General features: G+C 33.6%; 14 protein-coding genes and 1 pseudogene across 35 annotated transcripts; 10 read left to right on the top strand and 5 right to left on the bottom strand.

Moving 5' to 3' along the window:
* Positions 1-5,594: 5,594 nt before the first annotated feature.
* On the top strand, positions 5,595-7,257 carry LOC105762734 (RING-H2 finger protein ATL54). The gene is made up of 2 exons (XM_012580598.2): positions 5,595-7,069; positions 7,183-7,257. Exon 1 carries the CDS (start codon positions 5,865-5,867, stop codon positions 7,035-7,037), a length of 1,173 nt encoding a protein of 390 aa, XP_012436052.1. The 5' UTR covers positions 5,595-5,864; the 3' UTR covers positions 7,038-7,069; positions 7,183-7,257.
* Positions 7,258-11,834: 4,577 nt separating this feature from the next.
* LOC105762735 (serine/threonine-protein kinase PEPKR2) lies at positions 11,835-15,811 on the top strand. 3 transcript variants are annotated; one of them, XM_012580601.2, is made up of 4 exons: positions 11,835-11,918; positions 12,656-13,805; positions 14,363-14,659; positions 15,145-15,811. In XM_012580601.2, exons 2-4 carry the CDS (start codon positions 13,061-13,063, stop codon positions 15,522-15,524), a joined length of 1,422 nt encoding a protein of 473 aa, XP_012436055.1. In that variant the 5' UTR covers positions 11,835-11,918; positions 12,656-13,060; the 3' UTR covers positions 15,525-15,811. The 3 variants fall into 3 exon arrangements, with proteins under 3 accessions (XP_012436055.1, XP_012436053.1, XP_012436054.1); XM_012580599.2 differs by having other exon boundaries at positions 11,875-12,120; XM_012580600.2 differs by having other exon boundaries at positions 11,875-12,120; positions 12,669-13,805.
* Positions 15,812-37,222: 21,411 nt separating this feature from the next.
* On the top strand, positions 37,223-37,576 carry LOC105761891 (uncharacterized). Its single transcript, XM_012579834.1, has one exon. It carries the CDS (start codon positions 37,223-37,225, stop codon positions 37,574-37,576), a length of 354 nt encoding a protein of 117 aa, XP_012435288.1.
* Positions 37,577-38,238: 662 nt separating this feature from the next.
* LOC105761892 (uncharacterized) lies at positions 38,239-38,541 on the bottom strand. The gene has a single exon (XM_012579835.1). The coding sequence runs from the start codon at positions 38,539-38,541 to the stop codon at positions 38,239-38,241; it is 303 nt and encodes a 100-aa protein (XP_012435289.1).
* A 2,474-nt stretch (positions 38,542-41,015) lies between these two features.
* LOC105761894 (protein PELPK1) lies at positions 41,016-41,357 on the bottom strand. The gene has a single exon (XM_012579836.1). It carries the CDS (start codon positions 41,355-41,357, stop codon positions 41,016-41,018), a length of 342 nt encoding a protein of 113 aa, XP_012435290.1.
* An 11,970-nt stretch (positions 41,358-53,327) lies between these two features.
* Positions 53,328-55,541, bottom strand: LOC105762736 (uncharacterized). 4 transcript variants are annotated; one of them, XR_008191817.1, is made up of 3 exons: positions 54,443-55,541; positions 54,181-54,285; positions 53,328-54,021 (listed from the first exon to the last, which is right to left on the bottom strand). XR_008191817.1 is itself a non-coding variant. In XM_012580602.2 (2 exons), the coding sequence occupies exon 1, from the start codon at positions 55,258-55,260 to the stop codon at positions 54,463-54,465; it is 798 nt and encodes a 265-aa protein (XP_012436056.1). In that variant the 5' UTR covers positions 55,261-55,541; the 3' UTR covers positions 54,044-54,285; positions 54,443-54,462. The 4 variants fall into 4 exon arrangements, 3 of the variants coding, with proteins under 3 accessions (XP_012436056.1, XP_012436058.1, XP_012436057.1); XM_012580602.2 differs by lacking the exon at positions 53,328-54,021 and having other exon boundaries at positions 54,044-54,285; XM_012580604.2 differs by lacking the exons at positions 53,328-54,021; positions 54,181-54,285 and having other exon boundaries at positions 54,475-54,678; positions 54,798-55,541.
* A 4,010-nt stretch (positions 55,542-59,551) lies between these two features.
* LOC105762742 (MADS-box protein JOINTLESS) lies at positions 59,552-66,344 on the top strand. 7 transcript variants are annotated; one of them, XM_012580618.2, is made up of 9 exons: positions 59,552-59,978; positions 60,213-60,397; positions 64,281-64,362; positions 64,639-64,700; positions 64,779-64,878; positions 64,969-65,010; positions 65,127-65,168; positions 65,244-65,368; positions 65,545-66,344. In XM_012580618.2, exons 2-9 carry the CDS (start codon positions 60,216-60,218, stop codon positions 65,561-65,563), a joined length of 654 nt encoding a protein of 217 aa, XP_012436072.1. In that variant the 5' UTR covers positions 59,552-59,978; positions 60,213-60,215; the 3' UTR covers positions 65,564-66,344. The 7 variants fall into 7 exon arrangements, with proteins under 7 accessions (XP_012436072.1, XP_012436070.1, XP_012436071.1 ...); XM_012580616.2 differs by having other exon boundaries at positions 59,554-60,021; XM_012580617.2 differs by having other exon boundaries at positions 59,554-59,978; positions 60,206-60,397.
* Positions 66,345-71,822: 5,478 nt separating this feature from the next.
* LOC105762743 (uncharacterized) lies at positions 71,823-73,551 on the top strand. The gene is made up of 4 exons (XM_012580620.2): positions 71,823-72,076; positions 72,501-72,672; positions 72,900-73,016; positions 73,252-73,551. The coding sequence occupies exons 1-4, from the start codon at positions 71,967-71,969 to the stop codon at positions 73,372-73,374; spliced, it is 522 nt and encodes a 173-aa protein (XP_012436074.1). The 5' UTR covers positions 71,823-71,966; the 3' UTR covers positions 73,375-73,551.
* A 2,369-nt stretch (positions 73,552-75,920) lies between these two features.
* LOC105762737 (beta-ureidopropionase) lies at positions 75,921-78,889 on the top strand. The gene is given in 7 exon segments (XM_012580606.2): positions 75,921-76,252; positions 76,660-76,767; positions 77,347-77,535; positions 77,609-77,681; positions 77,684-77,835; positions 77,919-78,143; positions 78,345-78,889. Coding segments are annotated over 7 exon segments (1,248 nt in total). The 5' UTR covers positions 75,921-76,117; the 3' UTR covers positions 78,711-78,889.
* A 250-nt stretch (positions 78,890-79,139) lies between these two features.
* LOC105762741 (nicotinamidase 1) lies at positions 79,140-80,851 on the bottom strand. The gene is made up of 5 exons (XM_012580612.2): positions 80,528-80,851; positions 80,110-80,293; positions 79,876-80,009; positions 79,517-79,702; positions 79,140-79,412 (listed from the first exon to the last, which is right to left on the bottom strand). The coding sequence occupies exons 1-5, from the start codon at positions 80,666-80,668 to the stop codon at positions 79,326-79,328; spliced, it is 732 nt and encodes a 243-aa protein (XP_012436066.1). The 5' UTR covers positions 80,669-80,851; the 3' UTR covers positions 79,140-79,325.
* Positions 80,852-86,594: 5,743 nt separating this feature from the next.
* On the top strand, positions 86,595-88,897 carry LOC105762738 (uncharacterized). The gene is made up of 3 exons (XM_012580607.2): positions 86,595-87,246; positions 87,613-88,009; positions 88,237-88,897. The coding sequence occupies exons 1-3, from the start codon at positions 86,821-86,823 to the stop codon at positions 88,635-88,637; spliced, it is 1,224 nt and encodes a 407-aa protein (XP_012436061.1). The 5' UTR covers positions 86,595-86,820; the 3' UTR covers positions 88,638-88,897.
* A 7,597-nt stretch (positions 88,898-96,494) lies between these two features.
* LOC128035591 (uncharacterized) lies at positions 96,495-98,809 on the top strand. Its single transcript, XM_052625786.1, has 3 exons — positions 96,495-97,759; positions 98,182-98,295; positions 98,487-98,809. Exons 1-2 carry the CDS (start codon positions 96,737-96,739, stop codon positions 98,203-98,205), a joined length of 1,047 nt encoding a protein of 348 aa, XP_052481746.1. The 5' UTR covers positions 96,495-96,736; the 3' UTR covers positions 98,206-98,295; positions 98,487-98,809.
* Positions 98,810-103,431: 4,622 nt separating this feature from the next.
* LOC105762740 (GATA transcription factor 24) lies at positions 103,432-106,553 on the top strand. 3 transcript variants are annotated; one of them, XM_012580609.2, is made up of 8 exons: positions 103,434-104,154; positions 104,548-104,631; positions 104,739-104,872; positions 104,975-105,097; positions 105,257-105,362; positions 105,790-105,861; positions 105,981-106,101; positions 106,215-106,553. In XM_012580609.2, exons 1-7 carry the CDS (start codon positions 103,828-103,830, stop codon positions 106,077-106,079), a joined length of 945 nt encoding a protein of 314 aa, XP_012436063.1. In that variant the 5' UTR covers positions 103,434-103,827; the 3' UTR covers positions 106,080-106,101; positions 106,215-106,553. The 3 variants fall into 3 exon arrangements, with proteins under 3 accessions (XP_012436064.1, XP_012436063.1, XP_012436062.1); XM_012580610.2 differs by having other exon boundaries at positions 103,432-104,154; positions 105,790-105,883; positions 105,981-106,553; XM_012580608.2 differs by having other exon boundaries at positions 103,435-104,154; positions 105,981-106,553.
* Positions 106,554-107,685: 1,132 nt separating this feature from the next.
* Positions 107,686-115,419, bottom strand: LOC105762745 (dynamin-related protein 3A). Of its 9 annotated transcripts, none has more exons than XM_052624991.1 (23): positions 114,798-115,419; positions 113,981-114,263; positions 113,865-113,893; positions 113,687-113,788; positions 113,002-113,070; positions 112,860-112,919; positions 112,313-112,426; positions 112,174-112,222; positions 111,961-112,070; positions 111,334-111,426; positions 111,091-111,183; positions 110,870-111,007; positions 110,598-110,708; positions 110,388-110,483; positions 110,199-110,241; positions 109,825-109,976; positions 109,581-109,727; positions 108,937-108,989; positions 108,732-108,831; positions 108,409-108,515; positions 108,212-108,295; positions 108,099-108,134; positions 107,686-107,889 (listed from the first exon to the last, which is right to left on the bottom strand). In XM_052624991.1, exons 1-23 carry the CDS (start codon positions 115,161-115,163, stop codon positions 107,883-107,885), a joined length of 2,442 nt encoding a protein of 813 aa, XP_052480951.1. In that variant the 5' UTR covers positions 115,164-115,419; the 3' UTR covers positions 107,686-107,882. The 9 variants fall into 9 exon arrangements, 4 of the variants coding, with proteins under 4 accessions (XP_052480951.1, XP_052480950.1, XP_052480949.1 ...); XM_052624990.1 differs by having other exon boundaries at positions 107,686-107,961; XR_001124019.2 differs by having other exon boundaries at positions 108,099-108,295; positions 114,798-115,418.
* Positions 115,420-115,626: 207 nt separating this feature from the next.
* Positions 115,627-116,885, top strand: LOC105761895 (anthocyanidin 3-O-glucosyltransferase 7-like; annotated as a pseudogene).
* The last annotated feature ends 26,727 nt before the right edge of the window (positions 116,886-143,612 follow it).

Raw genomic sequence — 143,612 nt, forward strand, 5'->3', positions numbered from 1 at the left:
AACATTTGTTTTGAAATTTCGTGTTTACTTTCCGTTTAGCTCTCATGAGCTTCAGTTAACTCATATGAGTTTCCGTTTAGCTCTTTTGAGCTTCACTTTAACCATTATGGGTTTCCGTTCAACCCTTATGAGTTTTTGTTTAGTATTTATGTGCTTCTGTGCAGCCTTTGGGCTTTTGTATACGATGTACTCATATCCGTAAGACGTTCTCCGATTTGACAATGTCAGTAAATGACATATGGAATTAATGTCTGGAGATTTAAAGTTATTATTGATATCGATCTGAAATAACTGAATTCATCGATTGAAGTTGTGACTGGCAGGAATAGTATATTGAATGATTTACTTAAATTAATTGTTATAATATGTTCGGTAAGATTTATGTTTAAAAGTCAATGAACTTACTAAACTTCATTAAGCTTACTTGTTGTTTAATGGCTTTGTAGATTAACGTGAGATCAGGGGATTGGATCAACACATCGGTCACACTATCCAATTTGCTCCGATAGATTTTGCTATACATACTATGGTTTATATGGCATGTATAGGGATTGAAATGGTTGTGTAAATGTCAAGAATTACATTTTCTTTATGTTTCAAGTCAACTTATATATGTATGGTTTTATCATGTTTAGTATAAGTGTTGGTGTGATTAATAATGGATAGTTCCTAGGCATAGTAATAAATGAATTGGTAAAACATGTTGATATAGGTGATTACATGTGTAAATTGATTTATGTTCTAGCTTGGAATGTTAGAATATACATGTGATAATATGACCATATTAAGGTTAGAAATTGGTTGTTTTGAAGATCTAGTTATGACCTATAAGTATGAAATTTGAGGTGTTTAGGTTGAAGTCAAGAAAGGGTGAGAGAATAGGCCATAAAATAGCCTATTTTCGTCCACATGGGCAAAGACACGGGCGTGTGCCTTAGCCGTGTGTGACACACTGCCTAGCACATGGGCGTGTGGATTGGCCGTGTGTCCCTTGCATCTTAAAATTGAGAAACAGAATGCCCAGGTTTTTACACACGGCCTAGCACACGGGCGTGTGGCTTGGCTGTGTGACCCCTGCACCTTTCACACGGCCTAGTACACTAGCGTGTGGCTTGGCCGTGTGACCTAAGTCAAAGAGTTACACGGGTATGGACACGGGCTGGGACACAACCGTGTGCCTCACATCGAATGCCCACAAGGCCTAAGAGATGGGTGTGTCTCCTCACACGGCCGGCCACACGGGCGTGTGTCTCCTACACCTAGGAAAAAAATTAAAATTTTGGGAAAAATTCTTTGAGTTTTCGATTTGGTCCTGATTTATTTCTAATACGTGTTTTGGGCCTCGAGAGCCCATATAAGGGATAATATGAGTGTTTTATGATTGGTTCTTGATATGTATATTAAATATTGTAAAATGTTCATATTTAATCCGTAAAGTCTGGTAATGCTTCGTAACCTTATTTTGACGACGGATAAGGGTTAAGGGTGTTACAAAAGGCATCCCCAAATATCTACCCAAACCATTAACTCTAGTAAACCCAAGCGTAGCACCAATTTTTATATGATCTTACTCAGCCACATTATTCGGGAAAAACCCTTGAGTCTTCTGCTCATTAACTCAAAGACTAGAGAAATGGCAGAAAGTATCAAGTATTTTTTTAAGGCAACTAGCCCCTTTATCATTCGCTCTACTAAATAAGACTCAGTCGTATGCGAAAAAAAGTAAGACACACTGGGACCTCTGCGAGACATCATAATCGGCTCCCAAAGTTCAACTGCATACTCAATTAAATGTCTCAATCGTTTCATACATAGAACAAACAAATAGGGCTAAATAACATTATTTTAATAGAAAACACAAAGATCTATTAGGACTAATAGGGGTGGATGGCAGTACACAGAACCTTGTCCAATAATTTTATCATATATGTATTACTCAATATGATCCTATTTTATCTAATAATAATCATTAAAACTTTCTTTATGAAAAAAATTAATTCTTAAGAAATAGTAATTAATTCATTTGTCGTAGACACGAGGGTAAATACAGTCCAACAACCGTTTTTAGGTTTTCAAGAAATAAAGCATTTCTCAGGTAGACAACATGAACGTTGATTCATTCTCGAAGCTTGCCACATCTATTGACATCCAACGATGGGGGGTAAAATTCTGTTGCAATATCGCTAGAATCTAAGTTATAACAAGGAACATCGAGTACCATCTAACTGGATGACTAATTGTAGCAAAACTACCTCATAATGTCATGAACACATTAAGATAAGACACAAAATCACTAGATAAATTTAAAATTAAAACATTTAAAATAAATTTTATATTTATTTCTAAGTTATTTTATGAAAATGTTATTAAAAAAAATCGTTAAATATTTTCAAAGCTTTAAAATACTATGTGTTTCAAAGTGTTTAAAATAAGAGGATACCTTGATTATATAAAGAAGAATCCAATATCTCTTTCTCTATTAACAAATCAGGAGGTACCATAGATGGCATAAGATTGTGGTTGAACTCGTTTTGTCGACCAAATTTGTTCCTTTCTTATGCAGTGTTACATAAGCTACTTTAGTTTTAATATATTTATGTGAAGAAAGAAAAGAAATTTCATGGCAGCGTCACGCTAATGCCGACATAAAATAAGTTGACTTTTTTTTTAAATTTAATTTTTTAATAAAACATTTGTTATTCGAGTTTAACATTTTTTAATATAATATTTGTTCATTTAATTTGGTTTTATATTTTACAAAGTTATATATATTTAGTGTTTAATCCGGATTTTGAGATTGATTTGATGAAAATTAATTGTTAATATTATTATGTTTGAATTTTTCATGATTTGGTTAATAGAATAAATTTACTATTAATTGTGAATTTGTTTAATTTGTCAAATACAATATGATGTATGTGATTTAATTCGGTTTTAAAGTTGATTTGATGACCGTTAAGTGTTAATATTATGAATTTTCATCAAGTCCACTCTAAAAACTGAATTAAATATTATTACCTTTAAGTACTAAAATGTATAACTTTTCTCAACTACAAGTACCGCATTGAACCAAAAAATAACACAAATAGCATGTTAGAAAAAAAGAATGTCAAACTCATGTATCAAGCGTTAAAAGTAAAGGTTAAAATATGCTTTTAAATATTCGTAGGGGTGTTCATTCGGTTAACCGACCCGAAATAACATTAACCGAATTAACCGACCTTTCAAAATCTTTAACCGTTAACCGAACCGAATTTTTTTTCAAAAAAATTAACCGAACCAAAATTTTTTCGGTTAATTCAGTCGGTTAACAGAATTAACCGAAAATTATATGTTTTTTTTATTTTTGGTTAAAAATTAACCGAATTACCCGAATTAACCGAATTACCCGAATTAACCAAATTGAATCACTACATAATTAAATTATTTTTAGACTTTTAGACTTTAGTTTTAGTCTTAGTTTTAAAATTTTATTTTTATTTATTAAATTATTTGTAATTTAATTTTATGATTGGGTTGGGTTGGGTAATTGGGTTGGGTTGAACACTTGGGTTTAGATTGGGTTTAGGTGAATAGTGGGCCTATTTATATATTATAATTTTATTTATTAATTTTTTCAGTTTTACCCGAATTTTGCACACCCCTAAATATTCGTATTTTCTCCATTTCAAATTTTTAGAACCTTTAGTATAGTTTCTTTATTTTTATTCTTTTACTAGAGCACATATGTTAAATAAAAATCATATTTCTTGTGGAGATTTAAGTTAAAATAATTTTAAAAAACTCCTTAATTTTATTTTATTTTATATAATTCCTATTACTACCCTAAACCTCTAAATACTTAAATCAAAGGAGATCCTGTACTTAACTATGTTCACATTGACGCCCATAATTTGTAATAACAACAATATCAACCGAGTTAAATTTCCATCGACCTTTAATTTTACCTATTAATATAAAAATACATAAAAATATTTTACAAATAAATCATTCATAGTTAATTGTATCTAAATAAATTGTGCTAAGAAATTAAAATGTAAAATCAGTTTTACAAGGGATATGTAAAATCAATTTTATGTTGAATACTATTTTAATTTAGATAAGCTGGAAAATTTAAATATAATGTTTAAAAATTATTTTAGTAATTGAATTTAGGTGTAATTGTTTGTAATTATACAATTGTGACATGTTTTGGTAATTAAATTTAATTAGTGGGTATCGCAAATATGGTTGAAAATATGAGCAATGTCCTCTTTATTTATATATTTAATTTTCCTGTTATATCTTTTCAAACACTTGTCACACTCTTAGCCCGCTTGTAAAGTGTAAAAAATTTTCACAAGCTGTATATGCCATAATCTCAACTTCGCTTCTAGAATTAAAATTTCACCAAATAATTACCTATTATTAATATAATACTAGAATGTTTTGTCCGCTTTCGCTAGGCTTCAATTTTTAATTATTTATATCTATTAAATGTTTGTTAAAAGTTTAATATATCTTTATTTTAATTAAAAATATTTTTATAAAAGTCAATTTTTTGTATTAAATCAAATGACAAATGATTGCCTTAAGTTAAAATATGATTATGGTCCGTTTATTATGTATAAATTTAAGATTTAATATCTATACTTTAATTTGACACAATTTGGTTCTACTTTTAGTTAGTCCAAATAATTGATTATTTCGATTAAAATGTTGAGGCCGGAGTTTCTCCTAGAAATACTCATTCCAGACTTATTATACCAAAGTGTTAGGAAGATGTACTTATTATACGAAATAGATTTATTTTTGTATGTGTTAGAAATGTGCTTTTAAGAAAAATCACGACAATATTTTAACTGGAATAATTAAGGATATTAATTATCTAGACCAACTTATGCCATTGATAAAGTAGATGAAAAATTATATCAAATTAAAATATAGATTAAATCCTAAACTTTAGCAAAATAGAGAGATCAATACTAAAATTTTCCTGCCATCTTATAGAGAAAACATAAATAAATAAATAAAAGGAGAAAAGGACAAATGTGCTGACAGGATTGTTTAAGACTTTTTAATATAATAATAAATGAAATTATAAACATTGAAATATCGAATTAAGTAAAAAATAACGTATGAAGATTAAATCTTAAATTTAAGCGTAGTACAAAGACCAAAATTAAAATTATACCATTTTATGTAATTTAAATAAAATAAAAATCATAATTATAAATTTTTCATTTGGATGATTCTAAATAAAAGTGAAATATCATAATTTTAATGTAATTTTTAAAATAAAAATAAACTAATATTTTCTAATATTAAGTAATAAATAATTACTTATTTATTTTATTCAAAACTTTTATTTTAATTTTATCAAATACACCCTTACTTACAATGATTTTATTCCAAGTTACCAAAAAATACATAAAATATAATGCAAAAAAAAGTTAAAATTATAAATATGAATAATTTTAAAATTGGACATAAATAACTATGAATCATTTTGTTTTTCAAAAGTATAAAATGGTCCTAATTTGGGTTGTAACTGGACTCAGTATGTACTAAGCTCAATCATGCCGCATATGGTCCAAATTCAACCGCCATAACATTGACAACCCAACCGCAAAAAGGTCAGAAACACGCACAGAGAGAAAACATCAAACAAATAAAAAAAATTCATATTTCGTTCTCCATCATTATTTTCAATTTGTGTCTTTCCTCCTTTTTCTTTTTCTTTTGATGATAAAATACGGTAGTTGTTTGAACCCACCAACCCTCCCCTAGTTTTCTCCTACTTCTGCTTCTTCCACCTTTTGATTTCTTTCTTCTTGTTTGCTGACATCTTCTTGTTTTGATGTTTGATTCTTGGTCCCTGTAAAATGGGTTTCCAACATAGAAAGTTGATGTCTGATCCTATAAATGAAAGCTCAACAAATGATTGTTCCATTTGTTACCAGTTCTGTCTTACATCATGTTCTGAAACATGTCCTGCTCTTTGTCCCCCTTATGTACCTCCTTATGTTGGTATATACCCTCCTCCGAGCCCTTTTTCCGATTCCGGTTCTCATTCAAATAAACCCAACAAGTTTTTGATCATAACTTCAACTATCCTCGCCGCCGCTTTTCTGGTTCTCTGTTGTTTTGCTTACTATGTCTGGTGTTATAGACGACGGTCTAATGGTCGGAGCAGATCATCGGAGGTCGAAACGGATGAAACCCGAGATGAATTCCTAGATGAAAATCATGGTCCTATCGTTGACCATCCCATCTGGTATATCAACACCGTTGGTTTGCAACCGTCCATCATCCGTTCAATCGCGGTTTGTAAGTATAAGAGAGGCGAGGGTCTTGTGGAAGGAACCGACTGCGCTGTTTGCTTGACCGAGTTCGAAGAAGACGAGACTCTCAGGCTGTTACCCAAGTGCAACCATGCTTTTCACGTTCCTTGTATCGACACTTGGCTTAGGTCGCACACCACTTGTCCTATGTGCCGAGCACCTATTGTTTCCAACCCCGGTAATAGAGGACCGTCGTCGTCCGGGGTAAATAATGAAAATCCGGGAAGAACTGAAGAAACCCAAGTTGTGATTGTGGAAGAGGATAATAATGAAGGACCTGATGATGGTGGAACAAGTGAAATAAGGGAGGAGGAAGAGAGAGATGAATTGGCAGTTGAAAGTGAGAGAAACAACGGTGATAGTTCGGGGACAGAGGATGGGATTCAAGCTATGAGAAGATCAGTTTCATTGCATTCCATGGCAGCTTCTCAGATCAGCAAGGATCTTATTAATGGTAGTAATCCAGAGGGGTCGTCTAATGGCAATTCAGATAATGAAAGGGGAAAAGAGAAAGAACCGAGCGTCAGGATTGTTCCAAGGAGAGTTGCAGGGAATCAAAGTTTGCTCAGATTTATGTGTCAATCTTCCATAGGTAGATCCTTGCAAAATAAGCCAGGTTTCATGAGAAGATCATTTTCTTACAGTGGGAAATTCTCGTTGCCTATAATCAACAACAAGACCCACAATACAAATCCTCCATTGAGAAGCTTTTGATCCTTCGCTGCTGTTTTGTAATCTACTTTCAGGTCAGACTTGGGAACCCGATAAGCTGTGGGTTTTTTTTTTTTTTAAATATTTGCTGTAATATGAAGAAACTTTGACAAATAGATGATGTGAAACTTGTCTAAATAATACACAGAAACGAGGCTCATGAAAACAGGATCCATGTTGAAGCATCAGTTTTATATAGAAAAAAACATTACGGTTGTAAGTAGAGGTTTTGAGACAAAATGATTTTATCTTGTGGTATGATGATTGCTGCCCCCTTTTACATGCAAAGGGGCGAACTTGTTGTGGTTGTTCAACAGCAAATGTCTCAACTTTAAGCATCCATCTTATCAATCTCCATGCAAAAGGGGGCTTTGACATTCATGCCTGCCCTGCAGCTTTGATTTTAGTTAAAGACTGTGAATGGATATCAGTCTCTGGTCTTGAGGGATATTAGTGGAAATTTGTTGGATTCTAGAATATGTTTATCCACTAAGAAAGGGTTTGTATGGCTATAGAATGCAACATGCAAATATGTTGATGTTGTATACAATCTCATTCTTATCCAATTGATGTAAGGGGAAAACTTTGTTTTGTAATGTCATTGATGCGGAACTCCGGATCTAGACATAAGAGAAATACAAATTAGAAATAAAAACGAGAATAAATAAAATTAGTTAAATAATAATAATAATAATAATAAAAGGATAGATTTGTCTTATGGAACCCTTGGTTAACTTGCAACCAAAAACGCCAATGATTGAGCGGCTCCCTACGAAACCCCTAGAAGAAGAACCTCTAGAAACACCGATGAACGGGAAAGAAATTTGAATATTTGTAACTCCGAAATACCCTCGAAAGTAACAAACTCCAAACTAAATAGTAAGAGAAGAATCACTCTACTCTCAAAAATTTGCCTCACACAAATTTGGAAGAAAACAAATACTCTCTTTTTTATATATCCTCTCCAATGTGTAGAAAACAAGCCTATTTATAGGCAAATTATAAGAGTAATTGAATCCTAATAAAAACTCTTTAAAGAGTAATTGAATCCTAATAAAACTCTTTAAAATTATCTAAGAAAATAAATAAATAATAACCTAACCAATAAAATTACTTAACTCATAAATGATGTGTCCCAACCAATGAGAATTAAGTAAATAATAATAATAATAATAATAATAAGATACATAAAAGATTAATCCACCAATTTATGGGCTTTCATTATTCCAAGATTGGTCCAGTGAATTGCATTCCCGTATTTGTCAATGTCACGAACATGATGAATTAAATTTGTAGCAACAAAGTCTTGGACAAAAGCATTCATCTTTGATTTTAATTGTCGTGCCTTGCTTCGAGTGATTGGACCACTAGGAAAAACAACCCCTTGAGTGTCACCTCCTTGGCTCGTATCAGTCATCCCTGAAGTTGAATATCGTTACTCAACCAATCCATATGAATCAACAGAAAAGGATACAAGAAATATGTTGATATCTGTAGGAGTGAGACCTGAAGTTGGGGCTCTATATACCCTTGCTTAATTGCACAGCTTCTACTAATTATACTATTGATTTATCTCACCACTCTAAATTAACCGCAAAGGGAAAATTTAACCAAGTAAGTTGAGTAAGGCTTCTTCTCAATGCCCGTTTGATCTTATTTCATTGTGTTTGGAGTATTTTTTTGTTTAATCGCACCGTACCAATCCATTTGGGTTGTAAAGAGCAGAACGATTGGAGCATCACTCAATACACTTTGAACACCGGTTTCTGCACTAGAACTTTATGCTCTAGTCAAATGTTCCAACATCCCATTGATGGTCATTTTTCCTTTTACACCCTTACTCTTATTTTTCTCCATTTTACTTTTTTTTTCTTTTGTCTCTTTCTTCATTTTACCTTCTACTTCAATAAATTTGTATTTTCAATTGTAAAATAATTTTATTAATTTAAAATAATAAACATTTTCCCCATTATTTTATATCAAACTAATATAGTTTTTAGATTATTTTAAAATAACTTTTAGATTATTTATTTTAATTTTAGATTTTATTATTTTGATTTAAAATGTTAAAATTCCCATTTATGTAATAAAATACGGAAGATACATTTTAATATTTTATTAAATGAATTTATAAATTCACATATTTTTGATAATTTCAGTAAAATTAAAATAATTTAAAAAACTTCTATTATATATTATTTCTAATCTAATGTCCTTAATAGTCATTTTCTATTCTCACCTCACTGTTATAGCTGCGTTTAAATCCAAACACACACCCCACCGTTAGTTTTAATCTCACCACTACATTAACTAATTTTACCGCCACCGCTATTTTTAACCTCACCTGAAGGTAAACACACCGCCCATCCAAACTAAGCCTTAGGTTTCATTCTAAATTTTAAAATAATTCCCAAGCCCTACTTCACTTCAACTTGCCTAGGTAGATCTAAATGGTTTGATGCACTATTTAAAGAAAAAGTTTTTTTTATTATTTAAATTAAATTATAAAAAATATAAAATATAAAATATTTTTTATATTTTTAACAGTAAAATGGGTTAAATCGAGTCAACTCAAGAATAAAAAATTCTAGGCTAAAGTTTAATCCAAAAGGGCCGGGCATAAACACCTCTAAGGTTAAACACTAATAACAACTGTAATAACATGAAGAGAAAACTTATTTAATACATATGTGCTAAAATAGTTAGACATAAAATAGAGAATAATTATTACAAATTTAAACTTGAGATTTGAAGGGTGGGTAACACTCTTGAAAAAAAAACCTCTTCAAGGTAAACAAAAAAAAAATCATTTTCTTTACCACATACAAATCATGTAAAAATTACCAATTGAAATTAGTAAATTGTTAACTCAGGTGCTAAAACATGTAAAAAAGAATACCCCAATCAAATGTAGCATAAATAAAAAACATAAACCCTAAACTGTAAAGTGTGCTTGATCCAGTGAAAAAGATAAAAAGAAGGCAGAAAATAAGAAAGAAAAGTGAGAGAAAACAAATAGACAAATTGTTCATTTTCATCCCAAATCATAAAAACAAATAATTTAAAATAAAATAATAATAAGAGAGAAAATAAAAGAGATGTAAGCTAATTATTCAAAAGTGTGCATTTTTAATATTTTCATTTTTTATCTCCTTTTTCAATGTTACCAATTAATGAATGAAGTGAAAATAATATTTTATATAAATTTTTCATCGCAAGATTATATATTGAGATCAAAGAAGGGAATACGCAAAAGATGACACTTTATATAATAAAAAAGCGACGAAACTTACTAAGAAAAGAAAGGATGCAAAAGATATAAAGGGGAGAGTTCAAGGGAAAGAAAAAAATCCCACTTAATGTTAAAGATGGATATTTATAGGCGAGGGTGACCTTTTTGATATGATTGGCATGGACTTAGTAGGGCTTTACGTGTAATCCATGTAAAAAAATAATTCAACACTTGTAATTGGTGACAAATTAAGAAAATTCCATGTGTTATGCGTATACTTGCCTATGAGGTTCATCGTTGACGAGATCTTGTCTACTAGTGAAGTCCTGACTGGTGATTGAGTAAGGTGTCAAGAACTAAGGTGAATAGAAGGCTATCCTCGCCTATAAATACATGTCCGTAGGATTAGGAAGGTTCTTCTTCTCCCTTTTTTTTCTTTCAAATTCTACCCTATACATCATTCCTCTTCTTTAATGGCGCTCGATACTTTACCACATAAATAGTCATCATTTACCCTTTTCTTCTTTAACTTTAATAACATGTTTATTTTTACCTTATAAAATTTTCCTCTTTCTATTTTTGTTTCCAATTTACTAAATAAACTCTAAATATTAAACCATACACTTTAATTCTATTATTTGATGAAATTAAAAAGCAAAAACAAACAAAATTGAAAACCAAAGATAACTCTACTATAATTATTGATTAAATTTTATTTAATTAATATAAAATTAAAGTAAATAGAATAAAAATATTATTAAAAATAATTTACTTAATAGATGCTTAAAGAAAGCTTTTAGTTTCATAGCTTTATTAATATTTAAATCATATAATATTTTATAAAGGAAATTTGCTGCATTGTTAATGCAATGAATTTTATATACTATAAGTGAATAATAACATAGTACATCATTGAATAAAGCGAAAAAAAAAAGAAGATTTATAAATAAATACAAATAATTTTTAAATATAATTAAATAATAAATACTAAAACCCTAAACTTTAAATACTAAATTCTAAACCTTAAATCTAAGATTTAAACCCTAAAGCTGAGATTTATTAATATTTATTTATAAAATTCTAATTAACTAATATTTAATTAAAATTATTAATGTTTTATTATAAATATTCTACAAATATTTTATTTGATCTAATAATAAAATATCATATTATTATTTGTCGATATCGTATGAGATTCAAATTAATAACATGACACCATAAAAATAATATTCAATTTGATATCTGAGTTATTTTGTTGCAATTTAGCACTTGAGTTTAGCTTTAATGTTCACTTTAGTACTGAATTTTTTAAATTGATACTTAAGTTTTCCTTTGTCCCAGTGAAATACTTGATTTTGGTTTTATTGTTTAATTTAGTATTTTAACTTTTTTTTATTTCAATTAAGTACCTATAATTTTTTTTTACTAAAGCACATAGGTCGAATATTTATTAGGCAATGTAAGTGTTAAATTAAATATTAAAATTGGGAAAAAAATTAATTACCAAGTTGAGCATTTGGGTAACATAAGGGTATTAGAAAAAAAACAAATGGTACGTAAATGGGGAGAAGCCAGTTGGATTGGCAGTTAATAAAAAGGCGGGGAAGGACATAAGAGCAGCAGGCACCGTGGAAGCAACGCACTCTCTCTCGGTCACGCTTCTTTTCATCTTCTTTTCTTTTCTTTTCTTTTCTTTTCTTTTCTCTGACACTAAGAACGAAAGAAAATAATTTAGTATAGTATATTAGTTTTCAATCAAAGCATGAAGAAACTTTCCCTTTCCATCAAACCCCTCTTCTTTTAATACTTCATGATCCCCGTATTCCCTTTCATTTGTTTTCCCTCTCCATCAAGGTAACCTTCTTTTCTTTTTTTGGTTGTATATAATTATCAGAACTAAGAAACAACCCTATTTAGACAAGCACTTGGATTTCATAGAAATCTGTTTTTATTCCTCAGAAAACCCTCTTTCCCTCTTCGGTGAGTAATGGGGTTTAATGTTCTTCTAACTAAAACCCTTGTGATTGATCTGATTTTATCACTTAAAACTTTTTTATTTTTATTTTTTTCTTGTTTTGATTCTGTCTGATCTCTGGTTTATGACTACGCAAATGGGAAGAAACTTTCTACAGATTCTGGGTTTATTTTTTAAAATAATATTTTTAAAACGAATTCAGGGATATGTTCTTATTTCTTCTTAACTAGTCCAAAAAAAAAAAAAAACTACTGGTTCTTGTTCCTCTGATTATTATTCAGAACCAAAAAGAAAAAAGAAAAAGATGACGAAGCTTGTTTATTTTATCCTCTCTTTCTTTTGAGAGTTGCATGCCTTTGCTTTTCCTTTACTCATTTTGGGGTTCATTGGTTCTTTGATTTCTTATCTTATCAGGTTGTATTTGCAGAAAAAAGCAGATCGATACTGAGAATGTTTTATATGTCTGTTGATATGGCTTGAAAGAAGAAGAACAAGCGGCTTCCAGTGTCTAAGTTTTAACCTTCTCTGAATGGCTTCTTCACCTTTGTGTTTAAAGTTTAATTGATATATAAATGAATAGAATAATGGTGTCATCTGAATACCTTTTTCCGGAAATGCAGGAAGTGCTCAAATATTTAACTTTATGGTAGTGTAGTTTATACATAATTTTTGCTTTTAAGGAACTTAGTTGTTGAGTTTATGTTTGAGAAATTTTGGAGTTTTGTTATTAACTCAGTGAATCCATTACCTTGCTGGGTTGCTAGTGCCTAGTAGTTAACCTTTAGAAATGTTGGCAAGTAGTCTTCCTTGAAATGTTCAATGGAAACCCTTGGGAAGAAGAGGAAGGGCTTGGAAATGTTGCCATCATGTCGTAGCTCCTTTTCTCCTATAACGGTTGTTTGGCCTCACTTGTCACTGGAAGATTACTCGAGGCAGAAAAGGAAGTGTAAGGAACATGAAGTGCTTAAAGTAGCTGTTGCCTCTGTTACGAGAGTAGTCAAAGGGATTGCCATTGCCCCACCTTGTGGGAGTGCATCTTTGGAACCACCCAATAGGGGCCTTAAGAGGAAAATTGGGTGTATTGAGGCAGCAACTCAATTTGGTCGGAAAAAGAAGATTGAGCAAGATTATGATTTGGGTGCAACAATTGGGAGTGGAAAATTTGGATCGGTTGTATTGTGTCGAAGTAAGGTGAATGGCGAAGAGTTTGCATGCAAAACGTTACGCAAAGGTGAAGATCTTGTGCATCAGGAAGTGGAGATAATGCAACACCTCTCTGGTCATCCTGGTATTGTGACATTGAAGGCAGTGTATGAGGATCTGAAATCTTTCTTTCTTGTGATGGAGCTTTGCTCCGGGGGACGGCTGCTCGATCAGATGGCTAAAGAGAGGCGTTATTCAGAGTACCATGCCGCTAATATACTCAAGGAACTGGTTCTAGTTATCAAATATTGCCATGATATGCGTGTCGTTCATCGGGATATAAAGCCTGAGAATATCCTTCTCACAGCTACTGGACAGATGAAGCTCGCAGATTTTGGATTAGCTGTGAGGATGTCAAATGGTAATTTTTTTCTTTACCAAATTTATTTTGGTCTTACAATATTCATGGATATGTTCTGAAGTCTTGATCATTTAAGCTTGTAAATTTGTAGTGGATTCGTGATATTTATTTTCCCACTAGTTTCAGCATCTGCTAACATCTTCTCCTTTGGTTGAACTGCTTTGAGTACATCAGTAGATTAGTGTGTTAAACCATGACTGGCGCAAAAATTTTTTTTTGGATAAACTCATATATTAACTGCATTGTTTCTACATTGATTCTTATAGGGCTGTGAGGGTATGTTGACAAGCAAGATGTCCAAAGTTCTCTTTTGGAAATGAAGTATATAAGTTGATGCTGTTAGCTGTGTAGCATGACCCTCTTTTTAGTGAAATGACAACATGTAATGGAATTTTTTTTGAAATAAAATGCGTTGTTCCATCTATGTCTATAATGGTTCATTATTTTTGTGTTCTCCTCGATGTTGCCTTTCCTTTTTTAGTTTTATACTGTTTCTTTTACATCAGTCACTTATGGGAAGTTTAGACAAAATGAACAATTTGCTTTCATTCTTCTAGGTCAGAGCTTGACAGGTGTGGTAGGCAGTCCTGCTTATGTTGCCCCAGAAGTTCTAACAGGCCATTATTCGGAAAAAGTTGACATCTGGAGTGCTGGTGTCCTCCTTCATGCCCTCTTGGTTAGTGTGCTTCCATTCCATGGTGACTCTTTGGATTCAGTATTCGAGGCTATTAAGAATGCTGACCTTGATTTTGAGAATGGTGCGTGGAGGTCCATATCTCAACCTGCACGAGATCTGGTTGCACGTATGCTGACAAGAGATGTTTCAGTGAGGTTAACTGCTGATGAAGTATTAGGTAAGCATACTGTGTTCTCCCCCCTAGATTATATAAGGCTGTATATCACAGGATAAGATATCTAGTTAAGGCAACACCTGTAAAGAACGGTTTCATTGATCTGCCAAACATTGTAAATCATTCAATAAATATTTCATTGGTGGCTTTTTTATGGGAAACTAGTAGCATGCCATTTTCACGTTTTACACTCGTGAATCCTGATTCCATGAATGGTGAATGCTACTGAAGCATCCACGGGTTATTGCAATCTTAAGTCAGTTTCTTGACCTCTTATGGGCCAAGTAGTTTTAGTTCCGGCACTAGATATGACTGTAGTTTGTGCATATATCCGTATGGGAAATGGAGTAGAGTTCATATACTTATATGGTTCATTTGTAGTTTTATGAAGAGTATTAAATGCCGTAGTTTTATGAAGAGCATTAAATGCCGGAGTACCCAAGTTCTTGATTGTGCCTCTTGATGCATTTATGACTAAAATGTTCCAGGGCATCCATGGATATTGTTCCATACTGAAGCAACATTGGGAATGGCTGCTCTTGAGACAAAAATGGGAAACCATGAAAAACCGGCTTCCCCACAACTGACCGTCTCACCTGGGGTTGTGTCGGAGAGAAGCAAGATGATACCCAATGGCTTTCTCAATGATGATTCTTTCCTGTTTTTATCATCTAATAGTTCATCTACAAGGTCAGAAGTGCAAGACAGCGCATTGGTTGATGCTCTCACTGTTGCGATTTCTCGCGTGGCGATATCTGAACCAAAAAGAACCAGGCTATGCGGCCCTACTGGTTCTATTCAACAAGAGTGTTCTTCTAACATTAAGGTCAACAACAACAACAACAACAACCTCTGTACAGCATTTTGAGTCCACTGCATTAAAAGTGGTTATAACCGTGGAGGATAGCTCACCATGACTGAAGCTTTCAACTGGATGGCAAATACTATATGATAGTTATAAATAAGCTGACTCTTCTAATTGTTATGATCCATGACCTAGTTCCTGCTACTGTTTTTTAAGAGAAGCGTATTTGTTTTGAGACTTTATGCGATTGACTTGTATGTAATCTGGGTTGTATGTATTATTACTTAACTTACTGGGAAGTGTTGGATCTGCAGATTTGATATGTAAATAGAAACTGCATTTTATGGACATCACTTTGTTTTGCGCATGCAGGTTAGTTGATAAACACGGATGCTATCCTTCAAGAATACTTTATATACATACAAATGTTTTTATATGGTTAAGGAATAACTTATAATTCTAAAAAACTTAGTTTTTAGGCACCAATAAAATGAAGCCATGTCATTCAGATATACACATCCATAGATAATCTCATCTCTAACTCATTTAACATTGTTCAATTATTTAAAAGATAAACAGTCCAAATTAGCAGAGATGATTCATTTCCTCTTACAACTTAATTAAGTTTTTAAATAATTTAATTAACGTTAAATTGAGTTAGGGAAGGGATTGTCTATGGATGTGTATTTTAATAGTCATGATTTTATTTTAGGATCATCCTAATTATACCGAGTAAATACATATATGATCCAATGATTATAATCTGGAAAGAAAACAGGGAATATTTCAAGATTCAGATTTTGGCATCATTCTGGGTCAATATTTTTTGAAGTTTGTAAAGAGGTGGGAGACAAAAACTATCTAAACCCACAATGTAGGCATTAATTAAAGCTAAGCTCGAATCAAATTAAATCGTTCAAAGTCTAATATACAGAGAAAAAAAGGGGTGCCAATGTTAGTTGCAAAGTTACATCAAAGCGAGTAATTTTCCATTACTATAAGCATTGCATGCTTCATGCAACTCCCACTCCTTGATTTGAAAGTTAATGTGAATCCGGAATCATCTTTCATACATATATTAGAAAGATGAGTGTTGGATTATATGTTAAAAAATAAATATCAAATATGAATATTTTAAAAAGAATCCCAATACGAATACATATATGTATGTTTAAGTGGGACTATTTTTTTTTGATTATTTATAAAAATATCCACTTTTTTTTATTAAATACATAAATGATTTGAAATAAATAGTAAACATGAGTGGTGTCAATCTTATTGGTGTCACTACCTTGCCACGTTAGACAATGATTGACCTGATTGCTTAAAAAAAAAATTTGGGGTGGTTCCAACGTATTTGGCAGCACCACTAGTATAAATACCCCCTCCAATACCTTAATTACTTGTATTTCGTGGGAGTGAAAATTTTGTTTAGGGTGGTGCCAATCTGTTTGGCGTCACCAATGTCAGAATTTTGGTGGTGCCAAATAGATTGACATCACCAATGTCAGAATTTTGATGGTGTAAAATAGATTGACGTCACCAATCCTCAATCCCTTTTTTTAAGTGTTTTTTTTTTATTTTTTAAAATGATTTTTTATTTGGTGGTGCCAACGTCTTTGGCATCACCACTATGAATTTTTTGGTGGTGCCACTGACATTGGCATCATCACTGTGTTTTTTTCTGTTAATTTTTTTTGTGGTGTCAATATCATTGGCGTCATCAAATGACTATATATACTATAACCAAATGAAAGATCAATGTAAGGTGAAGAGTTTTTTTTTAGAATTTTATTATGTTAAAGGACGAAGGGGAGGGAGATCAGGACTGATTTTTTATTTTTTTGTTTCTATTTGTTTAGAAAATTTTATAATTTGAAGGTATGTTTTATTTAACGATGATGCAGTGGAGCTCTGACACCGGAAAATTTAATGGTCCTTTTAAGGAGTGTAGATTTGATTCCTTAATTTCATATGTGGTAACGATTTCAAGTAAAAATAAGGGTCTCAGTTGCCAGTGATTTATGCGGTAACGGGTTCAAATTGGTTATGTAAGTCTTTTCATTGGCTGTGGTAGGACAATAACGGTTTCAAATTGGTTATGCAGCCAACGTGTGGATTTTCTGGGATTCTCTAGGCCAACAGGATGTTTGAAGGTCCATTGGAATCCCAATTGAATAGCATGGGTGATATTATCAATATCAACAGCGTCCGAGCTGCAAAATATTAGTACCGAGAAACTTGCTCGGTTGACTTGCTCATGTTACAGTTAAACATGGTCTTTTTCAATTTGTAAGACACAATGATGTTAGTCTTGAACAAAATTGAAATCACCGTTTAATTATGTTTTATTAGTATTGAGAAACTTGTTAGTGTTGTCGCTAAAAATGGTCGTTTATGTTCTGTTGTAATTTTTATGTTTCAATTTTCAACAATTTTTTTTAAATGTAGGAAAATGTAAATCACGTACTAAAGTAAGTTATTTGAAATTATTTTGGAATGTTGCCAATGTAAAATTATATTTTGTAAAATATAATTTCGAATTATGTAAATTAATAGTTATTTGAAATGTTGCCAAAGTAAAATAATTTCCATTTAAATTATTTCCGCAATGTGAATTAATCGTTTGATAAGGGGCATAACTAAAAAAACATAAATATAATGGGCGAAATGGTGAAAAAAATAAAGATTGGGGGAATTTTAAATAGAAGAAAAAAGGAAGGATAAGGAAAAAAGAAAGTGTGGGAAAAAATGAATAAGAAAGAAAAAAAAAAGTGGAGAAAAACTGACGAATGAGAAAGAAAAAAAAAAGAAAGTGGGAGAGGGAGTGGGGTGGGAAAAAACAAGAAAAAAGGGGAATTTACGTATAAAGTAAAACATATTGAGTCATATAAAAAAAAAGAGGATCAATAAATAAATAGGGAAAACCGTGACTGACTGGTCACATCACATCAATCGCGTCAGTAATATGACAAGTCAAAACTTTTTTTTACTCAATTAACATTAGAAAAAAAATTCAATTTTTGGAGATTTTCTCCGGCCTCCCATGGTTCTTAAGTATAAATGAGGGTGGGTTTTTGATTTGGTTATTGGGAAACGAGCCCATATTGTAGTAAACATATAATTGTTTTCTATTTATTTGAACGATGAATAAATAAATAAATAAATTTAATTTCACATTTTACTATTATGTCTTTTGTATTTCTGTCTTTCATATTTTGCATAAATAGTGAAATTGTGACAAGCAAATATTAGTTCATTAATTGTCTAAGTTCAAACTAATGATAAGCGGCACTATAAGAACACTTACATTGTGAGAAAGAAAATTTACTCCAGTAGATAATCTAAATGAGTTCATAATCCCATAAAAGAATCAAATTGGGCATTTGACTCAAATATTGAGAAGGATTATTGTAACACCCCTAACCCATATTCGCCGCCGGAATAGGGTTACAGAGCATTACCGGAGTTTACAGATCAAATACAGTAAATTTGTAACATTTACTATGCATATCCGAAACCAATCATATTCAATCATAATGTCTCTTATATGGGCTTTCCAGACCCAAAATATGTACTTAAAACAAGTCGAGACTAAACCGAGAACTCAAAAAACATTTCGCGAAATTTCAAAATTTTTCTTAGGTGCAGGGGACACACACCCGTGTGGCCAGACCGTGTGAAGTGACACGCCCCTGTCCCAGGCCGTGCTCAAAATTTGGGTAGCTATTGACTTGGGTCACACGGCCAGGCACACGCACGTGTGCTAGGCCGTGTGAGCATACTGACTTGCATTAATTAGGTGCAGGGTTTACACGACCAAGTCACACGCCCGTGTGCTAGGCTGTGTGTCACACACGGTTGAGACACACGCCCGTGTCTTTGCCCGTGTGAAAATACCTGGGCATTCTGTTTCTCAATTTTAAGGATGCAGGGGACACATGGCCAAACCACACGCCCATGCGCATGGCCGTGTGTCACACACAGTTGAGACACACGCCCGTGTGTCTACCCGTGTGGACGAAAATAGACCATTTTTAAGGTCACTTTTCTCACCCAAATTTGCCTTCAACCTCCAACAACACTTGAATACATTCACCAACCAATTCAAGACATTAAAACCAAGCCAAAACCAATCTTATGCATGATATATCATCACATGTATTTAAGTATTCAAACTTACCTATTTGTATAATCATATAAGTTTATCAAAATTCAATCTATCATACCAAGCATATATCGGGACGCCCTAAAGAGCTATAACGGAAAGCTCGCAAGAACCATTTAACATGAAGCTTATGAGAGCTAATAATGGGATGCTCTTTCGAGCTATGGTGTGTCTACAACATATGCAAGACCCCAACCAATACAAGAGCCCAGTATCCAATCAAATTTCACGTATTCAAACGGGATTTATTATTTACCGGGCATTATCGGATTTATGAATTTATTTCCTAAACATACCAAATTCATAATATAACATTCACATATACAACATTTCACTTAAACATGTAAATACACACAATTTAGTTACATGAACTTACCTCGACACTTGTTTATATACGAGAATCTACTAATCCGATACTCTTTGTTTTCCTCAATCCAACTCCGTACTAGGTCTATCCGGATCTATACGAGTAAATTTAACTCAATTTAATACAATTCATATTTAATTCAACTCAATTCACATTTTAGGCAAAATTGCCACTTTGCCCATATACTTTTAATTAATTCTGATTTCATCCCTAGTCTCAGAAAATGAAATTCATGCAATTTAATCTTTATTCCAAGCCTAGCCAAATTTTTCATATAACATTTACAGCCCATGTATTTCACAAAAAATTAGAAATTTTCCATGAATTTTTCATCTTTTCAATTTAGTCCCTAAATCACAATTTCATGAAAATTTCCTTTACAAAAGTTATTTATCTAGCAACAACCTTTCATTTTCTACCATAAATTTCAAAATTTCAGCATACTCATCCATGAAAAAAATTTGATACTTTGATAACTTTGCAAATTAATCCCTAAAATAGCTAGATTAGGTTATTACGATCTCGAAAATATAGAAATTACTAAAAGCGGGACAAGATTACTTACCCAATTAAGCTTGCTTGAATTTCTTTCTCTTAGCTAGGGTTTCCATAGAAAATTTGGGGAAAATGATAATAAAATGATATTTTCTTTTATTTAATTAACTTATCATCTTTTAATTTTTCAACTTTCCAATTTCATCATTTTCTTTAATTAATTTTCCATGGATGACTAAGCATGCTTATCTACTAACTATATTTAATGGTCTAATTGCCATATAAGGACTTCAAATTTTGAATCATATAGCTATTTAATCCTTTTAGCTACTAGAATTCAACTTTTGCATTTCATGCAATTTGGTCCTTTCTAGCAATTAAACATGTAACCGATAAAATTTTCTTAACGAAATTTTCATATGTCATTCCTATCATAATGCAGACCATGCAATAATATTAAAATAAAATTTTCTTTCTGACTCAAATTTGTGATCCCGAAACCACTATTTCGATTCTGTTGAAAACGGGCTGTTACAATTATTATGTCGTCTATAATTCCAATTGAGGAGATGACTAGTCTTGGCTATCGGAGTAGTTGACTCTACGGGTAGAGACATAGATGTATTCATTGAAAGAATGATACATTGGACTGGACCCAAGATGAATTAATTCTGAATCTGTTTGTAAATTAATTCACTTGTGACATTCATTGTGTGATTTACCTAAATCCTGAGTTAGTCACTGACCATGCGTATGTAACTTATGTGCTTTGATATAAGTGGAGGCTAATGCTCTAAAGACTAGCTAGTGACGGCCTGACTGATCCGGTCAAGCCATCGATTGGACCGTCAGCTTGGTTTCACATACCAAGCCCGGTTAGACCAGTTTTCAGGTCTTGGTCTTGATTTTGGGATCCCAAGCCCAATTTACGATTTCAGGTTTAATTTTCAAATTCAATTACCCATTGAGCCAATTTTGCAACTTGAAAATTACTTTCCAAAAATATCATATTAATTTTAATTCATTTAATTAATTTAATTTTACTTGACCAAAATTAATTTTTCCAAAAATTACTTAAATTTTCTAAATTAAATTTTCAAGAAAACTTTTTGATCAAATTCTCTAGTTAAAAAATTCTTACGACAACCCAATTTAATTCCATGTTGAATAAATAGACTCAATTAAATTATTTCCAAAGTCGTAAAATTTCTTTCTGATTCAAATGTAGTTCTATCGAGCTTTTATTGAACTAGCGGAGGGACCAATCAGACATATACAATTAGGTTCTAGGAATTGTAATTATGTGCAGAAGCATCACTTCGATAATTTGCAATTACTTAATCATGGAGTCAGTCCACAAGAAGTACCATGATTGAAAACTCCTTATTGTATACTCTTTACGAAAGCAATTGATCCAACTACTTTATCCAATGACCTCGTCATGTGTGTGTTACCCTCATATGATATCCTTGATTCTTTTGAATTAAATTTGTTTACTCAATACAATCTTATTTTATCTCATTGTCACCATTGTGTCTTCTTAATTATTAATATGATCACTGTTAACAAATGATTGTGATAAATTGCTTGTTCAAGAACTAGCAATCCGTGGCCACGTTTCATATTCATCAACCATATAATGCCAATGAGAGGATATCGTTAACTCTTTAATTGAGCTATGAATTCCACTGTTGCTAGTAAAGTCATGCCATACACAAGTCATGTACCCAACATACCGACTATCAACTAAATCATCTTTAGAGTATAAGCCTCCACTTATATTAAGGCACATGAGTTTCATACGCATGGTCAGTGACTAGCTCATGATTTAGGTAAATCACACAATGAATGTCACAAGTGAATTAATTTACAAACCGATTCAAAATTAATTCATCTTGGGTCCAGCCCAATGTATCATTCTGCCAATGAATACATCCATGTCTCTACCGGTGGATTCAAGTGCTTTGATAGCCAATACTAGCCACCTCCACAATTGGAATTGTAGACGACATAATAATCCTTCTTAGTATTTGAATCAAATGCTCACTTTGATTCTTTTAGGGGATGACGGACTCGTTTATATTATCTATTGAAGTAAGTTGTCTTTCTCACAATGTAAACGTTCTTACAATACCACTTATCATCAGTTTGAACTTAGACAATCAATGAGTTAATATTTGCTTGTCACAATTTCGCCATGCATGCAAAATATGAAAGACAGAAATACAAAGACATAACAGTGAAATGTGAAATTTATTTATTTATCGTTCAAATATATAGAAAACAATTACATGTTTACTACAATATAGACACATTTCCCAATAGTTGCTACCTGAATTGGAGTGCATATATAATATTTTTCATGTATCAATGCTCCAAATATATAGAATCGACCTTGTGCACGTTATTTTTATTGAGACGATAGAAATGCAACCATATTTGACTTATAAAAAAGAACCTGTTAAGATTTTAGCTCGAGAAATCAAAGAGCTAAGAAACAAAAGAATTTCACTTGTTAAGGTTCTTTAGAGGAATCATAATACCAAGAAGGCTACATGGGAATCTATGTCATGGGAAAACAACATCCACAACTTTTTAATTCAGGTAAATTTTGAGAACAAAATTTCTTTTCAATGAGTGGAGAATTGTAACACCCAAAAATTCCAATATTGATTTTTGTACCTATCTAAGATAAGTTCCGTGAAGTTTTCAAATAATTTATATCGTATTATTCATGTAGTATTAGTAAAATAAATTGCCTTGGAAACTTTGGATGAAATGATAAAAAATTAAATTTTTAGTAATTTTGGGTCATGGACCAATTAGTAAAATGAGTAAAATCTATGTGGGTAAATGTCTAAGGCTTAGAAAGTAGCAAAGAAGAGAAAAGAGGGTTTTATGCTAAAATTTACCCAAGAACTTAATAGCTAATTTCCCATAAGGGAAATTTATGTAAAATGTTTGGCATTCTTTTCCCCATTGTGTTATCAAACAGAAGATGACGAAGAGAGGAAAATTCCTTCAATTTCTTACATCAAAATCATCATATCAAGATCGATAAGTGTGATTTCCTTGTTCTCTTCTTCCCCATTGCCACCAAATTCTTGTTGGAGAAGAAAAGTTTAGTTTTTGGTGTTTTATCGATAAGATATGGGAATGATAAGAGTATTTAAGGGGTGGAAATCAGTAATGATTCCATGGGAGAATAGTTTTTGTGGTCTTTGGGTAAAAACCAAATGGGTTTTTTTTATATGGTAACGAAGAGCAAAGTTTATTGCATCGTTTGCATTCTTTGCATTTGATTAGATTGTATGGCGTACTATTATGATTGATTTTGTTAGTTAATTGCATATTGAATTCTGATTTGAAGCAAAAAAAAGTGGGCGAATCATCGGAAAGCCAATGGAAAAGTGATTGTACGAGAGGATTGATCAAGAGATAGTTGGGTTATCATTTTTAGTTTATCTAAATTCTGATTTTTTGTATAGATTGTGTTAATTTGTTTCCTTAGGATTATGAAGCATTATGACGTGATATATGGTTGTTTAGTAGTTACTTTGGTTGAGTTTTTGGTGTAAAGTATGTTTTAATGACTTTGGTTTGCTGCCAATATAAAATATTATGCTCCTAAATTTATTTCTAATGAATTGATTATATAGATAGGGATGTTCAATAACTACTATTAACCAAATTAATCGAACCTTTTAAACCCTTAACCGTTAACCAAATCGAAATTTTTAAAAAAATAATTAACCGAATCGAAAATTTTCAGTTAATTGGGTCAGTTAGCCGAGTTGACCGAAATTTATATGTTTTATTTATTTATTTTTGGTTAAAAAAACTATAAAACTTATAAAAAATTAATCGAATTAACTGACCATTTAATTTATATTTCCAAAAAATTAGCCGAACTGACCGAATACTTATATATTATAATATTATTTATTAAGTTCGGTTAACCGACAGATTTCAAACTGAATTAACCGTTAACCGAACTTTTAAAAAATTATTAACTGACCCCTGACCGATTAATCGTATTCGGCCGGTTAACTGAATTAATTCGATTTTACCCGAAATTTGCACACCCTTATATATAGATGTGCATCGAGTATAATTTGTCTATTGACAACCCTTGTAACGACAAAAGAAAGCTTATCAAGTATAGTTGGTATGCCATAGATTATATATTGCTATTTAAATATGCGTTTATACAAGTTGCTTATGCATATAGGAGTATTGTATTTTGTGCTTTGAGAACTCATAGAGATAGGTTAGCTAAGAGTACTTTGCACACATTAGAGTAATGTAAATGGTTTATCATATTGTTGTACTTTGTGAATTCACAAGGTTTGGCTGGATACTTGTGTATCCAATGTGATTTTTGTATATGTTTACATGCGCTAAATAAATACAACATTATTGAATAATAAAAAGCATGATACGATTTTAGTTAGACTTATCGCTTATGCATGAATGTCTAATTTATAGATTTATAGAGCAGTTACAATGTGCTTGTGTCACAGACCATAGATCAAATTCCATGACCATTGCGCACAAAATTGCCTATGGAGGTCAATTGATCAAATGGGGCTCGCTTTGCCCATATGAACTTACCCAATTTGTGGAACTTATGGAAAAGCCCATCTATTGAAGCCTTAATGGCTCAGTGAAATACTCTAGTAAAATTAGAGTTATCATAGTGAATGTTTGTAATCCTAAGGGATAATATTGTATAGAATTTAAATCTTTTAGGAATCTCATCTTGTAGATACGTTTCAATTTCATTTGTCAATGTAATTTAAACTATACCGTTGGATCTGTGGGAGCTTAACTATAAATAGAGGTCTTCCCCCTAATTTGTAATCATCCCATTTTACATTTAGTTGCATTTCTTCAAAGTTATAAAATACTTTGAGAGCATTTACTCAAACATTTGGTTTGTATTTTTTTTGTGGCTTTTTTTGTCCGTTCGTTGCTTCTTTCCATTGGAGTTAGGTTCTGCTTAGTTTTGGTGCCTCAGAGAATTTCCTCTGTGAATTCTCACTTTCCTAGAGTAAGATTGACTTAGGCAAATTTGAAGCTAAGTTCTCACCTAAGGCCACACAATTTGTCAAAATAAAGTTCTAGTCCCGTGACACTTGCATGTTAACCTTTCTATATGACATCTTAAATTTTGGATGAATACACTTGAGCGTTTTACTCAACATATCAGATTGTTTCATGTGTAGGTTTAGATAACACAAGAGGTTCATAATCATGCATCATCCCCTCAAAGTCTTCGTGTTACATTTTCGTAAACACTTTCTTAATTTAGCTTAGTTAAGGCATGTACTTACTTAGGACATTTGATATTTTGAGTCATTTGATTTTGTTTATATTGATCTTGCCTATTGGACTTAATGGTACACATTATCTTTGATACTTTAGTTTGTTGGTATAATATTTCTTTGAATTTTTTATTAAGAATTTTGAATTGTTTTAAGACGAGCTAGAAATTTTACTTATGATACTAAATTGTGAATTTGTTGATTTGTATTGTTTAATTAGCATGTTTTGAACTTATTTTTATATGTCAAATGTGATGGAATGGTTTTGGTCGAATGTTTTGTATGTTTAGGCATATATTGATCAATGTTTGGTTGCTTTGAATTGGCTTGTTTTTTGCATTTCTTAGCTTGGGTGTTGATATCTCTCGCCCAAGTATTACTACCTCTTGGCTTGAGTATCAGTACTCAAACCTCTGGTACTGATATTTGTGCAAACAATAGCCAAAATTTTGAAATAAGGGAGGCAAGTATCTATACTTGACCCTAGTTATCTGTACTCGTGCTCAAGTATCAGTACAAACCCTTGGAGTATTGGTACTCCAAAACATTAAAGCTTATTGTTTCAAAAATTCATTCAAAGTATCGGTACCCACGACCCATGTATTAGTACTTGGGTTGCAGGTTTCCTAATTTGGCCTTGAATGATAATTTAAAGCCCGTTTGAATCAATATATGTTTGAAATGACTAATGAGAATATGGTTTGCATGCTTAATATTTTATGTTTTAATGTGTATTAAATGAATGATAAAATGAGCGTATCACTCCGGCAATGAAAATAATGCTTCGGATCCAACAGGACTTCTAGGCCGAATTTAAGGTGTTACACATAAGATCTTGTAATTCCTTGGTTTTCAAAAATTCAATTTTGATCAGATTTATGAAACCAAGCTATTTCAAAAAGCTAAATTGAATGATTTTTGGGAATTAGCTTAAGAATAAGTAGTGGGTTATTAATTGGTAGTTAATTAATGTAATTATTAGGCTTTTGTTAAAGTTAGTTTAATAGGGAGAGAGTCTAGGATTAAATTGTAAAATTTACAAAATTTTAAGAATATTTTTGTAAAAGTTAAACTTTTCAATTTGGAGGTTTTAAAAGATAATTTGACCAAATACATAAGACTCCACCAAAATCTATACCTTATGTATCTCTAAAGGGTTTAGGGATTTTGGGTTTGGTTTAAATAGGTTATGAGATCAATCCAGTATATGTGTTGGATAAAACAACTTGGCACAATCATAAAAGTCTGAATAAAATTTAAAATATACTAGATAGCTCAGGTAACCCATTTAAACAAAAAATAATAGAAAGGTATCAGTCCTTGAACCCTCCTAACTTATGTAAACAAAAACCATAAAACCTGAGATTAGGGGTGAGCATTCGATCGAATCGAATCGAATAAAAAATTTTCGAGTTAACCGAGTTTTCGAATCTCATTTTATCATCCTAACTTTATTTGAAGTTTTCTCGAATCGAGTCGAGTGAGATGAAATTCGAATCGAATCGAATCAAATATATTTGTTCGAGTTAAATTTTAAAAAATAATTTTGGGTCCTTGTAACCACTGTCACCCATCGTAATAAAATTTGTCCACCTTAATCAAATTTTTTATTAACTTTCATCACCTCATAATTTATTTATTAATTTTTATATCTTGGTTAGCTTCTTTGCTTGCTTAGTTGTTTCAATTATCTTGATTCTTGTCACTATGTATTTTGAAATTAAAAATATATTAAATGTAAAAATATAATTTTTAATAAAAGTTATTTTAAAAATAAAATGTGAAATTGATACCAATATAAAATTTTAACACGAATATTTTATGGCATAATTAATAATTCAATTTTAATATAAATATTCAATATGACTAAACAATTCAATAATATAAATAATATAAAATGTGAAATTTAATTTAATAATATAAATAGTAGATATAAATAAAATTATTACTATTTATGTTTAGTGATTTTTTGGATAATTTTGATTTTTATTTGAGAGTAAAGGGTGAGAAGTAAAAGTTTAGGGGAAAATAAAAGTTTTGGGAATAAAAATTTGAGGGAAAGTAAATAGGGGGAGTAAAATTTTGGAGGGAAAATATTAAAAAAAATTTGGAGGGGGGAGGGTCTGGGGTAGATGAAAGGTGGGATGGGAAGGGAATAAAAGTTTTAGGGGAAAAGTGGGAGAGAGTAAAAATTTTGGGGGAAAATAAAAGGTTTTGAGGGTTTTTGGGAGTAAAATTTTGAGAAAAAGTAAATGGGAGAGTAAAATTTTGGTGGAAAATGGATTTTGGATAGATTGGGAGGGTTGGGAGGGGAGGGGAGTAAAAGTTTTTGGGGGAAAGTGGGAAAGAGTAAAAGTTTTGAGGGAAAAGTAAAAAGGTTTAGGAGTTTGGGGTAAAAATGTAAAATATTATAGTTTGATATTCGAATTATTCGAATTATTCAAATTCGAAAATTCAACTCGATTCGAACTCAAAATTTGAAAAAAAAAATTCGAGTTGATTCGAATAACTCGATTCGTTTAACTCGAAATTCGAATTTTTTTTTCCATTTTTCGAGTCGAATCGAGTTTTGCTCACTCCTACCTGAGATATCATACACATGTGTCGGTCCCAAATACTTTTAAGGGAAACTATAGATTTAGGGTGGGTTTGGATGGGCGATTGAGTGCGGTGCGGTGCGTTTAGTTTACTTTTTGTCTCACGCTACAATGTCGCTACAGTATCTAATCTCATCGCCACCGTTGTTTTTACACTAACCGCAGGTAAACGCACCGCCCATCCAAACTCACCCTTAGTGACTAAATTATGAAATTTTTTTATAAAAATTTTTGAAAAGTTAAATTTTTTAAATATAAAAGAAATTATAAATTATAAAAATATATGTATCAAAAAATTAAAAAGAAAAACCCTAAAATTCAAGTTAGAAAATTTTAAAACTCATGAAATTTATATCTTTTTCTAAATAAATTACAAACAAATTAGATGAAGATAAATTTTACAATAAATTTTATGTTTAGAGATGGGTGCAAATTATTGCACTATTCTTCAAGTTGACAAGAATGCAAAAGATGATGATTTATAAAAGGCTTAGAGGAAGATTTTTCATTTTCATTCTATTTGTTACTTATTTGTTATGTTTCATAAGGAAAATTGGGTTCCTTTGTTGAGAATTCTATTTGCACAATTATGAATAAAGTTTATAAAAATCACAAATTTACATATAAGTTTATCAAGATTTAATTATGTGTTTAAATATAATTATAATTATATTTAATTATATGTGTTTGAGCATAAAATTAATAGAATTTGTAAATGCGGATGGTTAAATTTATTGAATTATTTAGAATTAAGATCAAATTGATAAAATGTGTAAGTATTGAGGACTAAATGTGTTATCACAATGGTTAGAAAAAGTTACATCATCACCTTTGTTAACCATTTAACAGAGAGTAACCAAAATAGAAACGATCTAAAACGTGAGTGACCAAAATAGAAATTATATAAATAATATTTATCTTTATGATTATTAAATATTAAATATTTATTTTATGATAATATTAAGATAAATATTATTTATCTTTAAACTTTATGATAAATATTATATTATGTTTATTTTTGAATTTTGAATTTAAAATATATTTGTTTTTGTTGTGATAATTTTATAAAATTATTTAAATTCAAAATTCAAAATTAAATTAATATTTATTTGGTATATATTTTAATTAGTATACCATTATTTAAATTTAATAGAATTATATTATATTTTAAAATTCTTCTCTGTTTTTTATTTATTTTTAAGAATTGTATATATCACTTAAATTAAATTTAAAATCTTAAATTATAATATATTAAAACAAATTTAAAACAAAAACATTTAGATTTTTTTTAGAATAAAACGTTTAAAGTTTTAATTTTTTAGATTTTATTATTAATTTAAAAATATTATAATTTTAAATTATTATTTTGTAATAATTTAAAAACAAAACAATAGATATTATATATAAAAAGATTTTGCTGCTACATCTCAACAGGATAGGAATGATACGTGAAAAAATTTAGGTTGTTCATGTCAACTGGGAGTCTAAGACCTTATAATATCTAATATATATTAGTTTTTTATCCGTGCAATACATGAATTTAATTGCATATATCAATTAAAATGTATTACATTTATTTATTAAAAATTATTGCAAATTGTGTAACCTTTCAAGCATATTATGATTGAAATAGTAAAATATATATACAAATTTTTAATTTGTAATTAATTCAAAAATTCGAAGAAATTTAATTTAGTTCCACAGCTAAGGAAAAAACAATTAATTTAATACATTTAATAATTATTTTATTATTTTTCACTAATTTTAATATAGAAAATTAGGAAATGATATTCAAAAGAATTGTTTAGGAATACGGTAAGAAATATATATTTAGCTAAAATATATTTTTTAATACTATAAATATTTTATTATGTGATAATTATGTCACATGATAAAAAGAAATTAAGCTGTTAACTTTAGCCAGGTGCCTAAGACTTTGTAATATATATTTATATATATTTAATTGGGTAAATCAAACATTTTTTTGTAAGGGGTAAATTATTCTGTTGGTCACTAAATTTTTAGGGTGCTTTCATTTTGGTCACTTAAAATGAAACCCTTGCAATTTCGTCACTTAACTTTTAAGGCACTTTCATTTTAGTTACCTAAGCCTTAAATCTCTAATGGCAAACTGTACACATCACATCATAATTACACTTTTATTTTGGTCACCCAACTTATAGGTTGTTTTCATTTTGGTCACAAAAAAAATCTTCTTCTTTTTTTAAATATTCATCGAGGTAAAAAAATTAAAGATTAAAGTGAAAAAGTAGTAGAAACTAAAATAATGCATTAACGATTGACAATATTTGTTTATCCGTTGCTGAAAATTATTATTATTTTTCAACATTGCTATTTTAAATTTCAAAACAATAAAATCAATTAAATAAATAATTGATTTTTTATCCTTGATAATTTCAACGATTTGTTACAATAATATTGAAATTAATTAATTTAATCTCCTTTTAAATTTTTAAATTTTATTTTATATTTCTAGATTATCCTTAACAAAATCAACTCAAATAAATCATATTTAATGATTCAAGTTTCAGAGACAATTATTAAATATGATATCGAATATTGCATGCTAACTAAAAGCAAAGAAAAAAATCCTTGCAGCTAAGTAAATTAATTACTTGTTCTTTGTTTGGGTAAAGAACTAATAAAAAATTTGGGGCTTTGTTTGGTATGAAATATAAAATTAATTGATTTAATTATTTGCAAAGATTTTTCTTTGCCTTTTAGCTTAGTATAAAAGATTTAAGATCATACAATCAAAAGAAATTTTAATTTCATAAACAATTATTAAATATGAGTCATTTGAGCTGATTATAATTTGAAAACATAAAATAAATTTTAAATTTTAGAAGGAGATTAAATTAAATAATTTTAATATTATTATATTATAGCAACAAATCAGTTGACACTATCAAAGGATAACAATTTTCAATAATTTATTTAATTAATTTTGATGTTTTGAAATTTAAAATTTCAATATTGAAAAACAAGGATTTTAGAATTTTCGACAAAGGGGTAGACAAGTACAATTTGACTATTGTTTTAATGGATTATTTTAGTTTCTACTGCTTTTTACTTTAATCTATAATTTTACCTCAATCAATTTTTTAAAAATTGCTTTATGGGTGACCAAAATGAAAGCTACCAAGAAGTCAGGTGACCAAAATAAAAATAAAAATATGATGTGGTATGGTGTGTACAATCAACCACCGTTAGAGATTTAATGCCTAGGTGAATAAAATGAAAGCGACCTAAAAATTGGGTGACGAAATTGTAAGGATTTTATTTTGAGTAACCACAATGAAAGCACCCTAAAAGTTGAGTGACCAACACTACTCTTTGATAAATGTTAAATAAACACAAGGACAATTGAGTAAAATGTGCTTTTGGATAATCTTACTTTCCGTTAACCAATTGTTTTTGTTATAGATTTTTTTTTGAATAAGTTTAGTTCCTTTAACATTTTTTAGTCTCAATTTCTATAAAATTATGATAAACTATTGCAAAATATTTTTATTATAATTTATATATTAATAAGTAAATATATGATGTTGAAGTAAATTTATAAATCGAGTTATAGTAATTCATGAAAAGTGATTGCAACACTAACCATAATTAGTATATAAATAAAATATAATAATTATAATTGTATTGTATTGTATTGTATTGTATGACATCTACTGGTTCACTACTAAGATTTTTTGTTTTAATTAGTTTTAAACTTTATTTAAGAAAAACCTAAATTAATAAAAGTAACAAATAACAAAGGGCAATTTGGTCCAAAATTTAATATTGTAAGGAATTGATCGTGATAAGATTACACCATATATTATGATGTCTTGACCCTATTTTATAATGTGAGATTACACGACGACCGGAATTGTAACACCCCAAAACCCAGCCTAAAAGTTTAGATCGAATCTCGGAGGTTACATTGATCACTGAAGTGATAATAGAAAGTTTTTAAAAAATGAATTGTTTTAGAATTCGTCGGAAAATCATTGCTTTAATTGAGCTCAATCATTTAATAAAATATGCCAAAATCAAAATGATAATCAGGATACGAAGAACATGTTCGATAATAAAATCCCCAATTTCCAACTAACAGATACAAATAACACTTACGTGTATATAACACAAAATTTGCACCACAGTTTTCAAAAAAGTACTTACAGTCCAAAACCATTTATTTAAACTCAGAATTAAAGAAATACTTTATAAGCCTATTTAAAAACATATCACTCCAAGACCTCCGGTATGCCGAGTCCAACTTCAAATTACGAGAGTACCTGAAAGGGAGAAAATTAAGGGGTGAGCTACCCGAGCTTAGTGTGAGTTCAAAACATAACCAACGACAAAGTTTCAAAACAAAATTTCAGATATCAGTTCAATAACGAAACGTACTTACAAAGCTATTGTAAAACCAGAATGTAAACACGAAACCAAGGTCCCAACCATACGTAACAATCAAAGCACATCATGTCATTTTAAACATATCTTTCAACAAACGGATGTTTGCACAGCCAGATGTATGTACGAATGCATAACAGATTAAAAACAAACTCACCCCACCAATCGAACACCACTTCGATCCCTGTACACACCACGAAAGAGCTATAGGAAGCTCAACCAACCGTGCACACCACATAGGACCTCGAAAGGCCCATCCAACCCTACACACCACATATGTGGAACTAAGCCACTGAAGTAACCATATGCAACTGAGCTAGCATATGTATAGTACATTACGGTAAACTGCTGTACAAATATGTTGCAGTTAAAATTGTCAAATCAGATCAAACTTCCTTCTCTTCGCAACCAAACCCAAAATTTTATACAAATGCATGTATGCGAACAGATCAATAACAAACTTACAGAAATAATGTGCATATATTCAATTGACAGATTCAAAATCAGTTATAACGATACTTAATTACTAGGTAACATCACTTAACAGTTAAACAAGTCATTAAATTAGTGCAATAATTACAAATAACTCATAAGTCCGAGCCAAAACAGAGTCCCAACCCCCTTACTAAAGCCTAGCTGAGGGTCGGAACACACAGGAACATGAACAAGACAAAATCTGACACAGAACAAAGTTTTGCGAAATAGGGTCACATGGCCGTGTGCCTCGACCATGTGGGGGTCTACACGCCCATATGAAGGCTACACACGCCTGTGTAGAGGGGACACACGCCCGTGTGAGCAGCTTGTGTAACTCACTGTCCAAAAGTGCTAAAATTAAGTGCAGAGTAGAAACCGCCGTGTGAAAATCTGACACGCTTGTGTGGCTAGGGGACACGACCGTGTGGCCAAGGCACACACCCATGTGAAAATTGAAAAAATCCCCAAATCGTAGGCACATGACGATGTGGCACCAAAAATTGCCCAAAAACCATAATTCCCAATTTCATACGACCGTGTGAATCACTTGTGTGCGACACACACCAGTGTGGCCACCAGTGTGGTCACGAAACCACACCGAAATAGGCTGCAAAACGTGCCTTTGATGTCGAAACGATCCCCAACCCTCAATAACTTAGAAATACACCAAAAACACTCAGAATTTCAAGCAATTCCAAAACAATCAACACTTCGATTGGTCAATTTCAAAAACACACGAAATATGTCGAATTTCACAGAAACAAATCAGAAATTAGATAACGAAAAGGGGGAGTTTCCGAACACACACCTTAGACGTGATAGCAAACACCAAAATCGTTCGATTCACTCCTCCAAACAGATTCAAAAACCTCAATTAACAAACAAATTAACAAAAAATTCAATTCAATAACGAAATAGAAAATGAAAGAGACATTATCAAAAACCCCAAAAGCAAAACCTATCTTCTTCTCTTCTGATTTACCAAACACCCGAGAACGAAACTCCCTTGACAACCAACAACAACGATAAAACGGATGAATCAAAGAATCAAAAGAAGCCGAATATTTTCTTTTGAGGAAGAAAGAAAAGCAAAAAAGTCACAGAGAGCAAAATGGAGAAGAGGGGAAGAATGTGCAACTCTTTTTTTTTTCTTTTTGGAATTTTTTTCTATTCTCAAAATAAAAATAAATTAAAATAGCTAAAACTACTAAATATTTTAGCAAATAAAAAATAACAAATCTAAAATAAAATTACTCCCTTAAACACACATAAAGATTCAAATCCAAAACCCAGAGGCAAACTAACACACATCCAACCACCAAACCAACAAGCTCATTCTAACATTAAAATTCAAAGATAAACAGAATAGGTCAACCTACTCATTGCCCTTAACCACAACGCTCAAAACTTCTAACCCCAAAATCCAGGTGTTACAAGAATATTGACAATCCAAACACCATTCTCATTTCGGAATGTAACATAATGGCATGTAACATTGAGGGTTCTAATGTTACATTCAGTGAATCAAATGCCTCCTTAAAGTCATTACACCCTATATTACAACATCTTGATCCTATTCTATAATGTGAGCTTACATGACAGTTGAAATATTGACAATCCAAACACTATAATCTGATTTTGAGATGTACTATTATGGGTCGTAATGTTACATCTTGTGAATCAAATACCCCTTAAAAGCATTGGTTAAAAACATAAGCTAATAATTTTTTCTCTCTTAATAAATCAAGTTGGGGCATTAAATTGAAATGCAAATAAATTTGTGAATAATTTTTTAATTATCATTTAAACTTAAAAATAAAATAACCAATAAAATAACTTTTTTAATTTATTAATTTATAAATAAACATGACAGATGTGCTGACTTAGAAAAAAACAATTAAAATACAATATAAAAATAGAATGAATGAGATAGGCACATGTTTAAAAATACATAAAAAATATTAAAATAAATATTAACCCACAAAAATCTACTTCCTATCAATACATTAAAACATTGTTATTGGTCAATACATGAATATTTTGTATAAAAATTATTTAATATTATTAATTTTATATTTATATACATAAATTAAATATCTTTTTATAATATCGATAAATTTAAAATAATATATCAAAACAAATCAATATTAATACCCGGTACAATATACTAACTACTTGCTATAGTTAGTTATAGATCGGGAGTGACGAGATGGTGACAAATTTGATATATCAGCTAATTTCACATTACTTTAGTGTTTCAATCCATAGAACCCTAATAAAGATGTCAAAAAAGGCAAAATGCCCCAAATGAAGAAGGAAAAATGAAAACCAGAAAGTTAAAGAGTGGTTAGAACCAATCTTGACCGACTGTGTATTAATGTGTTGAGCCCACGTAAACCACCATCCATTACAGATCATCATCTACCATTAATACACCCGCTCGGGTCTTCTAGCTTTTCTCTTACTAATTTATTTAATTAATTATAAAATCTAAATTTAGCTATATTTATATAGTAAGCATCTAGTAAAATTTTATTTAAATTAAAACATTTTAAAAGTATTTAAATATCTCAAGTAAATAAATTTAGATTTGAAAATGTAATTATCATGCAAAATATAGGATGAATGAAACATGATCTAAAGGCATGGTCTCTAGTTAGCTTGAGAGTGCTAATCATAGCATACGTCCTGTTGGAGTACGCATCAAAAAAGCTTATGCTAGAGTAAAGTGAGAATTTTCGAAAATTTTTGTAAGACTCTGAAAATAAAGTGAAAGTAACTCGAAAAATGAAAGTAATTTGAATTGAACAGAAAAATTACAAAAAAAAATGCATACCAGGTGTTTACATAAATGCTCTCGATATATATTTTAAACTTAATAATAAAGCACAATGGGATGATTATAAATAAAAGAGAAAACCTCTGTTTATAACTGAAGCTCCCTTAGATCCAATGATATAGATTGAGTTACATCTACAATTGAAAGTTTTAGGATTTAAAGTCTATACATCTTTATTCCTTAGGATTTACATTAATTACATTGGTAACTCTAATTTTATTGGAATGTTTCATTGGGCCACCAAGGCTTCAAATAGATAGATTTATTTATATGTTCCACAAATCTGGGCAGTTCAAGTGAATTAAACGAGCCTCGTTTAATTAGTTGACCCCTATGAGACATTCCGTGCGCAATAGTCACGGGATTTGATCCATATGGCTCTTGACACTAAGCACAACTTGCTCATACAAAGCCATTCAAGTCTCGATCAACAACTCTATATTAAAATAAGAAAACAAGAATAAATTTAAACCCGTGTCATTTAAGTACCAAACAAAAAATTGAACACTACTTCAAACAAATTTTGATCTCTACCTAAATAAAATTAATGAAAGAATGATTAAGTATTTATACATTTATCAAATGAAAATGAATTAAAGTAATTGCGAATATTATATTTATATTATAATTTACTTTTTGCTTGAGTGAGTTGATAAATTACCGAAAAATAGCATAGAGTGAGGGGAGATTTGGACAAGACACAACCAGAATTTGCAACATATTAATGCAAAAGCAAAGGTAACAGTTGCCCTCCACAATGAATAATTCAAAGTAATTGTGACGCGGATGAATCTAAACAACTAGCTAGATTAACCTAAGGGACAAGCAGTAAATACAACAATATTTCAAGCCATTAAAAAACTGTACTACTACACCTTCATTCCAACCCTTTTTGTTGAAGAATTACAGGCCATTAATGGAATCAAACTCACCAAAATCGGAGGCCAACTTCCTTTCATTTAAACATTTTCTCCTACACTATAAAACAGAAACCCAGTCCGGGTCCTCATCAACACAACTCAAAACTCAATCTTTGTTTTTTATAAGTTTTTGAGGTCCAGTGATGGCTAATTCTGCTCGTCTTCTCGTTTTACCTTTCTTCATTGCACTGTCACTTTCATGCATGAATGTAGCTCAAGGGGCGGGGACGGCTCGCCGTCTCTTGCAGGCAACAACGACGACCCCACCAATATTTCCAAATTTGCCTCCCTTTCGTGGCTTCCAGTTTCCTCCTTACAGCGGACCTTTCCCGGAATATAGGTTGCCGCCATTTCCAGGTATTTCAAACGTCCCTCCTTCAGCACCTGGCTTTCCTGGCTCTTCAGCACCTGGCTTTCCTGGCTCTTCAGCATCTGGCTTTCCTGGTTCCTTCCCTTCGTTCCCTGCTCCACCAACATTGCCCAACACTACCCCTTGAATCCACTGAATTAAAACTATCACCATGAACGATTACGCGTTCATTTTCTAAATAATTAGTGCTAAATAAAGGTTAATGTTTGTAGGATTTAATCTTCTTTTTTTTTTGGGGGGGTGGAAACTTTGGCACACTTGGTTTGCTTTTGGATCAAATAATCAGAGCATAGATTGTAGTATTGATTAATGTTGTTGTTGGATGCATTAAATGTGGGCTTGTTTGTAATCTCCCTCTCTCTTGCATTGTAGTTCTGTGTTCATATAAGGGAATGAGAATCTATATCTATCCTATTATGTTTAATCTTATTATAGTACTGTTTTATGTTTGCTATTTGCATATTTTGTTTCTATTAATTTAATTGGATAGTCGGATGAAGCAATTAATTATGATATTGTTATAAACGGTTTGCATTTTATGGATAGATTCTAATCATATTTATAAAAAGAATTACATTTAATACATTAACATAAACTGATTGCTGGTCGTACAATAAACCCAATATGGGAAACTCTATAAAAAAGGAAAATGCAGCAAACAAGTGTGGTGGAAAAATTGAAAAAAAGAAAAGAAAAGCGGAGCACAATATATGCCCAATATGCAAAAAGCGAAGAGGCACGGTAGAGCAAAGGTGCACAGTCCAAACACTTTGGTGGAAGTGGAAAACTTCAAGGGGTAGTTCTAGCAGGTGGTGGGGAGAAGGATGGAATGGTAGTTGGCAAAGTGGGGATTGAAGGCAAGCTGGGCAAGGGTGGCAGGGTAGGAATGGTAGGCAGTGGAGGAAGAGCGACGGGGTTGGGTATAGATGGTTGCGGCAGGGTGGGCATCGTTGGCTGTGGGAGATTTGGAATCGATGGCAACGGTGGCAATGTTGGCAGCTGAAGAAGATGACGCGCAGCTAGGCCAACGTTGACGCTTGAAAACGATAAAGCCATGAACAATGCTAAAACAAAGCAATTGAAAGAGGCCATATTCGAGAGGTTTGAAACTGAAAAAAGGAGTTGTCTTGATAATATATATAGTTTGAGTGAGTGAGGAAGGCGACAGAGAGGCCCTGGTGTTTGGGGCTTAAATAGGCCTTGGAACACTGGGAATTGGGCACTCTGGTTGGAGATAGGAAAAAGAGAGGTTAGCTCATCTTCTCATCTGCATTGGACTGAAAATTGGTGAACTACTGGTGCATGTGGTTGGCACAGAAGCTACCTGAATGAAGCACTGAAGTCAGCCACTTGACCAAATCATGGAGGTTACCAATAAAGTCGGGTTATCTAACATCAGCTCAGCTCATTGGTTCTTCTAACTTATGTTTATGATTGGTACCGTAGAGAATCATTTAATTATAATATACATACTATTGAAGTTTCTACGTATCACCGAATGATTAAACAGCTTTTCACCTGAATCCTAAAGTGTATCAAAAAACATTGGGTTCTTCCTTTCAAGAAAAATAAAATAAAATCGGACAGCAATATTTTAATGAACGAAAAACTGGAAAATAGGGAAAAAAACATTTCATTAATTTCCAATATTATTCTAATTAATTTATTATTGTTAACTACTAAAATAAAATAACAAAAATATTATTTTTATTAACGCTTAATAAAATATTTGGTACCTGAACTTGACATTTTTTTTTTCTAATTTGGTATTTAAACTTGACATTTTTTTTTCTTACATTGGTACTTGATCTTTTTTTGGGTTCAATTTGGTACTTAAACTTGACTCTTTTTCCTAATTTGGTACCCAATTTTTGTTTGTTCGATTTGGTACTTGAACTTGTCAAACGTTTTACAAATTACTCCAATATGCTAACAATATTGTTATTTTTTTATGAGGTAGCAAATATAATCAACGATAATCGATATGTGACAAATGATATAATATATATATTCAATTACTTTTAGTTTTATTTATTTAATTATTTATTTATTAATTGAAAATAATGAATTTCTTCTAATTTAAGTTTTAAAACTCTTTTTTCTTATTTAATAGTAATTTATTAATCATAGCTCAATACCTATTTTTGTAACATGAATTTCCTCCGATGATACTGACAATACTTTTGTAGCATAACAAAAGAAAAACATCGTTGGTGTTTTATGTAATTTGTATAACATTTAATAAATTTAGGTACCAAATTAAACCTAAAAACAAGCTTAGCTACCAAATTAGGAAAAAATGTCAAGTTCAAGTATCAATTTGGACCCAAAAAATTTAGATACCAAATTAAAAAAAGTGTTAGGTTCAAAATTCAAATATCAAATTGAAAAAAAAGTACCAAATTAAAAAAAAGGAAGAAGCTATTCAGATACTAAATGTTATATTAAGTTTTATTTATTAATTATTATCTTCAAAATTTTCAAAAATAAAATTGAATGGAAAATTTTAGTGGTAAAGCTTAATTAACATAATGAAAAAAAGTGAATTAAATATTAATTTATTTTTGCACATTTGAAATTTAACCCCTAGGAAATTAGTTTCTCTATATTTTATATTTAAAATGAAAATTTAATTGTTGACAGAATTAAAATTCTTCTATTAAATTTAGGTTTATTGTAACCATTTTTTGTTATATGATTACGAAATATTTCTTTCATTTAAAAATGTCACACTAACAAATTTAACAAATCTGAATTTAAAAATCTGAAAAATAGAAAAACTAAATTCCTAAAAATAAAATGTAAAATTTAATTCTAAATATACGAAAAGTAGGAGAACTTGAAAAATATTTTAAACTATTTTTATTGAATAAGCATATTTTAAACCAGGTTAACACCATATCTTAAGGGTAAGGTCTCATCCACCATTGGTGAAAAACACTCAGTACTACTGAGTTAGTAATTATAATAAAGTTTTAGATTCGAACTCAATCTAATTCGATTTATGAATAAATTTACTCGCTATCTTTCTAAGTTAGATATAATATACATAGATTTTAAATTATTATTTTTTCATTGGCTTTCCAAATCCCCCTTTAATCCTGTTTTGAGATCTGGTTCAGCTTTGGAAGATGAAGATATAGCTACTCATTTGTCTCCATTATCTTGTCTATCTTTAGTTTTTTTTTTTTATTCTTTTTCTCTCAGCAGCTAAACTTGTTTATCACTGCTTTTAGTAATGGTTAATCACAGTTTCTAATTTCTCATTTTTACAAAAAGTTAGTGAGAAGAATGAATATCAAAAGGGATTAACAGAAGTACCAATAAAAGTGGAATAAAACATAAATAAATAATCCCATAATAAGCAACAACAATGAATAAACTAAAAGTACAACTCCCAATTTTACAGACAAACATATAATGGTAGATGAAAAGTAAAAAAAAAGAAAAGAAAAATCAGACTTAATCTATAACATCAAACACAAACAGCTAATAAGTGGGTATAAATGATAGGACCATAAAACATAAAATCCAATCCGTAGGCATCCAGAGTTAAGGCAGAAGATTCATGGAGTAGACGGTGCAGGTGGCGGGGAGAGGAATGGGATAGAAGGGATCGTACTTGGGATTGTGGGAAAGCTTGGTAATGGTGGCAAAGTGGCCCTTGGTACATTCGGCAAAGTGGGCATGTTAGGCATGGCGGGGAGTGGAGGCATCGCGCCTGGCCTCGGCAAAGATGGTTGAGTCGTTGGCAATGTTGGTATCGTTGGCATTGGCAGATTTGGGATCGCTGGCAATGGAGGTAACTGAGGCAGTTGCAGAAGATGACGGGCTCCAAACCCAACATCAAAGCTTGCAAATGACAAAGCCAGGACAAAGGTCAAGAACATGTAATTGAAAGAAGCCATTTTTTGTGTATGTGAGAGGATTCACTGAAGAGATTTGTGATGGTTGGAGTGAAGAAAAGAAGGCCTGGTGGGGGGGATTATATAAGTTTAATGCAGGAGGGTTGGGATGTCTGGTTGGTAAGATTTGGTTCAGGTTGTGATTTATGGTTGGGAAAATGTGGAAAACTTAATTATTTTGCATGTCTTTGTTAGATTAACTCCAAATCCATCTTCTTCTGAGAATTGTCAAATTTAGTTGCAATGAGTCACCAAAGTGTAATATATTATTATATCAATTATGGACGGAGTCAAATTGTTCTTTGATTTGTTTAATAAGAAACTAGTTTTGGATCCCTTCTGGGTTTAAACAAAGGCTAATTTCTCTGTTGTTTGCCTCGTAGATTATGTTCTAGCTTGATTTTTTGGATCGATATTTATAAAAAATATTATTGGTAAAAGTATCATAGATGGCTTTGTATTAGGAGTTTGATTGCATTTTATCCCATTTATTAAAAAAATAAACAAATTAGTCCTTATACGTTAAATTAAAGAGTAAACTAGTCCTCTCGGTTAGAATTTTCATCTATTTATACAATTAAAAGCTAACGTGGTTGACGGAATAACCAGATAGTTATACTTGGCTTGCCACAAGTACCTCATGTCGACGTACAAGAACTAGTTATTAACAGTAAAAATGAATGAAGTTTTTAACAGAATGACCATTTTGTTTTTTAATCTAATATAAATGGATTAATTTGCTCATTTTTTTGTAATCCAACTCTTAATGTAAGGGCCTCCATACTACTTTTACCAAATATTATTGCATTTTATTTTAAATAACTATTTTCATTTTGGTATATCCATAACTATCCTAATCCATTTTAAGTTTTGAGTTTGATCTTGTTTAGGGTATGTGGTATTTATGTAAAATCCTCCCAAAAATGATGAGTCCAAAATTCGAACTGAATCCAAATGTCTAGGAAAAATATCACTGCCACTTTTTCGAACTATTTATCGATAAATAATTATTTGTATCTAATCTTGTGCATAAACTTATATAATGATAGTATGCCATACATTATACCTAGTTAAAACGTTTTAAAAATATATAAATAATTAAAATTTTAATTACTAACTTTAAAGTTTAAATCCTTGACTCGATTAGGCGCTACGAGTTAATTAGGCACCAATTCAATTGGAAAAGAATTAAAATATTTGTATATGTACAAAATAAGTTGTATTATTACGAGGATATACTTTTATTTTTGGTAAATTACACCCAATGTCACTAAAATGCTAGTAAGTTTATATTTTGGTTACTCAACTTCAAAAAATTACAAAAATGGTCATTGAACTATTTAAAAATTTTCATTTAAGTCATTGGGTTATTAAAATTGTTGCTATATGGCCTTATCTATTTGCACTACCTGCAACAATCAAAAGCTTTCCTTCTCCTTATCTTCTACAATTCAATTCTTTTTCGTTGAGACAATTTTGAACATTAGGAATCTGTTCATCAAATTCTAAACACTTTCTTCTCTGATCTCTAACACTGATCGTCAAATTGACTAGGATATAAGGTATGTTATTCTACTCGTCAATGGGTACTGATCCACCATACCAGTTGTTGAATTGTCACTTAGAGTTCACTAGTTAAACTCGTTATAAAAAAAATTAACATCCCAGTAACTTAAATAAAAACTTTTGAATAGTAAAATGACTTAAATGAAAACATTCAAATAGTTTACTGACCATTTTGCAACTTTTTGAATTTGAGTGACCAAAACGTAAACTTATTAATAGTTTAATGACCTAGGGTGTAGTTTACCCTTTATTTTTTTATTATTTTTTAATACAAATAATAACAAATTCTAATATGGTGAAATTTGAACTCATGAACCAATTTTTATAAAACCGCAATTTTTACCACTTCAACCAAAATTTTATTTCAATTATTTTTATAAATTTTAATATTTTTCACTCAAATTGATTGTATATAGACATAGTCGTGTGGTGGTGTGAGTGTGGTCGTGTGGGCCACACGGGCGTATGGGTTTTGGGCCAAGCCATGTAGGCCACACGGGTGAGGCCAATCTGGGCGTGTGGGCCCACACAGGCATGTGGGCCTATAATTCTGAAATTTTTCCTAGAGTCGCACGAGTCATTCTGATCGACTGTGGGCCAACCGTAGGGTCGGTAAAGGCTAGTCAAACCCTAGATTATGTGATATGATATCCTGATAGTTTGCTCTGAGTAGGACACTGTTATGCATGTCTAATTATTCTGCTATATATATGATATCTGTATGCGAGCATGTTAAGCATGATATTTCTGAATTCGTAATCTGTAATTATGTTTGGGGTGTGAATTGTATATGTGGAGGAAGTATTCTGTATGGCGACCTTCGCCTATATTCTGGCAACTTGGCTGCATATTATCTGATATGTGTCATACCGACACAACATGGTGTGTAGGAATTGGTGGGTGTTTTTTTAACCCCACATGATGTGATGGGATGGTCGGAGTTGGTGTGTAGAAGATGGGGGTAGAATTTTGTATATCTGTTCTGCATATCTGATTCTGTTATTTGTATCTGTAAAAGACATAGATCCGAATCTGAATCTGACCGTATATGTGATTTCTGTATGAATAGCATGTCTATTTCTGTTGGGTGCACTCTGAATTTACGAAAAACTCACATTTGTTTGTCTGTTTTGTTCAAGTAATCCACGGACTTAAGCGGATCGGTGTGACAGAGCCTCTCGGTGACCACGAGTTCGTAAACGGTTTAAGATTAAGGTTAATTTTAATTTAAGGTTTATTTTGGAAGTTTTGTAATAATTGGACTCTCCGGACTATTTATTTTAATTTTGGGATTTGAATTTTTGTTTTAACACTGTATTTGCGACGGTTATCTAAACGTGGTTTACTAAAACAAGGTTTTCTGAAAATACGAACGGGATTTTTAAAATTTAAACGGTTTCTAAAACTTCCACTATAAAGAATACTTTGGCAAATGGATTAATTAGATAAGCATCAGGCAATAGTTGTAAAATTTGGACGATTTGCCGAACAACTTTACAAAGTTTTGTCGAAATATCACTGTTTTCAAAACCCTTCTTTGTGACATCTTCGGATTCGATCATAATGTTTAGGCCGGGTCTGGGGTGTTACACTCACTTCGTTTTTAGCTACAATAGGAGCAGTTCAATACGAAACAATGTCATTTATCCATTTTAATACTAAAACTAATAAAAACAAGCTTAAATATGCATGGTTAATCAAGTTAGCAACTTAAGTTTTCTAGTCCGAAATTCGCATATCTTTCGACTCGATTATACGTTTCCAATTCCGTCTTCACTAGAGTACTCACTGCTTCACAAGCTATCATTTAGCACCAATATTACACAAAGTGGCCAATGTTCTCTACTTCCTCTTTAACATGGTCAAATATACCAAGTAAACTTTCCATCCATTTTTATTTCTTTTTCACACTTCTAACAAGCTAGAATTCATCTTCTAATCATTTCCTATCCAAAAATATACCTATTTCACTTAATTTTTCTAAGCTTCCATCAATGTTCTTTAATGGCAACTTTCAAAATACTTGATAAAATAAAAAACTATTGGTATATATATGTAAAACAAACTTCAAAGATTCAAAATCTAGAAAAAATTGAAGAAAAATCATACCTTATACTTGAAATTGAAGGAAAATAATGGAAGCAATTTTTTCTTTCCCCATTTTTTGGAGTGAAAAGAAAGAAAGATGAGAAAGATGAACATATTTCTCTTTTTCACTTATTATAATATTAATTAATAAAATATTATTACTTAATAAAAAATCATTTAAAAGTGATCATGAAACCATTGATTTTTTGAAGTAATGGTAAAATTGTCATTAAGTCTTTTCCATCAAAATAAAAATAAGATAATTACACTTTAGTCTCTAAAATTTTCTAACTTATTCAATTTAATCCCTGAACTCGATACTGGATTCTTGACTTAACTACATGCTCCTACTAATAATCCTCTGTGTTTTCATGCCTGACTGTTTCCTCTAAAAACGATCACAATTTCTTATACTACTATTTATTTATAAATCACTTACTCAAAAACTTCTACCATAAATATTCTTCTTCTCTCGTTTTGTTTTTTTAAAGTGGGACTTTTAATTAGATCAAAATGAGTTAGAAACCACTTTAAAACAAAAGCTTAGCTAAGTAATATGAGATCTACCATTTTCAAGCCAAGAATCAACTTAAAATCAAGTGATCTATTGGAATCTTGATTAAATCATTTAAATCTCAAATTGAAATAAAGTTTAATCATAAAAAGTTAGAAGCTCACCTCGATTTTGTAAAATCAACGAGCTATTGACCTAATTCGAGCTAAAACATATGAAGATCTTTTGAGGATTTAAGGATGAAAATGTGATTAATCTTTGAAATTGAATGAGGATTTTGTGTTTGGAAAGCTTGAAAATAAAAAAGAATGAACTAATTTCGGGAGAAAAGCATTAATTTGGTGTTTGGCAAAATTGTTTAAAGAGATGTAGAAGGGAGGGAAGGAGATGGTAGGTCATTTATATAACCAACCAAATTTTAAAAATTGGGCTTTTTCCCATTTGACCACCTACAGTTTCCTCCCTTTTTCCAAATTGGTCATTGTTTTTCAATTATAACCAATTTCAAATCTATTTTCAAATCAAATCTCGTTTTTAAAATCTATTTTAACCAAATTAATTCCCGAGCTCTTAATTTTAACCTCTTAACCTAAAATCTTTAATTTTAATTATTTTAATATTTTATATAATTATGCCTAATTATTTAATTATCTAACTTAATTACTGTTTCCAGTTCACTAACCCAATTCTATTAATCTAATTTTTAGGATGTGACAACTAAACATTTTCACATGATCATCATTTCAAATACCAATATGACATCAAGCAAAGTTCACCAAATGACCAAAACATAATTGCCAATTCATATCAAAACATGACACAACCTTGAAGCTTAAAATTACATACCATTTTAACATTTATGTGACCATTTCAAATCACAAACTTATAAATACACATTTATAACCAAAACGCCTATTTACATGCCACTATTAACCTATCCCAAAATGATAAAAAAAAAATCTACCGAGTCAATGAACAGATAATGTGAACTCCAACTTGATTCCAGGCGACTACATAATTTTTTATGATCTACAAGAAAACAAACAAAATGGACATAAGCATACATAATGCTTTGTAAGTTCGTGCAGAATTTAACATGACTTACCCAAATTTAACATAACTTAATTATTGAACATACAATTATATAATTAAGAACCATGATATTCTTTGATGGCTTATGTAAACCACATACCCAATAAGGTTAGTTTCCTCACAATTGAGACATAAAACATTTTCATTCTTATGCATCACACACAAGTAAGCATACTTAATACACATTTCACCATTCACAAACAACAAAATCATACTATCATTTCCATTCCGTATGTCTCGTTTTTACCCGATAAACTATATAGCGAAATTATGTTGAATACTCGGGATAGAAATGCTTACACGAATTATGGGTCGAGATGGTAACATTACACACAGTTGCTCATACGAGCTGTGAAGATTCTGCAGCAAATGCAAGACCTTAGCCATCAATAAAACATTCAAGACCAGCACTCAAAACTGTAATAACCTTAATGATATGTTATTCGTACCCTAGTTGTTCATTAAGTTCATAAGGATCTCAATTTATATCCATATCAATCAGACCTTTGAACATCATCATATGCACATGAATGCAACTATATACATTCCCTTTTTCAATTTCAAACATCAATTATACCAACTTTTACAATTTAGTCCTTCCAATAATCAAAACTATTTTTCAAAGATATTCAATTACAAGTTATATATAAGTAAGCATATCAAACCAAAAAGTAATTATAAATCAGTTTAATTATTATATGAACTTACCTAATAAAAACAACAACAAACATGACACTAAGGAAAGTTAGCAATTTTTTCTTTTCCACGTTTATCTATCGATTGATCCGTTTCTTGATTTATATAATGATTTAAATCAATAAACAATTCCCAATGCCTTATAATGTCTAAATATATGCATATGACCCTTTAATAACATTTAAAATATTTCATTAAACTTTTACCTTTAATTCAATTTAGTCCCTAAAATCAAAAGTTACATATTTTCACAATTAACCCCAAGACCTTAGAGCCAACTTTAATATCATCCCATAACAGTTCCCAATCAACTAAATTTATAGGAAATTCATGTCAAATTTCAACATATTAACATTTTAGTCCTTATACTCAAAACTATCCAAATTCACTTTACAAATTAGTTTTATTTCAACACCAAGCTTCAAGCTTAACCATTAACATCCAAAAGGATTTAAGAAAAACAATGGTAACTTTTCAAATTTATAGTATTTTTACAAAATAGTCCATGAGTTAGTTAGATTAAGCTACAACGATCTCAAAAACATAAAATTTACTAAAAACGATCTTAGATTTAACTTACATGCAATGACCAAAACTTTAAGGTGGCTTGAAAGTTTTTCTTCTTCCTTAAATTATGGTTTTTTTTCGGAGGAAAAGAAAATGAAAAAGATGACATGTTTTGTTTTGTTTTATTATATTATATTTTAACTTTACTTTTGACTAATAAAAATCTAAGCCCTAACCGTACGTGCCATTAAATTATGGTATATTTACCACATAAACCCTTATACATTTACTATTCAAACCTTTTAACTAATAAAAATCAATATCGATTAACTTATACGACTTTTACGATTTAATCCTTTTTCCTTAATTGACCAACCAAACATCAAAATCATTGGATCAAACTTTAATATGGCACTCTATTAGACTCGTAAATATTAATTAGTAACATCTAAGGACCCACTCATCAGAATTGTGGTCCTGAAACTACTACTTTCGACACCACTGAAAAACTGGTTGTTACAAGCATAGTTAATGCCTCCAGTTAGTAGCTAAATCATATCTTTTGAGAGCAAAACTTTTTATATATAAAGATATGATATTTTATATGAATCAACACTTGTACGCATCATGTCAATAAGTTGTGATAAGTACTCCCATTACAATTGGCATTTGGTTAGTAGCCAAATACAACCCATTTTAGAATTTTTGAATGTACAATATATGTTTAAGTTGCTCCATCATAATGATGCGATCCCGGTCGCATCATGTTACGACACAACTCGATGCTACCGAGATTGGTCCAAACTCGAGGGGCCCAAGTGCAAAATGAAGCTTTTAATTTTAGTTTGGTAATTTGGCTGCGGGAAAATACGGACTTTGATTCATTAATTTTTAGTTATTTTAGTTTGTGTTTTTAATTATGTCATAGTTTACACATCATTAATATGTGTTCTGCATTTAATAAAGTCATGCATTATGTAACTTTCATGTTAGTTAATTTTTGCATCATTAAATTAAGTCAAATTAGTTTAATTATGTAACTTTCATGTTAGTTAAATTTGCATTTCAAAATCATGCATTTAAGCATCTTAGTTTAATAAATGAGTTGCTGAACATTTATTCAACTCATCTTAGTTTTAATTAATAAGTGTTTTTGTTTAACTTTATTTAATAAGTGTTGTTCTTAATTAATCTAGTTCCTAGGATTATTTATTGATGCATGAGTTAAGTTCATTTAATTATGCTTCTTTAATTAAACTAGTTCTTGGAATAATTATTGCATATATGTTTTAGTTTATTTATTTAAGTAAGTTTAGTGTGAGTTATGATTAATAAGTGTTTTCATGTGTTTAATAAACTCATTTTAATGTGTTTATTGCAGGTGACTTTTTAGCTTATAGTGGTTACAATTCAAGGCTGTTACACATTTAATTAAGTGGCTGTTCAAGTTCTTTTGAGTTACAATTAAAGGGGTTGTTATAAAGGGAGCTTAAAAATCATTAAAGGAGTTTTTAAAGAGCATTTTATGCCCTTTAAAATTCAGCAGCAACTCTTCCACTTCCAGCCGTTTTTGGAGCTTTCAAGAGAAATTAATCAAGCCTTTGAATGTCATTAAGGAGCAGGTTAAGAGATGGTGACTATTCAACTAGCCAAGGACAACTCAAGAGTCATTTTCTAAGCCATTAAAGACATTCAAATCAGCTGAATTAAAGTGATTTTATGGAAGGAGTTATTTGGTTCAAAGAATAAGAAAAGACATCGCTTTTTTATGGCACATTAAGTGGATGTTTTTGACCATTCGATTACCTTGTTCTAGCATTATAAATAGATGTAATCACCATAGAGGAAGAACTTTTTGCTGAATATAGATGAAATATTTGAATTGTGAGCTATCCAATTCTCTTTGTTCTTTCGGAATTGATTTGACTTATCAAGCATAGCTTGTGGCGTCCATCTATTCTTTGTTGCTGAACTTATCACCTTTGGTGTGGCGTTCAATATACCTTTGGTTCCCATCATAGTTGATAGTGGGTCAAGGTTCCTTGCTGTTTCCTTTAACCGAAAAACAACTGAAGACCATTTTGAGATTCGGGTCAACAATTCGTTATTGTTGGTTCATTTTTTTTGGTCTTAGCCATTTAATTTGTTATTGTTTCCTATCTATTTTATTCATTACCTTTGTTTGAAGTCATTAACTCTATTTTGTTACTTTTAAACCGAAACAATTCTATTCTACTCAATTCACGATCGAGCATCACTAACGACTCGAATCAATCACGAAATGAGTTCGTATCACATAATGTTGGGAATATATATATTAATTATGAATGTTATTAAATGTTTTAAATGAATTGGAGATTCAATTATGACGTGATTTGTGATTACTATTTAATTTGATAGTTTTTCCAACATTAGGGGGAGATAAATAATAGATGGATAAATAAATCACTTTATTGCAAATTAATTGCCAGATGCAATTACTAACCTGATGAGAATAAGCAAGTGTTATAAATCGGCTAACGTCTTTATTTGAATTGAAGTCCCAGTAGGACAATGTGTTCAAATGAAAGTAATGTGTGCCTGAAGCATGGTAGATTAATTGGTTCCAAAGGTGAAAATTCCCGTAGAAAAAAATAATAAATCAAGATGGTTTTATATTGGAGGTGATGATCCAAAAGAGTCCTAAGATATAACTAATTATTAAAACTCCGGAAGAGATTTAGATGCCTAAAATTGAAGATGGAAATAGTGAAAATAAAAAGATATCGATAAGTAATGTCAATACGAAAAAATATAGAATCGTGAAAAATAGAAAGTTGTCGGCAACAATTTTGTATGCAATAGTATTGTTGAAATTATGAAAGAAAATGAGGATCTTGAATAAAACTGTTAAAAATTATAGACATGGAATTGATTAGCCCAAATAAAATGACGCAATTTAAGTAGAATTAAATTTGGGAAGCTTTTGGACCAGTCGTCCAAATAACTAAAGGTATAAAGCGAGTGAGGGTACAAATGAAGTAGTTTTGCGAAAACAAAGAAGAATTACAAAGTTTTTTAGTAAGTCTTAGCATTGATTATGAAAAAATATTCTTTTGTGGTGGATGCAATAACATTGAGGTATCTTATTAGTATGGCAATTTATGAAAAACTTGACATGCGTCTAATAATTGTTGTTACAATATTTTATATGAATCATTATATAGTAAAGTTTATATTAAAATCCTTGAAGGATTTAGAAAGCTAAAAGCATATAAAAAATTCATGAGAAATTGTTTAATATGTTTGCATAAATATTTATATAAATTGAAATGATTTGAACACGTGGTAAATTCAACTCGGTGAATAATAGTGAAGGAAGATTATAAAATGATCCAAAATCCACGTATATATTTTTATAAAAGGGCCATGATTAAAGTTTGTTGATTATTGTTGGAACTCCTAATGATATCAAAATATTTTTCCCCAAAATTATTCCTCACGCATAACCTTCAGAAGAATGATGATATAAATATTTAATAAATTAGTTCAAGCTATTATTTGAAAATCTAGTATTCAAGATTGAAATACGTAGAATTTAAGATATCATGTGATGTTGTCATGAGGGGGACTAAATATGAGCTACTCTTTTTCTCTTAACCAAAGTTTTGTCCCATTGGACTTTCTTGGTAAGGGTTTTTAATGGAACGACATATTATGCGTATTATAGATATCTGTACTTTTTTTTCCTTCACTAGAAATTTTTTTCACATAGTTTTTATCTTAGTATGGTTTTAACCAGATACATTATCTACCAAAAGACACCCAAGGAGGAGTGTTATGGATATTTTATTATTAAGTGGATGTTCATCAAGGTCAAGATAAATTTGATGTACTTTAGGACTTCAATAGTCATTAGAAGTAAAATTTTATTTCATTTATACTTCTTATTTTTATAAATATAGACTTTGGAGACACATTCTCGTTGATGAATAAAAGAACATTCTCTTTTGCTATTTATATTTCTATTTAATAAAAATAAGTTTATTTCATGTTCATTTGCATTTTTATGCTTTTAAATATATATTTTCTATTTTTCAATGCTAGTTTCAAATCTGATATTTTTTAATTATTATTAGTTTATATTTTAAAATTTTTCTAGGTGTTTCTTAATTCATGCTTATGTAATGATTATATTTTATTTTAATATATATTAAAGATTGATTTCCACATCACTCATGAGATAATTTAAAGAATAATTTACAAGTTCACTCAAATGATATTTTAATACCTTTACTAAAAAAATTTAAAAATTACATTATTAATTATTTTATTTTATTTTTCAAAAATTATATTTAAAGACGATGGTCGACATCTTGAGAATATCAAGAGGCCATCTTATTTGATGCGGATAAAGGTGTTTATAGATCAGGCTAGGTCAAGTTTGAGTCGAATTTAAGTATGATATTAATATATTTTATACTTACTCAAGTTTAACTTAACTAGAAATACGGGCCTAAAATTCTTCCCAAGCCCGTCTATGCTTATAAATGGTTAATCTAAATTAATTTTATGACTGCTCATATTATTTTTAAAAAGAATTAAAAAAATATATTTATATTATTCTTAATTTAATATTTAATAAATTTAAATATTTTTATTTATTAAAATTTTAGATATACTCATCTTAACATTTTTTAGTATTTACATTATAACAATATTATACATTTAATTTTTATGTGTTATAAATTACATGATATATAAAAATAATATAATAAAAAAATTATAAATTCTTAGAAAAAGGTCCAGCTTGGTCGGGATCGAGCTGGACCCATATTTTAAACGAAATGAATTTTTTGCCCAACTCCAAATTTTATAGGTCTAATATTTTTGCACAAACCCTCTCAAGTCCAAGTATTTAAATCCTTTTAAATTTATAAAAGATATTACGTTTTTATTTATAAGTAGTTTAAAATTAATATAAAATAATAATAAACAAAAAAGTTTAATGCTTTTAATTTACTTAAATAAAGAAGTTTTGTTCTATTACATCTCTTTTAATTTGTCATATTGGTACCTCTAAACTATTTAGCTAAGAAAATATAAATTCAAAATTAGAAATTTGAAGAGTTGGAAAGAAATTCAGTTTTAAAGAGAGATGTTTTTGGGTCTTGTTTAAAAGAAAATTGCTTTAGATTTTGCTCGATTTGATGATTCTTGGAAATTCAAAATCAAGTTTTAAATGCTATTGGATTGTTGCACACCGGAGATAAAATTGAACTCTGGGCAGCTCTTGAAGCCACCTTTGGATCAATCAACTCTCTAAACTATTGTAAAGTGTTTTTCTCAAAATTTTCAGATCTTATTTTCGAGTTTGAAATTTATGGATACACGAACTTTTTTCAGAGAGCTTTTGATAGGTAATAATTTATGATTATAATTACAGTTAATCATAATATCCCCAATTATCGATAAAAGAAATTCTAGCTTAATGTTTTCTTGGATTTACTGGATTTGTATATGTATTAATATCCAATTATCAGTGTTTTTCCCTAAATATTTATATGGTTTTATTACGTTGGGTTGATTGTGTTGTTGCCGTGAACAGGCATGAGGGAGGTGATAGCTGATTTGGAGTACTTTTATTTGGACTACTTAGTTGCAGGTTTCTGTTGGTACCTTCTCCAGGCTATGGACATCGTTGCTGAGGAACTAATGTTCTTCTTCCAGCCGCTGCTGCCCCTCTTTCACGGCTTTGCTCGTTCCTTGTTTTGCCTCGTCTTTATTTGCTTTGATTCTTGATTTGTTTCACTATATAGTTTGATGATTAAACCCAGATTATTTTATAATAATCCCGATACGAATGTAATCTTTCAAATATAAATTTAATTTTTGGATTTTTTTTTAAAGCCAAAGAGAACTTCAGTTGAGCCAATTAGGTCTTATTTATGGAACAACTACATAAACAAAACTAGTAACAGTAATATAAACTCTTTCAGACTGAAATCCCTACGCCACTTAATACAGTACTCAATCTTCGAGCGACGGTCGGTGTTGAGTCAGCCCAGAATGAAGAAGGCTTCATATTACCATAATTGACGGTCAGAAAGAGCTTTCAAGCTGGTGAAAGATGTAATCAAGAATTGTTCTGGATCCATGAATTACAGACGTAAACTGGCATCTTTAACATATGTATCCCGCACATATTCAGGCATAGATATGGAACTATATGAAAATTTTGGAAAAGTAATTGAACATACTATATTCAACATCAAAGCAGCAATAAAGAGGCAGAAAGGGAAGAGGAGAAGCAATACATTATTATCACACTTAACGATTATTCTGACTCGAAAGAGAAAGAGAATCAATGAGAAAGATTATCACCTATATTCCTTTTGACTGCCAAGTATGAAGATGGAGGCAATCTTCAAACCAAAAATGCCTCATGGTTTTATGTGTTCAACTTTCTACCCTATCCTCTCAAACAGCCTGTTCAAAACAATGACAAAACATGATGCTACGATATATACTGTCGAATTCAACTTGGAAACAACTATGAAACGAGATCCCAAGTAGCTCCACAAGCATACAATTACATTAACTACAATAGTCGCTGAAAAAAGACAACATAAAACAAGGATCTTACTTCACTATGCAGCCCTGATTTTATCGTCCCCCACCAACTGCGAGCATATGTAAGCTACTCAAAAACTCTTCAAGACCCTCAACATATCCACTATTTGTCACCCCTCTTTTGCTCGGCTCGGCTTCCGGCACCATCGATACACCTCTGCCATTGCCGTTCACTCTCTCACTCCTTTGCGTCTTAGCGTTTCTCACCACAGATCCTTCCCCTTTGGCTTTCTTCTTCCTCCTCTCCTTCTGCCACTTATCATCATCATCATCATTATTAGTATCCTCAGCAGAAGAAATTTCTATATATATATCATCTTCATCGTAAAACACTCTTGGGGCAGATTTCTGGGCACTAGTTTGTTTACCTGCATTCTTGTTGTTAGGGCAAGCAAACATGGTTGAAACAGGTGACCAACGGGGGAAATTACCGCCCATGTTCTCACCATTCCCCGAAAATCCTAATGGGAAAAACCCCATAGTACACAAATACGTTTCCTTTCCGTCCACAGGCGGCGGCGACGGAATCACAACCGCATGGAAGGCTCTCCTGCAGTTCTCAGCCTGACACCTCAGTGTGCAATCCTCGTAAACCTTTGGATACTCGTAGAGAACGTAACAGTACGGACAAGCCGTCCAGAAAGTCAATGACTCTGAGTCGGGGGGTTTACTAGGCCGAGTCGAATCGGTCTTCCAGGTCACATCGGTTGTGTCTGTCTCACTATGCTCCGTAGAAGGAGGAGTTGCCTGATTAATTTGACCCATCCGAGTCGACTCGGTCTGATCAAACTGACTGGAGGTAGCGTTTCCTGACTGATCCATTTGGCTCATCGGAATAGGCCCAAGACGATTAATCCATGGGAGGATTAGTGTGTTTGAAACTAATTGATCCTGTCTGTCCCAGCGAAACCGATTTGATTAAATCTCCCTCCACCAAGGCGACACAGAGGGTGGGGCGAGTTGACTCGGGCAGATTGGTATTTAAACTGAATTGCCCTCCTTGTAATGTGGCATATCCATCTCCGCTACTGCTTCTTACCACGGATAGTGGTTGCGCAACTTGCGGTTGAGTTCCTTTGGGCAGAGGTGGCAGCATCTGCGTTTGCAGTGCTTAAACTGGGGTTGTTGTTGTTGATTGAGTTGACTCAGGTGTCCAAACTGAAAGAATCTCATCTCCTTCTTCGAAGGACAGGACAACACATTCCAAGCTTCGGAAAGGAAAGAGAGCCGCAGGATTCAAAGGGGGGGCGAGTTTCCTGTACTGAGTTGTTACGACTTCCATGGATTGAGTTAACGGAACCGAACCAATCAACAAAACGATTGAGTTAAAGGAACCGAACCAATCAACAAAAAAGGAAAGAAACGTGGCTTTTTATATAAATAATAATAAAATTAATTAATTATGAAAAATATTTACGAAAAAAGAATGTTTGCTACCATACCCGCGGGTGCCGCCTGACATGTCGGCAACATCACTTCCCTTTTTTCAGTCAATCATCTTTTAATCATCATCGTTTAAAAAAAATTTTGTGTCGCCATCATGTCAAGCGACACCTATATATATATTTAAACATATCCATGAAAATATGAGTATTCACAATGAAAAAAATATTTTTTTAATGGTGTCATCACGCTGTCAAGGTGATGCGGTCGCGGCTAACCATCCCTAAAGTTTGTTGTACAACGCACCTCAATCTCCATGCAACTGCTTATTGGTCATCTTCTTAATCCACCATGCTTTCCAATATGACATTCAGTACTGGAATTGTGCTTGCATGTCGACAATCAAGACCGATACAATAATTGTGGGCATGTTATTCACCAATGTCATGATGCAATTACAAATAGTTTTTGTATTAAGTTTGCGATGGCCTTGCGTCATACGTGCAAAAGTGCATGTATGACACCCAACAAATTTTCGGATCTCCCACAATTGCAACATCTGGATAAATGCATCTAGTAACCACCAGTTGCACCTTTCTACCGACCTCCAACACTCCCCAACATATAATGTCGATTTAGATACAACGATTTTTTAGTCGACCGACACCTTCATGCTATATTGTTTGATGGAAAATATGCAGTCTTCATTGGTTGTGAATTATTGGCCTACAAACAACTCTTCTAAGTCCAAAACTGCTAGCAACCAATGAAAAGATATTATATCTGGGTACTCAAGAAACTCGGATGTATGTGCCACATCAAGATCTACGCTCAACATGTGGGCCCAAGGTCATTGCATATTACAATGCTACAGGTCTGGTTCTTGACCGAAGGGGCGTATACATTTTCATCATTGTCTGTGCCTTTATCGTCGATATCATCCGAGACCTTATCCAGATCGGGGTCACCAAAATCTTCACCCTCATTATCAAAACGACCATCATTACCGAGTCATTCTCTATCATTTGCATCTGTCTCAATTACCGTCGGATGCATCTGTAAATGGGGACCCGAATTAGCGTTGTTATACGCAGTCGGAGCATGGTGTGGATTTTCGACTAGTGTCGATGTTGCTTCATAACCGCACTATTCTGCCCTTCTAATATTCTAATTGAAGTCAAACCCATGTACAAATGATCGCCTATCGATAGACACTCTCGGAGCCTCCATACACGGGTCTTGAACTCCATGTTATTAACTTAGTGGAGTGACATTTTGAACGGGCTCTACATCTTCTAACTCAACCAATAGCTCAACTAGTTCAACGTTCACGTTCCCAGTCAAGCAATAAAGTGTGATAATTGTCTCCATGTCTTCATCATCTACAAGTTTCATCTTAGTATATTTGCATAGATTTGACAAATTTGGAAATTTGTAAAATAGTCTTGACATCCACCTCCCACAACGTTGAGTAATTTTTGCAATAATCTTTTCTTTCATATCTTTGAATTTTACATTCTTATTAAGCATCATCATTATTTGCTAGTAAGATTCAAATATATAACCAACAATTTCTTGTAAAATTACCCCCTCAAACTAAACATATATGAAAAATTGGTTATTCAAACGATACTAAATTTATAAAATAATTTAAAAATAAAAAATAGCTTTTATTTAAAAATATTAGACCCTACTGAAAAAAATATAATTACATATAAATAATTATAAACTAACCTTATAAACTCGAACTTGATTTTTGAAGTTTAAAACACAAATATTCTTTTCTTTTTCTGGTTTCTCCTATTCTACTGAACACAAATCTTTCCTCTCTTTTTTCTTCCATTCAATAGAAACCAAAAAGTTCAACAAAAACCCAAAACTTCAACAGAAATAGATTTTTGGTTGGGGGTCGGGTATATATACTAGGTGGTGCTGCCTGACAGCGTCGTAGGACCACCAGTGTCTCTTGACATGTTGGCGGCACCACTAATAAATTAATTTTTTCGGTTTCCCTTTTTTTCCTGACAACATTTATTAAAAAATTGTATCGATGTCGCCTGACACATCGACGACACCCATTAATTTTTTTAAAAAAAATATTAGTGGTGTTACCTGACCCACTGACGACACCCATTAAAAAAAATTTGCTAGTCTTAGCTTTTTTTTTTACACCAATTTTTTTTAAATTATCAACACCTGACTCACCGTGATCGTATCACCCTATCAGACCAATGACACTTAGTATGTTTTTGCATGTGCATTGGGGTGAGATATGATTATGTGATGGAGAAAGTTTGTTCTGGCAGTTTATCTGCGCTTTATGATTTTGGTAGAATTTTCGCAATATGCTTCTGGCAGCATTGCTGTATATTATCTGATCGGCATACGACCACATTATGGTGTGATAGATGGATGAGTTCTTTAAGCCTTATTTGGTGTGATTGGTTGGATGGAGTTCGTGTGTAGTGGATGAAGATAAGAATTTCTGTATGACATCTCTATGCTAAGCATGTTATAATTTATGATCCGTCTATTTTGATATATGCATCTATGCATGATTTCACTATTTGCTTGTGGGCCAAGACACACACTAAGCTTTATAAGTCATCTTGTTTACTTAATCTTTTCAGGTAACACCTAGACTTAGGATTTGGTGGCACTCGACAGCTCGGTTCAGTTATTACGTATAAAACTTATCTAGTAATTCTTATTTTAAAATTCATGGACTTTTTGATCATTGGACGGTTTTGCGGATTTTAATGGTGGTTTTCAGGATTTGCTAAATATTTTAATTAGTTATATTAAGATTTGGCAAGTTTTCTTAAAAAGCTAAAACTTAGCATTCGATTTTCATGCCTAAACAAGTCTAAGAAAATTTCCTTTGCAAAATTTTAACCAGGAATATGCATTTTTACAAAAACAAGTAAATAAAGTTGATAGCAGTGTTGATTTATTAATATAACTTTCAAGATTCGGCTATAACGTGTAGACCGGATTTAGGGTGTCTTACTAAATTTTTTTTCTAAAATTACAATAAAATAAATCTTACTTTTAATGAAATATAATTATTTAATTCATGTACAAGATATAAAATTATTCACAATTATACAATATATAAAATAAAATTATAAAATTTATCCCGCAATGTAGTGGAAGCATTCCTCAAATAATAATAATAATAATGCAAGTACGACCTTTGTTTCTTCGAAGTAAAAACTAATAACCCTCGAATTAAGAGTCGATTCCATGAGGAAGCTACTCATAAAATAGATGTTTTGAAGATATGATTTTTATATAAAATTACGAGAATAAAAAGAAAAATAATAAAATTAAGCTTTGTTCTTATCAATTTGACTGGTTATTTTTACAGTTTTTATCATACCATTACAATAAAGTAAATGCAAGATGAGGGCGTTAGAGACAAGACTCAGTACGAGGGTACAACAGAGTCTCAAATTTTCTGACAAATGTTCCATCTCTCTCCAGCATCGTCAATCAATCTGTACGAAAAACCAAAACTCCACCACACACACATATTTTATATATAAAGGATAAAAATCTAATCCCAGTTTTCTTTTTGGGATAAAAAAATCTAACCCAGTTGCAAAAAACAAACCACTTGATATTTACAATTTATCCATAGAGACCAATATGGCAAAATATTTGCAAAGCCAGTCCTTGTTTGGACACAAAAGGAATCTTTCTATATTTTCCTTCTTCCATTTCTTTCAATAATTTAGTAGCTTTTTATTTTTATCTCTTTCTGTCAAGTGTCACCACCACCATTCTCATCACTCAACCCCCACCCCCCTCCAAAAAAAAAGAAAATTAATATGAGAAAAACCCATAAATTCTGACCAATCAAAATCCCCCACCTTCTTCCATTTTTCATCCTACAATGAGGTTGGGTAGGGTTGGGAGGCTTTTTTCTCTCTTTGGCAACTAGGGTTTTGCTTCAATGTTTTCTTCCTGATGTCATTTTATTTTCTTTAGTATCGGTTTTTTTTTAGATAAGAGTATTTGATTCTACTGGCTTACTTTGGAAAGCCAAAAAAGCAAAAGAAGAAAAAAAAAACCCAGTTGCACAGCTAATCTCTTGATCCTACTACTGTTTCTTATCTGTTTGCTGCTTCACAACAGAGATTCTCTTCTACACAATTTTCTTGGTACTTAAAACTTTCTTTTCTCCTGTATTTTGCTTGATTTAAGGTGAGAAACTGAGATCTATCAATTTACATACATATGTATATTGGGTTTGATTTCTTGTGACTAAACCCCATTTTGTTAATGTGCTTGTTAGTAGCAATTAGCATAGGGTTCAAATTTTGATTCCTTTGAACACATGTGTTTCTTTAACAAACCGATTGCTGTTGTTTGCTTGTTTTTTGTGGAGTGGAAAGAGAATGACGAGACAAAGGATAGAGATCAAGAAGATCGCCAACACAGCGGCACGACAGGTGACATTCTCAAAGAGGAGAAGAGGACTTTTCAAGAAAGCTCACGAGCTTTCCACTCTTTGCGATGCCGAGATAGCTCTTATAGTCTTCTCAGCCACCGGCAAGCTCTTCAAATATTCCAGCACCAGGTTACTTATCGGTAGCTCTTCCCTTTCATCTCCCATACATACCTTATCTCTGCTGCTTCTCCATTTGGTTGTTTGGTAACTGTGAGATTAATTTGATTTGAAACAAGATCTGCCAAATCAAGAGAACTGTACAAGAATCTAAATTCATAATGACCAATGTACTTGAATCTTATATTTTTCTTTTCAAAAATTAAAAAAAGAAAAAAAACTTCTTTTAATAATCCATGTCAGAAGCTGGGTGGGGGACTTAGGGTTGGGTGATAGTTTCATCAAATTCTTTGTCTAATCAATCTTTGTAAATTTCTAGTTGGTACTTGACTGATGCTTTCCATGAACGAAACCTTAGGTTTTCATAAAATATTAGGGCTCCTAATCACCAATCCTATACATGAATATCTACAACAATATTACAATGATTTATGTTCCATATGTTGTAATAAGCGTATGCATTTCTACTATTTTAGGTAAATCGACATGAATCCTGTCTTGTTTTGGTGTGTTGGCTTATCTATGAATAAATGTTGTTTATTATCTCTTTTTAGTAAAATTTTATTTTGATTAACCAAATTATCCATATATATATATATATATATACATAAATTTTATGTTTATTTAACAATAAGAATTTGTTGAACTTCAAGCTCTGACCTATTAATATAGAGTTCACCTTTCCTAGGAATATCATGAATAGCATGGTTCAATTCATCATTGTGTAAAAAACAAGAATTCATCTATTAATATAATATCAATTTATGAATCCTAAAATACATAATTAAGTTTAAAAGCAGACATATATTAAGAAAATGTGACAACAAATAAGATATGATCAAATCTTTCAATAACAATATTTTTTTGGGAAAAGATCCGCTTATAATGATGTAAAACTAGTTTTATACTCTTTCATAATTTCTTTTATTGTTGATATTTTAACAGTCCGACTATCATATTTCATGCATGTCAAGTTTGTAGTAAATAAAATTGTTTTAACTATTTGTTTTGTTTTAAAAAATTCAATCGTTAACTATTTATTAATTCATAGACAATATTTTTATCGATATGATAGATATACGGATCGATTCAAAATTTTACATGCATGAAAAATTCAATTATATTGATAAATTCATCGATTGGATGGTTAAAATATTAAGAGTTAATAAAGTAATGAAATTGTTCCAACTTATTGATTTTCATTAACTAACCCTAGATCCTTGCCCCTAAAAAATGGATGTTTCTCTTCTAGCTCCATCCTGTACTATTTACATTACAACACAACAAAAAGACGAATGATAATATAACAAAGGATGTTAAGCAAAAAGCACCTTCATTTCTACATAACGGAAAGTGGTGGGTTAAAAGAATGTAAAATCATGTTATTTTTACATCGTTGTAAGTGGACTCCATCCCATTCCATCCTTTATAAATTCATTTCTTTAGTTTGTTGTAGATCTAAATATTTTTACCCTTTATAACACATTTCAACCTATAAGAGCAACATGCATAAATTATGAAGTATACCCATTACTAAACTAGTTCTTTGTAAGAGCCTCTTCTCCCAAAATTAATTTTAATCCTAAGTGGAATAAAATGATAAATTTTATTAAAGATATGATTTAAATCTCCTAATTAATATTATTAATATATATTGTAGTCTTTACTCAAAATTTAAAAAGTCAAATATGATTTAAATCTAAGTCCTAAGCTTTAAGCCCTAAACCCTAAACTCTAAACCCTTCCCCCTCATACTAAGACTATAGAATGTTCTTGTGAATTATGGCCAATACCAGGTATATAAGCAGTGATTTCAAACCCACAGTTAATCGTACTCGCAACTTTACGTAAGGCGAGTTTGGTTTATTGGGGTGATAGTGAAAAAGTTGATGATAAGTCACCTTTATCGCCACTCTATAGAACCGCATATGAGGTTTTCACCTCATATAGCTCCTCGCTCAATTCTTTCAAGTCATTGGGTCCTTTTCCTCGCTCGAGAATCTCCTCCTTCTTCCACTCTGTCCCAAGAGTAACTAGGACAAATTCAGTCACGTTTTCATGTTCCAATTGAACACTTTCCATTTTGATTATTCTCAAAGAGAAGATTTTTTTACCAAACATCTGCGGATCCAATCACACGATCTTATAATAAGAACAAGAGATCTTTCTCGATCAATCCCTTTCCCCTCATTCTTCGAGAATCAGAAAGATCCTTTTCAAGTTTGAATTTGTTCATTTGGAATCTGGGTTCTTCTACTTCATTTTTATTTGCTTATTTATTATTTTTATTATTTTTCCCCCTCTTTTTTTAATTTCTTTTTTTTATTTTATTCCCTTCCATCATTCCCTAAGTCCCATAGGTTTGATCCTATAGAATTTGACCCATTTTCTCATTGAGCGAGGGGTACGAACTAAATCAAATTGATTTTTCGATCAAAAATATGATTATGGGTATATAACAACTACCTCATTATAATAGTAAAAATCTTTATAGATAAATAAAGCTTTTTATAGAAAAGATCAGTTCTACGTAAACCCTCAATTTTAAATGTAAATATATATAATCCAACATCTTTATTATTATTGGTATCCCCCAAAATCTATAAGCTTTTACATTATGAAATGGAAAGGAAACAATAATCTAACAAACTCAAAAGGAGAGAAGGAGCAAAAGGAGAATGAAAGATTTTTTTGAAGTGGGTTGAGAGTGAAAATGAACCATGGTATGTATAAAAGTTGTATTGGCTAAAAATAACACAGATAAGTGGATTGAATTAGTTAAAAATAGTTTGAAAATGATTCAATGAATTTAGACTTGACTAAATATAAATGCTACTAGTTAAGAAGTTTACTTGTCTCTCAAAATTCATTAAAAAGAAATTCAAAACAAAATGACTCAAATGTAAATTACACTAACTTTTGGGGCCTAATGCGCAAATTCACCTTTATCAATTTGGTTATTACTAGCCCAATGAAATATAAGGACTTATAAACAATGGTCTCAAATTTTTTTTTTAGAAATGTGAGATTCATTCTTTGAAATATCTCAAATTTTCAACACCAGTTAACTGATATTTATATAGTAATTAAAGGATTTTCTTTTATAAATTATAAGGAAAAATTTTATTTTTGCATTTAATGCAATTTTTACTAAATTCAAGAAAAAAGTTGATTAACAATAATTTTCTTCCCATAAATATCATCTTGAGAAAAGAGATGCTAACAAAATGATATTAAAGGAAGATAATGTGCAATCAATGATTTTTTTGTGTGTTAAGTAAAACAATGCATTCAATGCATATAACCTTTCTAAATTAGTCCTATGTTCAAGATTTGATATTTCTCTGTTAATTCTCTCCTTTTTTTTTTATGAATTTAGCTTTTATTTGTTTGAATTCAATTTAATGTTGGGGTTGATGTTGGTAGTTTCCCATTGCTTATGGTCTTTTCATTAGTTTACAAAGACTAGAAATTTAGTTGCTATTGAAAAATTGGTGGCTCCCATGTGAAGATTACAAATATTAATGGTTGAATACTTTATGGTAGTTTCTATATGAAAATCCAAGTTAATAGCTTAGAACCCAAAGTCAAAATAAACATGAATTCCATAGTTTTAACTAAATCTATTCTTAATCTTTAAAAATATGCATTCAAAAATGGAAAGAAAAAAAAAAAAAACTCTTAGATCGATTTGAGGGAACAGGAGTGTTAAGGGTGATCATCCAAGTCCAATAGTGGTGTATAAATTGGATTATATTATATAGGATTTTCTTAACTTGTGTTTAAGGTCATTTTATTATTAATTTGATTCTATATATTTTTTAGGTTTAATACATTACTTGATTGAACTTTGATAAAACCTAATTGTTGAATTACAATTTACATTATGGCCCAGTATGAGGCAGGTGATTGAAAGGCGCCGTTTGCAGTCAGAAAGGATTGATGGATTGGAGGGCGCTCCATCTGTTGAGCTGCAGGTTACAACTTCTGTTTTTTCTCTTATTGTTTGTATTGCACGTACAGATTTATGGGAAATTATCTGTTTTTATTTATAATAATTACAAGGTAAATGCATTCCGATGATCATGAGATGGATTAAGCACAACTAAGAACCCCTTTTAAGATCTTGAACTTCTTGTGTAACTAGTGCTGCCTGTATGAAACATTAGATCCTTGAAAAGGCCACATTTTTTATCCTATCTGCCTGGAAACCGAACCGCATTTTAATGAAGTTGTGAACTGGTTTGTTTTAGCTGGAGAGTGCTACTCATTCCGTGTTGAGTAAGGAAATTGCAGAAAAGACCCAAGAACTGAGGTAAATCCGAGTATTTATTACTGTGATATATGAGGTTGTCAATGCCATAATGATATTTTGGCATGGTTTCGTTGATAGACAGCTAAGGGGAGAAGACCTCCACGGACTAAACCTAGACCAGCTGAAACAACTAGAGAAATTAGTCCAAGGTGGCTTGAGCCAAATTTCAGAAACAAAGGTGTTTTCTTCAAGCCCCATACTCATCTTTGCTTTTTCAAGTTTTATTATTTTCCTTAGTTGAGTCAGTGGAAAAGCATTCATGTTTCAGGATGAGCGATTTTTGAAAGAGATCAGCACCCTGGAGAAGAAGGTGATTGATATATAAATGGCTAACTTATAAGAAATGGTCAAAAGCCATGCATGCATTCAAAGATTTTAATGGCAAAAACATCCTTTTTTACTTAACTGTTTGTTTATACCTTGAAGGGAGCAGAACTGAAGGAAGAAAACCTGATATTGAAACAGCAAGTGAGTGTGTTACACCATATCTTGTTTCTTGGTTTCAATACATTTTCATTTGACAGCCAAGTTAATTTTGGGTAGGTGGAGAAATTACCGCTTGTGGTCAAAGGCCAACCATCAGAGCCATTTCCCCATCTTCACAAATCTGGAGACCCCCCTCCTCCTCCTCAAGGGTATAACACCTCTGATATTTCACTCACCTTGGGGTAAGCTCTCATATATACTTTGTAAACTCTTTTATCTTTTCCTACACATTAAAACATGGATATAAAATATGATTTTCGATAACAACTTTTAAGAAAAAAAAATGCAAGTACGTGTGGTATATTGCTAATATCTGCTATAGCCCGGCCTGAGTGCATCAACCAATGCCCTTTTGCAGGTTACCTTTCCCTAGCTGATAGAAAGGTTAGCGGGGATGTTGTGAAGAAATGCTCCTCATCTTTGCATAAAATCGTATCTTTAAAGCTCATCTATACGAGTAAATTTACAACCTGGCTCCTCTATGTTAAATGTATCTATATATCTATAGGCTGAAGATAACCATTTAATTATCAAGTTCATTGATGTTTACGAAAACAAAAGAAAAAGGTATTGCAATAAAACTGACTTTTATATGCAAGAAAAAATCGGCTATCTGATACTATCCACTGCCATCCCTGCAAGTAGAGAAAGGGTATAAATAGATGCTAAGTGTATGATCAAAGTAGGGATCGACGAGTTGGAAAGAGCTGTGGAGGCTAACTCCAGCATTGCAGGAGCTCGATGCAATTATCACATTTCTTAAAATTCTTTATTTATAAAGACATGTCCGTAAGTGGAGAAATTTCAGAGATTTATTTCCATCACACTTGTTCGTATACAACGTAGTGAATACTACAATAGTAATAGATAAATGAAGAGAGCACATTTCAATTGGTGTTAGGAATTTCTCTGGGTTTTATCAGTATTGGGTCAAGTCTTGGTTTGAGGCTATAATGAGCATGAGTGAAATATAGTAAATTACCTTTTGAGTAAAGTTTTGCATCTTTATAAAAAAAGATACCAGCAACTCAACACTAATATTATCAAGTCTGCTTTCTGCCTTGGAAGTTTCTGCTTTGTAGGGCAAAGATGAAGCATTCAAAGGATGATCTCTGTTAATAATCATCTCTCATTATATAAAATTATTAATTAATTTAATTTTTTTTATTTTAAATGCATATTTTTAGTATTAATGTTTTCTACATCAATTTTATTTTATTCATTACATTGATAATATTTAATTTAATGTAGGGAAAACACAGAGAAAACGATGATGCCTAAATTCTAAAACCCAATATTATAATTAAATTTAACTATTTTAGTTGATAATGTTAATACATATCTCGTGCATAATCCACCGAAAGAGCTACTAACGGAAATGGAGGAGGATAGGAAATATTTTGAAAGTTAAAACAGTTATTTTAACATTGTCATTATATTGGAAATATTTTTAATTAATATGTTTAAAATTTTAAATTTAAATTGTTTTTAAATATGTTTTGTACATTAAAATTTTTAAATATTATTTATATAAACATTTTAATTATTTTAAAAAAACTAATATCTATTTAAAACATCATTATAAAAATTAAAATTGTTTTGATTGATACATCTAATCAGCTCATGCATCGCATTGGATATTCAAACTAGTTTTCTCAATATAGAAATATTATCCAAACTAAAAACTTAATATTGCATAAATAATTATTTTAAGATCTTTAAAATAATATAATTTTAAAAATATAAAGAATTATTTGATGCAAATTAGAATCGCAATAAATTGATTCCTCCTCCACATTTTCCCTTTGTTATACAAACTTTAAGTTGTGGAGGTTATAAATTTTTGTGTGTAACTTTAATAGGGAACGGGAGGCTAACCTTAATAGATAGAGGAATAATTAATTTGTTGAAAAAATTGTTTATGAAAACGGTTTTATGGTGTAGCAAAACTTTAAAACATTTTCCTAAAATTGGATTTCCACTAAATTTAGAACTTGTATTTTTGAGCTAGCGAGTCTTGTCAAATTCTGAATCTAACGACTAAACCCTTCTAGCTTTTGACTAAATGATTTTCTTCGTTATTCTCGAACTTTTAAATGATAAGAGAGCGAGTTCTTATTAAGAACCGAAAACAAAATGAAAAGTTTCAACCTTTTAACGGGGAAAGATAACTTTCTTTATGGGGAAACTAAAATTGAAAATATAATGTTGATGATCTAGTCATGTTGTCCATATATAATGTGCAAGGTGCATGTAATAATTTTATATATTGAGGCTCTTGTTCATATATGTGGCATTCACTTGTGTCACGGGGTTAGAACTTTAGTCTTGTAATCTATGCGACTTTAGGCAATTTCTTTGTTTCAAACGCGCCTAAGTCAGCCTAAGTCAAATTCTCTAAGGCACTAGAAATATAGCGGAAGCATAATGAAACAAAAAGAGCAACACGAGAACTAAAAAGTCATAGGAAAACAATGCACACCAAATGTTTGAATAAATGCTCTCAATATATTATTAACCCAAGAATAACTAAATACAATGAGATGAATACAAATGAAAGGGGAGACCTCTATTTATAGTTGAGCTCTCCCAAAATCAACTGTACAAATTAATGGGCTTCTTCATGGGTTCCACGAATCAAGCCAGTTTAAGCAGGTCAAATATGTCCCATTTAATAAGTTGGTCTGTGTGCAATGGTAACGGGTTTTGATCCGTGGCCCATGACACTTGCACTTATTTGGCCGAAAGTGTCACAAGGGGTACATTGGTCACTTGGGGATGAGAGGTTGACTAGTTTTTGTTGGATACATGGATGGTTGGTTTTGGGTCATTAAACACTAGTATAGTGGAGCAAGGCCTTTGGAGGATATTGCGGTTGTTAGAGGCATGGCTACAAGATCTGGTGAGTGGGACTGGGAGAAGCTCTTCGGTTTAATACCACAGTTCTTGCTGAATAAAATTGCAGGTATAATGTCGCCCTTGGACGGTACAAGTATTGACAGGTTGGCATGGAATTAGAGCGATGCTGGTGGATTCTCAGTGGCTCGAACGTATGAGGGGATCGTTGGCACTAACTGGGGATATTCTAACCTAGTTTGGCAACTCATTTGGAGATGCCAAACACCTCAACGTGTTCATAGTTTCTTATGGCTGGATTATCGAGATGGCCTTTTGACAAATGGTGAATGCTGGACGAGGGATCACGGACGATGCATGTTGCAATTGTTGTGGAGAGTTGCTGGAGGCAATCCTTCATGTTCTCCATGATTGTGTCTACGCTAAAAATGTGTGGAATTCATTGCTAACGAGTAATGTTCGATGCTGGTTTTTTCAACTACCATTAAATGAGAGGATTGTCAAGAATATTCAAGAAGCCTTCCATCTCAGTTTTGTTGGTATAAAGTGGAGTATGTACTATTCGATCATTATTTAACTACCATGGAAACAACAAAATAATTTTAATTTTCAAGGCTCTCGTAGTAGCACAGAGGAGCTGATTCGTACCAATCTCTTATGGGTGAGAAGTATATATAATGCTCAGCGGCGGGGGGTGCAATTCATATGGGGATGTCTGCTAATGCAAATTGGGAAGCACCTGAGGAGGGTTGGATGAAACTCAATACTGATGTTGCTGTAGACAGAAGTAAATGGCATGCAGGTATTGCTGGTTTATTCTAAAACGCAAGAGGAGAATGGGCGTTGGGATATGCTCGACACTTGGGGGATGTATCAGTCTTTCAGGCAGAGGCTAGAGGAATTCTTACAGCTAGCATGGAACCAGGGGTACAGGAAAATTGTTGTTGAGAATGACAATGCCTTACACATTGAGACAATTGTAGTGGTGTGACAAGTAACAATGATTTTGCAAAGCTAAGACAGATATAGAAAGCTTGTGACTAGGATTGGCAGCTAAGTTTTCGGCACGTCGAACGAGAGGCAAATACTTTGTGCGGACAAGTTGGCTAATTTGGGGAAGTTACTAATTATGGACCTTGTTATCTAATTTGGGGAAGTTACTAATTTTAGGAAGAGACTATAAAGTGATTTTCTCATTTAGCAAGGGGCCAAGGCTCCTACCCCTTTGGCTACATCCCTAGTTCTTCTTGAACCAAGTGTGATTTTTTTTTTAGTATCATGTCTAATTTACGGTCAGAATTTGAAGTTCGTGGCTATCCCTTTTAACAATGATGTTTTTAAAATTTGAATTTATATTATTTTTTTAGGAGTACGTTTTGGTGATATCATTAGCGTCGAAACCATTTTTTTGAAAACAAAAAATTTAGGGTTGTCGACTTCAAAAAAAATTAAAATTGGGAGTCGCCACCAATCTTTTATTGAGGTGTGATTGGATCACCTAAAAAACGGCTTTGGTCTACGAGTTTTAAAAAAAAACGGGTCCGGGAGTCAGTTACGTACAAGGAAGGATTAGCACCCTTGTAACGCCCAAAATTGGTACCTAATTAATTAATTAGTGTCTTAAGGTCGAAAAAAATATAATCTTTAAAACACTTAAAACGTTACGTATTAAGACCCTTCTCAATTCAGAGAAGCAAAAATGTCACACCCAATGCGTTAGGCCACAACATTCTAATTTCCTCCAAAATGAATTAGGTCAGAATACTCGTATAATGAAAAAAATTAAAAGAATATCCATTTATCCAAGATTTAAGAAATCGCGACCCAATACGTTAGGGCACAATTCCTTTAGAATCCCAAACTCGGAATATTTCCTTTATTATTTTTAGAAAAAAATTTCATTTCGAGAAATCAATGCGTCACATCCAATACGTTAGGACACAACGTGTTGAATTTCCAATAATGAATTCTTATTTTTTGATTAAAGAGAAATGCTCGATTGTTAGACTTAACGAAGAAAATCGGAACCCAATACGTTAGGGCTCAATTTCCTTGAAAATCCTAAATTCAAGCATTCTCTCAATTTTGAAAAGTTTGAAATCGAGTAAAGAATGATGTGATGCTATATTAAATATACAATGCAATAATAAATATTACAATGGCATAGAAATAATATAAATAAATGAATAAATAAAATCAATATACATAATAAAAATAATCACATACAAAATATCAAATAAATCATAAAAACAATTCTTTTAACATATAAACGAAAACATGAATTAATAATCGAATGAAGAAAATAAACAAAATATAAAGAATAAAAGGCACATAATATATGCATTGAAATTAAAAGCCTTACACATAATTTACATATATAACTTTGGATTAAAATTTATAAAAGCGAGAATATATAATGCATTTGTGAAAATAAAATATAAATTATAAAGTGTTAAAAAATACATATATTTGAGCATTTAAAAAATATATATATTCATATATATAAAAACTGGTTAAAAATATTAATATGTATACATACATATATATACAAAGATAAATATAACATATATAGATTATACAAAAATAATTATATACAAATAAAATAAAATAAAATAATTACCTCATATTAAAAAATAAATATGCGAAAATATTAATTTTTAAAAAATATAAATACGCACATAGAAACAAGTATACATATATATATATAGCTAAAATAATAATAATTACATATGAAAATAATAATAATAATTACATTAACAAAATTAATTAATTTTAAGAAAAATATAAAAAGGATTAAATTGAACTACAAGTAAACAAATCTGTGGTAAATATGCAAATAAATAAAATCTGGAGGACTAAATTGAACGAGCGAATTACATAGAGGGGCTGGAAGGGAAATTTTCCCTTCTCTGAAACGGTGTCGTTCAAAAGGATTAAATTGGAATTTAAAATAAATAAAAGGGTAAATTAAAAAAATAAAGAAAACTTAATTACAAAAACATTAAAAGACGGTGGGGCTAAATAATAAAATAAAATAAAATTCGCAGTGGTATCACCTTCTCCCTTTTTTAAAGTCGTAAATAAGTAAAAAATAATCGAAAGAAAAAAATAGTAAGCCACCTTTAAAAAGCTGCCAATCGTTCTTTTTTTATTCCTCCTCCTCTTTTCTCTTTTTTTTTTCACAATGAAGGGAGAGGCCTCTATTTATAGTTGAGCCTCCCCAAATCCAACGATACAGATCAATTACATCAACGGCTGAGATTAAAGGGAATCTACAAATTAAATCTCTAAGATTACAAAATCATATATTCTAAGATTACATATCATATCTAAGATTACATATCATATCTAGGATTGCATATCATATCTAATATTGCATATCCTCAAAATTATGTTTTCATATGTGAGCCCGGGCTAAAATTGGGTATTACAATTAGTAATTGACAAATACCGTATAGAAATAAAAGTAAATATAAAAAGGTACACTGGAATATCAAATACTTACCCCCAAGAAAATCTTTTGTTTAAAATTACGAAGTTAAACTGTAAAAAATCAAAGTCAAAGAAGATAATGTGTTGCTTAATGAACTTACAAAAGTGCAGTATTTATAATTGTATAAGGTAAAATCTCTTATCAACTAATTGATAATCCCATTCAAATTTTAAAACATTTTGGGTATTCTTAACACTGCAATCAAATAATTCCAAGAGAGCTGGAAATCGGAATGAAAGTTGGGATTTGTGAATTTCGAAACATCATTGTTTTGACTTCAGCATTTTACCCATGGCCGAAAAGGTCGAATAAAAAGACCCTGTCGTTAGCGAATCGGTAATAAGATAAAATACAAGTACAAGAAAGATTGGTCCATATTGAATCCACCGCCTCTCGACTCTCCAAATCCAAAGGCGACTCCTCCTCCAAGGATGGGAGAAGAGAGGGTGAAAGAAGAGGCCTTGCAGCTTATTGGGATGTTCCAACTTCTTCCTCGTTTGGTGGTTTTCGATCTTGATTACACCCTCTGGCCTTTCTACTGGTTTCTTTCTTTCTTCTTCTTCTATATAATTTCTGTTTTCAAATGAGAATACCCACAAATTTTTGTCTTAATTCTATTCATTTTAGTGCTTTGATCTTAGTTTTAGTATATATTATAGCAACCCTTTAATCAGAGCTTACTGTTTATCTATTTTTTAATGGAACAGAGTCAATTTTCAAAATTCTGCTTTTTTTTTATTATTTTATCACCATTTACTAATACTTAAAACCAACCAAAATACTTGGGTTTTCATGTTAGTTGTAGAAACAATATGACTGCCTATTGTAAGTGTCCTTAGTTTATGTGCCTTGCTCTTTATTTTACAACCCAGACAAGGCATGAAAAGAAATGACATTTTATGTTGTTTTTGTTGTTGTGGATGTTTGGATTGGCATGTTTTCCTGCTGATGCTTAAAATTTTCAGTCTGCGCCGCTCCAAACGTGAAACCCCATCTTTGTACCCCCATGCTAAAGGCATATTATATGCACTCAAGGACAAGAGGATTAATTTAGCTATTGCTTCAAGATCTCCGACTGCAGATACAGCAAACACGTTTCTTGACAAATTGAGCATCAAATCTATGTTTGTTACAAAGGTGAGACTGTTAGAACTCCCCTTCTACTTGTTTATTAGCAAGGTTGTGTTTTGAGCTGCAGTGTTTACAGGCTAATGTAGAGTGATGTAGCTAAAAGATTATCCTTGTCAATTCATTCATGGGTAACCTTATTTATAACAAGCTGACCCATATGCAAAGTTGCTCTTTTGCTGCTTATTGATAACTGTTTGTTTCACGTTTCAATTATTCTGGTTTGGATCATTCAGGAAATTTTTTTCAGCTGCAAGAACAAGACAGATCATTTCAGGAGAATTCAGTCAAGGACTGGGATTCCCTTCAACTCAATGCTCTTTTTTGATGATGAGGATTGGAACATAGAAGCTGTAAGAATGGTTTCTCCTATATTCTCTGCTTGCCTCTTCTTTTTTATATTTGGTCACTTGCTGTTATTCTATGGTATTGGGTATTTGGACCTTCTCTACCCTTTCTCTGTCATGGTCTATTTTGCTTGAACTCTTCTTCTTTTTTCTCTCTCTGAAACACTACATATTCAAATGAGTATGAGTAACATAGATATGGCTATTGGGGAAATGAGGTTTGAATTAATGATAATGGCAGGCTTCCAAGATGGGAGTGACGAGCATATATGTTGATAATGGGGTTAATCTGAGAGCGTTGAGACGAGGGCTAACTCAATTCACTGAAAACCAAAATGCATCAGACAAGAACCAGCGGAAATAGGATCATAATGTACTCCAAAAACCCAAATTCATAGGGGAGAATGGGTTAAAAATTCAAGATTATTTGAAACCAGTCATTTATACTTAGAAAGATTGTTCTTATTTGCTGCATACAAATTACTTTAGCACTTGTGTTAGCGTTGATAATGGTTCCGCTCGAAATGATTTTGGAACAAAATTGCATTACCATTTATTATTTTAGTTTTAAAAAATCAAATGGTAAAAATAATTGAACCGAATTGTATTGCTCAAAAAAATAAAAATAAAATCGGTGTAGTTAATCGATTTTTAAATTTTGCATTAAAACAAATTTTTATACTCGTTATTCTCATTAATTTATTATAAAATGTTCCATTTTATTTCATAAAAAATTAAAAATATTTATATATTTTATATAAAATAAAAATTAAGAGTGTCCTATAAGTGGGTCTCGCTCAATAACCGACACTTCTAATGCCAACTATTATGTCCTATCTAAAGTGATTAATATTGTGTTCAATCGTCGCCTTACCTAGGGGTGTTCAATTGGTTAACCGACCGGTTAATCAACCCGAACTAACATTAATCGAATTAACCAACCCTTTTAAACTCTTAACTGTTAACCGAACCGAAATTTTTTCAAAAAAAATTTAACCGAACCAAACTTTTTCGGTTAATTCGGTTGGTTAACTGAATTAACCAAAATTTATATTTTTTTTTATTTTTGGTTAAAACAAGTATAAAACATATAAAAAATTAACCGACTTAACCGACCGATTAATTTATATTTCCAAAAAATTAACCGAACCGACCGAATACTTATATATTATAATATTATTTATTAAATTCGATTAATTCGGTTAGCCGACCGATTTGGAACCGAATTAACCGTTAACCAAACTTCCAAAAAATTATTAACCGGTCCCTGACCGAATTAATTCGATTAACTGACCGATTAATCGAATTCAATCGGTTAACCGAATTAATTCAGTTTTACCCAAAATTTGCACACCCCTAGCCTTACCTAAAACTATGATGGCTAACCAATTGATCAACTTGTCTTTGGCCGATCTAGGGGAAGATGACACATGGCACCTTAAGATCATAGAGAAGGGTATATAAACCCTTAGTTCTTGCCTAGAAAATGATCCATTTTCCTCTCTTCTCTCTTTTCTCTTTTCTTCCTTTCTCCCTCCTCCTTCCCCTCGACTCTATCAATTACCATAGCCAGGCTACCGCACACAACAGCTCTCCGCCTTACTTTAAGCAATATCCTCACAGGTAAAACTCAAGACAAAACCAATATCATATCCACCTTACTTGATTCTTATATCAACAATTAGTACAGTAAGTGTGGGCCACTTTCATTGCAATATTTTCCTGATGCAACATTCCTACTGGTCAAACTCAAGTCTAACCCAAAATACTAATCAAACTTAGCCAAATCAAAACTTTGGAAGTTATTATTACTATGGCACCCGACACTTTACTCGGCCGGTGGGTCTAAAAGCAAGATGTCACCCTCTGTTGCTGGAGCAACTCAGACTATCCTCACTTGCTTCATTGAAGCTAAACACACAAGTGTTGAAAAAAATCATAATTATCCATATTGTCCAAGTGAAATACACGTGAAAGAGGTCAAATGGGCCCACAAGTAATGACCTGGGGATATATGTGGTCAATTACGAAGTCAAGATGCAAGTCTTAACTCAAAGTGTCAAAATGGAGGGCTTTATCTTAATACCTTAAGGATAGGTCTCAATACTTGCCTCCTTTTTTTTAGAACCTCAGTTTCGATGTTTTCAGGTCTCGATACTTTAGTCTCAAGTCTCAATACCTGAGATACAACATTTTTAATTTAGTTTCGATGTTTTGAGGTCTCGAGACATGGGGTTTATGTTTTGGTCATAAGTGCAAAGCCCAAAGCCAAAATATCATAGGGTAAACTTTATGTTTTGGCCATTAAACTATTCAAAAGTTTTCATTTAAGTTATTAAGCTGTTAATTGTTGATGTATGGCCTTCTTTTTTCGCACCACTTGCACTAATCGAAAGCTCTCTTTCCACTTCTCTTCTACAGTTCAGTCATTTTCTTTAAATAACTTTGAATGTCATAAATCTATGAACCAAAATACAAACAACTTGAATATACGGTATGTTCTTTTACTTGTTAATGTATTTTAATTCACCATGCCAATTATAAAATCGTGCTTAGAGTTCGCTAGCCCGACTTAGAAAAAACTTAATAGCTGAATGACTTAAATAAAAAAAATTGAATACTTTAATTACTTACATGAAAATTTTCGAATAATCTAATAATTTTATAACATTTTAGAATTAAATAGTCAAAATGTAAATTTATTAATAAATTAATCGCATCAGTGTAGGTTACCGGATATTATAGTTCCGGTTGCGGATTTTAGCGGTTGGTTGGCGAGGGCGGGATAATTTCACCTTTGGGCCGGCGGTTAAATTTCACTGGCACTTGTCGGTTGTCGAATGGAACTACAGATTCGTGACGGTTATGCTTGCGTATCCATCTTGTTTTCTGATAACTGTGTATCCATTTTTTATTTCGTCGAGATGCGGTCCGCAGACTAAAAACAGTTCTGACCGTTAGATTTCATCTTATCGAACGATCAGTAATTGACTGTTCATATTTAATTAAAAAGATTATCAGTGAGTGAGTCAGAGTGATACGTTAGCTACTATCATTAAAAGAAAAGAATGTTTTGATTTCGGAGCAATAATTGAGGGAATCAGAAAATGGAGAAAACTGATGGAATTGGGAAAGAACATGGAAGCACAGAAGAAAATCAAAGTTTCAAAGATGGATCAATTTGTGGGTATAATTCGCTTCACCACCTCTTGAGCGCAAATCTCAAGCCTCAACTCTACCAGGTCTTTTCTTTTTCTTTTTTCCCGCTTTCCGAGTTGTAATTTATCTGCCTTCACTTTGTTGATTTAATTGGGTATTTTTGTTTTTCTTAATCTGGCCATGCACTGGGCAAAAAATTCCAATCTTTCCTGTTATTTTTCTTGCTTATATATATATATATATATTGTAAAAGCAAATTTAATCATGAAAAAGGAAACCCCAGTTCAAATTGTCTATTATGAATCGATTGGTTATTGTTATTTTGGTCAGTTTTTGCCACTGAAATGATCATTGCAGTCGATCCTAGAATTTGTAAACAGTTTATCTCATTAACAAGTAACATGTTTTGCCTATTAAAAGTCAAAATCTACTGATCTTATTGCTGATGAAAGTAACAATCTTTTGGAATTTTGTTATGGTTTATTAACAGGAAGTCAGCCGGTTGCTTCTGGGGCTGAATTGCGGAAAAGCACTTGAAACTATTGTTCCACCTGAATCAGCTAAAGCCCTCTCTTCAAAACATGATTTTGATCTTCAGGTGCCTATTTATTTATCCAACATTACTGCATTATAACGATTCGTTGATATAGAGATCCATCATCTTAGCTCATCAATATTGGAAAACAATAACCACAAGGTTGGCCTGGCTGAAATCGTAATACTCTTATAAAACAATCAAAGTGAAGGAACAATATATGTTTTGGACACGTTAGATATACAAGGCACTACCATGCATTTTGACTGCAACTGAAGATTATGTTAATCTTTAGGCAGGGTTAGTTAATCTATGTCATATGTTCTGATATTTGTATGGAATATTTTTCTTCCTCCATTTTCCGCCTTTTCCAGTTTCTAGTTCATACATTTGAACATTTGGTTATAACACTTCTAATGTATAATTTTAGTACTACCAGGATCTCCTTGAAATATGTTGATTTTCATTCAATCCACTCTTATCTAAGTGGTTGAAAAACATCCCTTTTCTCATTACAAAATTATTCTCTTACCGACCTGACCTGAGCATACTTGTAGCTATTATCTCCGTAGATTTTTGTTATTAATACAAGTATATTGTAGAAGGCAGTTATATGTGCTTTTCCATTTCAAATCATTCCAGGCTTTCAAATTTTCTGCTGACAAAGAGTTGTTAAGAGAACCCCGGGTAGTAAGGGTCGGTCTTATTCAGAACTCCATTGCTCTCCCAACCACTGCTCCCTTTTCAGACCAGAAAAAAGCTATCTTTGAGAAATTGGGACCAATAATTGATGCTGCTGGTGCTTCAGGAGTCAACATACTATGCTTGCAGGTATGGTCAATTTTATTGATCGTTGCATAATATTCTGAAAATGCAAATTAATGAGTCTATGATGCAAGTTCAGGAAGCATGGATGATGCCATTTGCCTTCTGTACACGAGAAAAGAGGTGGTGTGAATTTGCAGAACCTGTTAACGGGAATCTACACAATTTCTTCAGGAATTTGCACTCAAGTATAACATGGTCATTATAAGCTCAATTCTTGAGAGGGATATAAATCATGGAGAGACTCTCTGGAATACTGCTGTTATAATTGGAAATCATGGCAACATAATAGGCAAGCACCGTAAGGTAAATGCAGTAGTTTATCTGGGTTTGGGCTTATGTTTCTTGGAATTTTTATTGATTTTGCTTAATTGACTGGCTTCTGGCAGAACCATATTCCTAGAGTTGGGGACTTCAATGAGAGCACGTATTATATGGAAGGAAATACCGGGCATCCTGTATTTGAGACTGCTTATGGGAAGATTGCTGTTAATATATGTTACGGAAGGCACCATCCTTTGAATTGGCTAGCTTTTGGTTTGAATGGTGCTGAGATCGTTTTCAACCCATCAGCCACGGTTGGTGAACTTAGTGAACCGATGTGGCCCATTGAGGTTATTCTTTACCCTCATTTCATATAATACTTAACTATCTAAAGATTGGATGTGATACTGATTTAGTAGAGAGTCATTTATGTAATATTACAAGTGCAAATGACATTTTGATACAGATGTTAGCATTATATCAGTTAATGCCTGCCTACCACTGAACTGTCTTCTACAAGTCGTTTGACATATTATTCCTTTATATTACAGGCACGTAACGCTGCAATAGCAAACAGTTACTTTGTTGGGTCAATCAATCGTGTAGGGACTGAGATTTTCCCCAACCCATTCACCTCAGGGGATGGAAAGCCACCACATCCAGATTTTGGCCATTTCTATGGATCTAGTCATTTTTCAGCACCTGATGCTTCCTGCACACCATCACTCTCCCGTTATAAGGATGGACTGATGATCTCAGATATGGATCTTAACCTCTGTAGGCAACTGAAAGACAAATGGGGGTTCCGAATGACTGCAAGATATGAGTTATATGCAGATACGCTTGCCAGTTATCTGAAACCAGACTTTGAACCCCAAGTCATCTCTGATCCCTTGTTACATAAGAAGTCTTTTTAAGTACCTGTCTTCTTAAGTTCCAGGTACTAATTGCAGCTTAATGTATGAAGTTAATAAATGGAGATGAAAATAGAAACTGTATTGATTTATCATATTGAATCATCCACAAGAACAAGTTCGTTGTGTTTGTAAGTATTTGTGCCCTTTTCTGTTTTCAATGAGTCAGCAATTTCTGATCACTCCACCAGCTTCCATTTTTATTAAGATGAAGAAAAAGGAATCTTGGTGTCTGCGTTTGGTGAAAAAATATAAAATGAAGTGGAATGAATGTCGACAAGCTCACCGACTCTCTTTTTCCCTCTTTTTTCTGTTTCTATAAAATCTTCCAAGTCTCATCATCTAAGCTTATCCACAATTAAAAGTATATACATACATATATATATCTACTACTTAAACAGACTTTTCAAAGCCTTTTTAGAAGCAGAGAGATAAAGTGAGAAAGAGAGATAATTGTGCTTATTAACAACAAATACACGGCATTATAATTTTGAAGGCCCACTGTGTAAGAGTAAATGTTCAACTTAACAGTTCATACATACTTGATCTCTATCCAAAAGAAACTCGAGCTTCTAAATTCAAGATACGCTATTTCAGGCTTCCTACTAGCTTATGAACTTATTTTAAAGCACCAAATAAGACTTCATTTGCAATCTTGGCTCCCCTTTCTTTTGCCATGTATAGCCCTATATGGTGCATCAATTCCTGCAACATTAAAAGCAGCAGCATTCAAGTTATTCTTGATGCATATGGTGTGGGGATCTCTTGTTTCCATGTAACAATTTGGGACATTTTAAGAAACGAAATACCTGAGGGTGAGGCAGAGCTCCTTTTGTGTTTGTGGCGATGTGAAGAGGAACGTCAAAGGTTGCACAGGCACGCGAATACACGATAACATCCTTGAGCGGAGCCAGAAATCCTCGATTCCTCACTGATAATGTCGAACACACGAAATCCAGCACACATATATCTGTGCACACCCCTACTACCAATATCTGCAACCATCATAATCATGGTTTATATAAACTCATCATATCCAACAATTGATTAAACAAGCTCCACACTAGGGTTCTGATTTGTTTTGCCACTGAAAACAAGTTCGAGGCTGCAATGTAAAACCATTCTTGACACTAGTATACGCTACTAAAATCTTCAAACGAGTTCTTACAGCTTCAATGTGATTGTTCTTCACCCAATCCGCAAAAACATTTGAACCATCAGCTTCCATGGAACCCAGATACCCATCATAGCAATCTTTCCGCCTGATTGTCACGTTTGTTTCGTTTTGTATCCATTGCAAAGCTGCATTTTATTTATTTGTTTTGCAGAATCTTGATTTAGAAATTCGTTATATAAAGCTAAAAAGGGAGAAGTAAATATATATATATATATATGTAGGTACCTGGAACCAAATTAGATTCATCGGTGCCTTGAATGCAGTGAGGAGGATAAGGATCCTCGGGCTTGTCAGGATGATGAGAATCAAGAAACGCCATAACAGGCAATTTCTTGTCGCAGAAAAGTCTTGCCAGCCTCACTGATTCGCTGATCATTCCTGATATTTGTCTGTTGGGTTCTCTTGGGGCCTAAAACCCATAATATTAGTGCTATAAACTTTTCCTGATTCAATGCACAAAGCAGATCCTGCATACATCCTCTTCGACATATACATGCGTGTGTAGTTTAAGGAATCGTTTATTACATCACAACTTAATCGAGTTGATTCAACTATTGTTTTTTTAAAGTTAGCATCTAACATATGTAAATTCGAATACTTGTAACAAAATATATATCAATAGTTCAAGGGTCAGGCACTTTACCAGGTTTCCAGCACCGACAGTGCAGAAGCCATTGATGATATCGACAAGAACAAGGCCAGTGACAACATCTTCAGGCAAAACCACAAGCTCCTGCTCTAGAGGCAGCTCGTTCTTCAACACATCAATGGTTTGGGACACCATTTTTCGAAATTTAGTAACAGGTGACCTCGAAATTACAAAACCAAAGTGAAGGAGTTTCAGTAGAGCAACTTCAGTTATATTGAATTTTGAAAACGGTAGCCATGCTAAGCTCCAAAAAGAGCCTGAAAAGTATCTCAATTATTGCTGTATTTCAAAAGAGGTTGTATCAAAGGATAAGACGTGGGGATCTATCCAAAATAATTTTCGAGCTTCAGTTTCAACTTTTATCGATTATACTAGTTTCAGCCGTCATGCTTGGCTACATTTGATTATTAGAAGGATACATACGGCATAAATAATTAAATATAGTAGGAATAGCTTCAACTTTTTGTGCTGCTTTGGATGAAAAGTCTTATTTCAACAGAAAATATATATTATGGCACAATTTTAAATTAAGATTTTTTTAAGCTCAGCTGATTCATTCCAATTTGATAAAAAAAATTTATTTATAGATTCCTACATTCAAGTTTAAGCTTCAACTTGAATTAAATGTCTTTTGCATATAAAATTTATATATTAATTAAAGTTAATATATTACTTATACTATTAATAAAATCTATGATTGAGTTGGTGTTACGGATTAACTGAGTACCAACTTAGTTATTGCGTGATGGATGTGAAGAAGTGAACCATTATCTCGGCGGTAATGAGCCAAGCTAGTATTTGCAGTGAACCCACCTCTTAAGTAGTCATGCATTATGAAAGGAACTCTTAATTCTCTAACACACACAGCGCTTTTGATCATTTCTTCATATGTACCTGCAGTAGGAAATGATTAATATATCCTTTATTAAAGGGTTACTATTATTATTTTGATGATTTTTTTATTTTTTCATACTTCTGCATATTTTTAAATAAAATAACTAAAATTAAGATATTTAATAGTTGAACACATGTTTAATAAATTTATAAACAAATATTTTACTACTACTACAATAATAATTCATGATTAAATTTTTAAAAGATTACTTTTAACATAAAATGTTTTTCTTACCGATTTATGTATCTATACTATTTATAAAACCCCGACTAAGTTGGTATCATGGATTAACGGGTACTAATATCGGTGAGTCTTGAGCTTTCACCAAAATTAAAACATTGTGATTATTGAGTTAGTTTTCTCTTTATAAAAATGTTAAAATTTATATAATGAAATTGTTAATGTATTTAAATTTATATAAAAATAAAATATGATTATTATATAAGATGAATGTAAGACATTGACACCATATTTGGTTCGTGTGAATATGACCTTATTTAGCTCGAGTTCACAATACCATTACTTGCTTGACTAGATTAATTAAATGGCAGGATAGGTATCTTATAATAGCCATTCAACATTATTACCAAAGAATAGTTGTAGTTGGACAAAACACGTTAGCAAATAAAATAAATATATATAAATATATAAAAAATAAAATATAAATAGAATGATTTATATTTAATTTATCAAATACGAAAAACAATCAAAACCGTAACAAAAGTTAAAATAAAAAAGAAGAATAGAGTTTTTACTAAACGTTGAGGCCTGTTGAAAAACAGTTTTCTTAAGACAAATTTGGCCACTCCTACAGTACTTGGAGAAATGTAGACAAAATCTGCATTAAAGGAGCAATTGAATCAATTTGATTAAAATCAAATCAAATTGATTAAAATTATCTCCTACTCGTATCGAATAGAACATGTTGAGACAAACCTTCTTCATGTAAAACATGTTTGATTTAGATCGAGAGAATCGTACGGTTTTATGAAATCATGTGTATATGGATCAAATCCGTAGTCAATCCTATTTCCGATAGGAGCAGTTGACAATTGAATCTAACTTTTTCCATTATTTTCGTATCTGTAATAGTGCGAAAGGAAAGTCTGGCTCCAAGTTGTTCAAGAATAGTGGCGTTGTTAAGTTTCTCAATCCTTTGACTTAGGATTAGTCAGTTCTATATCTTGACGGGGGCAGGGAAGGGATATAACTTAGCGTTAGAGTGTCACCTTGATGTGGTGGAAGTCATCAGTTCAAGTCTGATTATCCATAAACCTAATGTGAGTTTTTCTATTTTGCCTTGCCCCTCGCCGTGATCGAATAAGAATGGATAAGAGGCTCATGGGATTGATGTGAGGGGGTAAGGATGACTATATTTCTGGGAGAGAACTCCAGGTGAATATGAAGCGCATAGATACAAGTTATGCCTTGGAGTGAAAGACAATTCTGAACCGGCTTTGTCTACGAACAAGAAAGCTATAAGTAATGCAACTATCCTTTTATATCAATATATTTTGTAGGCAAACTTAAATTTCGTGTTGGACTAAAATATTTGTAGGCTAATTACGGGCCCGACCGATCAAAATATTTTTGCATCACCTACATCGGTGCTCCCAACCCCATCAAGTTTAAACCTACATCCCCTTTGTGCACAAGACAAAGTTCCAAGCTTAATCATTCAATCATCTTTTAAGAGGGTTCCCATATATAAACACATCTCATACTTGATATTTAACCAATGTGGGATCTAAGCTTTTCTTTTCCTCAACAAATATTCCTAAGTAGCTTACTTTGAGCATCAATTTCTCATTCATCATTCAACCATTTTGAGCATATGATATATCATTGTAAAGGTCACATGGAGTAGAATAAGAAACTATAATTTTATGATTCAACTCTCCACCTTTATCTATTGAGAATATGCCTCAAAGTTCCCAAAAAAAATGTAATTTTTTCAACAGTTATTTTGGCCTTTCAGAATAGCCACCAATTTTTTTTAAAATGCTTCAAACTAAAAACATTATTCTAACCATAATTTCAACAATAGGATACTGCTATAGTAACAAAATTATTTTTTTCTAGAAACATAAACATCATAAAAGAAGAAACTTAGGCTGATGTTGAGTTTGATTGATTTGAAAGGATTTAGGGTTCAATTTTTGTGGAGGGAAAGGATGAGGAAGAATATATATAGCAATCAAGTGGTGGCCAACTGTGGAATGAGGATTGTCTGTTGTTTTACATTCAAATTGCATGTGCAGGGAAAAACTAATTAGAAAATTGGAAAGAGAGATAGAGGAGATTACTCCTAAAGTTCAAGAATCCAAGTTGTTTCTAGACTCGAAGAAGTTTGATCGAATTTTCCTTGAAAATCAACTTGAAAGAAATTGCTTGGAATTGCTTTCTTGATCTGAAAAAAAACTGAAGATTGAATGTAAATAAGTCAAGAAAAACAAACCAAGTAATAAAATAACCAAAAACTGAAATAAGTGATGAGTTATGGCAGTGGTTGATCCTGAGACTAAGTTTTGGGGGTTTAATAAAATTTTCAAAAATTTTAGAAGTTCAATCAGTTTTTTTTAAAAAAAATGGGGGGTCTAATTGAAATTTTTAAATTTTTTGTGAGATTAATAAGAATTTTTAAAAATTTGAGACCTAATTAAAATTTCCAAAACTTTAAGAGAAAAAAATTAAAATTTCCAAAAATTTTGGGGCCTAATTAAAATTTTAAAAAAATTCAAGGGAAAAATCAAAATTTCCCAAAATTTTGGAGGGACTAAGGTCCCTTAGGCCACCATAAGGATCTGCCTCTAAGTTAGGGAAAGATGAAACTGATTGAGATGGATAAATGGATAAGATGTCCAATGGGGCCATTCGAGATAAAATTATCCTAACAAACTCAATTATTGGCTCTAATTATTGACAAATTGAAGTTTTAAGAACTTTCTCCAAAATCTTGAATAAAATTAAGTAAAATTTTTTTTTGAAAATAAACAAGAATTGAATATTTCAAAAGAATAACTCCATCGAGTACTTGTCTTAATTTCAAAGAAAGATTTAATTTATAATGAATGAATGCCTTTATATAGACTACATAAATTGGCAAAACAAGACGTAGTTTTAGTTGAACTAAAATTTCTTGTCAAGTAGAAAACATAAAAACTTCTAAACAACTTAAAAGACTTAAAATCTCTTAAAATTCAAATAAATAAATACTTAAAACATAAAACTTAATAAATACAATATTGATATTATATATAATCAAAATTAAACATTAAAAGTAAGCCCAATATGGATTAAACACGAATCTAAAGTCCAATAATTGAGTTTTAAAATAGTCAATTTAAAGCATTTGATTATTTTAGAAGAAAACTTTGTTAATTACCAATTTATTTATTACTCAAAATTTTAATTATAATTAGCAATGGAAAAGTGATATTTACTATGTTTTTAATAAAAATCGGAGTTCATGCCTAACTAATTAATATTCATAAGTTGATATCCTAAATCAAATTAAATGTAGTGCAAGCTATATAAAAAAAAATCCCAAATCCTATGTCCCATGCCACAGTTCAAAACAAAATTATATAGTCTCTAAATAATAAAAATATCAATTAATGGATCTAAAACATTTTAATAAATAAAACCGAGCCAAGACCCTCTGGATGCCTTGTTCATGTCCTAATCTGGTGGGTTATCTGTAGAGATGGAAATAAAAAGGGGTGAGCTATGAAGCTCAGTACGAGTCCTATCACAAGTGAACTAGTGCAGAACAATAACTAAGCATACAATTTAACAGTTATCATCACATTAACATTCATATAGGATAATAGTATTTAAACAATTCACTCAGCATGCTTTAAGAATGTCAATACAAATGCGATTTCAATTTAACGGGAATAATCCTACCCATACTCCACTACACTCCTCAGTAAGAGTTCCCTAGAACTCTTCCAGCCGTAACACTCCAGTTTGTGGCTGAGCCACCAAGGTTGCAGGTTAATATACTGCTAGTAGTTGTGATTACACAACGAGTTTGCAGATAAAAGATGCTAGATGAATTATGGATACCACCAGTGTTTGCAAGTTAATACGCTGCCAGTACTTGTGAATACACAACTTAGTTGCAGATTAAAGCTACTGGTATAAATTGTGGATAAACCACCAGTGTTTGCAAATTATTAAACTGTCAGTACTTCCACCATACAATCGTCCCACCCCATGCAATACAGTATGTCATGCTTGCAATAGTATAATGTAAAACAATAAACATGCTCATCATGTTTCTAGTTCATAAGCATGCTCATCATGTTTCTAGTTCATCAGTAGCATTAGTCATGTTTATCATGTATTCAGTTTAGCAATAGCAATAAGCGTGTTGATCATGTAATCGGTGTATAGTAGTACAAGTAACAATAACAATTCATCAGTTATTTAGTCACAGTAGGCATGTAATAGTCCTAAATCATGCATATACAATAGTAATTTAGCCAATTAAATCATAGATTCCAACATTATTCATAATACCAGGGACTCAATTAAATGAAATAAATCACTAAAACAAATTGGGGATCATGCAAAGTCTAAATTGAACAGTTTACGAAAATTCTGGGCAAAATTTTAAAACAGGGGCATACGCCCGTGTGGTTAGGCCGTGTGCAATACCTTAAGTCGTGTGGAGGGGTTACACGGTCGTGTAGCTAGGCTATGGCCGTGTGGGACATGCAAAATTAGGCTTTAAGGGAGACACGACCGTGTGGGAGGTTGTCTGGAGGGTCATAGGCCATGTAATAATCGAATATCCTAGGGTTTCAAGAGAAACATGGTCGTGTAAGGGAGTCATGTGGTCCATACTGTGGCCCTATTTTGAGGCACGATTTGTCCCAATTAGCTCTAAAAAGAACACTTAAAAGGAAAAAAAAAACTTAAAACGAAAAAATATGAAGACCAATTAACTAAAATTTTTGTTTGAAATGATGATTTAACGTGCCATGTCAGCTTAACATTACACCGTTAACAATAATTAACGGCTCAGTGACTAAAATGTAATTTAAAAAAATAAAAGTGACTGTTTTGATAGTTTACCCTTATTTAAATGATATTGGGATATTTTTAGAAAAAAAATGGAATAGTACCTTAAAAAAGAAAACAGCTACAGAACCGAGCCTTCATAACAGACATTTTTCCGTATCACTACACTGTTTCCTAATCACGTTCTCACACTGCTACGCTATATCCACCCAAAACCAAGCCAAATCCCACCTTAAATTCCTTTGAAACGTTCAATCCTCAATCTTCAGGTTCTGATATGATCCCATGATTCCATTTCCCATTACCAGTTCTTTTCACCTCTTTACTCTTCCAACACATTAAAGCAACCTCTTATACTAATATGCGACAATTATTGTCTCCCACCATCTCCTACCCATCTCCACTTCTCCATCTAACTTCCCATCCTTTCCCTCCAAAACCCCACTTCTGTCCTACCCACAGGTTGAGCTTTTACCCCCCACCAAAAATGGCTTCTTTTTCTGGGTTTTTGGCTAAGTCTCAGATGGGCATGACTGCTGCTGCTGCTGCTGGTGATGGTGCAAATGGGTTCTCTTCACTGATGGACTATGTTGGGAAAGGAGGACTAGATGTAGGAGATGATTTACTTGTTTTGCTTTATCATATACAGTTTGCTTGCAAGAGAATTGCTGCTCTTGTGGCTTCTCCCTTCAATTCTGCTCTCGGGAAACATTCAGCTCTCACTGGTGCCACATCCGGGGCCGCTGCTTCTGATAGGGATAAGCCAAAGCCGCTTGATATTGTGGCAGTATGTTTAACTATGCTAATTTCGTCATTGAATTTCATGAAAATATTGCTCTTTTTTCCCTTTAAGTAGTATTTTCATGGTGCACTGGTATATTGTTGGGCATATAACTCTTAAATAGTTTGGCTGCGATTATAATTGACATGAATTCTTAATAGTATGAATGATTGCATCATTGCAAATTATTAGAGCAAGAAAAGAGGTTGAGTTGATACAGAAACAGATTGATTTTAAAGATGCAAATCAGTCGAACTTTAGGTTTTCAATGCCCCTTTCAATTTTTTTTTAAACTAGAGTAAAAGGAATTGAGTAGGGAAAAAAGAATTAAAGTTTTCTGATATGCTAAAATTTTGGTTTTTTTTCCTGCAGAATGAAATCATATTGTCATCTCTTAGAAATTCAGGAAAAGTTTCAGTGATGGCTTCAGAAGAAGATGATGCTCCAATTTGGATCAATGATGATGGTCCCTTTGTGGTTGTATTGGATCCCCTTGATGGTTCTCGAAATATAGATGCTTCTATTCCCACTGGAACAATCTTTGGGGTATATAACCGGCTCACAGAGCTAGATAATCAACCGACGGAAGAGAAGGCATTGCTGAATTCGCTACAGAGCGGAAGAAAGCTTGTAGCTGCTGGCTATGTCCTCTATTCATCTGCCACAATCCTATGTGCTAGCTTTGGCTCAGGAACACATGCATTTACCTTAGATCATTCAACGGGAGACTTTATTCTCACACATCCAAGCATTAGAATTCCGCCTCGAGGTAAACGTACTGGAATTTTGAGGGTTAAAATGTTATGCTCATGGAATTCATTGAGATATCTGATATTTGCTTCACAAATTCAATGGTATCCTATTTGGATTTTCTTACTGATGGTCTTCATTAACAGTTTGATTAAATGGGAACTCTTAATCATATGAAAGTATGAAATTAATATTGTTTTTTTTATCCCATTAATAATTCAAGCTCGGCCTACTTGATGATTCCAGGTCAAATATATTCTGTCAATGATGCAAGGTATTTCGATTGGCCTGAAGGTCTAAGGCAATACATTGATACAGTAAGACAAGGCAAAGGCAAATTCCCTAAGAAATATTCGGCTCGGTATATATGTTCGTTGGTTGCTGATTTCCATAGGACCGTGTTGTACGGTGGAATAGCAATGAATCCAAGGGACCATCTGCGGCTGGTTTACGAGGCAAACCCTCTAAGTTATCTTGCAGAGCAAGCTGGAGGCAAAGGTTCGGATGGTAAAAGTAGGATACTTTCGATCCAACCGGTGAAACTGCATCAAAGATTGCCTCTGTTTTTGGGTAGTTTGGAAGATATAGATGAGTTGGAAAGTTATGGAGATGTTCAACAGAAAGTAAACCCTGGGTATGAAGTTTAATCACTTTCGTTGTTTTAAACAGATTCATTGCTCTGTTTCTCTAAAGTTCACTCTTGTTTCACGTTGTTAATACTTTTAGCCTGAAGATCACATCACAAAATAAAATCTTCAAATGATGTAAGTTCTCTAAAACTATCTCCAAAGGCTGCTTAATCTCCAGCCTTTTCACTCATCTTGTCTCCTATAGGAATCATGGTTCAGTGACAGCAAAATGTGCTGTTATTACAATGTCAACAGTCATGGTTAATTGTGAAAGGCAATAGGCTCTATGATTTGAGACAAATTTGACAAGCTTTTAACCCACAACGTCCACAACCTGATGTCCTGCACTATCGCACGTAAACCGAATCTCGATAACATAAATGCCAAAGGTTGCATGTCCTCATCTAGATACGGATCGGGTTTGTTGTTTTGATGCGTATTACCATGAATTGCCATTCTATGACCTACTCCTCAATTAATGTCGAATATAGGGTATTGAATGTTGCCAGAAATCAATGGAGGGGCAAATTGATACAGATTATCCGAAGGTAAATTAAACTGAAGATCGTCCCTCTAGAGATGCTGATGATATATCCGTGTAAAGCTTGCAAAATCTCGACACTAGTGGGAAAATATTCACAGGCAGTTTGGGTGAACTTGGAACTTTAGCTACCACATTTCCCTGCTCAGCATGATCCAACTCCACGTACAACTCTGCTGCCATATTTTTAGATTTGCAATTAACTGGTAATTTGTCTGGACATCTTTCATCATCAATAAGCTTAAGCCGGTTATACATGACGGATTTGATGATACTGAAAATCTATAAAAGATTGTGGATAATATCTTTCCGTACTGAGCTGCGATTTTAGTGCTAATTTTTAATTTCAACTCATCAAGTTTGAAATATTTTTCAAACTTCATACTAATTTGACGTCAGATTCGAACACAATGACATTTTCAGTGTAACAAATTTATTAGTTCGGTAATTATAAAAAATGAAATCAATATTAAATTTAACTGAACTTAAATAGTAGAAGTTTAGACAGAGGAAAAGTGGAAAACTGACCGCAAGACCTAGGGAATGGGGCGGCAGCAATTGCTATTGCTAGGGCCACCAAGAAAGTCAGGTTTCGAGATGAAGAGAGCTCTTCTATCGCCGATGGGCTAGCGTCGACAGCGGGGGACTAATGCTCCGTTGGGGAGTAGTGGATGAATGAGACTACCAAATGAGAGGGTAATTGAAGATGAAGATATCGCACTCAAGGATAGGGATGTGGTTACTGAGACTATGAATGGGTGTCGTCGATCAAATTCTCGTCGCGGGTTCATCAGTTAATAGAGGAGAGTATGAGTAGGTCGATTATTATTAAACTACTAGGTCGACGAATTGGTTATAGTGCATTTCACAATAAATTTTATGCCCTATGGAAGCCATCTCGACACTTTAGGTTGATGGATTTCGATAATGAATACTTCTTGGTGCGATTTCAAGCGAATGAGGATTAGCTGGCTAGAGGGCCGTGGGTTATCTTTAGGAAATATTTAATGGTGCAACCATGGCGGATGGGGTTTGATCCGTAGCTCTTTTGACAGAGGTGATGGCTTGGATTCTGTTTTCAGGGCTATTAGGTAATTTATATAAGGGGAGCCTATTAAAAGTGATTGGCGAACTAGTTGGGTGAATTATAAAGATTGATGATAACACAAAGATTGAAAGCAGAGAACAGTTTGCCTGGATGGCGATATGTATTGATCTAAAATTCATATTGAGGATCAATTGCATTGAGTTGAGTACGAGTCATTGTTGAATATATGTTATTGTTGCAAATGCTATGGCCACATGAAGGAGGTATGTCCTAAGAACAAAGACTGGGTGGTTCTAGATGAGGTGGTGGAGATAGCGAAGGAGAAACCGATTAATGTTGCTAAGAAAATTGAGGATGAGGACTTCGAGTCGACCACAATAGACAAGTAAGCAACGTGGTACGTCAGGCATTAAAGATTGGGGTGGTGTGAGGATCGGATTAAAGTCCAGTGTTCTTTTGGATATGGAGGTGGATGATGAATGTGCGCATCTGGCGCAATTTGTGCAGGGATTGGGAGATGATAGACCGGTGGGGATATCACCGTAAAGCATGGGCAGCAAAGGTGTAACTGAATGCTGATTTTTAGCTAAGGAAAAAGGTAAGCGAGCAGTGGCTTCTGAGCCTAGACATAATAGTGAGGGGAGTAATGCCCATGCGAGCTTCGTACTACCTCTATCTTTGGGAGCCGAAATGACAAATGTATTACGACTTGCTCCTTGGTATCCAATGGCCAGATGGATGGGGAGTCAATTTGGTTCTCTACTAAAAGGGTTACTTCCATCTTGAATCCTCAATGTCATACGATTATTGTGGTTGACGAGAATTTAGACCAGAATGTTCAGCGGGAGGAAGGATCTATGGAAGATAAAATAGGGGAGGAGGATGTGACATTGGTTGAATGTTCTGAGAATGATGTTAACATAATCAAATGGCGAGATGACCGGAAAGAGATCCCTTGTTGTGGGGTGTGCATGCGAGGAGGTGTTGCTTTAGTTATTGTACGTTCGACTATGGAAGGTATTGTTGAGCGATTGGAGACTACTGGGGAATGTGATAGTGCCGATGGTAATTTTACCTGGGACGGTGTTTAACAGCTGGGATCAGGGCCGTCAGAGAGATAGTAAGAATTATCAAGTTGTTGCTTATCTCTTTTCTCAATGTGCTTGTTATGGAGTTTAATATTCTTAGTTGGAATTGTAAAGGGGCTAGACATCCCCAATTTAACCGTATGCTACAAGAGTATCTGAAGATTCACAATCCAGCGGTAGTAGTGTTGCTTGAAACTAGGGTTAGTGGTTTGAGAGCGAACAAGGTTGTTATGAGTATCAATGACTGTTAGTTTAGCAGTTGACAGTTAGTATAGTTAGTTAAACGGTTAAGAAACAGTTATGAACTTTCTCTATTAAATGGGCATGTATCCTCTCTCCAAATCAATCAAGAAAGAAGTTTACTTCACGTTACTTTTATACTTCAACATGGTATCATGAGCAACAGGTTCATAATTTTTTTTCTCTTCTTCATGGCTTCTGATCCTGTACTTGGGGATGATACTCCTTGTCACTCTTCTATTTTTTGGGTAGATCCTTCGCGAGGTTCTGGAAGTGCTGTGTCACACACAATCCATTCCTTTTCTAAGCATGACACTATCAAGCTCACCGAGAGTAATTTTCTTTTCTGGAAACATCAAATCTTGCTCATTCTTGAGGCTATGATCTTGAAGGTTTTGTATAATGTACTGTTTCGGTTCCTTCCCTCATTGTTCCTGGTGTTGATGGTTATTTGGTTGATAACCCGTTGTTTCTTGCTCACAAGAAACAAGACAAATTTCTTGCGTCTTGGCTATTGTCTATAGTGTCAGATGAGATTCTAGTTCATCTCACGTCCGCAAAGAGTAGTTTTGACATTTGGTCCGCTATTGAAAAGCGATTTGGTGTGAAGTCTAGCATTAAGATTTCAAGAATGTGACATGATCTGTATTCCTTCAAGAAAGCCAGTCTTTCAATTAAAGAATATTTTTCAAAGGTAAAACGGCTGAGTGATAGCCTCATTGTTGCTGGAAGTGTTGTATTTGAGCAAGAACAGATCAACATTATCTTAGCTGGACTCTTGTCAGAATTTGAGTCTGTTCGTGTGATTGCTTCAGCTACACCGATGTCTCTAGATCTATTGACTGAGTTACTTCTTGACTGTGAAGCTCGACAGTTGGATATGTTGACTGAAGTTCCTATGCAAGCAAATGTAACCTCTTATTCCAAGAATTCTCATTCTTCCAAATCTACTGATGGTTCAAATAGTTATGGTTCAAGTTTTAGACAATGTCCTAGGGAACATGGTAGAGGCTGGTTTCGTGGTCGGAGTCGCAGCAATAGCAGGGGGTGGACACGTTCCAAACCACAGTGTCAGTTGTGTGGTAAGGTTGGGCATGTTGTTCAAACTTGCTATCATCGGTTTAATGAAAACTTCTCTGGTGTGGACACTAATGTCTCAAAAACTGTTAACTATCATTCTTATGAACAAAGTTCTTCTTCCTGTTGTAACTTTCATTCTCAAGCTCCTGCACAGGCCTCTCGATCTCCTACTACAGGTTCTTCTTTTTAGGCTTGGTATCCGGATTCTGGTGCCATGAACCATGTCACTCCAGACGTGGACAATCTCTCGTCCCCTTCGCCTTACACATGTATGGATAGGGTCTTTATAGGAAATGGTGAACGAGTCTCGATAGCTTATGTAGGCTCCTCATCGATGGTCTCTAGATCTAGATTGTTTCATCTTAGAAATGTACTTCATGTACCTACTGTTTGCGAAAATTTATTGTCTGTGGGTCAATTTGCTAAGGACAATTTGGTGTATTTCAAATTTCACCCCTATCTGTGCTTTGTGAAGGACATTCAGACAAGGAAGGTGCTCTTGGTGGGCCACATGCATAAAGGCCTCTATAGGTTTGACGTGTCTATAGCTGATTCTTTCAAGTCACCTGCTGCACCAAGGGTCAATTCTGTGAGTATGTGTAATACTTCGCGTATCTCAGTGCCTTTGTTGTGGCATCAACGGCTCGGGCATCCATGCAACGGTGTTCTCTCTAAAGTTTTACGAAGTTGTAATATTTCCTTCAAAAATAATTGTCTGCCGAGTGTTTGTTCTGCTTGCCAATTAGGCAAATCTCATAAACTTTCGTTTAGCACGTTTACAACAGTGTATTTTGTCCCATTTGAGCTTGTTGTGTCTGACGTTTGGGGACCAACTCATGAGAAATCAAATGGATTTTCTTACTATGTGTCCTTTGTAGATATGTACAGCCGATATACGTAGTTGTATTTTATCAAGGCTAAGTCTGAGGTATTGAACTGTTTTCTTCATTTTCAACGAATGGTTCAAGTTCAGTTTGGGTTCTCCATAAGTATGGTTCAAACAGATTGGGGGTGAATATCAGTCCCTATCTGCTGAGTTGTTCAAATGTGGCATTCAATATAGACTTACGTGTCATCATACCTCGGAGCAAAATGGTGTGGTTGAGAGGAGACATCGACAAGTGGTTGACATGGGGTTGACACTTCTAGCACATGCACCTCTTCCTTTGAAATTTTGGTCCTCTACTTTTTCCTATGCTGTACATATAGTCAATAAGTTACCCTCGTCTGCTTTTTAAGGTGCCAATCCTTATGAAATGTTTCATAAAAGTCCGCCTGACTACTCCTGCTTGAGCATTTTTGGTTGTGCCTGCTTCCTTTATTTGCAACCATACAATAAACACAAGCTACAATTTAGGTCTAAGTGCTGTGTGTTTCTTGGCATTGAGGCTAATCATAAAGGGTATAGATGTCTTGATGACATTGGTCGTATATTTGTGTCTCGACATGTGGTTTTTGATGAGACTCATTTTTTATTTCAGCAACGCCCTCTTTTCAAGACTTTGGTTAATTGTCATCAGCAACCTTGTCAACAACCATACATTCCTCTTGTTGCACCTACAGTTCCCTCGAATACTATGGTGACTAGTTCTGACAACTTGAACCTTGTGCCTGATTTTACACCAAGTCACCCTATTCCAAATATATCAGCTCAGCCATCTGACTCTTGTGATGAACAATGTGAGTCTTGCCTATAGTTCAATCTGATTCTCCAGTCCGGGCTACTGAGAATGTTCATCCTATACAAACCCGATCTAAGTCTGGCATCTACAGGCCTAAGGTGCTTACTTCAGTTGTGACAACTAGGGAGCCAATCTCTATAGAAGAAGCCTTTCAGAGTTCTGAGTAGACAACAGCTGCACAAGCTGAGTATCGGGCTTTGATTTCAAATAACACCTGGGACCTTGTACCATTACCTGAAGGTAGAAAGACGGTCGGATACAAATGGATATTCAAGGTTAAAAGGAATGCTGATGGCTCGGTTGCACGGTACAAGGGCCGTTTAGTAGTTAAGGGATATCTTCAAGAAGCTGACATTGACTTCCACGAGACGTTTAACCCTGTTGTGAAAGCTACTAAAATTTGAGTGGTCTTGACACTTGCCGTGTCTTTGAAATGGTCTCTCCGTCAGATTGATGTTAATAATGCATTCTTAAATGGTGATTTAAGTGAAGAAATATATATGGTACAACCACCAGGTTTTGAACAACAATGCGGTAATGGCCAGCAGCTGGTATGCAGGTTGAGGAAAGCTTTGTACGGGCTCAAGCAAGCCCCTCGAGCTTGGTTCCACAAGTTAAGGGAGTTCTTACTTGGAAATCAGTTTGAAACTTCAATGGCAGACAATTCCCTCTTTATTCATAAAGTTAGGAATTATTTGATGTATGTCCTCGTCTATGTTGATGACATCGTGGTTACTGGTTCTAATTCGAGAGCTGTAGATCATTTTATTACACGTCTCAACCACCAGTTTTCTCTAAAAGATTTGGGGAGGTTAAACTACTTTCTAGGTATTGAAGGAACTGATACGAGCCAAGGAGGTGACACTCAAGGGGTTGTTTTTCCTAGTGGTCCAATTACTCGAAGCAAGGCACGACAATTAAAATTAAAGATGAATGCTTTTGTCCAAGACTTTGTTGCTACAAATTTAATTCATCCTGTTCGTGACATTGACAAATACGAGAATGCAATTCACTGGACCAATCTTGGAATAGTGAAAGCCCATAAATTGGTGGATTAATCTTTTATGTATATTATTATTATTATTTACTTAATTCTCATTGGTTGGGACACATCATTTATGAGTTAAGTAATTTTATTGGTTAGGTTATTATTTATTTATTTTCTTAGATAATTTTAAAGAGTTTTATTAGGATTCAATTACTCTTTAAAGAGTTTTTATTAGGATTCAATTACTCTTGAAAGAGTTTTATTAGGATTCAATTACTCTTGTAATTTGCCTATAAATAGGCTTGTTTTCTACACATTGAGGGAGAATAAAAGAAGAGTATTTGTTTTCTTTCAAATTTGTGTGAGGCAAATTTTTGGGAGTAGAGTGATTCTTCTCTTGCTATTTAGTTTGGAGTTTGTTACTTTGAGGTATTTGAGTTGCAAATATTCAAATTTCTTTCCGTTCATCGGTGTTTCTAGAGGTTCTTCTTCTAGGGGTTTCGTGAGGAGCCGCTCAATCATTGGCGTTTTGGTTACAAGTTAACCAAGGATTTCATAGGTAAATCTATCCTTTTATTTATTTATTTATTTATTTATTATTTAACTAATTTTATTTATTCTCGTTTTATTTCTAATTTGTGTTTCTCTTGTGTCTAGATCCGGTTTCGTATCGGTTGGTATCGATTTGAGCCATTCGATTGTTATTTTCGGCTAAAATCAAATCCAAACGAGTCAAAATACCTAAAACACTTTTCATCGGTTTCTTGATTCTCTTTTTTGTGAAGTTTGTGTTTATTCTCCTCTTATTCTTTAAAAAAACAAAAAGCCAAAAAAAGTGAGTAAAAGCAAAAAAAAAGCAAAAAGCAAAAAGCGCAAAAAAAAGTTGCCTACCTTTCATACGTAGGTTTCTTCTTTTCCTATTATTGTTATTATTTTTATTTTATTTTTCCCAAAATTGAATTTTTCCCCTTCTTTCTTGACTCAAGTATAATTAAAGCTTCAATTTTAAAAATCTTAAGACACCAAACGTTTCGATTTTTTGTTTTCCTTTAAATTGGGTAGAGTTTTCTTAAGTTTTCTTCTTATTAAAGCTTTTCTTTGACTCTAGAGTTAGGGATCGTTGCAGGTCTACGTTTTTTTTTGTTTCTCTTACGTTTTCTAACACTTTGTTTCTTCTTGTGTTAACAGATATTAAAGGCACGCACAATTTCTTCATCCATGTAGCCTCCATTATAAATTGCTTCGTCAAGTTTATTGGCCTATTAAAGCAATTAGGATCTTCATTGTTTCTTTGAAGTTTGCACCTCCATTATTTGATCTTGATTAGTAACCCTCTCCAAACATATTTACAAGTTTTGAATCATTCAGAGAGTTATTCTTTTGAGAGCTAACGAGTGAGGTTATTATTATTTTTTCTTGTTCCTGTTTGTGTGATTTTTTCACAGATACCATGCCGATCACTAGATCCCAAACTAGTAAAAATGAAGAGGATGAGCAAAAAAGAGATAACATTTTCCACACGAGATGTTTGATTGGTGGACAACCTAGTTCATTGATCATCGATAGTGGAAGTTGCACCAATGTGGTGAGTTCTTCCCTTGTTGAGAAACTTGACCTACCTTGTGTGAAGCATCCAAGGCCATACCGCTTACAATGGCTGAATGATAGTGGGGAGGTAAAATTATCTAAACAATGCTTAGTTTCATTTTCTATTGGTAGATACTCTGATAAAGTTTTGTGTGATGTTGTTCCAATGCAAGCTGGGCACATATTACTTGGACGGCCATGGCAGTTTGATCGACGAGTAAATCATGATGGTTTCCTTAACCAATATACTTTTGTGTTCCTTGGAAAGAAGTTTACTTTGGCTCCACTTCCTCCTCAAGAAGTCTACAATGATCAACTCAAACTTGCTAGTGAGATGGGTAAGGGAAGTGAGGTAAAATCATTGAAAAAGGCTGAGAGTAAAGAGGCCCTTAGTGTTAAAAGCCAACTTAAAGGCCCAACATTGGTGAGTGATTGCACACACAAGTCACGAGATGAGAAAGTGAGTTTATTCGCTAGGTTTCGAGATATCAAATTTGCTCTTTGTACAAAACAAACATTTGTAATTATTAGGTTTAAGGAAAACTTTATTTTGACTAACCTTAATACACATTTGCCTAGTTGTTTTGTTGATCTTTTGCAGGATTTTGAGGATGTATTTCCTTCTGAAATGCCTAAGGGATTACCTCCTTTACGAGGGATTGAACATCAAATTGACTTTGTGCCTGGTTCGAGTATTCCGAATAGACCAGTCTATCGAAGCAATCCTGAAGAAACTAAGGAGTTGCAAAGGCAAGTTGAAGATCTCTTAGAGAAAGGGTTAATTCGTGAGAGTCTAAGCCCTTGTGCGGTCCCTGTACTTCTCGTCCCAAAAAAAGATGGTTCTTGGAGAATATGTATTGATTGTCGTGCTGTCAACAAGATTACGGTAAAGTATCGATATCCAATTCCTCGATTAGATGATATGTTGGATGAGCTTAATGGTGCATGCATTTTCTCTAAAATTGACTTAAAAAGTGGTTACCATCAAATAAGAATGAAACAAGGTGATGAATGGAAAACTGCTTTTAAGACTAAGTATGGCCTATATGAGTGGTTAGTTATGCCATTTGGCTTAACTAATACTCCTAGCACATTCATGAGATTAATGAACCACATACTTAGACCTTTTTTAGGAAAATTTGTCGTTGTGTATTTTGATGACATACTGATTTATAGCAAAACTTTGAATGATCATGTTGGGCATGTTAAATTAGTATTGGATGTGTTAAGGCATGAACGACTCTTTGCTAATCTTGAAAAATGCACCTTTTGTATGGATAAGCTTATTTTTTTGGGTTTTGTGATAAGTTCTACAGGAATCCATGTGGATGAGGAGAAGGTAAAGGCAATTCAAGAATGGCCTATCCCTAAAACTGTTTCTGATGTAAGGTCTTTCATTGGGTTAGCCGGTTTCTACCGCAGGTTTGTTCGTAACTTTTCCACAATTGCTTCACCTTTGACTACACTTATTAAAAAGGATGTATCTTTTCATTAGACAGATAAGCAAGAATTAGCATTTAATGAACTTAAAGATAAATTGTGTAATGCTCCTATTCTTGTTTTACCTAATTTTGAAAAGACCTTTGAGATTGAATGTGATGCTTCTGGTGTAGGTATAGGTGCCGTCCTCATGCAAGATAGTAAACCAATAGCCTACTTTAGTGAGAAACTTGGTGGAGCACATTTGAACTATTCGACCTATGATAAAGAGTTGTATGCCTTGGTAAGGGCATTAGAAGTTTGGCAACATTACCTTTTACCAAAGGAGTTTGTGATTCACACTAACCATGAATCACTTAAGCACTTAAAGGGACAAGGTAAGTTGAACAAGCGACATGCGAGGTGGGTTGAATTTATTGAATCTTTTCCTTATGTTATAAGGTATAAGAAAGGTAAAGATAATATTGTGGCTGATGCTCTATCAAGGAGGTATACTTTACTTAGTACTTTGCATACTAAGTTATTAGGTTTTGAGTATCTCAAAGATTTATATGCAACTGATTCTGATTTTACAAGCATTTATGACGCATGTGAACATGGTGCATTTCACAAATTTTATAAGCATGATGGCTATCTTTTTCGAAATAATAGACTATGCTTACCAAAGTGTTCAATGCGAGAATTGTTGGTTCGAGAGGCTCATAGTGGTGGTCTTATGGGTCATTTTGAAGTCACTAAGACTTATGATGTTTTACATGAGCATTTTTATTGGCCTAACATGCGAAAACTTGTTGAAAAAATTTGCTCTACTTGCATTACTTGTAAATAAGCTAAATCCACTGTGATGCCTCATGGTCTATATACTCCTCTTCCTGTTCCTAGTTCACCTTGGACTGACATTTCAATGGATTTTGTAATAGGTTTACCGAGGACAAAGCGTGGATGAGATAGCATCTTTGTGGTTGTGGATCGATTTTCTAAAATGGCTCATTTCATTCCATGCCATAAGACTGATGATGCAACCCATGTTGCCGATCTATTTTTCCGTGAAGTTGTGAGATTACATGGAATCCCTAGGACTATCGTTTCCGATAGAGATGCAAAATTTCTTAGTCACTTTTGGAAGGTGTTATGGGGTAAGTTAGGTACTAAACTACTTTTCTCTACTACATGCCACCCTCAAACTGATGGTCAAACCGAGGTGGTAAATCGAGTTTTGGGATCTTTGCTTAGAGCCATAATAGGTAAGAATGTTAAATCTTGGGAAGAATGGATACCCTATGTTGAGTTTGCTTATAATCGTTCTGTTCATTCTTCCACAGGTTTTACTCCTTTTGAGATTGTATATGGCTTTAATCCACTTACTGTTTTAGATTTGCTTCCTTTACCTTTGAATGAGATTGCTAATTTAGATGGTGAAAGGAAAGCTGATTTAGTGAAAGAGATCCATGAGAAGGCTCGTAAAGCCATTGAGAAAAAGAATGAGTCTAATGCACATCGAGCTAATAAAGGGCGAAAGCAAGTCTTGTTTGAACTTGGAGATTGGGTATGGGTGTATATGAGGAAGGAACAATTTCCTTCTAAGAGAAAGAATAAACTTGATGCACGAGGAGATGGACCATTCCAAGTACTCGAGAAAATAAATGACAATGCTTATCGCATTGATCTTCCTGGTGAGTATAGTGTTAGTGCTACTTTCAATGTTTCTGATCTTTCTCCTTTTGAATTTGATGCGTGTTCGATTCGAGGACTAATCTTCTTGAAGAGGGAGAATGATACGAGCCAAGGAGGTGACACTCAATGGGTTGTTTTTCCTAGTGGTCCAATTACTCAAGCAAGGCACGACAATTAAAATTAAAGATGAATGCTTTTGTCCAAGACTTTGTTGCTACAAATTTAATTCATCCTGCTCGTGACATTGACAAATACGAGAATGCAATTCAACGGACCAATCTTGGAATAGTGAAAGCCCATAAATTGGTGGATTAATCTTTTATGTATATTATTATTATTATTTACTTAATTCTCATTGGTTGGGACACATCATTTATGAGTTAAGTAATTTTATTGGTTAGGTTATTATTTATTTATTTTCTTAGATAATTTTAAAGAGTTTTATTAGGATTCAATTACTCTTTAAAGAGTTTTTATTAGGATTCAATTACTCTTGAAAGAGTTTTATTAGGATTCAATTACTCTTGTAATTTGCCTATAAATAGGCTTGTTTTCTACACATTGAGGGGAGAATAAAAAGAAGAGTATTTGTTTTCTTTCAAATTTGTGTGAGGCAAATTTTTGGGAGTAGAGTGATTCTTCTCTTGCTATTTAGTTTGGAGTTTGTTACTTTCGAAGGTATTTCGGAGTTGCAAATATTCAAATTTCTTTCCCGTTCATCGGTGTTTCTAGAGGTTCTTCTTCTAGGGGTTTCGTAGGGAGCCGCTCAATCATTGGTGTTTTTGGTTACAAGTTAACCAAGGGTTCCATAGGGCAAATCTATCCTTTTTATTTATTTATTATTTAACTAATTTTATTTATTCTCGTTTTATTTCTAATTTGTGTTTCTCTTGTGTCTAGATCCGGATTTCCGTATCAGTAACTCCCACCGCAAATGGACTCATGCTAAATCAGAAGAAATACATACTGGATCTTCTTAAGAAAACATCGATGGAAAAGTCAAATTACTCTCCCACACCAATAGTCTCCACTTGTTGTTTGTCCGCTCGTGAAAGAAGCATGGTTGAAGATGAGAGTTTCTTCAGGAGCATCGTAGGTACTCTCCAGTACATAGTGATTATCAGACCAGACATTGCATTTTCTGTAAACAAAGTCTGTCAGTTCATGCATAGACCACTCGATACACACTTTAAAGTTGTAAAAAGGATTTTGAGGTATTTACAAAGCACCTTAGATTATGGTCTTCATTTCCATCGTACATCTAAGTTTGTGCTTGAAGGTTACTCGGATTCCAGCTGGGTATCTGACATCGATGATCGAAGATCCACATCGGGTTACTGTGTTTTTTAGGGAGGAAATCTGGTTTCGTGGAGCTCTAGGAAGCAATCTGTTGTCTCCAGCTCTACAGCCGAAGCAGAATACAGGAGTTTGGCAAACGCCACTACGGAAATAGTCTGGCTTCAGTCATTGTTAACTGAGCTATGTGTCTTTACTCAGAGGAAATATTTGGTCTGTGTGATAGCTCCGCTGCAGTTACTGTTGCCGGCAACCTAGTCATGCACTCAAAATTCAAGCATGTGGAACTAGACATATTCTTTGCAAGAGAGAAAGTAGCAGCAGGAATAATTCAAGTTGGACATGTGTCGAGTCTGAATCAGGTTGCTGATTTGTTAACAAAACCATTGGCTGCACTTATGTTTAACAAGTTCAGACAGCAGCTGCAGGTGGCTCCAAATGAAGAACAAGTCAGTCAAAGGAAAGGAAGTCAGGACAACAAGGGAAATGTTATGAGTATCAAGGACTGTTAGTTTAGCAGTTGACAGTTAGTATAGTTAGTTAAACTGTTTAGAAACGGTTATGAACTTTCTCTATTAAATGGGCATGTATCTTCTTTCCAAATCAATCAAGAAAGAAGTTTATTTCACGTTACTTCTATACTTCAACAAAGGTGATTAAGAAATCCAGCTTTAATTGGTCTCATAGAGTGGAAGCTAAAGGTTTTTCTAGTGGGATTTGGATTCATTGGGATGAATCAGTGCGCGTCGAGGTTCTATGTAATCATAGCCAGTTTGTGCATTTTGCAATAGTTTCGAATTCGTTGCAGCAACGAGTTTTATGTACTGCAGTTTATGGTAGTTCAAATAACTGGAAATAGAGATCCCTGTGGACGGAACTGAATGCAGTAGCACAGGGTATAGTTAAACCATGGGTACTTTTGGGTGATTTTAATGCTTTGTTGCATACAGATGAGAAACAGGGTGGGTTGGTGAGGCGTATGGCAACTTGCAAACGCTTTCAAACCTTTCTATTTGACAACAATATTAAGGATTTGGGGTTCAAAGGACTTAAATTTACATGGTGTCAAGGTCGGGTTCACGAGCTGCTCAATCGAGTTCTTTATAATGCATCATGGGAACGACGATATCAGTTTTCTTCTGTGTATCATCTCCAGCACATTAAATTTGATCATTGGCCTCTTCTCTTTGTGTTGAATGACTCTAGTCGACCTAGTGGGACTAAGACGTTTAAGTTTCTTTTTTCTAGTTGGTTATTTCACAGTGGCTTGATACGTTGGTTAAGATGTGTTGGGATGACAATTGCTCACTTGTTGAATTGGTCCAATAGTTTGTGGTTGATGCGTCGGATTAGAATGAGAAAGTTTTTGGTAGTATTGGTAGGCGAAAAAGGGAATTGATGGCTCGATTACGAGGTTTGCAAGCAGCTAGGATGCTTATAGGATGCTGGGATCTATGTTGCTATTGTTTTGGAGAGTTGGAGGCGAATGGGGACTGGAAATTTACGATGGCGCTGTCTGGAGCTAGGATGGGTGAAGACGAATGTTGATGGGGTTGTGTCGGAAAGAACTTGTCAGGCGATGACTGGGGGCTGTTCCAGAACTATTATGGGAGCTGGGATGTCGGGTTCTCCAAGAAGATTGGAATCACGTCGGTGCTCCACTCGGAGCTGTGGGCGGTGTTAGATGGATTAAAGGTGCCTTGGGCTAAGGGATTTTGATAGGTGGTTATGGAGAGTGATAATATTGAGGCCTTACAATTACTATGCCGAGGATCGAGAGGGGAACATGTATGCTTGCTTGTTCGATAGATTAGGGGGATGCTTTAGTGACACTGGACTATCAAGCTAGAGAATGTGCCGAAAGCTTGTAATATTGCTGCAAATTTTATGGCTAAGTGGGTACAGGGTACTGGTGATGGTTTGCACTTAGTGAAGAGACCGTCGGAGAGCTGTTGGAGGTCGTTGCTTTCTGACGTAGTCATGGCTGTCGGAGTTGATATAGTTGAATAGTAGAATTTTAGAGTTTTCCCAATATTTTAGGCGGCTCGATTACAAATAATTGATTATTAAGATCTAAAACATCTATTCAACAAAAAAATTCACGATAAAAACACGTGTGACTTTGAAACTTTTTCATATACCCATTGGTTTCTCTATCGAAACCCTTAATGTTGTCCTAAGGTAAGAAGCAGCACACCACCAATCACCGTCCCAAATCCTTTTTGTTAGTGAGTGGCATAAAACGGTAAATTTGATCATGAATCAAGGGCCTTATCTCAAGCCTCTCATCTCCTTCCATCCTCCCCAACCTGCTTCCATTCCGTCTCAATCGCTTCACCTTAATTAATTATTTATTAAGCCCAGAATTTCACTTTAAATTTTGTTTCATTATAAATTATTGTTTTTTTTAATTCTTTAACCTTAGTTTTAATTTCTCTTCCTGAGTTTCTCTATATATTTAATTATATAATATTCTGTTGCATTTCTTGTTTTTATTTTTCCCCTTTTGGGGGAGATTTTGTGGTAATTTGTAATGTTAAACGAATGGCGAATTCGAATCACCAGCGAACGCCAATGTACGGTTCAGGTGCCGCGAACATGCAACGGAACATTGACGAAGAAGAAGACGATGACGTTCCAGGCGGAGCCGGAGGAGGAGGGGAAGAGTCCGTGGATAACCCTCAGATTGGATTTCAAGAAAACGGTGCCGTTGTTGCGGTTATGAATAATGGCATGGACGAAGCTTCTCATGCCCACGTTTATGGTCAAGGATCTGATTCAACCTCTGCTCCTGGTAATGGTGGTGCTGATCAGCTCACTCTATCGTTTCAAGGGGAGGTTTATGTCTTTGATTCCGTTTCTCCTGACAAGGTTCGTTTTCCTTTTCATCTGGGCCTTTTAGTTTTGAATTTGATTCGTATGTTTGTTTTTTAAATGTTGAATTTTTTATTAAAATTGTTCACTTGTTGCATCTGGTTTTAGGCTGATTGGATGGATTTAATAATTTTTTTGTTAGTTTGGTGAATTATGTGGTGGCCTATCCTGTTTTAATGCTAATTTAGCTGATGACTCATTGGTTTTTGCATCTATATTCTCGTTTATACAGTCAATTACTGAATTGCTTTGTTTCTAAATAATGTCGTGGGTTATGCAAGAAAGATCCTCTCTTTTCTCCTCAATTGAAGTGGATGCTATTAGGGCTTAAAGTTTCAAATATGAAGTAAGAAAAGGGAAGTCATGATTTGTGGTGCTTGATATTTTCAGGTACAGGCGGTGTTGTTACTTCTAGGTGGATATGAAATCCCTTCAGGCATTCCTGCAATGGGGACAGTGTCTGTTACTCAAAGGGTGCGCGTTAGATCAATCATCCTATCTATCTTGTGATTAGTTCTTTTAAGAGGATTCTGTTTTTGTTCCTTTTCTTTTTTTTAACATCTTTAATGGCATTCTCCTAGGGCTTAAGTGACTTTCCTGGGAGGTCAATTCAGCCACAGAGAGCTGCTTCTTTAAACCGGTTCCGGGAGAAGAGAAAAGAGCGGTGCTTTGAGAAGAAAATCCGCTATACTGTGCGGAAAGAAGTGGCCCTCAGGTATTTCAACAATTGGTTTCACCTCTTTTTCCACATTCTTCTTTCTTCAAGACAAGATTGTTCTTCAAGTCGCTTGCTAACATTCTAGGTGTGGTTTGTTAGGATGCAACGTAAGAAGGGTCAATTCACATCATCCAAGGCAATTTCTGAAGAAGTAGCCTCAGCCTCTTCAGGATGGAGTGGAACACCAGGTTCTGGGCAAGATGAGAATATTCAAGAAGTTTTGTGAGTAGCTTCTCCCAATGATCAAATGATGTTGTTTTTAAAAGAAATTATCATTGGATTGATATCACCCCTCAGTTGAAGTTGTAGTTTTCACTTCAGCTATCATTTGTTATGTTCCTATAGATTCTCTCCTTTATTTTGCATGTTTTTTCTGTGTAGATGTACACACTGTGGAATCAGCTCTAAGAAAACTCCTATGATGCGTCGTGGACCTGCTGGTCCAAGGACTCTTTGCAATGCATGTGGACTCAAGTGGGCAAATAAGGTTTGTCTAAACCAGGAAAGAGTTGTTCATAAGTCTATTCCCCATTTAATTGCATGTAGATTGTGAACTCAAGAGAGAGTACTATAAGATGATTGACAATCTTCTTTGTTGATAATGCGTTCTTTGCAATTCTAATGATATTTAATCACACAAATTTATGATTAGTCCTTCTGATTGTCAGAGAGGTGTATATTAAGAGTTTGGCAAGATTATAACCTTAATATTCAGTTCTATACTTCCAGTTGATTTGTTTCTGGCACCACTTAAACTTAATTTGTTTGATGACTCAGAAGTAAACATATCCTTTAAGCAATACATCATGTCTTCTGCATTCTAGTAACTTGCGGAGGATGATTCATGATTCTTATAATCTTCAATAATTGCTTGTAATTCTTTGGTCATTCACTTGGGAAGTTCTCATTTGCAGGGTGTTTTGAGAGACCTTTCAAAGGTTTCTACAGTAGCAATCCCGGATCCAACTGTAAAGACTGCTGAGCAGGTTTTGCTAGCTCAGAATAACAGTATTGATGATTGTTATTTATTACCTTTTTTCATTGTGATAAAATCCTGAATGCCCCTTGAATCTGATTACATTGTTACTCCTTGGGTGTTTATCAGAGTGATGCTGAAGCTAACGAGTCAGAGGCTGTAACTGTAACTCCAGATGTTGTATCTTCATCTAATGGGGATAACTCCACTGTCACTGCTGAAAGATGATTAACAAGATCCTTCTGCTGTGGTGAGTGCTATGTAACTTGATGTTTAAGGGGCACATGTCGAACTTTGTTGTAATAATTGAGTTCGTTTGACAACTGTATATATGGTTCATTGCCGATCATTATGTAACTGCAGAATTGCGAAATACAGCCTACATGGTGTCTGTAGGAAGATTAGAAATGATTTCTTCCTTCAATATGCGTCGAAACCAGAGCTTGTTTTGACAAATTCCTTTCCTTTCCTTGTAAAAAAGTGGAAATATTAAGATAAGCTTGAACACAAGCAGCTGGGAAAAGAGGCACATTCATTTCGCCACTGAATGTCCCAAGTCTTGAGGCTGCAATTCCTAAAGAATGTCTGCTTAGCTACTTTCTTATTATTCTCAGTTCTGCCTCCTGATTGTTCTGTTGTGTCGTGTGTTTTGTCTGTACACTTTTGTACGTTTGGCAATACATGCACTGGATGTGTTGTATATGTGTTGGTTGTGATTTCGTATCGTGTTTAAACCGGTCAGGTAAAACCCCTGCTACAGTAGCTGTTATGGGTCTTTTCTTGCCTTCCCCATGCTGCTCTACATATCGGTTACCCAGAGTCCAGGCACTAGCTGATTCAACATTTTGGTTAACCATTCTTGTCCAATTTGCAACATTTTCAACACTAACGATATTCAGCATTATAAGAACTAGACGCTCACCTAAAATACTGCAGTTTAGGGCACTCCATTGCAATTTACCGAGGTTTTTATTATACTTATTAGCTCCTTTTTTTGCCTACTTGTTTTTATAATTTTTTAATTTGAATAAATGAAATTATTGTACTTATTATCTGAAATATAGGGTAAATAACTGAAGGTAATTGGAAATGATTGTTTGCAATTTTTTTTAAGGTACAATTATAATTTGCAAGTATAATTAATACATTTGTATAAACAGAATTTCAAATTCAATCGACATGTATTAGAATCAAACTATATTCATTTGATGAAAATTACAGTGAAAATGCAATAAAATTTCTAAATGGGAAAATATAAATCAAAATGAAAATTCCATTTTGTATTATTTACTAATATAGATAACGTTAGAAATCGTAGTATGAGGTGAATTCAACTACTAAATTTTTTTTATTTAGTATTAAATAAAGATATTTTATTTATTTGTAAATTCTTTAAATGTTTTTATTCATCCCCAATAAAAAGCTTAAATATATCTTCAAGGAGAACCGGAACGCTATTGCTTTGGCTACATTAGGAAGCAATTCCAAGCCCCAGCTTACTCGGATAGTGCTAGTTTTAATGCTTTTATCATGTTTGTAATGAGCCAGCTTAGGCTATTGTTTCCATAATTTAATATATCATGTTCCTCTTTCTAACCAAAAATGAAAGAAAAATAACTTATAAAAGAATTAAGTCCTTTTTTTCCCATTATAAAAGATCAAACCCATTCATCACATCTAAAAAATGGGATAGAAAATAAACTTATCCCTCCCTTATAATTAGCTATTGAAAATTTTCACCGGACTTCATAAAAATAAATCCACAACCATAAAAATGGGGGCAAATTTCAGTCTTCAGATCATGCACAAGTTGGATGACAGCAAAATCTAAAACTTTTACAATGAAACAACAGTAATTTTCATAGCTTTTATGATTATTATTCTTCAACTTCTGCCGAAATTATGGAATCCAAAATTGCAATTATCCGTTTCTTTACAGGCAAAACCAAAAAACAACCAGGCCAACGGACACAGACTCCATGGCTAACATTCTTGATCCAAATGCATTATCACCCAAATAGTCGGCTGTGTTTACTGCCTGATGTTAACAAATAGGGGAGCGAAAAGAGATTGCGAAAAGAATGGTTATAGGAACAGAAAACTATCATTTCTGACAAAAAAAAAGAGCAAGTTACTTCTTCCCGGAGTGATAAACAATGCAAATAACCCTATATTATGGCAGTAGAACAAGGAAATATATGGAGTCAAAATAAAATGCATAAAAGCTAGGAAATAACACCAACTTACCGATATGCCAGCTTTGGTTGGAGGAGTTCTGAAGATCTTGAGGGAAAAAAATTAGACTAAGCAATCAAATGAATATAACGCCTCCATATTTGATAAAAGAAACTTGGACCAACCTGCACAGTTTCACGTTCAAATGGCTTACAGATAAACTGTGGGATAGAGGCCTGGCATGTAATGGCGCCCATTTCCATTTGAATCTGCATTGTCAAACAAGTGTGACTGTAGTTCGCCCGAGTGAGCTGACTTGCGAGGTTTTGGGTTTTTGGAAGAAGCTGTGTAAGAATCATTTGAACTACTACTTATAGAATACATTGATGATGTTGGCAGTCCATGAATCTCCGGCAGCCCTGTTGGATCAGAACCCAGACTATATCCCCTCTCAACTGTTTCAGCTTCCAATGGCAATTCATCCAATGTCTATTCAAAACGATTTAAATAAATAAATAAATGTGGCTGCAGCTGCACTTAATGTTGTAATTTAGTAAGAAATTAAAAATTAAGCAATAGTACGCATTAACGTGAATGCAGACAAGGAAAAAGACATTTGGGTCATGTCCTCTTCACAAACAGATTAAAAGTCTAGTGATTGCTCTAATAATCAACATATGTAGATATGCAGTTAAGAGAACCCACCCTGAATGCCAGTTGGAGAACTCGAAGTGTTTCTCGAGTACGTTTTCTCTTAGAAGCGATCTCATCAGGTTCTTGTAACATTTCTTCAAACAGGTTTTCTCTGTTTTGGATGATAAGACATACAGGACACTCGAAGGTAAACAAAGAGATTATCACAGAGATAAATAATTGAAATCAAGTCAAATGGCAGAAAGCTTTATATCACCTGTAGAGCTTTTTGATAAAGACATTGTGAAGTTCACGTTTTGTATGGTTTACCTAGACATTGATATCAGAGATCACTACTCATGTAATGCTTCAGCTTAGCAATGCAATATTGCACCATAAACTATCATTAGAAGACATGGCTTATACGGTTATATTTACAAAGTTACAACAGTTTCAGGTTCCAAATAAGAAATAAATGAGCAAATTTCAACCAACTAGCTAGCTCCATGTTACAGAAGTCAAGCTGGATACATTCACACAATCATGTATTTCATCACTGTTCTAACATAACTAAAATACATCAACCACAGACAAAAGAAATGGTATCCTAGTTCAAATTACATGATATATGCTCCTCTACAGATCAAAATAGTTGAGGATAGAGATCAACATACTTAGCACCAAATATTGTTTACATCAAGCCACACAGATGCTGAACTGATAAGGTGAAAATTTGAACTTAATTTCACTAGAAAGACTTACAATCTTCTAACTTGAATACCATAATGCCTTCTTTCTTTTGGCCAGACCCATAATGTGTTTTTGGATTTCAGTCATCAGGAGCTTGAATGTGAACATGGATAGATAGCAGAAAGAGACCAAAAAATACACAATTAGCAAATCTACTCAGGTTAAACTTACCAAGAAGTGCATAATTGCTTTGGGCACAGAGTCCTCTATGTTCTTCCTAACAATGTCATAGTATGATCTTAAGAGCAGTTTGGTAATAGCAATTTCAATAGCTTGAGTTTCTGAACGGTCTTCTGAAGGCCTCAATACAGTTGGGGGCTGAAAAGAGTAAAAAACATGCTTGTCAAGATCAGAATAACATTCTTTTTTTAATTTAGCACTGGATCCTTGATGAATTTATCTGATGTGTACGCACCTCTCTGAGATGGATCATGGAAAAGGAATGTTCAGCATCATGAACAGGTTCACTATATGGCTTGTTGTTTGTTGAGCTCTCTTTCACTGATGTGCGGTTATCACTGCCACCAAATATTGATGGAATACCCCAAGTTGAAATACTTGTGCTTCCTGAAAAGACCCACACTCATTTTACTCTTATGCTGCTTGATAATTAATCAAAATAGGGTGAGAACTATAAACACAAAATTCACATTGGAAAATCAGCCAGATCCCTTTCAAAAGGAAAAAAGGGAGAGAGAATCCTCAATATTTGGCCATCCTACATAACTATCATAAAGAACATCAGATATTGCAACAACAAATTCAAAACGACAGCCTAAAATGCAGTACCAGTAGATGGAAGTTTTTCACCATCTGCAACAGGACGGACTCCCTGCACAAAAAATGAGTAAAAGGCTTCTCAAGTTATTTACGTAGAAAACAGACAGATGAAGGAGAAAAAGTTAATGGAAAAAACGAAAAAGAACAGGCAGGGAAGGAAAAGCATATATTGGGCAGCAGAAACACAAATTTTCATGCCTGATCAGCAACGATTCCATTAACTTGTCTTGCAAGAATAGCCCGAGATTTATTACTTCTTTCAGAAGTAAGTGCCTTATCAGGCTCTGAACCATCCTGATTAAGTCAACAAAGAAACACAGGAAAAAATGAAAAGGAATTGGGATTGGTATTGGTATTTGAAAAAGAACAGAAATAATACCAGAGAAATTACCATAAGTAGAAACCTACCTTTGATCTGATAGGTAAAGGAACTCTGGAATTCTTTATCTGCTGATTGGCAAGTTCTACAGCCTTGCTCCCACCAATAAAACTTGGGTGAGAAGTATTTATGTAATCCATCTGCAAAATTAAATGGCATATAGCACAAATCACTACAGATCTTTGAAAAGAACATATGAATGTAACCAGTATTGCACTCAACTGTATCAACTTCATCTCTTGTAACAGGATTAAGAATAGATACATAAAATAATATATAAAAATAAAATTAGCAGAAATACCTCCATTTCAATAATATGTCCTATCATTGTCTCAGATGGTTCGAGGCCTTGTCGGAGAAAGTTCCCAATAACTTGGTCCATATGTCTTCTCAGAACAGGAAATCGCTGCAGTTCATTCACCATGCAGCGATGGCTAATCTGGAAAGAGGACAATTCTATTATAAATCTAGATTGTGAAGCAATAAAGATGAGGGACTACAATAATAATCTGGAAGAATCACCTTTATTAACTCATCATATATGAACCTTGCACATTGAAGGCTTGGATCTAGCAAACGTGCTATTTGCCTTCGAACAAGCACTTCAAACGGAACCTATACATAAAAACTAGAATTATAACCAATATTCACTGAGATTAACATGAAATAACCCCAGGGAACAATTTGGAAAACAGCAATGTAGATCTGTATAAAACAAAAATAATCTTAGATTAGACATTTGAATTAGAAGACACTATAACCTACTTCTGGAACAAATAGTGCAGATCGAGGACCATTCGCATTCTCAATGGCAGTTCGAATGCCATCGTTGGTCAAGTCTTCACATGGATCAACCTCCTGTGAAACAAATCAATTAACATGGAAAATATTTACATAAAAACCCTCTTACAAAGACATGTTATGCATCACCAATTTATAAAGTTGCACTGCAGGACTCCTAATGTCTGTTTTAAAGAAAGCAGTAGCTCATGCAGGAAGTCAAAGGTTTTATTGTATTGTTAAAAAAGGGAGGGAAGGTGAGAAATTAAGATCATGAAACCAGATAACCAATTATATAGATAAGGTTGCCATTATTTAACTTTCTTATCCTGCCGTAGTAGAGAGACTACGCAAAATCACTCATGGGGTAGTGAAATGCACATATCAGTAGATTGAATAAAAATATTAATCGTAAAAGATAGTATTTTATAACCAATATTTTGTACAATTACGTGCATAGTAATTAACAACTAACTATTGTAAGACGGTGTGAGGAAACACCCTAAAGACAAAGAGATGTATAATAGAATGCACATCTAACTTCAAATGGAAAGCGAATCCAACTAACTAGGCAAATATCAAAGCACAAATATCAGTCTACAGTCTACGCACCTCTAAGCTCTTGACAAAAATTGATTGGAAAATGTAATGAATTCTTGCTCCACCAGACAGCTCACATGTAGACATTTCTTCATTTCTCCCCTCTACCATTGATGAGAATGCTGGTTCCAACAAACCATTATGGTATCATTACCAATTTAGTAGATTGTAAATGATAGGTGTTTCAGAATATTAATTTTACAGACAGCCAAACAAAAAATTTACCTTCACAGTACTTCGAAAGAATATTCAGGAGAAGAGCTCCCTGGCCAGCCTATAGATTATAAAACCATAATTTTGTCGTAAGAAAATTATTTCAGTTACGACTCAACAAGGGTCGTGGTAGACAAACAAATATACATGCCTTTGATTCTGTAATTTCTCCATAGCTTGCATGCTCCTTTGCCACAGAAACCAGTGCAGAACTAATGCGTGATTTCAGGCCAGGAAGTATTGCCTTTATATGTTGTACTAAAATCTACATTAGAAACAGCATAGAAAGACTCATCACTTAGATAAAAGAAATACAGCACAACTAGGTCACAAGGCTCAACTAGTAGGATCGCAAGTCAGTCCCCAACTACTAGCACAAGGCCTTCAACAGATGCTATAAGCATGAGGGTGATTTGATTAAGATAAAAGGCAAAAGGAAAGAAGAAACACTCCAAACATAACCAAGCCTACAGAAAATTGCTCTAGATAAGAGTAGAATGATGCAAGTTTACAATCTGGTCAGAAGTAAATGGGAGATTTTTCTACCAAATGCATAGCACAGAGGAAAATTAATAGGATGACAGGGTTAAGTAAACATCAATAGAAAGTACGAACACTAGAAAAAAGCATTGACATTTAGATTTTTTTCAATTATACCCCATAAAAGTTCTGGAAACTTCAACTAGCAAATATTTTACCTGGTTCAACTTCTTTGCCAATTGAGGAACACCACAACGATCAGCTAGACTAGTATATACCTGTGTAACATCAAAAACGAATAAGCCAATTGTAGATGGAAACTGTATCAAACAATGAAACTAAAGGTTGGCGCAGCCATACTGGACGACTGCGGAAGAACTTCTCCTCTGCAACAAGGGCATCCTTGATACTCCGGTTGAGTAAAATATCCTGTTTAGAAGACAATATTAGAAGTGCAATCAAGTTGTCAGCACTAGTAAAATAAGGTACCTGATAATCAGTATATGAAGTACAAGTAAGAGCAAAAATGATAACTTATTAACCATTAAAATTGCGTTTAGTTGCTTTGGTAAAGGGAAGAAATAAATGGGTTCAGGAAGTAGAATTACCCATATGAAAGTTCTTGTACATGGTCCGAGTAACCATTAAAGAAGTCATATAGAAGCAAAAACATGATAACTTACTAACCATTAATATTTCTTACAGTTACTTTTGAGGAGGGAAAGAAATAATTAGGTTTTTGAGGCAGTAGAGTTACCACAAGAAACAAAATGACAGGACATTTAAATGGACAGGAAGATCTCAAAATGAAAAATGACTAAAAAGATTGACATATGTCTTAATCCAAAGAAGAAATATGAAGAAAGACAAAATTGCCTTTAGAGCATCTTGAATTAATAACTATGGCATAAATTTTAAGAAAATAACTGTAAAAATGAGAAACCTTCCACATTAACAATGTACAAGAAATAATTTATTAAGAAAAGTTTTATAAAATACAGATTGATGAATTAATATCTTTATTTCTGTTAGGTTCCATGGTTACCTCCTGACTTCGATTTACAACACCTACATAACCAAGTCGAAGAGGAACCACTTTTCCAAGCAACAGGTTACGAGCATCAGTACCTCGGTCCATTATATCCAACTAATCAGAAACCAAAAACAGCTTAAACATAAGTTTGTCATAATTAGAAAGGAGATTTTCACGTTGACAGATGCACCTTTGTAATAACACCAATGGTTCTATAACCTGCCGAACACCAAAAAATTAGAAAGATTGTTCAACTAAATAAATAGCAACTCAATGCTGAAGTGAGATTTTGATAGTAGAAATTACCATCAGGATCAGCATTTCCAGCAATTTGAAGTGCATCAGAGTTTGCCAAGTCTGAATTTGCAGGAGTAACAGCAAGAATCAGACAGCTTGGCTGTTTAATATACGACATGATCATTGTTCTAATTCGAGCTTCAATGTCTGAGGGCTGGTCACCCACAGGAACCTTTGTGATTCCAGGAAGATCCACAAGATTGATATCAAGAACATTTGGGGAGAAAATCTTAAGTCGAATTTGCTTGTCTGACGCACCTTTGTTTCCTCCAGCCTCCCTATCTGTCTCAGCCTGAAGTCAATAGATATTTATTTAAGGATTTTACATTAACAGAGAAAAAGGAAACACTCAACACCACAAATTATATATATTGTTCCTTGATTTGATAAAACTATTATTAACTAGAAAACAATAAAAAGGCTAGAGTTTTTCAGATACCCAAAGGGTGAGAGAAAAATTCTACTTACGATCCTTATCCAAGAACAGCTAGATTAAGTGATTCACTTTTCTACTCATTGTAACCATCAGTGCAAAGCCTAAAGCCAAATAATTCCTTCTGGCAAGCTCCCAATTTCCCTAATTACAAATTTCAGTACCACCAGCTACTGCATCTTTGTTATTCAACATAGAATCTAATAATATCTTTCTCGCTTCAATATTATATATATAGCAATTCTAATACTCCTTAAGCAACCAGTTTGCAAAGGAAAATTTAAAAATGTCAACTTAACAAAAATACAAATTAAAACCCCAAATTTTTGAATTGTATAATCTAAATGAGTAACTTTTGAATTTCTCAATCATAAAAGGTAAGCAATAAAGAACCTGAATCTCCCTGCGAATCTCAGAAAAGTCATAGAAGCGCTTTCCAGGCAAGTGAAGGAACTCGCCATACTCCTCCTCAGAACCATCAGGTTTACGCTTGGTCTGGAGGAGCTGAAGGACGAGAGGGCGGCGCGTGCAGATATCAGAACCGCGAGGCAAGAAGTCACGGCCAACGAGTGACTCAAGTACGCTGGACTTGCCACTACTCTGGCTTCCGACCACCGCCACCTGCGGCAACTCTATGGTGGACTGGCTACCCAGCTGCGCGAAGATGTCTTGTAGCTTGTTCACAATCGGTATAACGGAAGATCCCAAAGGAGCCGCGGATAATTGAGGCGGCGTCGATGCAGCCGCTTCTTCAGCCATTGAATTTTAATGATTGATCGATTGATGAAAAGATTTACAGGATTTTATATGAAAATGCTATCAAGCTAGGTTTTGGAACTGACTCTTTATTTTTCTTTTTCTTTTCTAATGCTTTGTGTTTACTAGAGATAAAAGAGATCTTGAAGCTTTGATCGTATGATTGAACTTGAAGCAGACTATGTAATTGTGGCTTGGGAATTATATTAATTAATTTATTACTGTGGTATTCATTTTAGCTATGCGTTCTCCAATGCTTCGGGAAATCAATATGAAGTTCTAATTTTGGTATTTATATTATAAATAAATAAAGGTTAAAATGTGCTAAAAGATCTTGTACTATCCATGGATTTGGATTTTAGCCCTTTATTTTTATTTTAAAGCTTTTGCTATTCAATCTCCAAATTCCTATTTCTCAGCAACTGCCCAGTTGTTTATCTCCATCAGTCAAAAATAGGGTTCCTAAATGCTACCGACCCAAAGCTTAAAAGAACATGTTGCCATCTTGGCCTTCCCATTTGGCAGTCACGATCTAACCATCCTAAGACTTGCGTGCAGGTTAGCTCGTGCAGCTCCGAATGTGCAGTTTTCTTTCCTAACCAAAGCGAAGTCTAATGATTCCATTTTTTCCACTTTTAAACTTTGATGTCCCGAATAATATCAGAGCTTACAATGTGGAGGATGGTGTGCCCGCGAATGATGTTTTTAGTGGAAACCCAGTGGAGAGATTGGACCTTTTCCTTAAAGCAACTCCTGCAAACTTTCAAAAGGGCTTAGATGTTGCAGTCATGTAAGCTGGCAGGAGGTGCTAGCTGCTTCGTCACGGATATGTTTTTGACATTTTCCGCAGATATGGCCGAGGACATGCAAGCTTTTCGGACATGGTGGTGGTGACGAAAATGGTGGCAAATTCCAACCAAACTTTGGAAGTTATTCCAGGGTTATCTCCAATGCACGTTAGACATTCGAAAGAAACGTTCTTTTCTTACACATTGAGTAAAATCGGGTGTGTTTTACCTCGATCTACCGCCATTGTTATGAATTTCTGCCAAGAACTCTATCCCACAGCACTCTTTGATGATCTCAAATCCATGTTTCCAGCTTTGCTGAATGTTGGTTTCTTAACGCAAGAACTTCCCTTGCCTCCATTACCACCATCGGATTCAGATGCGGCAGAGTGTTTATCATGGTTAGACAAGCAAAGTTCCAAGTCTGTTGAGTATATTAGCTTTGGGACAGCGGCAACGCCAGCAGGGTTGGAGTTAAGAGCCTTAGCGGAGGCAGTTGAAGAGAGGGGCATTCCATATCTTTGGTGTCTCAAGGATGACCATAAGCATCATTTACCGAATGGGTTTATTAAAAGGATAAGCAAGCAAGGGAAACTCGTTTCAACAGGCGTGTTTGTGACACATTGTGGGGCGAACTCAGTGTTTGAAAGCGTCGCAAATGGAGTCCCAATGATCTGCGGACCGATGTTTGGGGATCACTGGATGAATGGACGTGTGGTGGAGGAAATATGGGGAATTGGTGCTAAGAGTTGAGGGGGATGTGTTCACTAAGAGTGGGGTACTCAAGAGCTTGAAGATCGTTTTGGGACATGAACACGGGAAGCAAATGAGAGAAAGGATTAGAACACTGAAAGAGCTTGTTTTGAAAGCAACAGAACCAAGTACAAGTGCTTCACAAGACTTCAAAACTTTAGTAGAAACAATTTTAATTTCTTAATCTGAATCCATTTTTCTGAAAATGTATCTAATAATAATAATTCATATAATATTAACATTATATTCCGGCTATCCCTTAAGCAATGAATTAAGTATAACAGTTTCCATCCAATCCAGGATATTTATGAAACATCCCTATAGATTAAGTTAGGTTTTCATTTTGAATCTAGTCTCCCACTTCTAAATCAACCCCAGGTCGTTAAAATGAGTTAACAAAAAATAAAAGCAATTAAAAGAGGTTTTCTAAGGTCTAGCCTCCACCATTTATGCCAGTTTCAGAAGATAAACTAATCAGAAGGGCGGTTCGAATTCAAGATGGGTTTCCAAGCTTTTATCAAGTTTGCATTGATGCTCTTGCATGTTAATCTTTTTTTTTTTTTTTTTATTAACATGTTGAACTATGGGTTTCCTAGCTTTTATTAAGTTTGCATTGATTTGCCTTGATACTCTTGCGTGGTTTTTTTTTTTTTTATTAACATGTTGAATAGTTAGGATTTTGTTGTTTCTTTTGTTTAGTTCTCTTACCTTTTGTTAAGTATGACTTCTATTTTCAGTCAAATTTGAGAAATAAACTTACGACTCCTATTTTCAGTCAAATTTAAGAAATAAACTTTTATTTAAACTCTGTTTATTTGTTTCAGTCAAACACTGATTAGTTTAGATTATTTTATTATTATTTGACATATGAATTTAGCCTATAAATAGGCTCTTTTACAACCTTAGTAAATACACCCATTAGATTAGAACTCATAACACATTCAGAGAATTTTGTGTTTACATTTTGAGGGTTCTTTGTTTTTCGGGTTTTCGGGGTTTAGTTTTATCTCCATATTTTGTACTCTTCATTCTTTTGCCATTATAGTAAAATTATCTTTGCCCGTAATTTTTTATCCTCTTTTGAGGGATTTTTCCATGTTAAATTTGTGTGTTCATCTTCTCAATTTCTTCCGCTATTTTTATTTGTTTGTTACTTAATCGGGACGATCCCTAACAAGTGGTATCAAAGCTAGTTCAATTTTCATAGATCAACCCATTCAGATATGGCAACAACAAGATTTGAAATTGAGAAGTTCGATGGTGAGACAAATTTCAATCTGTGGCAAGTTCAGATGATGGCAATTTTAGTTCAATCCGGTTTGAAAAAGGTTGTTACCGGGAAAAAGCCTGAGAATCTAAATAAAACAGAATGGGAAGAGCTTGATGAAAAGGCCTTGTCTGCAATCCAGTTGTGCCTTGCGAATACGGTATTGCAGGAGGTATTGATGGAGAAGACCTCATCCGCTTTGTGGAAAAGGTTGGAAACTCTTTATGCGACTAAGTCTCTGGCTAACTGTTTAGTGTTGAAACAACGTTTATTTACGTTTCGCATGAACGAAGGTGAGCTTCTTAGAGATCACATCAGTCAATTCATTACTCTTTTAAATGATTTAAAGAACGTTGAGGTTCATATTGATGATGAAGATCAAGCTATGGTATTATTGTGCTCTTTACCCCCTTCATACAAGTCTTTCAGGGAGACCCTGATTTATGGCAGAGACAAACTCTCGTTCGAAGATGTAAAAGGTCATTTGTTGAGTAGAGACAAACTCGACAATGAGCTTCATTTGGATAGCAAGGCAGATAGGCAAGCTTCCGTTTTGATAGCATCAAAGAAAATAGACAAAAGGTGTTGCTATTGTAAAAAGTTAGGTCACATCAAAGCAGATTGTTATAAACTGCGAAATAAAATAGCTGCTAAGAGTAACGAGGAAGATGTAACTGGTGCTAATTTGATCGATAAAAGCGGTGATGATTTCTTGTTAGTGTCAACGAGCGATAACTCCAAGCTCACGTCTGAGTGGATCCTAGATTCGGGATGTTCTATCCACGTGTGTCCCAATAGAGAATGGTTCTCTACATACAGTTCGGTTGAAGGTGGATTTGTGCGCATGGTAAACGATTCATCTAGTAAGGTAATTGGTATTGGTACTGTTAAAATTATGATACATGATGGGACGATTAAGACACTTTCAGATGTCAGGTATGTACCTGATTTACGAAAGAATCTCATCTCCTTGAGTTTTTTAGACTTGAAAGGATGCAGAATCAACATCGAGTCAAGCGGCATTAAAGTATCTCGTGGAGCTCTCGTTTTGTTAAAAGGTAAAAGAACTAGCAGTCTTTATATTCTGGAAGGTTCTACAGTGATCGGTGAAATTGGACGTCCCTTGTCCGTTACAGAGTCGAAGTCAACTCGTTTGGAGTGGAGGCAACTTGGTCATAGGAAGGAAAAATGTATGACCGTTTCGTTGAAGAGAGGTTCTCTTTTGGATGCAGGTTTTAAAAGTTAGGGCACTGTGTTCGTGAAAATCAGACCCGGGTTAGTTTTGATTTGGCAGTGTACAAGTCGAAGACTAGAAGTCTTCCAGTTTCTAAGCACAGATTCAACTCAGTTAATTCCCTACATAGTTCAAGATAGGCTCGTGGCGGGCTTTGGCAAAGATGGCGTTGTGGAAATATGAGTCAATGTGGAGACTTGTTAAGTATGACTCCTATTTTCAGTCAAATTTGAGAAATAAACTTTTAGTTAAACTCTGTTTATTTGTTTCAATCAAACACTGATTAGTTTAGATTATTTTATTATTATTTGACATATGAATTTAGCCTATAAATAGGCTCTTTTACAACCTTAGTAAATACACCCATTAGATTAGAACTCATAACACATTCAGAGAAGTTTGTGTTTACGTTTTGAGGGTTCTTTGTTTTCGGGTTTTCGGGGTTTAGTTTTATCTCCATATTTTGTACTCTTCATTCTTTTGCCATTATAGTAAAATTATCTTGGCCCGTGGTTTTTTATCCTCTTTAGAGGGGTTTTTCCAGGTTAAATTTGTGTGTTCATCTTCTCAATTTCTTCCGCTATTTTTACTTGTTTGTTACTTAATCGGGACGATCCTAACACCTTTACTCTTTTTGTTTTGACTTATCATATTAACGGCATCCTAGTTTATAACTTTAAATTACATTTCTTTGCTTCTTAACAGACGTGCTTCAGTTCATTCAATTGAAACTAATTCGAACTCTGACACCAAGAAACTGGTTACCTACCGGGTAATCTTCTCATTTATTTTCCTGTTTGAACATGATTTCATGGGGATGCTTCAATGGTAATATTGCTACTCAGCAAATGCATGAACTTCTTCCGTTTGATTTCTCTATTGACAAAATGTTGGGTTTTCCTTCAATTAGATCTTCCTTTTATTGAGTTATATATTTGTGTTGAGTAATATTTTTCTCGTATGATATTATACATGTTCCTTCTGTTACTATTACAGCTCACAATAGGGCCCGCTATTTTGTCTCGGTCCTAGGGTTGATGGCACTGGCATCCTTGTCTCTGGTGCTGACATTCTCTGGGAATCTCTTGGCTTATTAGACGCGTGTCTGTGGAGCACACGGTCCTTTTTTATCTTAAGATTGACTCCTCCAGCGAGCCTCGTACCCGCTATTCACGAGCGTGGGTATCTTGTAGGGCTCGCGATCCCTTCTATGGACATAGCTCACGATCTCATTCTTGCAAGGCTTACGCGAGCTCTCCTTGGGAGCTATTTTTTCCAACATCTAGCATTCCAACAGGGTCCCTAGCAAACTACCTCTGTAGGCGAACATTCTTCTTCCTGGTCGGGTCTATCCGGGTCAGAGATACGGATCCTATTAGGTCATTTGGGCTGGCGATTACCAAATCCTAACAATCCAGTCCCCCCTTAGTGAGCCTAAAGGATGTTATAAAATGGTGGGCCTTAGGTCCATTTCGAACATAACTTACAAGGTACGCCACGGGTCGTGGTGCATAACAGTTACCTTGCCACGAGTGAATCCAGATATTGGGTGCGCACATCTAACCGTTGAGAGACGAATCGTTTCTTCTTACTCACATTTGGGTCGTTGGTTCATTTTTGGCCATCCGAACGGTTTAAGAAAACTCTCCCTAAAAGGGGATCTTCGAGGGTTTAGGTTTCTTCACTGTTTGGTATTTTCTGCAAATTAGAATTGAGGTAATTTTCACAAATCCTTTCTGCTTCTTAGTTTCTATTTCTGTTTTTTACTCAAATCAAGGTGAAGATGAGAGAATCCCACAACCATATCGTCTCGGTCCATCCAACTCCAGTCGTTGTAACTGAGAAGCCCTACATCTGCACCACCACGCCGGAGAAAATGGAACGGGCTCTAGCTATGTGGGGAATCAAGCTTCCCCACTTTGCCTATGAATTTTCCATTCCTTCAAGGTCTCACCGTGTGTGCGAGGCAACGGATGATAGTTTCCTTCTCCCGTTGCACGACATAGAGGCGAGATTCTACCTCCCCCTGCATCTCTTCTTTTGTAACCTCCTCAAGGATTACCGATTCGCTCATGGCCAACTCTTTAGTTTTTTCTAATGGCTAGCAATGGCGTACTCTCTCGATAGCTGCCAACGCGGTGAAGTGACGATGCTCTTTGTCTTTCAGCACCTGTACCAGTTGAAGGGGACTAATGTGAGGGGTCGGCGGAGTTCTACTACTTTTCCCCTCATCGGAAGGTGAGGACGATCATACGAAATCAGTATAAGAATATTTGACTGAAACGGGGGAAGTATATCCAAGTCCGCAGCATCCTTGGCTAAGATTTTGGGTTCCCTACCAGGTGGTCTTCCCCTAGTGAAGACATGCGTGCATTTCAAAAGAGTATTACCACTGATGAGGTTTTCACGTAATTTTAGAGGTTGCGCGTTGGTCGCCTGCTGGCTCTGGAGGCGGTCCTGACTGCGAGGAATATCTTTAGATCTATCTGGAAGATCTCAGCTCAAATGGTTGGGGGGTTGGTGATAACCAAGATGTCGCACAATCAATTGGTGGGCGACCAACAAAATAATACAATATTCCTTTATCTAGAATACTAAGAGGGTGGAGGCACACCTTATTCTGCATTATGGTTTGTCGCCTCTCTTATATGGGATAGGTCTGTTGGGCTTGTCTCGTGTGCTGGATATAATTATATGTGTTTTCTGAACTTTTAACCAATACATATAATTTTAACCTACCCAATAACTATTTTTCTATTTCCCAAAATATTATTTATTTAAATTTATTTATTTATTTATTCAATTAAATTACTTTTTCAACCCAATTCTAATTCCATTAAAGTCATAACAACTTTACCGCATTAAAATTTATGAAGAAATACATTTAATTTCCCATTCAATAAAACTATCACAACTATTTTATTAATTCTCACATCAAATTTTAATAAATTAATTTCAATCAATTAAATAACTATTCAAAAAATTTAATTTAATCTTTAAGTCATCTTTTTGTACTTAGCGAGAAAATGCATTCGCTGCAGATAGTGATGCGACTTATTTCTCTTAATCGTCATTTTCATTCATTTCAAATTATCAATTTTACATGCAATTTGTTTGGGTTATGTCGAGCTAGTAGAGAGACCGCTTTGACATATATAATAAGAGCTCAAATAATTTGTAATTGAGTTTTGACTCTTTATGTCACACACCGAAATTGGGCCTAGAAGTTTTGAGGGTAATTAGGGGATTTTGGCTCCAAGTGAGTTCGAAAATTTAGAAGTATGGTAACCCAAAAATATATTCGACTATGGATTTTAGAAAATTAAATCAACTTTTGAAAATAATGTAGAAAAGACCTTTGATTTAAAAAGTGGATTGTTTTGAAAATTGAGTTGAAGTTAGGAGTACCACAAAGCTAAATATCCTAAATTTTTAAAAATTGCCCTATTTTTCTCCCCACCTACCGGAGACTCACGAAAACCTCTTCTACCCAATTGTTTTTGCCATCCCTTGAAATCCCCAAGAAACATTCACTTATTTCAATTCTTTTGGTTCCCATTAACTTCCAAGCATTAAACCTCCTTAGAATTTCAAGAAAAGCATAAAAAAACATCATTGATTTTACCATTGTGCAACTTGTGGGTTTTCTTAGATTTACACCAAACATCTTATTTTCTTCTAGTGAAGGTAATGTTTCGTTTTCCTATTAGTTTTTGATGATATCTAGCCTTTTAAATTGAGTTTTTATCTATTGAATCCAAAGTTTTGAATAAATGTTGAAATTTGGGTCGTTAATGGTGAAATTTGGGATTTTGAATGAAATCGATGTTTCAAAGTGCTTTTCAACTCGTTTTGATGTGATTGGAAGGTTTCTAAGCTCTCCTTAAAGTTTCATTAAAAGATTATAAAGTTTTATTGAGTTTTCATGAAAGATGGTCATTGTATGTCAAAATTTTGGAACCGTGATTCTGAGTAGTTTGGAGTCGTTTGAAGATTGGGAATTACTTTTAGATAAGTAATTAGATGATTGGAATAAATTTGAGGCAAATGAAATGAGTCAATATTAAGATATTTGGGTTTCAAATTTGCAATTCAAAAATTTTAGTTCTAAGAGAAGAAACCTTAGATCTGCGTTTTGATTGTTTAGGTCTGGTTAATTTTGGTGAAGATTTAGAACCGTTGGAGCCTTCGACGAACAAGGCAAAAGAAAACGAAACGTTAGTTTAGGCTTTCGGCGACTAGGCAAAAGCGCAAACGGTAGTGTTTAGAATCATTGCTTGTAGACACGATTCATAGTGTTAAATGAGATCTTAGGAGTAGCTTAAACCACTACTCTAAGTTCCAAGTGTAAGCTTTCCTATTCCCTTCGTTAATTTTGCGAGATATGTGATTATGCGATGTGGATTATGTATTTTGATGTGTTAGTGTGATATGAGATATGTGTTTGTGATAACTATTGTGAATGTGTTAATTGTAGGCATGTTAAACATGCCAAATGACAGTGATGATGTTGTGTTAAAGATGTAAATATGTAGTGAAAGTGTGCAGAAAATGGTAAGTATATACATGTTTTATTGTAGATATTTTGGCCTTGTGACCTTTTGAGACCGTTAGATATAGTTGGTATGCCATAGGATAATGTGAGTACTCATCATTATGTTATGTTTTTGGGGATTTGAGGCCCGGGACAGTTTTGGAGCGATAAGGGAATGTGAGTGCGACACCCCAAACCCGGCCTAGGAGTCAGGCCCAAATCTGGCGTGTTACATTGAATTGTTTTTCGAAAACCATGTTTTCATTAAAAACCCTTCTTGAAATTTCAAAACTTCTTATCACAAGCTATCGTGATTTAAAAAGTTATTCCTTTTAAAAGAAAAGTTATTACCTTCAAAACCTTGTTGTTGCGGAAGCTTAATTTAAAGCAAATGATTTGCGAAAACGTGATATATAAAAATTAAGTTGTGAAAGCGTAGTGTTTCGAAAATAGTTATTGTTTTGGAAAACCGCGATCTTCTTTCAACGGATAGAAAACATAATAAATTGACAATCCCAATTTTAAAACCAGAAATTAACAGAGGCCTTATTACAACCCAAATCAAAATATAAGTACTTATAAGTAGGTAACTTAAAAGAAAATCGAAAACAATAACAGTTGTGTGGCCATCTCCGAGTCCCTCGCAACACCGATCCTCCTAATGCTAAGGATTACCTACACAATTAATAAACGGGGTGAGTTTATGAAAACTCAGTGTGTAATCCCCTTACTAAAAAACAGTCAGTATACAGAAACAGAAAAAAAATAGAAATAGTCAGGGCCAATGCCCTTTTATCAGTAACGGTACTATCCAATTTAGAGCATACGTTGGCCAAAACCCACTACAATATCATTTGCGTCACAGCCCACAACAGAATCAATTGGGCCTAGCCCATTCTCAACATCGTTAATAGATGGCCTAGCCCAGATCAGTAACAGAACAGAACAATGTGGGCTTTAGCCCAATACAGAACAAGGTAGGCCTTAGCCCAATGCCATATCAGTACAGTACAATCTTAGCCTTATATAAAATCAGTGTGGGCCTAAGCCCAAAACAGTATCAATGTGATGCAAGTATGCAACCCACCCCAATCCAGCCCAACACACCACTCGTACCAACCTTACACACCATGTGGGGACAAAGTCGACCCACCTAGCCCTACACAAAATATTACAAAAAGATGCCAAGATAATTACGCAAAGAAAGTGCTGAGCGATATATGTGGCAAAGCTACCAGTAACAACACTTCCTCCATAACAGAATCCCAACCCCATGCAATATATTGTGAATGTCATGCTTAACCATTACACGTGTATGCAATATGGTCATGCAAAGTAACAGTCATTTACACACATATTAAAAACATACCAGTCATTCGACCATAGTCAAGTCAGTCAAATTCAAATGACTGGTATGTAAAACGGTCATTTTACCCTATAAAGGTATTTCGGTAATTTTTTAAACTAAAGATATTTTGGTAATTTTGCAAATTCAGGGTACTTTAGTAATTTCACAAATTGAGGGGATTTCGATAATTTTGCAAACTGAGGGCAATTCGATAATTTTACAAGTCGAGGGTATTTCAGTAATTTTGTAAATCGAAGTATTCTAAACAGAGATAACAGTGCGAATTGGACTAAGGCCCATTCTCGGCCCAAATGAGCCCATATTCTAAACAGAGATAATGATGCGAATTGGCCTAAGGCCCATTCTCGACCTAAATGGGCTCACACCCTCGCACATTTAGCACAGATATGAGTCAAATTAGCAAAATAGTCACATTTCATATGCAAGGAGTTTTGAACTCAGGCTCCTTTGTAACTTAATCCACACCACTAGCCACCTTACCAACTAACTCCTTATGTAACAAAATAAGCACAACTAAATATAAGCCTATGAGCCAAAGTCTAAGTTAATTTAAAGAAAATCAAAATGAATTACAAGCGCCAAGACTTGAACCCATGCTCCCTTGCAACTTTAATGATGCATTACCACTAGACCACTCACTTCCTTGTATCATATTTTAACCAAACAAATTTATAAGGCCTTCCAGCTAACGCCAACTCCCCTTTAAGGAAAAACTAAAATTTTTGCTAAAGCTCTGGTTTGAACCCAGGACTTCTCCAACACTCCCAACTCTTCCCAAATCACTTAGCCACTAGACTAAACATGCAATTAGTAAAATTTCCTCACACAACTAAAATCCAATTGCTCCGATACTCAAAGCCCATTTCTCCTAGGCCCAAAATTCGGGGCATTACTGTGAGCTTAACTCCATGTACCGGGATATGTTGGTGTGTTGAAGAGTGTTAACTAAATGCTACGCTTTTGGGATATGTTCGACTCATTGAGTCATTGGTGTGTTGGAGATCCATGTATCCAATGTGTGGTGATAGAGCCCACTTTTATATTTCATAGCCTCAAGTGCCAATTTAATATTAAATGAAATGTTATGAAATGTGATGCATGTCTAATTATGTGATTTCAAAGTAAAATGAGTTGACAGTTGATGCATGAATATTCTAGTATGCCACTTTGGTTAAATATGTATGAAGTTGTTCTTTAGATGTTCTCATTTAATGTATGAAATCATGCTTATTTTGTTATTTTTTCGATCATTCGCTGAGCTTGTTTTAGCTCATCCACTCTTTCTAAACATTGTAGATAGTTAGCGTTGTAGTGTGAGCTGTGTGAAAATCCAGGAAGTGGTCCAAGTTAGGCTTAGATTTTGAGTAGGTGAAACTCATATTTTTCTTTGAACTGTGGAAATAAGGCAATGTGGTAGACATTTTGGTTGATTATTATTATGTCTTAAATGGTTGATACGATTTTAGACTCTTAGGAATTGGTGGATGTTTGATATTATGTTATTGGGTTGTCTTGGCTGGAATTATTGGCATTACTATAAACTGCAAATATGGACATTTTGATGTTGAATACTAAAGTTTTGGTCGCATGTTGAGGTGGCATGTGATTGAATATGTTAAATGACTTGTTTTGCTGTAATTTTTGTTGATTAGTACAGAGGTATCTATATTTGGGGAATATGTATTGATACCTCCATGTTGAAACGAATGTGCAGGAAGCCAGTAGCTTAAATTGGTATTGATACCCTTATTCGAGTATCGATACTTGGGGTGAAAATATAAATACTTTTTGCTTTGTATCAATAGTTTGTTTGGTTTCATTATTTTGCAAATAAAAAGAATGCTAAAAAAGTATCGATTGTTCTAATAGTATTGATACCTATCTTCAAAAATATCAATACCTGAGATTGAGTATCGATACCTACGTGTTTTCTTTGAGAGTTTTTGTTAGATGGTCCTCATGCATGATTAACTTGTTATTAATGTCGATAAACGTTTGGTAAGTCATTTTAAATGTTGCCTAAGGTGTTTAAGACTCAATACTCCTTTAAATATTTGAGAATGACGATGGTTGCATGTTTTTGAGATTGTGTGAATATGTGTGAGTTTGATGTTTGATGTAGCATCTTGTTACTCGGGCCAGGCGATCAAGCCAGGTGCAGGGTGTTACATTTTATCTATTAATTACACATTATTTAATCATGGAGTCATTCCACTAAAGTATCATGATTGAAATCTCCCATATTATATACCATTATGAAAGCAATTTAATAAGTGCTTGTCCAATGACTTTCTCATAAGTGTGTTATACTCATAGGATATCCTTAGTCTTTTTGGGTTAAATTTATTCACCCAATAGGATCCTATTTTATCTCATGGTAACCATTACATCATTCTTCATGAAAAATTCAAATTAACAAATAGTTGTAACACCCCAAAAAATCGGGTTACTAGAATCGGATAAGTAGGATCGGGTTAGCAAATCAGAAACCGTAATTAGGTGAGATAATTAAATAATTATAATTGAATATTTTAGGTTAAAAAATTGAAATTAGGTGATCGAGAATTAATTTTGTTAAAATGAATTTTAAAAATGAGATCGGATTTGAAAATAAATTTGAAATTGACTTCAATTGGAAACTAAGGACCAATTTGTGTGGTTTCAATTTGTGTGTTTATAGAGCTAAGCAAGAAATCATAAGATCTATGGTTTTAGAGTTTAGGGTTTGCTCATTTTCGACTGGACTATAGACATGTTTAAGTTCGTCTACTAATACAAGTTGTCTTTCCATACTACGATCCGACCACATAATGTCGTTTAGTATTAGTTAAACATTTAGACAATTAATGAGTAACATTTGTTTCTATTTTACTTTGCGTGCAAAAACCATTTGAAGGCAAAATACAAAGTATATTAATTTAATTCATGAATAATTTTATTAATCAATCTATTCGAAAAAATTACAAGTGTAGTTAGACGAAAATACTACACTTGGGGCACTAGATCCAACAAGTAATGCCGTGACAAATTGGTTGAATTGTGTAATAATTGTATGTTTAATTTTTTAATTAAATGTTTATATTGTTTAGACTCACACTGGGCTTTTTAAGCTCACAGCCACCCTAGTTTACTCCTTACAAATAACCCTCAAGACTAGGCTCGGATTTGACATTCGGAGGTCTCATTATGGATTTTCAGGCATTAAAGTTTTTTAATTACTCTATTTATTTTTGGTATTATTTTAACTTGGGACTATAGTTTTTATTTAAGTATGGACTATAGTATATGATATTTTTATTGAAGATTTTTGCATGTATAAGCTTTGACGGAAACTGGACGAATTTAAAAATCGACCCAATAAACAATAAAAATTTGACTTTTTCTACAAAAATCAAATGCAATATTTTTAATACAAAGGTTTTAAATGGGATTTTCCGACATAAAACTGAGCTTTATTTCAAATAACACGACACTTTAATAAATTGAACTTAGCAATGGATGACCTAACAAACTGATGTTTTTGACTTTATGCAACCACACCAAGTTTTTTGAGAATTTAACAAAATAGTGATTTTACAACCGGACGTTTGTACTTAGCCATTTCAGTGGCCTTCAAATTTTGGTCATAACGCCTAGGTCAGGTTTAAGATGTTACATTACTTGTAAAAATCATTGAGGACAGTATAGTATAGAGATAATGAATAACATTTGTTTATTTCTATGAATAATCAATTTGATTATTTTAGTAATTTATCTAATATAATGAAATTATTATACTGAGGGGGATCCTAACATTCTCCCACTTGTCCTAGTGGAGTAAATGAATCATATTCCGCATCTTATATTGCCTGACATGCTTTACTAAAACTTCTAGCCACTAGAACTCAGTGAAGACAATCGTCGCGTTGTGAAGAATATCACCATATAAGGCTTTAGCTAAATTTGATAGGTGCTTTGAGAGACGCTCTTATTATGGCTATAAATGAACAAAGGGTTCGATGAACAATTTGATTTTTGTTCGTTTATACTCGTTTATCAAGCTAAATAAATAAGATTTTAAGGCTCGTTTGTTAAACGAACCAAACACAAACAAAGCTTGTTCAGTTCATTTATGTTCATAAAAAAACTCGTTTATGTTCGTTTAAATCTCGTTTATTGTTTCGTTAGTATATATTAATAAAATTATTATGGTTTGTATGTTTTTTTCATATATAAAAATAATAATGTTCACAAATATGCTTGTTTAACTTAAACAAATGAATATGAACACACAATTTTAAATAAACGAATATGATAAAAAATTTAAAATTCTTAACGAACACAAACTGAACACGAATAAACTTAAAAATAAACAAACGAACATGAACAAAAATACGTTTATTCAAACTGCGGTAACTCTTATGAAGAATATCACCATCTGACAAGAAAAGATTATTACCATCTCGAAGTCGCCAGTGTAAGCCTTTTAACAACAACTCTCTTCATTGCAAAATACTTTTCCTTGCCCAGTTGTCTGCAGGCTTTTGCTTTGCTCTAAGGAAGTATTCATTCTTGCATATTTAGGTTCCAGTGTATTCTTTAGAAGGGAACGGTCACCTTTCAAGATCCTCCAAGCTTGCTTTGCAAGTAGGGCTTGGTTGAATAGCTTGCAGGATTTGATCCTTAGACCACCTTTTGGGAATGGTTGACAGATTTGATTTCAATTAACGAAGTGCAAGCTATTATTATTTTCAGTCTGGTTCCACCAGAAGTTCCATATAATTCGGTTAACTGTTGAGCAAAGCCCTTAAGTGGCTTTGAAACATGACAGGTAGTATATAGGAAGGCTCGTCAAAGTGGACTTGATGAGTGTTAGCTTGCCTCCAAGGAGTTTGCTCAAATTTATATTTTCCTATATATTTCAAGAATAATGATCCCATCTAAATTAATGCTAAATTTACAATAAATGAAGTTTAACTCAGGTGGATGGATATTAGCAAAAAAACAATCCAAGTTTAGAGCAAAATCAGCATTTGTTTTTTTTTTTTTTATGCTTTTTGCATTTACAGCTAGCAAAAGTGATTAAAATAAAAGATGCTCGTATATTTATGAAATCAATAATTAATCCAAGTTAGCTGCCCGACGTTTATCCTTTCCCATTATTTAATTGGGATAAATTTTCTTCTTCTTTTGTGAGATGAATGTGAACACCCTTTAAACTATTCCAACTCCACATGATGGATGCAATATATATAATTTATATACATACCTGTCTAGGGATTAAGGATTCATTTCGTTGCTTTCCGTATTATTATTATTTCACATCCTCGCCTATAAACTATGTTTCTTTTTCTTGACTACTCTGCCCATGATAGCCCAAATTATTATTTAAAATAATGTTAGTATTAAATTGCAAAACTTTTGTCCGATACCTCTTTTGGACAGATCTAACATTGACTATCAAGACTAGGAAAGATGGTAACTTGATCTCATCAACTGTGTTGCACTGTTGGGATTACGAATAGTCAAAGCTGAAATTAATAGATATGATCGAGATTTTGGCAAATCCCATACTTGAAGGCATGCATGAAAACTTAGTACTTTGCGTTGTACTTAAATTCCGACGTTTTTGGTTTCTACGAAGAAACATGTCATCGTATCTCCCTATTGGACATGAGAATCCTCATCACATGCGTCTGCCTGATCAAACCATCCTAATAAACAATTTACACTTCATCCTATATAATAAAAAACTTGGAGAGATGTATACGTAATACCAGTCTAGGGATTAAGTTATTATTTTATAAAATTTGATGTTTTTATAGAATTGTGGGTGCATATATATAAAAACTGATAACCAACCAGTGCTTAATTTAATTAAATGTAAAAATTGTAAGCTTGTGGCTGATTAGTACGACTGTTTTTTCAGTACGTTTCCCATTTGACTAAGCTCGAAAGAGGCGTGCAAAGGCAGAAACTTGTGGGCGATGATTGTGTCTTCCACATGCATCCTCTGCCCTTTGTGTATGTCTTATTATATTTGTATGTATCTTACTGTTATTAATTTCTTACCTCAGTATTTAATCAAAGATGCATGATCATTTATTTTTATTTCATGTAATATAAAATAATTAAAATGTTTTTTAATAAGTTAACCTACGCTTAATTCGCTTTGCATTGGCATTGCTGTTAGTATTGGAAGATGTAGGTTCAAGCATACTGAAGTATGTTTATCCTCCTATTTAAGGGTTGAGGGGAGATTAAAGGTAGTTCTAAGCATTGCATCAAAAATATGTGTTTTAATAAGATATTTTTTATTTATAAATTTTAATTATAGATAATAATAAAAGTGTAATTCAATATTTATCCAACTTAATCTACCATTTTTTTAATTTTAATATAATATTAAAAATAATAGTATAAATTACAATTCAAAATAAACTTCAATATTTATTCAACTTCACCTATTTTTGTTTTATATTTAGTTGTAATATAATAATAAAAGCAATAGTTTAAATTAAAATGGAGTATAATTATAAAGTATAATTCCATATTTTATCGTACATTATCTATTTAAATTTTTTATTTAGTTTTAATATAATAATACTTCCTTATGTTCAAGTAAGAAATAATTTAAACCAATAAGATGTTTATTTATAAATTAATATAAGATTTTAAATTAAGATTTAATGCAAGGTGTAATTCAATATTTAAACTATTAGTATAATAAGAAATTGGTTGTTTATAAATTTTAATAGTTTAAATTATAATGAAAATGCATTTCAAGATGAATATAAAGTGTGCTCGCAAGCTATTTGAGTTCGACTCGAAAAAATTCGAATTCAATTTAGTAATTATCAAACTGAGCTCAAGTTATCGACTAAGCCGAATTTGAGCTTAGTAAAACTTGACTTGAACGGTTTGCGAGCCTTATCGAGCTTTTTATCTTCTTATATTATTAAATTATGCCATTGCCCTTAATATATATTTTAACCATGAGTTTAATTATTGAGTCGAGTTCGATCTTAAGTACAAAAATTGGTAAACGAGCTTAATCGAGCTCGAGCTTAAAAATAGATGTTTGATCGAGCTCTAGCTTGGTAGTCTTCGGGTTTGGCTTGGCTCGATTACACCTCTAATGGGAGAACTTATGCCATTTACCCCAATAAAACTTTAACTTAAACACTCAACCCAAGCATTTTTTATGTATATATACTTTATTACCTCCATCGATTGGTTATCTATACTTATCTAACCTAATTCTTATATTTAAGCACTTTGTTGAGTTGGTGTCACCCTTAATCAGGTCACCAACTCAATTATGAAATTACAAAAATACTTCTTCTTTTAAATTATAAGTAATATTATTACAATGTAACCTTTTTTATACTTTTATATAATCTTTAAGTAAAACAATTACAAATTGAAAATTTAAGGATCAAACAAGTTTATTACCACTCCACCAATATTCATTATTGAATAAAATTTAAAAGAAAATGCTTTTAGCATAAAATATTTTCTTTCACCCGCATTACAGGTGTGACAAAATCTAGTACTATATAAGTAGTTAAGCACTTTATTGAGTTGGTGTGGTCACCAACTCAGTTATGAAGTTACAGATATATCTCTCTTTTAAATTATAATTAATATCATTATAATATCACTTTTGTCTTTCTGTGCTTTTATATCATCTTTAAATAAAACAATTATAAATTATAAATCCAAGGATAAAACATGTGTTCAATAGTACTGAAATACAAATTTATTACCATTTCACCTATTTTTATTTTAAAATATTTTTAGCATAAAATATTTTCTTTCACCTATATTGTGGGTGTGGTGGTTAAATATACTTTTTGATACCCATGTCTTGTTCTGATATGATGAAATGGAAGCTAAAATAGGTACCAATTTAAATTAAAATATATATAGTTATCAAAAAAGTATATTTACCCTATTTTAAATTACAATGTTAGTGTATTTCAAGATGAATATAAAATGTAATTCAATATTTATTATATTTTATTTATTAACATTTTTATTTTTAGTATACTAATAAAATTCTTATGTTTAAGTTTGTAACACCCTATATCTAGCCTAGGCGACAAGCCAAGTCTGGTGAGCTACATTAAATATTCTTGGAAATCCAATCTTTCAAACACAATTTAATAGCAGTTCGAAACCATATAAAAAAACATTCATAAAAACTCCAGAAACTTAGTCCAGATAACAAAAATCTTAGGAAATTCATTTATACGAAATTACTGAAAACATAAAAGCCAATAAGAAGAACGATCGAACTCCCGACACGCCGACCCGATCAAGTTGGTCAATTGCCTGTAATTCAGTCAATAAACAAAGTGAGTTGATAATTTAATGTACGTAAAAATTATAAATTCAATCACAATTATGAATATATCAGTAAATTCTCAAATTCAATTTCAAAACCAGATTCATTGAACATTTCATACAGTTTTAACAGATCAGACATAAAACAGATAATTATAATTTCAGGTGCAGAACAAATCAGAAACAGATGTGGTTTTCCTACCCCCATGCGCTACACACCATCTCCAACCAACCCTACGCACCATAAAAGGTATTTAATATCCATCCAACCTTACACACCACATAGTGTCAGTATGACACGTTTCCCTAATTGCAGTCTTACTGCCAAATCAAATTGCGATATACGCCAAATTCAAATACAATTTGTGGTTTAGCCACTGAATCAGTACAGGTCACTTCCTCATTAAACAATAATCACCCAATGCAATTGCAGATTACAAATGACAGATATCAAGCATGCATATACAGCTATACAGACATAGTTTTAAGTCAGACAATACAGATTAATAACATTATCAGTCATCGCGTTCAATGAACACACTTATAATCAACTAACCAGTCTCAGATCACGGAATAACAATTTCTACAGTTCAAGTCAAATCATGCGAACCCTACGGAAGGCCCACGTTCACTTCGAACGACACATACGATCCTAGGAAAAATCCCAGTGACATAGTCCACACGCCCGTGTAGATTCAAACAGCTTGAGTGTCTGGCTCATGTGGTCTACACGACCTAGCACACGCTCTTGTGGCCCCAAATAATGGTTCACACGGCCTGGCACACATCTGTGTCACCGGTCCGTGTGACCCCTACACCAAAACGGTGAGCTACATGGTTTGGACACACGTCCGTGTCCCTAGCCCGTGTGGCTCTAATTCATAAAAAGTGAGTAACACGGTGGGGAGAAACGCCCGTGTCCCTAGCTTGTGTGTCTCTAATTCATAACCAGTGAGTTACACGGTCTACCACATGGCCTACCACATGGCCTGGCGCACGACCATGTAGCGTCGACAGCCTAATTTCTTGATGGTCAAAACTCGAAGAAAAAAGGGTTTCTTGTACCCACCTATTACGAGATTGGAGTAAAAAAAGCAGCAGAGACTCCAAAACCTAAAATTGAGCCAACATAAATCAAATACACAATTACTTTCAACAATCACTAAGTCAAACACAAAATTGAGTTCCGTCGAAAAGTTTCAGTACAAAATCCAAACTCGAAACAACGATACCTTTGCACAAAATAGACAAGTTTAACAACAATGAACATAACAAAAGTTCAACAACAAATCTCGCGAATCTAAGATAACGAAATAGCACCCTTACTGATAACAACAATGGAAATTAACGAGCACGAGAATAAATCAATAAGCAACCATAAAAGAAATGATAGGAAGCAAAAATAAATAAATAAAAATAAGGGAAAAGAAAAAATGAAGAAATAACGTGGAATAGGAAAGAAGAGGGAAAAGAATCATTTAACTAATTGCAAAATAATTTTATGGAATGGTGTAAAAATATATATTTCTATATTGTATATGTAGAGACTCGAACACAAGCCTATAGAGTAGATAGATGCTTAACAATTGAATCAACAGACTTATTCTTGACATAAATCAACAAAAAAATAACTTAAGTTGAGAGCTTACAAACTAGAGTTCAAACAAAAGAATAATAAAAATTCTAAAAAAAATAGGATTCGAACCCAGAACCTCGCATACTCAACACAACACTTAACCACTAAGGCAGACACCTATTTATTGACATAATTTGACAAGCAAAAGTTTAAATTTTTGGGGCGTTACAACTCTCTCCCCTTAAAAGAAATTTCAACATCGAAATTTACCTCACTCAAACAGGTGCGGGTATTACTGACGAATCGAATCCTCAGGTTCCCAAGTGGCTTCCTCAATTCATGATTCTGCCACAGGACCTTAACCAGACATATAGTTTTCCTTCACAATACCTTAACGTCTTGCTTCAAAATCTGAACAAGCTCTTCCTTGAAGTTCAATTTATGTCTCACTTCAATCTGCTCAACAGGAACAATATGAGAAGGGTTAGACCGATATCGTCTCAACATCGAAACGTGGAACATATTATGAATCTGATCTAGCTCAGGAGGTAACTCCAGCTGATAAGCAATAGGTCCGACACATTTCAGAACACAATAAGGTCCAATGAACCTCGGGCTCAACTTGCCCTTCCATCCGAACTGGATGACCTTTTTCCATTGGGAAACTTTCAGAAACATCTGATCACCTACAGGATACTCAATATCTTTTCTCTTTAAATCGACATACAATTTTGTTGGTCAGAAACAAGCTTAAGGCAATCTCGGATCAGTTTAACTGTATTCACGGTCTCAGAAATTAGCTCGGGACCTAAAGTCTAACGCTCGCCTAACTCGGTCCAACACTGAGGAGTACGACACTTACGATCATACAAAGCCTCATAAGATGCCATCTGAATACTAGATTGGAAGTTTTTGTTATATGCAAACTCATCCAGTGGCAGATAATCATTCCAGCTACCTCGAAAATTGATCACGCAGCTCCGTAACATACCCTCCAGAATCTGTATAAGCTACTCAGACTGTCCATCGGTCTGAGGATGATATGTAGTGCTGAAAGCCAATCGAATGCCCAATGACTCGTGTAGCTTCTTCTAGAATCGAGAAGTAAAACGTAGATCTCTATCTGAGATGATCGAGATGAGAACTCCGTGCAATCTTACAATTTCAGAAACATATAACTTAGCTAGCTTTTATAGTAAGTAATTTGTTCTGAGAGGCAAGAAATGAGCAGACTTGGTCCATCGATCAACGATGACCCAAACTGAATCCTTCTCAATGTGTGTCAAAGATAAACCACTAACGAAGTCCACCATTACATGCTCCCACTTCCACAGGGAATCTTAACTGTTGAAGCAAACCAGAATGTAACTGATGCTCGGCCTTAACCTTTTGACACGTCAGACAGTGAGGCACAAAGATAGTCACTTCTCATTTCAGACCAAGCCACCAGTAGAGTTCTCGGATATCCTGGTACGTTTTATTCCCACCAGGACGCATAGCATAAGGACTACTATGCACCTCCTATAGCATTGATTACCTCTACTCAACGTCGTTAGGCACACAAATTTGACCTCTAAAACTTAAAAATTTGTCACTGTTTAAACCAAAATTAGAAGTTTCACTCGATTCAATCTAACGCAAATGCTAAACCAGAGACTCATCACCTAGTTGTTTAGCTCGAATCTAATCAACCTAAGTTGGTTTAACTTGTAGTTCAGCTAGCAGGCTCTCATCATCGAACAAACTCATACGGGTGGACAACATTCTCAAATCGGTCATCGCTCTACGACTAAGAGCATTAGCCACCACATTGGCTTTGTTAGGATGATACTCTATTGTGTATTCATAATCCTTAAGCAATTCAACCCATCTACGCTGCCTAAGGTTTAACTCCTTCTGAGATAACAGATATTTAATGCTCTTGTGATCGATGTAAATGATACACCTCTCACTATACAGATAGTGCCTCTAGATTTTCAATGCAAAGACAATTACGACCAGTTCGAGATTGTAAGTAGGATAGTTACTCTCGTGTGACTTAAGTTGTTAAAACACATAAGCTATGACCTTACCATCTTGCATCAGAACACACCCCAAACTGACATGCGAAGCATCGTTGCAAACCACAAACTCTTTACTAGATTCAGACTGAACTAAAACAGGAGCTTGTGTCAAAACGAGCTTGAGCTTGTCGAAGCTCAACTGCTATTCATCAAACCACACAAATGAGGTGTTCTTATGCAACAGTTTAGTCAGGAGTGACACAATCAGAGAAAACCCCTCGATAAACTTCCGGTAGTAACTTGCCAAACCCAAGAAACTTTGAAGCTCAGACACATTCTTTAGTTGTTTCCACTAAATCACAGCCTCGATCTTCTTGGAATCAACATGGATCTTCTCGGCAGTCACAACGTGCCCCAGAAAAGTAACCTTCAACAACCAGAAATTAAACTTGCTAAACTTAGCATACAATTGATTTTTACAGAGTACCTGTAGAACTATTCGAAGATGTTTCTCGTGCTCATTCTCAATCTTTGAATAAATCAGAATGTCGTCAATAAACTACAAGAAATTAGTCCAGATACGACTGAAAGACCCGATTCATCAAGTTCATAAATGCAGCCGGAGCGTTCGTCAAACCGAAAGGCATAAAATACCTATAACGAGTCCTGAAAGCAGTCTTGTACACATCAGTATCCTTAACCTTGAGCTGATGGTAATCAAAACAAAAATTAATTTTGGAGAATACCGATGCCCCAGGGAACTGATCGAATTATACTTCAATCCTTAGAAACAGATACTTATTCTTTATTGCCAACTTGTTCAGTTGATGATAATCTATACACATTCTAATTGTACCTTTTTCTTCTAGACAAACAGAACCGGTGCTCTCCACGGAGACATGCTCGATATAATGAACCCTCGATCGAGAAATTCTTAAAGTTGAGTTTTTAACTCTGTAAGCTCTTTCAGTGCCATACGATAGAGCACACTAGACACAGGATTAGTACCCGGTAACAGATTAATGCCGAACTCAACTTTCTTGTCCAAAAGTATAATTAGTAACTCATCGAGAAAAACATCCAGGAAGTTTCTCACAGTACAGATATCTTTAGTAGAAAGCTTTACAATAACAAAATCAGACACAAGAGCAAGGTATGCCTCACAAACTTTCCAAACTAATCTTTCAGCTATAAGGGCAGAGATTACATTAGAGAGATAATCTCGACACTCACCAATCATAAAAATCTCATTGTTTTCTTCAGTTCTTAGAGTAACATTCTAAGAGGGATAGTCTAGACTGACCCGATGTTCCACGAGCCAATCCATTCCCAGAATCAAATCAAACTCACCAAAAAGCAATTCCACCAAATTAGCCAAAAATACCGCACCCCGAATTTCTAGCAGAACCCTTCTATATACTTTGTCAACCTAAATCGACTGACCCAAATGGCTAATTACAGAAACTTCTCTAGCAGTACATTTAGTAGAAATACCCAAATTTACAAAAATAGTACTAGATACATATGAATGTGTAGACTCGATGTCAATCAAGGCAAAATAGGGAACATTATAAATAAAAAACGTACTCGCTATAACGTTGGCGTCATCTCTATCCTCGCGGTGCCTTGCAACGTATACAAGCGTAGACTAACATGTCTCAGTCTAAACCATACCTCTACCTAGTGCTTTCTGTCTTCTGCCAGAACCATTACCACCTCTGAACATACCACTAGAGGTGAGTATTTGATCGAATCGAATCAAAAATTTTCGAGTTAATTGAGTTTTCGAATCTCATTTTATCATCCTAACTTTATTTGAAGTTTTCTCGAATCAAGTCGAGTGAGATGGAGTTCGAATCGAATCGAATCGAATATATTTGTTTGAGTTAAATTTTAAAAAATAATTTTGGGTCCTTGTAACCACTGTCACCCATCGTAATAAAATTTGTCCACCTTAATCAATTTTTTTATTAACTTTCATCACCTCATAATTTATTTATTAATTTTTTTATATATTGATTAGTTTCTCTGCTTGCTTAGTTGTTTCAATTATCTTGATTCTTGTCACTATGTATTTTGGAATTAAAAATATATTAAATGAAAAATATAATTTTTAATAAAAGTTATTTTAAAAATAAAATGTGAATTTGATACCAATATAAAATTTTAACACGAATATTTTATGGCATAATTAATAATTCAATTTTAATATAAATATTCAATATGACTAAACAATTCAATAATATAAATAATATAAAATGTGAAATTTAATTTAATAATATAAATAGTAGATATAAATAAATTTATTACTATTTATGTTTAGTGATTTTTTGGATAATTTTGATTTTTATTTGAGAGTAAAGGGTGAGAAGTAAAAGTTTAGGGGGAAAATAAAAAGTTTTGAGGAATAAAAGTTTGAGGGAAAGTAAATAGGGGGAGTAAAATTTTGGAAGGAAAATATTAAAAAAAATTGGAAGGGGGAGGGTTTGGGGTAGATGGGAGGTGGGATGGGAAGGGAATAAAAGTTTTAGGGGAAAAGTGGGAGGGAGTAAAAATTTTGGGGGAAAATAAAAGGTGTTGTGGGTTTTTGGGAGTAAAATTTTGAGAAAAAGTATATGGAAGATTAAAATTTTGGTGGGAAATGAATTTTGGGTAGATTGGGGGGTTGAGAGGGGAGGGGAGTAAAAGTTTTGAGGGGAAAGTGGGAAGGAGTAAAAGTTTTGAAAGAAAAGTAAAAAGGTTTGGAAGTTTGGGGTAAAAATGTAAAATATTATAGTTTGATACTCGAATTATTTGAATTATTCGAGTTATTCAAATTCAAAAACTCAACTCGATTCGAACTCGAAATTTGAAAAAAAATTCGAGTTAATTCGAATAACTAGATTAACTCGAATAACTCGATTCGTTTAACTCGAAATTTGATTTTTTTTTAATTTTTTTGAGTTGAATCGAGTTTTGCTACCCCTACATACCACGGCCCCGAGGTGGCTGCTGAGCTACTCTCGAAGGCTAAACAGAACCCAGAGCTGGAGTCTACGCCACAGTGAGCACCTGATCTAATCGACAAGGGTAATCTCAAAAACGATACTCTATCGACCCACAACGAAGACAAGCTCCTGATTTCCTTCAGCACTCACTCGGATGGCGCCTCCCACAGTCACTACAGAGTTGAATCTCACTCGGTACAACTGGTGCCTCGGTCTTCGAAAGCCCGTCAAATATAGCTTGTTTCTTAAGGCGTTAAGCAGAACTAGAGGGACCCGAATCCCTTTTCACCTTTACATGACGTCTCCCTCGATCTCTCTTCTCGTGCTCAGTACACTTCACCTCTTTCGCTATATATGCCTTGTCAACCAAGGCTACAAAAACCCGCTTATTCTAAGTAACTATCAGAATTGTAGATCATAACGCAAACTTTCTTCAAACCTCATACACTTATCATAATCAGAAGCAACCAAAGCTCGAGCATACCTACTCAGTCTTAGAAATTCGGTCTCATACTCGGCCACAAACCTCTCGCCCTAAACCATACTCATGAACTCGCACTTGCGAGCTTTCACATACTTTCCCTGAAAGGTGTTCTTAAAGAAATCCCAGGTGATCTGTTCAGGCGGGAGTGCAATCAATGTCAGTCATGGTACGTACAGTGGCCACCAACTAATACTTGACCACGGTAGGGGCGACTCTAGTGACACTCCTAAACAACTTAGCACCATCCGATTGGAGTCATTTTGTAACTGACACTCGGCCTCTAGATATAGAATGTGTCCCCGTGACCTTCTCAAGTACATACAACATTGCCTAGGACAGTGCGTCATCTCAATCTGTAGGATTCTGAAATTTCGTCTCAGTAGTAGGAGTACCTATCGACTCACTAATTTTAATATTGGGCAAGCTGCCTATCAAAGAAGACCTAGCCCGAGCCCTCTCTTTGCACCCACGACGCCCATGGAACCCACGTCCACGACTACCACATGAACTCATTTCAACAAATTATCTACAATGTCAGAAATGCGTAGATCAATTCAGAGTTTTTATCATATTTCCCATGTTAGTTCAAATTAGAATGTTTAACTAAACCACAGTTTCAATCACTACAGTGTCTCAACTAATCACAATAATTGAATATGAATACTTACAGGTTCGACGCTGGATACTCGGTCCTTTATAAATCATTTATCAGAGTTATTTAAAAAATATTTAATTCAAAGCACATTTTACCGAAACCGGAGCCCAGTCTACACAGTTCGAGTGTTGTATACCTGGCTCTGATACCACTAAATATAACACCCTATACCCGGCCTAGAAGACAAGCCAAGTATAGAGAGCTACATTAAATATTTCTAAAAATTTAATCTTTCAAACACAATTAAGTAGCAGTTCGAAACCATATAACAAAGCATTCATAAAAACTCCAGAAACTTAGTCTAGATAACAAAAATATTAGGAAATTCATTTATACAAAAAGACTAAAAACATAAAAGCTAATAAGAAGAATGATCGAGCTCCCGACACTCCGACCCGATTAATTTAGTGGATTACCTGTAAGTTAGTCAATAAACAAAGTGAGTTGATAATTCAATGTACGTAAAAATTATAAATTCAAACATAACTATGAATATATCCGTAAATTCTCGAATTCAGTTTTAGAACCAAATTCAATGGGCATTTTGTACAGTTTTAACAAATCAAATAGAAAATAGATCATTATAATTTCAGGTGCAGAACAAATCAGACATATATGCAGTTTTTCTACCCCCATTCGCTACACACCATCTTCAATCAACCCTACAGACCATAAAAGGTATTTAATATCCATCCAGCCCTATAGACCACATAGTATGGTATGACACGTTTCGCTAATTGCAGTCTTACTGCCAAATCAGATTGCGATATACACCAGATTCAAATACAATTTATGGTTTAGCCACTGAATCAGTACAAATCACTTCCTCCTTAAACAATAATCACCCCAATGCAATTGCAAATTACAAATGATAGATATCAAGCGTGCACATACAATTATACAGACATAGTTTGAAGTCAGACAGTACAGGTTAATAACATTATTAGTCATCGCGTTCAATGAATGCACTTATAATCAACTAACCAGTCTCAGATCACGAAATAAAAGTTTATACAGTTCAAGTCAGATCATGCGGACCCTATGAATGGCCCACGTTCGCTTTAAACGACACCTACGTCCCTAGGGAAAATCTCAGTGACATAGCCCACATGCCCGTGTGGATTCACACGGCCTAGGTGTCTGGCTTGTGAGGTCCACACGGCCTAGCACACGCTTATGTGGCCCCAAATAATGGTTCACATGGCCTGACACACGCCTGTGTCACCGACTCGTGTGACCCCTGCACCAAAATAGTGAGGTACACGGTTTGGAAATTTTGTATTAATTTGTATTAATATAAATAATTATTTTTTAAATGATATAATATTAAAAAAGTAAAAAAGTATAGTAAACATCAAATTAAAACAAATTGATATAAACTTTTCAAATTTTGATTTTGTTTGGAAAAAGGACTAATTTTTTTCTTATGGAAAATTGGTTTTGGGTGGAAATTAAAATAATATATATATATATATATATATATGTGTGTGTGTGTGTGTGAAAATTTTCCATTTTAAGTCACACATGAGAAATTATTTTATGGACCCTTTCCACTACATCATTTATGGTTTCGTTCAACTAAAAGAGGACATATCATCTTTTTTTTTCCACATCATATGTACATTTGGACTAAACTTCCGAATCCATGATGATGTGTCCTTTTTTAATTAAACAGGACCATGAATGATGTGGTGAAAAGAGTCCACAAAATTATTTCTCACCACATAAGTTTCTTTGTAAACGAAAATTGAAGTGGGTAACGTGGTAGATAGAGTAAAGTATATATATCAAACTGTAAAAGCAAATCTCAAGGTACCGATTTGACACTTTACCTAGGATCAAATTTGGTATTAGACCTCACTAAAAAAAGTATTAAGCCAATTAAAAATTTTGAAAATTAAATACAAATAACTTTATTATTTAGTGATAATTTATAGATTTATATATCCATAAAAATTATATATACAAAACAAGAAAATAAGAGTACACATGCATATGCGTAAGCATAATATGTTCCGTTTTCATCATTCTCCATTAGAAAAATGTAAACTAATATATACATTTCTTTGCAATTAAAAAGCAATAATGTTAAAGGTAGTAGTTTATTTATATACCAAACTGAGTTGTGAAATAAATAAATATATATATAAATAAAATTGTTTAATTTTCTCTCATTGGGAAATCAGGCGGGAGATTTGATGATTGATGGTTGCAACTCCCAACCAAACGAAGCGGATTGCAAGAAAGAGTAAGATTTGAGGCTTTATTTGGAAGATTTTGGCTCACATGTCATGGGTTTGCCTCTTTAGGAAACCTTATGGGAGTCGAAAAGGAGTAGAAGAAAATAAAAACGGAACTTTGTTACATTTTTGGTCTTCCATGCAATGATCAATCTGCCACTTGCTGACCAACTTGCATACCTGAATTCAACATCCCTCACCTATATTATTATGGGAAATTGGAGTATAAATTAA

Source organism: Gossypium raimondii, chromosome 12 (genome assembly GCF_025698545.1).
Source record: "Gossypium raimondii isolate GPD5lz chromosome 12, ASM2569854v1, whole genome shotgun sequence".
Lineage (NCBI taxonomy): Eukaryota > Viridiplantae > Streptophyta > Magnoliopsida > Malvales > Malvaceae > Gossypium > Gossypium raimondii.

Excerpts from the sequence above, each read along its gene's own strand:
- LOC105762740 (XM_012580609.2), top strand. The coding sequence starts at position 103,828 with ATGGCGAATTCGAATCACCAGCGAACGCCAATGTACGGTTCAGGTGCC. Across the intron at positions 104,632-104,738 it reads CAGTGTCTGTTACTCAAAGG|GGCTTAAGTGACTTTCCTGG; the intron begins GTGCGCGTTAGA and ends GCATTCTCCTAG. Across the intron at positions 105,098-105,256 it reads GAGAATATTCAAGAAGTTTT|ATGTACACACTGTGGAATCA; the intron begins GTGAGTAGCTTC and ends TTTTCTGTGTAG.
- LOC105762736 (XM_012580602.2), bottom strand. The coding sequence starts at position 55,260 with ATGAGCCAAATGGATCAGTCAGGAAACGCTACCTCCAGTCAGTTTGAT.
- LOC105762738 (XM_012580607.2), top strand. The coding sequence starts at position 86,821 with ATGCGACAATTATTGTCTCCCACCATCTCCTACCCATCTCCACTTCTC. Across the intron at positions 87,247-87,612 it reads AGCCGCTTGATATTGTGGCA|AATGAAATCATATTGTCATC; the intron begins GTATGTTTAACT and ends TTTTTCCTGCAG. Across the intron at positions 88,010-88,236 it reads CATTAGAATTCCGCCTCGAG|GTCAAATATATTCTGTCAAT; the intron begins GTAAACGTACTG and ends TGATGATTCCAG.
- LOC105761892 (XM_012579835.1), bottom strand. The coding sequence starts at position 38,541 with ATGGCCTCTTTCAATTGCTTTGTTTTAGCATTGTTCATGGCTTTATCG.
- LOC105762735 (XM_012580601.2), top strand. The coding sequence starts at position 13,061 with ATGGAAACCCTTGGGAAGAAGAGGAAGGGCTTGGAAATGTTGCCATCA. Across the intron at positions 13,806-14,362 it reads AGCTGTGAGGATGTCAAATG|GTCAGAGCTTGACAGGTGTG; the intron begins GTAATTTTTTTC and ends TCATTCTTCTAG. Across the intron at positions 14,660-15,144 it reads AACTGCTGATGAAGTATTAG|GGCATCCATGGATATTGTTC; the intron begins GTAAGCATACTG and ends AAAATGTTCCAG.
- LOC105761894 (XM_012579836.1), bottom strand. The coding sequence starts at position 41,357 with ATGGCTTCTTTCAATTACATGTTCTTGACCTTTGTCCTGGCTTTGTCA.
- LOC128035591 (XM_052625786.1), top strand. The coding sequence starts at position 96,737 with ATGCCGATCACTAGATCCCAAACTAGTAAAAATGAAGAGGATGAGCAA. Across the intron at positions 97,760-98,181 it reads GTGCTGTCAACAAGATTACG|TTCTACAGGAATCCATGTGG; the intron begins GTAAAGTATCGA and ends TTTTGTGATAAG.
- LOC105762745 (XM_052624989.1), bottom strand. The coding sequence starts at position 115,163 with ATGGCTGAAGAAGCGGCTGCATCGACGCCGCCTCAATTATCCGCGGCT. Across the intron at positions 108,990-109,580 it reads AAGCAATTATGCACTTCTTG|GTAAACCATACAAAACGTGA; the intron begins GTAAGTTTAACC and ends ATCAATGTCTAG. Across the intron at positions 108,832-108,936 it reads TTTATCAAAAAGCTCTACAG|AGAAAACCTGTTTGAAGAAA; the intron begins GTGATATAAAGC and ends CATCCAAAACAG.
- LOC105762743 (XM_012580620.2), top strand. The coding sequence starts at position 71,967 with ATGGGAGAAGAGAGGGTGAAAGAAGAGGCCTTGCAGCTTATTGGGATG. Across the intron at positions 72,077-72,500 it reads ACCCTCTGGCCTTTCTACTG|TCTGCGCCGCTCCAAACGTG; the intron begins GTTTCTTTCTTT and ends TAAAATTTTCAG. Across the intron at positions 72,673-72,899 it reads AATCTATGTTTGTTACAAAG|GAAATTTTTTTCAGCTGCAA; the intron begins GTGAGACTGTTA and ends TGGATCATTCAG.
- LOC105762742 (XM_012580613.2), top strand. The coding sequence starts at position 60,155 with ATGTGTTTCTTTAACAAACCGATTGCTGTTGTTTGCTTGTTTTTTGTG. Across the intron at positions 64,701-64,778 it reads GAAAAGACCCAAGAACTGAG|ACAGCTAAGGGGAGAAGACC; the intron begins GTAAATCCGAGT and ends TTTCGTTGATAG. Across the intron at positions 65,169-65,243 it reads ACCTGATATTGAAACAGCAA|GTGGAGAAATTACCGCTTGT; the intron begins GTGAGTGTGTTA and ends AATTTTGGGTAG.
- LOC105761891 (XM_012579834.1), top strand. The coding sequence starts at position 37,223 with ATGGCTAATTCTGCTCGTCTTCTCGTTTTACCTTTCTTCATTGCACTG.
- LOC105762734 (XM_012580598.2), top strand. The coding sequence starts at position 5,865 with ATGGGTTTCCAACATAGAAAGTTGATGTCTGATCCTATAAATGAAAGC.
- LOC105762741 (XM_012580612.2), bottom strand. The coding sequence starts at position 80,668 with ATGGTGTCCCAAACCATTGATGTGTTGAAGAACGAGCTGCCTCTAGAG. Across the intron at positions 80,294-80,527 it reads CTGTCGGTGCTGGAAACCTG|GCCCCAAGAGAACCCAACAG; the intron begins GTAAAGTGCCTG and ends TATGGGTTTTAG. Across the intron at positions 80,010-80,109 it reads TGAATCTAATTTGGTTCCAG|CTTTGCAATGGATACAAAAC; the intron begins GTACCTACATAT and ends AATAAAATGCAG.